General features: G+C 42.5%; 2 protein-coding genes, 1 long non-coding RNA gene and 2 other non-coding genes across 11 annotated transcripts; 4 read left to right on the top strand and 1 right to left on the bottom strand.

Annotated features, from left to right (window-relative positions):
- Nucleotides 1-3,545: 3,545 nt before the first annotated feature.
- Nucleotides 3,546-6,635, top strand: LOC142107000 (uncharacterized). The gene is made up of 4 exons (XR_012679840.1): nt 3,546-3,740; nt 4,696-4,833; nt 5,841-5,891; nt 6,459-6,635. It is a non-coding gene; the product is annotated as an uncharacterized LOC142107000 (long non-coding RNA).
- On the bottom strand, nt 4,886-62,438 carry LOC142106999 (testicular acid phosphatase homolog). 5 transcript variants are annotated; one of them, XM_075190102.1, is made up of 12 exons: nt 62,259-62,438; nt 60,178-60,296; nt 28,325-28,420; nt 24,151-24,237; nt 15,453-15,605; nt 13,970-14,068; nt 13,022-13,117; nt 11,423-11,555; nt 10,579-10,658; nt 9,181-9,287; nt 8,867-9,042; nt 4,886-7,921 (listed from the first exon to the last, which is right to left on the bottom strand). In XM_075190102.1, the coding sequence occupies exons 2-12, from the start codon at nt 60,196-60,198 to the stop codon at nt 7,794-7,796; spliced, it is 1,176 nt and encodes a 391-aa protein (XP_075046203.1). In that variant the 5' UTR covers nt 60,199-60,296; nt 62,259-62,438; the 3' UTR covers nt 4,886-7,793. The 5 variants fall into 5 exon arrangements, with proteins under 5 accessions (XP_075046203.1, XP_075046205.1, XP_075046202.1 ...); XM_075190104.1 differs by having other exon boundaries at nt 60,178-60,293; nt 62,259-62,290; XM_075190101.1 differs by lacking the exon at nt 60,178-60,296.
- On the top strand, nt 4,973-5,062 carry LOC142108075 (small nucleolar RNA SNORD88). Its single transcript, XR_012680097.1, has one exon. It is a non-coding gene; the product is annotated as a small nucleolar RNA SNORD88 (small nucleolar RNA).
- LOC142108077 (small nucleolar RNA SNORD88) lies at nt 5,934-6,022 on the top strand. The gene has a single exon (XR_012680098.1). It is a non-coding gene; the product is annotated as a small nucleolar RNA SNORD88 (small nucleolar RNA).
- Nucleotides 62,395-89,943, top strand: NR1H2 (nuclear receptor subfamily 1 group H member 2). Of its 3 annotated transcripts, none has more exons than XM_075190097.1 (10): nt 62,395-62,546; nt 72,876-72,968; nt 73,796-73,874; nt 74,693-74,854; nt 75,628-75,897; nt 76,380-76,600; nt 79,118-79,297; nt 83,978-84,077; nt 86,102-86,310; nt 87,094-89,943. In XM_075190097.1, the coding sequence occupies exons 3-10, from the start codon at nt 73,835-73,837 to the stop codon at nt 87,265-87,267; spliced, it is 1,356 nt and encodes a 451-aa protein (XP_075046198.1). In that variant the 5' UTR covers nt 62,395-62,546; nt 72,876-72,968; nt 73,796-73,834; the 3' UTR covers nt 87,268-89,943. The 3 variants fall into 3 exon arrangements, with proteins under 3 accessions (XP_075046198.1, XP_075046199.1, XP_075046200.1); XM_075190098.1 differs by having other exon boundaries at nt 73,780-73,874; XM_075190099.1 differs by lacking the exon at nt 62,395-62,546 and adding an exon at nt 62,599-62,654.
- The last annotated feature ends 26,339 nt before the right edge of the window (nt 89,944-116,282 follow it).

Below are 116,282 nucleotides of genomic sequence, written 5' to 3'. Positions count from 1 at the left end.
CACACCATTAAAACAAAATTATGTTTTATTATTATTATCATTATTATATAAAATACTTAAGTTAACATCAAAACATAAACATTACCTAGAACTGCAATAAATCACAATATTTACTCCAAGGCAAACAAACTTATACCACAGACCACTAGGTGAGAGGTCAGCTGGTTCACTTTTAGAAATACAAATTGAAGGAGGTTAAAACATGAGCCTGCATCTATTTATACTCCTGGAAGACCTACCCAGCAATCAGCTGCATTGTACCTGCACAGTCACACCAATGAAAACAGGAGGGTCAAGATGCTTTAGAATGAATGGAAAGCTAACCCTGCCATCCCTGCAGAACCGCTGGGCATTGCTACCTTTTAAAGAATGAATAGAGGTTGCAGGACTTGACTCTTCTCTGCAACTATGTTGATTACTTCATCCACATTACTTGCTACCTGACATATTACTTGTTAGTTTAGTCTAATTATCTGTAGCATCTCAAAATACATACCAAACTCAGGTCTTGTTGATTGTGGACACCGGACTTCTTCTCCTTACGGCTCCACAAAGGCCCATGGGAGAAGAGGCTGCGCCTGACATTTTGTCGAAGCCAATAGCCGCTAGTGCCATAGCGGTTAATCTGAAAGGAAAAAAAAAAAAAAGTAGGGAAAAGGGAAGTTTCCCTTTACAAGGCAGCGCCGCTTTAAATTTTAGATGTCAACTTGCCGATTTCCGGCGACTTGTACAAATCGGAGTATGATACATTTACCCCCTGGGTGTAAATGTATCAAGCTGCAGGTTTCCAGTTTGAAAAGTGGAGATGTTGCCTATAGCAACCAATCAGATTCTAGTTATTTATTTAGTACATTCTACAAAATTATAGCTAGAATCTGATTGGTTGCTATAGACAACATCTCCACTTTTCAAACCTGCCACATGATAAATTTACTCCCAGTTATTGTATCTATACATCCCCTATATTTGTCCAGGTAGACCTTGATGCTCTAGATATTTACATAGTTTATGTCCTGAGAGGTGCACACATAGTAACACATACAGACGCCAAAAGAGAAAAACAGAAGTGTGGAAATTGGGGCACTCTGGGATGTTACTGGATGAATAAAAATTAAATCTTTATTAACTAAAATATAAATATATTCTGATCACTGAGAACCAGTGAAAATAACATAAAACCATTGTGAGATTGTGATGTGACAAAAATAATTTGTGAATTATAGTGGATTTAAAAATTGCTCATTAACTGCAATGACTTTGTTGTGTATCATATGATTTCTCTTTTAATGGTTTATTAGCAATAATTGCTCAGCTGTTAAAGAGATAATCTGATCTCTAGGGCCAAGTCTAATCAAATATATCTTTCTTTAATAACTTTTACACTGTTATGGATATGATGTTTAATATTCCCTCTATAGGTTTATCATGATCACATCACACACCAGGCTCTCAGATCCTGTTACTTACCTCTCTGCTGTCTTTTTAAGCTGTCCCTGTGGTCTGATGCTCTCCAGTCTGTCTCTACTCCATAAATCACTCCAAAACCAGGTCATGGGAGCTGCCATCTTGGATTTAGTCACCTGCTCTCTCTCTCTCAGCCATTCAGAGTGCTGCTTCAGCTCAGCTGACCGCAGCCTCCAACCAGGGAATAGCAGACTCCACTCCAAAGTTCCCTACAAAACCAAGGCCTGTGTGCCGCCATCTTGGAATCAGTCACCTGCTCTCTCTCAGCCAGTCAGAGTACTGCTTCAGCGCAGCTGACCACAGTCTCCAATCAGGACTAGAAGTCTCCACTCCAGAGTTCCATCCAAAAGCAGTGGCTGGGCACCGCCATCTTGGATTCAGTCACCTGCTCTCTCTCAGCCAGTCAGAGTGCTGCTTCAGCTCAGCTGACCGCAGCCTCCAACCAGGGAATAGCAGACTCCACTCCAGAGTTCCCTCCAAAGCCAAGGCCTGGGTGCCGCCATCTTGTATTCCACATAAGATGCATCTCATAGTGACGTGCTTAACTTGTACGTACTTACTGTATTTTTTTTATTGAAAAATTCATACTTTATTTTACTGTTCTGCACTTCATCATCATCACCATTTATTTATATAGCACCACTGATTCCACAGCGCTGTACAGAGAGCTTACAGTCTACATTCTCTAACATACACAAACATAGAGAGAGAAACTAGAGTCAATTTTTTGATAGCAGCCAATTAACCTACTAGTATGTTTTTGGTGTGTGGGAGGAAACCGGAGCACCCGGAGGAAACCCATGCAAGCACAGCGAGAACATACAACCGCCACACAGATAAGGACATGGTCGGAAATTGAACTCATGACCCCAGCGCTGTGAGGCAGAAGTGCTAACCACTTAGCCACCGTGTTGCCCCCCGCAATGTCCTGATCAGCCTCTCTAAGCCCAAGGGACCACATGTGTCTAAATGCACTTTGTGCAACAGGATCTGCTCAGATATAATATATTTCAATTGGTAAATGTTTTTATGTGGCACAGAAAGCACCCATGTTACGCCACACTATGTGTTCCTCTTTGGCTGTATCCACTAGGCATACCGCCTACTCCCCTAATTCAAGACTGGGAACCCTGCAGGATTCTTCAGTCAACTCCCTTGTTGCTGATTTAAATATCAGTCTTGCATTGCCACCAGCTATCTGTCATTTTGCACTGGGCTGGGTGTAGATAATGGGTGTAGAAAATGTGCCAGCCTAGTTGCATCTATGGAGCCCACCTTCAGACTTTGCTCCACTGCAGGTTTTTCACATATGCAAAGTTTCCATCTTTATGCACATAAATGCCAACTACATGAGTAAAATCGGCAGCATTTCTAAAAATCTTTGCACATAAAACCTGTGAAAATTAAAACAGCAATAATTTAATGACCAAAAACATCCTACATTTATGGAACGTTTTATAAAAGCCCCTTGAATGGCTCCTTACACTAGAACCCTGCTTATAATATATGGCATTCTACTGTGTGCCATACTTGTGAATTAATTCATTTATAAAAGGCTTTTATAAATGAATTAAAGTGTAATAAATAAGAATAAAAAACAGCAAAACTGGCTTTGCAACAGAAATGCTTTCACTTTCAGGCAGATATATTCTTTATTTCAATACTAGTTTTGCACTTTTAAAAGGGTCTTTAATATAAGCTTTTAATACTTTTTTACTCAGTTCTGTTTTATAGCAACTTTTTAAACTCCTTAAACCTCTGTATTTTAATTTGCAGTATTTTTATTTTTGCTTCAACTCCACCTCTAATAAACAAAGTATTATTTATTGGACTTTATTGGCCATCATCTGCCTGTGGCTCCTGCACTGACTCACATACACATACTTAGGATGCCGCGGATAAAGCCTGTGTGCAAATCTGGATTTTTTTACGATTTGTTCCACACTTCTATTTTAGTGAATGTATTATTCTTCATATAAATTTGTCAGAATCACGGATAAATTACCTTTATGTAATCCTGCAGGCAGGCAGTGTGAGGGGCGCCCTGCATGGGGGCCTCACGCCGCTCTATATAAGGGCCGCAGGCGGACATGTGGGTCTCTTTGAGTGACAGAGATGGGACGCGGGCGGTGTATAGAGGGTCCGGAGCGGCCGCACCGTGCGAGGTGTCCAGGGCGCGATCTAGTTACTGGACTCGGCTAAACCGCTGATCAGACCTTGTACTATGATCTGTAGCTCCCGATGAGCAGACTGTCTGTACCGGCCCCACCATAAAGGTAAGTCTGCCACATGTGCATGTCTGCTAACACCTTAACATCCAGTAACCAGTTAAAGGGGGCTGTGCACCATGCTGCTCATGCAGGCTGCTGTCCAGGCGGGTTTTGTTGCATTGCAATATGTTAAAATTAGAACTTTATTTTTTTATATTTTTTGAAAACATTTAGCGATTTGCAAAGAGGACGAGCGAATGGTGAGAATTGCCTGTTGTGTAGAAAGCTAGGAATCGTCACCATTTATTTATATGGCGCTGCTAATTCTGCAGCGCTGTACAGAGAACTTTCACATCAGTCCCTGCCCCCATTGGGGCTTAGTCTAAATTCCCTAACACACAACCACACAGACAGACTAGGGTCAATTTGATAGCAACCAATTAACCTACTAGTATGTTTTTGGAGTATGGGAGGAAACTGGAGCACCCGGAGGAAACCCACGCAAACATGGGGAGAACATACAAACTACACACAGATAAGGCCATGGTTGGGAATTGAACTTGTGAGGCAGAAGTGCTAACCACTTAGCTACCGTGCTTCCCAGGAATGTTGTGCAGTTGGCTAATACTGAAAATATTTAAAATTGAGTACTGTTCTGTGATGGTCTCTTATTGGTCCTCCTGTTCGCATCCTCAAATATAACCATTCTGGTTTGTAGTTGGGGCTGAGTGACATAAATCCTTGGGAGATCTGCATGGCTCTGGGGATGGGATAGAGCTATAAAGCTCAGGTCTACCCCAAGGTGGCAATGCAGCTTTAGCTTCAAAATGTTAGACAAAAAGAACTGGGGTGACAACACTTTGTAATGTCACTTATGCATTGGATAGGTGTAGTTTGTTTCTGTTCTTGATATGAGGCTGCTTAAAAAATCTGGCTTTGACTCCATTTGCAAGTTCCTTGTAAAACTGAACTTAAGCTTAACTTTTAAATTTGACTGACTAAAGTTTCTCCTTTGTTACAGCATCATCCTCTGTGCAATGTGTGGACATGTTGCACCTTTCTGTGGAACAGATGGCCAGTGCATGTAACGTTACCCATGCAGTCTATGGCCTGTGACTTTTCTGCTTGATTGACGTGTAGACTTGGCTCTGTTCTAAATGTATGTACTGAATAATGTAGGCACACTGTTAATTAGAGCATGACACATTAAATGGTTTATACAATTTTATTAAACAAAAAATTTCATACATTTTTAACTTTTGAATTTGCTGTTTCTCCAACTGAATAATTAATGCAGCCTGTCCCAATGATGTTAGCACTGGGCTCTGAATTCATGTGAAGGATACCTGTGCCCCTCTGTACTGACATGCAGAGGGCCTGAGGGACTGTGCACGATCTTATCACCACACAGGGATTTTACTTGGTGACATAACTAGAACAGTCATTCTGGTGTTTGAGCATTGTTCTACATGCAGTATCCATATCCAGCTTAATTCTGTATTGCACAGGGCAATTGGTCTAGGCATTAAACATATAAGTTGCAGTCTACACCATTAAAATGGATCATATGTACTTGACATGATCATTCCTATACCTGTAATACTGTATAGCTGCTGATTGTCCTGCAATGTATTTCTGTAACTGCTGCTCCAGTGTACCACATAAAGCTGTATAAACGGTCCCATAGAGGACCTTTGTTTGAAAACCTAGACAAAGGGATGTAGTTAAGTAGTGGTAATGCCTTGTGACTTTTGGATTCAGTCTAAGCTTGGCCGTATACAGTACTGTAATAAGGTCTAAGGGGGGTATTCAATTGTCGGCAGGATTGCCGAAAATACTGCGGTCCGCGAAGGATTACCGTTATTATGGTAATCCTGCGCGGGAAAAAAAAGTTAATACGGTAATTTACTTGCTGGATTTCAGCTCGCAGCTCAGGGGGCTGTGAGCTGAAATCCAGCGAGAGATTACCGTATTAACAGTATTAGTTTTTCCACGCTCAAACCCGTGGACAATTGAATACCCCCCTAAGAGTAAGTGTTTGAAACACGAATAGTTGCTTCTCCTGACAGCTTTAATGGATGAAAAAAACATTGGTAAATTAAAGTTGGCGATATGTATTTAGATTGTCTTGATTCTATTGTAATGATTGCATTCCTCTTATCCTAGGCGACGCCAAACTGAATGTGATGGAAGAACTTTTAAAAGTCTGCTTATCAGGTATTACAATTATACCATGAATTTGTGCAAATGTTCATCTTCCTGTCCCAATGATGGCAGCACTGGGCTCTGAAACTTCTGAGTGAGAACTGTGCCCCGCTCTCTTGACATGCAGTGGGTCTGAGGGACAGGTTACTGCCAGTGGTGGTATTTGCATTATTTAGGAGGGTGATAATTGGTCACTAAGACAAGTTTGAACTTGCTAACTGGCACAACTTATTAAAATATGAACTGGTAGTCATTGTGGCAGAAATATCTGAATGCAGGACCAGGCTTGTGCTCTGAGCTCAGGGACATGTAACTCGGCCAATTTTCTATTGAGCTCTATTGGGACCTTCTGAATACTAGATGGGTTCAGTCCTGCATATGCTTCAAGTAATGGGTCCCAAAACACCTTTTAACTTTGAGCTGGTCAAACTATAGTGTGTTTTGGTTTGCTTACTTGGTCCTTATACGACCTGAAGTTTATATTGCAAAACTATAGAAGTGTCAGCATCACTATAATATCTTAATCCACTGGATTGCCTCTTTTCTGCCCAAGTTTTTATAATTGTTTTTCTGTCGCAGATTCACTGTCACTTGAAGAAAAGAACTTGGAGAAGCAGTCAGCAAGCTGTGTCCAGTTTAATAAACACTACACTTGTCAAAATTAGCACTTTAGTGTTATCAAATATATGCTGGAATGTATTTCAGTAGGGGAATTACTCCATTGCTAAAGATCTGTAATAAAGAGATTTACCTCAAGGTCTGTCTTATTGTGATACTGTCTGTATATGTGAAAGGCTTCTGTTATACTCTGTAGGAGAGAGTTTAATATCTACTATATAAATGCCTAGTGGTGTGTGTGGGAAAAAAAACCCAAGCTGCAGCGCCACCTGCTGGGCAGAGTTATACACTGACCTATATATTTCTTGAAGGAGAAGTGACAGTTGGGAGTGGTTGCTGGGGGTGACAGTGGGGAGTTTTTAACACCTTAAGTAGCTTGATGAAGGATGTGGCGATGAAGATGAAGGATGAGGTGACGGAGAAGAATGATGAGGTGGTGACATGTGGACAAAACCACGTTAAAAAAGGGTGCTTGCGTCGGGAAGTAACGCTCTTCCCCTAAGAAGGCCAGGCATAGGCCCAAATGCATGACAAGAACCTTTTTAACACCTTAAGTAGATTGATTTGACTAGAATGTATGAGTATCATGCACGGGTTAACTTGTGGCTTAATGTTTCTAAAACAATCCCAGGACTACATGAGCGTTATCCACAGCAACCAAACCAAGCAGTAACACTTCAGTCTGACCAGGCATTGATAAATGGCTCATAGCTAGCATGTATCTGGGTTTAATACATATAATGGAAGCCTGTTCTGAAAATGTTAAGACAGTTGCTCAAACTCTATCCTCCAGAGCTACAGACTGTTCATGGTTTCAGGATTTCTTTACTTGTGCACAGGAGAGTTAATCTATCTTCCGGGGTCAGTATTCATCCCACCTGTTTGTACAGACTGAAATCCTGAAAACATGACCTGCTAGTAGCTCTAGAGGACTGCGTTTGGACACATCTGCTTTAAGAAAAATTAGAACTGTCGACTGGAATATTTGGCCATCACAGAAACATCAAAATTGCACTACACCACTTAAAGCAGGTTTGCCTGGCCAACCTGTAGCTCTCCAGGTGTTGGGAGACTACAAGTTCCAGCATGCCCTGCCAGTTATCTGCTGGCTACCTATTGGCAAAGCTTGCTGGGGCTTGTAGTTTCACAACACCTGGAGAGCCACAGCTTGGCCATTGCTGACATACAGGATGTTAATGGAGATATTCTTTCAACATTTGTGAATCTTATCAACTGGGAGTAAGTTTTCAATAGTCCTTTGAGCAAATTGTGTATATTGGGCCTTGTTTTATTTAGTTAAGACGACTGCTGTTGTCCATGTCTCCAAATTCGATGGTTTCTTCTCTTCCATATACAAAGCAGGGTGGCAAACAGCATCAGTGCCAGGAATCCCACTACAATGGACAATGCAAGAATGGTTCCATCTGTAAATAAAATGATAAGTTTGTCAAACTTATAGCTGGTGTGACCATATACGATGACCTTGGTTACCAACTGTGGACATACTTAATTCCTTTTAAGCAGTCTGGTGCATGAGAGTTGGGTGAAACCAATCGTGTGTTTTGCCTTGTTCCTGACAAGTCAGCGACTGACAGAGTACAGGACTGTTTTGCCTTCTGACTGGTGCGGTTACAGTGCTGTTCCTACCAAACATGAATAATGCCAACTTGGAATGATAGACACAACCCCATCTAGCGAAGTCTCGTGTCGCCTATCTTGCCATAAGTGGTTTTGTGCTGCCCTATAATGGTCACAGGTTATATGCATTAAATCTACCCTAAAACTGATAGTGATAAGTCACCATCACAGGTTTATCAGATGCCCCAGCAATACAGTAGTTTTGCAGATGAACATTTGAAAATGGATTATAGGTCTATGTTGTCTAAAACATGTCCTTGTTACCACCACCCAGTGGTTTAACTGTTCTTCATGAGATGAACCACTAATTTTGAGAAGCTAATCCTAAACTCCAATCATTCAATATATAGATGGCCAAACGCCCTGTATGCATTACATACATGGAAAACTTAGAGCAACAATGGTCCCCCCTCTTTTAAAGAGCTAGAGGACAGGCTGGTTGCTGTAAAGGGAAGGGTCCACCTTAGGACAATAGTTTCTACATAGAACACAACTGTACAATACCCTATACTGTCCAGATAGCCCCTCTCTTCCCAGTTATCTGAAGCTGGGGCACCAGACAGTGGTGTATGTAGCTCATTGCAGGCTGTTTGGCAGAAGTATGAAAGCTTCCATTGAGTGCTATTGCAGAGCTATGGTCTGCCAGCGGCTCAGGTAAATGGGGGAGCCCTATTCCCTGTATTGTGGCTTTTTTCATGAATGAGGAGAATAGCTTGTGTATATCTAATCACCTGTTTTTTGCAGTGGCTTCTGCCGTTGGCATTCCTTCTGCCAGTCCTGTGGGAGGATTGGTGCCAGCAGCTTAGTAAACATTGGCAGTGGGCAGGGAGTTGTACACCCCGGCAGCTGTATCTCGTAGGGCTCCTTGTTGGACTCGTTCCGATAGTACATACCCACACTGTAGGCGCTGAGGAAAGATTTACAATAGGAGCACAGTTACTGTTAATTATTACTGTTCTACTTTTTGTATATTTCAGATTAGTAAGTACTTTATTTTGAGATGATGCTTTGATATTTAATAGAAAAAAATAGATTTGCAACTTACCCATCATTATTCTTGTAAAACTCAAATATATGACATGAGGCATATGGTGGGTGGATTCCATTATAAACGCCCAGCGCTCCTTGTAAGGCTAGGATGGTACTGTCATGCTGGAAGTGAGTTACATTGTTATAAACAAAATATTTTTAGTTTTGATACATAACAGTATCATCTAAATAAACATTTTCTATTTTTGTGTATAATATCTGCTCAGTGTGTATCACGACAGAGCCCATATTCATTTTTCTATCCAACTTCTGATACCACCCCACTGCTTTTTCCAGCCTGTTAACAAAAGGTTGACAACAGGTTAGATAAGTGGGCAGCATGGTGGCTCAGTGGTTAGCACTTCTGCCTTACAGCACTGGGGTCATGAGTTTGATTCCCGACCATGGCCTTATCTGTGTGGAGTTTGTATGTTCTCCCCGTGTTTGCGTGGGTTTCCTCCGGGTGCTCCGGTTTCCTCCCACACTCCAAAAACATACTAGTAGGTTAATTGGCTGCTACTAAGTTGTCCTTAGTCTCTCTCTGTCTGTGTGTATGTTAAGGAATTTAGCCTATAAGCCCCCAATGGGCAGGAACTGGATGTGAGTTCTCTGTACATCACTGTCACTTTAGCGGCGCTATATAAATAAATAGATGATAGGTTAATATTCTGCTGCCTGTTTATTTACTTTGCAGAGAGCAAATTGGGAGACTTCTGTCTGAGTAAATATTTGTTTTCATGACCTATATACTTTTTCTAAAACTGACTTCAGGTGCTCTTCTCTGCTCTGTTTTAGAACACATCCAGTTTATTAACAATAAAAAAAAATATATAAAGTTCCTTAAAAAAAATAAATGTGACTAAATATACATTGTTCCTGTGAATTCAGTATCCTTCATGTTTGTTATGTAACTCAAAGATTAATGAAATCTTTCCCTCAATAAAAATTGAATAATAACTTTTACAAATGACTACTTTGTGATCCACAGGACAGAATTTAATAATTGACCATATTACTTTGGTTTACATTTTGTTGATTAGTACATGGATAGAGTTTGGTGTGGGACAATTATTCCAGCACTACAAACACACAGGGTGGAATTAAATTCTCTGCGATGTGCCTTTGGCACAGGCATGTAGGCACTCCACCGCCATGGTGTCTGGAGGATCATTTCGGGGAATTGAATTTCCCCCCCTTAAAACTGAATTACCACAAAGTAAAAGGTGTGGGGCTGAGGCTCCTCTCCTATCCTGGGCCCTGGCTGAAAACCAGGGGGGAGTGATTAGCAGGACCAATTCAAAGTCCCAATCAAGCGATGTCAGCTTGTGATTGGTCTTCCCGCTCACACCTCCCTTCTCTGTCATCTATTGGAGAACCCGCCCAGGAGGAGCGCCCCATGTAGTTACCAACTTACTGCTGAATACATCACCATTTTTGGCGAAGATTTTCGAATGGCATCTGTGAAATTCCGAATGACCGCTTCCACAAGAATCCCTTGAGAAAAAAAAGCAACGTTTGAGATTAACCTTGTATCTCAAAAATTAAAATATCTTTATAAAATTTATTTAAGTGAAAGCAGAATATTATGCCTGCTGTGCCCAGCAATTTGTTCCATAAGTAAATATTGTTTTATCTCTGACAATTGAAAGCTCTTGTTCAAAATGAATGCTTGGTAAAAGATGCCACTTGCTTATTTGTTTTTACAGTGACTTAGAAACTTCAGGAAGTTAATATAGCCTTCAGCTCACCACAGGGACTTGAGGGCTGATATTAAATATGGCCATGTCTTTCACAATAGAAAATATAAACATTCTACAAAATAACACAAACATTGCATCCAGTAGAACGCAGTAGTGGTAAAAGGATTCATTATTTTTGGTACTCCCACTTCTGTGTATGTCCCAGACAAATTAACTCATGACCAGCCTTTTAAATGAGTACGGTAATATTAATCAAGATGGCCGATTTTCAAGATGGCCGCCATACTGGCCGCATACACACACTTTTCATCACTTTGCATATAGTGATGGTTATGGAGTATACATATGGTACAATGTGGAGTTTTGCCCATATTTTGGGGAGCTACTGATTATGCAAACAAAAGAACACTCAAAACATTGTCTGCTCTTGAAGGCCTATAACAACTACAGACGTTTCAATAAATAACATTAGTGAGCCGCATATATTATCGAATCACTAAGTATGTCTTCAGTAAAATATATATTTTCAATATGATAGTTAAAATAAAGGACACTCACCTCCAGTCAGACGGGCTTTCTCTTCAGGCCTATACAGTCCCATATGTGCTTTGATATTAAAAGCAGATATCTCTTCTAAAGTTCCCAGCACTTGTGGAGTAGCCCACGCAGGTAGAGTAAGGTTGTGAGAGTTCTGGAATCCAAATTTAGATAATGTTACAGCAGTAGACCATACAAGGCCTTGTTCCTCACAGTAAGGCTGGGTACACACTACAGTGTTTTCAGCTGATTATTGGGCCAATCACACGATAAACAACCGTTAGGCCCGATATCGCATTAGTGTGTACGGTCCATCGATGAACGATTATCATTCCAAAGCTCATCGTATAGCTTCATTTGATTTTTAAACTGGACTAAAAATGTTGTTCAATGATGGAACAATGTCGTTCCAATTCTGCAATGTGTCTGCACTCATGACCGGCAGTGTCCATAGATCTCTATGGAGTTTGCAGAGTCACCATCTTTTCAGCCGGTGGTTATGACAGATGAAGAGCACAGATCTGAAGGTAAATCATGTAAAACGTGTATAGTGTGTACACATGAATCGGCTGCTGTTCAGGAATTTTTTTCCTGTTGTTGGTAAAATCGTTAAAGATCACATCGGGAGAAATTTTCTGTAGTGTGTACCCACTATCACTTGCACAGATCAGAAAATCTTACTGTTGGGTTATTGTACTGGAGAATTGTAGTAACTGTATTAAACATTGATGTTTCTGTGATATTTGAGTAAGAGACGTCAGGAAGTCAGGATTGGATTTGTGAAAAGACCACATAGGGGGTGACAGGCTCTCCTGCGCATAGGTGCCTGGTCTCCCAGAAAGTTTAGGAGGCTCCAGAATTAAGGGGAGACCTCAGGATATTGCAGGCATTTTTCCAGGAGAATGCTTACCAGTCCCAAGGTGACTGGGTACATGATGCTAATTGCATAATCAAGCCCCATCTACCTCAGTAAACACCAAGGGTCAGGGCTTATTGAGGTGGGCTTGATGGTACGATTGCCCTGCCCATTTAATGACGTGTTCAGATTTTGATCAGGAACAGCTGCCTTTTTTGGCCAAGAAATGCTGCCATTTTTCTTTCAATGCGATACCATTAATTTGAATTCACTGAATTTTGGATGCACTCACTGAAATTCAGTGCACAGTGCAGGGACAGAACTGCAGCTATAGAAACTGTTGTATATGTACACAGGAGGCTTTGATAGGGCAGGTGCGCCCCCACCAAGCTGTGTGCCCCAGCTGCTACTATTCTAGGTATGCATTTGGTACAGCGTTTGGTGAAATTGCAATGTGTGTGTAGCTTGACCAGAGGTATCATTGACCCCTTCCCAATGATGCACATGTATAACCATCCAGATTATATTGTAATACTACCACACAGAGAAAATTGTAAAAGGTGTATTTGCCCCAACTAATGGTAATGCCATTCATGATAGAAGGCTTTCAAAAAGGAGTCATGTGACAGACGTGGGCGGGGCTATTTCTTGGTGGAATATCAGGGAAACATTGGCGGGTGCGGAGGTCATTGCTCCCTTTGGCAAAGCACAGCTAAGACAAAACACAAATACAGTAACTCACAACCTTCCATCACTCTTCTCACCTGACAGAAGAGAGTGTCGTAGACTTTCCACACTCGGTGAGGGAGGATGCTCTCCACACTGTAACCTGTGTAGTTTGCCATGCGCCCAGTGAAGTCCTAACACAAAGCATGAAAATGAAAATGAAAGAGGCCTTAAAGTGGAGATGTTGCTTATAGCATCCAATCAGATTCTAGCTGTCATTTTGTAGAATGCACTAAATAAATTACATCTACAATCTGATTGGTTGCTATAGGCAACATCTCCACTTTTTCAAACCCGCAGTTTAGTAAATATACCCCCAGGACTTTCCAGCACTGGAGGTGTTTGAGAAATAGATTTGCCCGATGAGAAAGACTGTATCCTTATGTACGGCAGTCTTCCCGTCATTAAGCCTGTAGCTTGACAAACAGTGAGTTTATAACGACTGGTAATAGAGGACAATAGTTTGCAGTGAGGTACATAATAAAGATAAATTCAGAGCAAAAAAATCTTAAAGAATAATAAACACAAAATATATATTTTGGCCACAGCTGTTTTTAATTATTTATATTCATTAGATTTTAGATACAATGTTGTCACATTACTCATTCCTGCAGGTAAATGTATTAAACGGATTTTGGCAACTTTGCTGGCCAAATTTAAAATGGCAATTTTATTTAAAGGTAAGTTTTGCCTTTAAACACATTGCCCTTTTAAATTTTGTCTGACAGCATGCAAATATAATTGACCAAGTTTAATTTGTTAAGTAACGCAAATTAAACAAATTGTGTATGGGATGCAATTTTAGATGGGGCCATAAGATTGGGGGGGTAAGATATTATATGAGACAATAACTTGAAATCTGGACCTGTTTATACTAGATAGGGTACCGCTATAACTCTATGGGAACTTATATATTCGGAGATATTAAAAGTGGTCCTTTAACTAGTCTATATTATAACGTGATGTTATATTGTCAGATGCTTTACCTTCCAGCCGTTCATCCTGTTCTGATACTCCGGCAGCTGGGTGGTCTCCTTGATTAGCTCGTCGAATCGGGGGCAGTCTTTGGAAGGAAATTTCAGGAGCTAAACAGCAAATAATAAAGAATTAGACATTACTAATTTTGAAATATATTATATACATATATATATATGTATATATATATATATATATATACACACACACACACACACACACACACACACACATATACACACACACACGTCAATTTACAGACAAACTAGGATCAATTTGTTAGCAGCCAAATAACCTACTAGTATGTTTTTGGAGTGTGGGAGGAAACCTGAGCACCCAGAGGAAACCCACGCAAACACAGGGAGAACATACAAGCTCCATATAGATAAGGCCATGGTCGGGAATTGAATTCATGACCTTAGTGCTGTGAGGCAGAAGTGCTAACCACTGAGCCACCATATTGCCCAAATGCATCCTCTACACGCCATGGCGACGTTGGGCCACCACATGCGGCCAGAACGTGCCATAGCGACGTTGGGCCACCATATGGGGCCAGAACGATCCGTACTGGTTTTGGGCCATCATATGCGACCAGTACACTCCATAGTGACGTTGGATCACCATATGCGGCCACTACACTCCATAATGATATTTGGCCACCATATGCGGCCAGTACGTGCCATAGTGACGTTGGGCCACCATATGCGGCCAGAAAGTGTCATACTGGCGTTGGGCCTCCATATGCAGCCTGTACGTGCCATAGTGAAGTTGGGCCACCACATGCGGCCAGTACGTGCCATAGCAACGTTGGGCCACCACATGCGGCCAGTACGTGCCATAGCAACGTTGGGCTACCATATGCGGCCAGTACGTGCCATAGTGGCGTTGGGCCACCATATGTGGCCAGTATGTGCCAAGTCACATCCAGTGCTTTTAATGAATAATTCATAAGCACTGCATTGCTTGGGCATGGGCAGGACAGTGGCACAGGGGTTAGCATTGCTGCTTCACAGCGCTGGGGTCATGAGTTTGACTGTGACTGGGGCCCTATTTGTCTGGAGTTTGTATTTTCACCCTGTGTTTGCATGGGTTTCCTCCAGGTGATCCTACAGTAAAAACATACTTGTAGACTAATTGGCTTCTGACATAATGGACCCTAGTCTGTGTGCGTATGGTAGATTATTTAGATTGTAAGTTCCTATGGGGCAGGGACTAAAGTGGATAACAACATATTCTCTGTAAAGCCCGGTGTAATATGATTGGCGCTATATAATTAATAATAAGTACTATTACAAAGAGCTCTGCAGTAAAGCTTGATAGAGCTGCTTGAGAGTAATTCCACTGACCCATAATTGTATATATTAGAGTGAGGAACAGGGTTAAACATCATGTGACTCTTTAGCTGTTGTGGAACTAGCCAGCTTCTAGGATTGTCTACTTCTCAAACAGCAAATATGTTGGCACAATATATGATAGAGATTTATAGAATCTGACCCTATCTTGGGATAATGGCACAGTATGCACTGGGATTGGCTGCCAAGGAATTTCCAGACTCCAGAGCTGGGTTCCGTTCGGAGGGTACAGTCCTGCCAGGTTGGCTTGGGCACTCATCAGGGTCCGATCATAGTCTGTACTGCGGACATAGATCTGTAGGTAGAAAATAAAAGGTCAAGTTAAGAACTTAAGGCTGTGTTTTGTATATTAATTCTACTGAGGCATATTGACCTTGCATTGTATGCTGTTTTCATATGACCTAAACCAGTGGTGGGAGTTGGGGTGTATATGGTGATATGGCATACCGTCACTTCTCCCACTGCCTTCATTGTAAAACTAATTACATTAAATTTACATTTTCCATGCCGCCACTTCTAAATTTCGACTACGACCACGGACCAAAACTAACCTCTGACAAATGCACAGCAATGTTAGTTGGAACTATAGGTGCTTGTTGTGTCCCAAACCAATATTGTCCAAACAACAGTGAGAAACCCAGGTGTTAAGTGCTCAATCCCAGCCTTCAAGAGCTACCAACCAGGGGTGAACCTAGACTATTATTTTTAGGGGGAAAGAGGGCGATTTAGCATAGTCACCCTCCCATTCATTCTGATTGGCTGATCCCGATTGGCCCTGCCCCCTGATTGTTCTGCCCCTCCCCCTTTTTTGTTTATATTTTTTTTTATTTTTAAAGGTCAGTCAAGAGAATACAGACAGCAAAACGATAATACTGTGCAACATACATAATGAAACCAAAACAGTTATTGTGATATATCGCATACTAGGGAAACAATGGACTAAAATGACCAGTTTTTACCATTTAGGAGCAATATAAAAAGAAGGGTGTAGGAACAAAGGGATTGTGGGGGGGGAGGCGGGATCATGAAATTAGGCAATGTGAGTGTTCAGGGGGTAATTAGGGTGTGTTGAGCCCAGAGCAGATGGAGGGATGCATGTCGGGAAGGGCTATGGTCATCACACATGGGTCAGGTCAAAGGGGAAAGGTGTGTTCTGCGCCTAGCCGTGGAGCCCATACTTGATTGAAGACATGGCTTCTATTGTGGAAGTAGTACATAATCTCCTCCATGGCGGCCACATGCCAAATCTGCCTTTTGAGAACCAAAAGGGACGGAGGTGAGGTATTTTTCCAATTAAGGGTTATAAGTGATTTGGCTGCTGTCAGGATGTGGGCAGTTAATTTCTTGGAGAATTTGTCCAGGTCTTGAGGAGGGTAACACAAAAGGAATACCCAGGGATCTTTCGAGATGGGGGCGTCAAATAGAGTATTTAGGAGACTATGGACTGAGTCCCAGAAGGAGGTGATCATCGGGCAGGAAACCAAATATGAAACATCGTACCCCTGCGGCCACAGTCCTGCCAACAGCAGAGCGAGGAAGAGGGAAACATGCTATGGAGTCTTGCAGGGGTGTAATACCAACGGTAATACATTTTGTAGGAGGTTTCCTTTGGTTTAGTTGATATAGAGCATTTAGCTATCCCCAGTCTCATGTCCCCCAAGCCTCTTCACCCGGGGGAGGACCATTCCCTGTCCCCTTTGATTGGCATCTTGCCAATTTAAAAGGTATGTTTGTGCGGCTAAGGTGGGCAATTGCCCCGTTCGCCCCCCCCTGGATCCGCCACTGCTACCAACAAGTCATGTTTTCAGGATTTCTGTTTGTAGAAACAGGTGGAACAAATACTGACCTTAAAAAAATAGATTAATTCACCTATGCATGATTAAAGAAATCCTAAAAACATGAACTGTTGGTAGCTCTTTCGGGCTGAGTTTGAGAACCTCTAAACTATTCCTTTTCTCTATGGAATCCCCACCCCATAATCGTGCACTTGCCCCTGAATCTAGTCTTTCCCTGATAAGAATACATTACTAATCACTGGATATCACTTACATACTTTTTACTACTGTCATTGTTTTGTTCAGCTACAACATCCTCGTCAAGATAAACGTGAAGACCTGTAATATGTACCCGTTGGCCACACAGTGAGCAATGAGGGTGGGATCAGTTCCTCTTGTTACTCATCAATTCCTGTTCCATGTTGTACAAAGCAATGCTGTGACTTCCCAGCAGCCTTATTGCTTAAATCAAACCCAATCTTCAAACGTTATTGTTTTTTTTTTTGCTAAGGATCTCTTTGGACCCTGTGAACCGGCAATACTCCAAAGCAAAATCCAAAACTGGACGGACTGGTTTGTTCAACTCAAATCTAGCTGCAGGGGAAGGAAACTCACATTACATGTGAAGACTGCTGTGAAGCGATAGAGGAAAGAGTTACTGTACTATGACAGCAAGTTTCTGAGTATAATACAGGTCACTGAGTACACATTGAAACATGCCCAAACCCTATGCACTCACTGATGGCACATGAGTAATCAGCCAGAAGTGCTCTCTGAGTACAGACTTCTCTGTTCTCTTGCTGGATTTTCTGGTGTCTCATATAAAACATATATAACTTAAAACAGAAACAGTCATGTAACACAATACATTATGTTGTACTTCCTGGTGATCAAAAAAAAAACCAATGTTCTACATTCTGCTAGACACTGTTGCTGTCACTGTCTATGGAAAGAGTAAACCCATAAGTAATAGTAACAGTGAATACTGTAACTATTAATGAATTAATGTAAACCATACTTGCCAACTCTCCCGGAATGTCCGGGAGACTCCCGCATTTCGGGTGAGTCTCACGGACTCCCGGGAGAGTGTGGCAATCTCCCGCATCTGCCCACTTCCTAGTGAAGTGGGCAGAATTAGATCCAAAATGCTGTGATTCTCTGGGAATCGCAGCATTTGGCCCGCCCCCCTGTTGTAAAATGACGCATTTTGCGTCATTACATCACGGGGGTGGGCCCAAAATGACGTGATTTTTGGATCCACGCCCCCCCCCCCCCCCCCCCCCCGCACGCCACCTGCCCCAGGGAGGCTCCCGGACACCAACTCCAGAAAGTTGGTAAGTATGAAGTAAACAGAAGAAGCATGTTCTTGATAAAATGATAAAACTCTAAAAATAATTAACTGTGGGCTTATTTAAAACAATCAAAAGGACTTATTTTAAGCTTATTTTTCTGATACCAAAAAATGTACGTCTATCAGTTCCATTCATAAGAGTCACATGACACCTAAAAATGTTTTGATTAACTTCAGAACTATAGCGAAAAGCAAATCATAGTAAAATATGATGATCAAATAACAATCAACGATCATGCAAGAAATGTCATTTTAATTGTGCACAATATACAAAAAAGATCGTCAACAGTTAAACTGAAGCCCCTAAAGAAACACTGATAGATTGCAGACATAGGTGGAATCAGCCGCAGGGGTGAAGCTACTACGAGACTCTAAGCTGGGTGGTGCCCGCCTCCCCCGTCAAATCCGCTGACAGTCGTGGGCAGAACTAGCAAACATGGCCCCGCTGAAAACCAGGAACAATAGGGTTGCGCTCTAATCCTCAATGCTGCAAGAACTGCACTAATCAAGGGTCTCCCTCCCTTAAAGCTAATAAATAAGAGTAATAGTTAGGCGCTCATTGACTCTTAGGCGTATATTTACTAAACTGCGGGTTTGGAGAAGTGAAGATGTTGCCTATAGCAACCAATCAGATTCTAGCTGTCATTTATTTAGTGCATTCTACAAAATGACAGCTAGAATCTGATTGGTTGCCGTAGGGAACATCTCCACTTTTTCAAACCCGCAGTTTAGTAAATCTAGCCCTAAATATTGGTTATATACGCACTCTAAGGTGCTGTTGTGATATAAACGCTATGAAGTTGGAGTGGTAATATTATATAGTCGTTGTATAGAATACCAACTGATAAATGTAACACAGATTTATTAAAAAAGACTAACTGACAAAAACCAATAAATCTTACACAATACTCATATCTATTAAAATGAAATTAAAATGGCAAAACCACATAAATCCCATATATTGTGTGAAACTCGTACATTGCTTAAACTACTAAATCATAAATACTAATATGACAATGAAACTGCGTACAATAAATATTAAAAACAAACAAACTTGTATGATTAATTGAAGACAAGTCCAGCCAATTGTCTCTCCAGTAATCAGTCTATCCAGCCAATGACTGACTTGTAATATACCAATGTATAGTTCCAAGTAAGTGAAACTTCATTGAGAGTGATGTAATATATCAATCGTCTACATAGGAGGAGAATAGTAATATTATTGTTCTACGTGTCAATTGATGATAGACAAGTCCTTCTCCAATAATATCTTCGATAAGTATGTGGCTAACAATCAGCAATATATTGATACTTGCGGTGAGTCGTTAGCCGGCCGGGTACCCAGCCGATGTTTGGATCGTGGAGATCGAGGATCACAATGGCCCCGCTGAGCAATGCTGCAATTCTTACTACCTTCCTACTTCACAAGAAGATCCTGCAGGATCTGGGAAGGTGGCTTACTCTTCCTGGTATCTGGGAGAACTCCCCAAAATTCATGAGTCTCCCGAACATTCCGGAAGAGCAGGCAAATATGCTCAACACTTTGCTAATTGACTTCCTCTTCCATCAGCGACTCGGGCACCCCACCAGTGACAGGAGGGGTACACACTCCTACTGGTGTTGCTCAGCCACCAGATACCCACTGACTGTAAGTGGCAATTACACACCAGTTGTAGGAAAGCAGTCGCTGTTACCACCAGTCTCCTGCACCTGCACCAGGAACCACTTGTTTCTGGGTACTGTGTGTAGCTGCTGCAGCATCTGTTTACTGGTGACTGTGGTTGGTTCCTCCTGTCTACCCTGGATCAGAACTGCAGTGTAGCTGCCAGAGCTGTGCCTCAGGGCACTGGGTTCAACACAGGACAGCCGGGAGATGGATTGTGTTAGATCTTATCAGTAGGTCACAGGAATTCAGCAGATAATCGGTGTCTGGCACGAAAAGAGCAGGATCTTTGGGAACAGTAGTGTTTATTGCTCAATAATAGCTTTTAAAGTTACACATCACTGAGAGGTGATGTTGATAGACACGCATACAGATGGTATACTGATAAAATACATACTTAACATGGGACTTTGCTGCCCTTTATACACAGTTCTTACACACAGGTTGGCAGGGGTAACCCTGCCCCCTGCCTCCTTAACCAGTCCAGGTTGATTTGTTTATCTTGCATGTGAATCATTTTGGAACATTACATACCTTCTTGTGGTGGTGATGTTCTTCCCCTTGTCCATGCTCAGCCCCCTCTCCAGCACTAAGTCTGGGCTGGGAGATTACATTTTTAAATCTCCCAGCCAAATTACTTCTTCTCACTTGGGTACCTGAGGAACATTGGCTCCAGGAGCTGAGGACCCAGATCTCGCAGCAGCAGACCTCTTTGGGCTCAGCTGTGCGGTTTTGCTCCCTGTGGCCAGCTCTACAAGGACGGCGTCCGGCGCTGCTGCTCTCCAGTCCCCACAAGGGGAACCAGGTTGCAGCAGCCCAAATACAGCTGGCCCCTATCTCATATTTGCTCCTGCAGGCTTCAAGCTACCCTATATAAAGATACAGGAGGGAAAGGAAGAGAAGTACTAGAACACGAGGACATGCACTGAAACTGGAGGGAAGTACTTTCAGAGGAAATTTGAGGAAAAACTGCTTCACAGAAAGGGTAGTAGATAAGTTGAATAGCCTCCCATCAGAGGTGGTAGAGGCTAATACAGTAGAGCAATTTAAAATTGTTTGGGATAGACATAAGGATATCCTTACAAAGAACTAATGATCAAATAGGGTTTGAGGTTACCATAGGTTAAAAAATGGGGCAATGGTTCTTATCTTATATTGCATCTACTGTTGTCTATATAGAAGGTGTCACTATGGGTAAACACTCTGCAAATGTTACTCATACTTGCCAACATTTCATTTTTTTTTTTTTCGGGAGCTGCTAGTAGGAGGTAGGCGTGTAGGGGGCGGGGCCCCCGAAAATAGCGTCGTTTAGCCCCGCCCCCGTTATGTAATGACGCAAATAGCGTCATTTTACAGTGGGGGGCGGGGCCAAACGCAGCAATTCCCGTTGAATCGTGGCGTTTGAACCGTATTCTGCCCACTTCTGGGCATCTGCCCAGAAGTGGGCAGAATACGGTTCAAACGCCGCGATTCAACGGGAATCGCTGCGTTTGGGAGATTGCCACACACTCTCGGGAGTCCGGGAGACTCACGCAAAATGCGGGAGTCTCCCGGACGTTCCGGGAGAGTTGACAAGTATGATGTTACTGCTGCCAGTAGGCTGGAGAAGTATGCACATTCCAATTCCTCCACAGTATCGGGAGGAGCTCCTGTACCTGAGCCGCAGGCGCCTCAGTCTTCCAAGGATTCGGTTCTGCCTGCAGATACTACTACTATCTTGCAGGAGGTCCTGAAAGTCATTACTGAGTCTGAAAAAAAAGGTAACAGATAAAACTGGAGGTGCAGGTTGAATTGTCGTTGATGCGGCAGGATTTTCAGAAGATCCGAGAGAGAGTGGCGGAGACGGAGGCCCACATTTCCATTCTTGAGGACACTACGGCTTTTTTTACCTCAGAAAGTCGCTGGCTTGGGAGGCTCAGATGGTGTCGGTTAAACTTAAACTATTAGATATGGAGGGCCGCCTCGGACGCAGCAATGTACGGCTGGTGGGTCTTCCTGAAAAGGCGGCGGGGGATGCTCCTGAAACCTTCTTAGAAAACTGGATGATCCAGACATTCGGCAGAGAGGAGTACGCGGCTCAGTTTGCAGTGGAGAGGGCACCCCGGATTCCAGCTCAGAGGCCGCCTCCTGGAGCGCCGCCACGTACTTTCATTGCTAAAGTGCTTCATTATAAGGATTGGGATGCTATTCTGCGCCTGGCTCGGATTAACGGCCCCTTAATGTACCAAACCCAAAGAGTGGCTGTATTTTTCAGATTTCTTGGTGGATGTACAAAAAAAACAGAGCTCAGTTCATACAGGTGAAGCTCTATTATTTTGCCTCTCAATGGGCAGATATTGACATATGGCTGCGGTCTCGGACGGGCTTGGACCTTCATAACTTCTTAGTATCAGTAACAGGATCTAGACATTTGTGGATGCAGTTCCTTTCAGCTGGTAGGAGGCTTAGGGGTGATCCTCCGTTGTTGACACAGGCTCTGAGGGTGTGGCGGCTCTCATTTCGGATTGGGGATGAATCTGCATATGATCCGTGTACTCCACTTTGGGATAATCTGGATTTCGGTGAAATTGTAAAAATGGGGGGAGCTGGAGCCTGGTGTATTTATAATATAGTACATATTGGGCAATTGTATGACAACGGGATACTGTGTTCTTTTGACCAACTACGAGTATTAAATTAACTGCCTAGGGGTTATTTTTTCAGATAGTCGCAGCTGAGGCATGCCCTGGCCTCGCATTTTCAGGGGGCCGCTCCAACTTTTAGTGCAGATCCTTTACGGGTACAGCTGTAAATGCTGTACCCGTCCATGTATTCAAGTTTGCTGGAAGAATCTGGTGCGGGTGGCTTGCCGAGAGTGCGAAGCCTTTGGGAAATTGACCTTGGGGAAATGGACGATAGGACATGGGATATTACGTTGAGCAGTCCGAGCCAGGTCATTGCTTCTGTCAAATTTCGTCAGGTCCAAGTTTTCCTTTTGCATAGGGTGTATTTTACCCCTCTCCGGCTCTATAAATTTAGTGGGGGTCAATTGGTTTTGTGTCCTAAGTGTGGTAGTGAGAGAGGGTACTTTTGGCATATGCTTTGGAGGTGCCCATCGGTTTCCTACTTCTGGAGGGAGGCGAGTGCTTGTCTGCCATTACGCCAGGATTATGTATATTTGGTTTGGGCTTGGACGAGAACATTCATAAGCTCATTAGACTGTTCATTAGTACTATACCTATGTTGGCAAAGGTGGTTATTGCAAGGAAGTGGATGACTCCGGAGGGTCCGGCTTTGAGAGATTGGATTGATCTCGTTAGGGACACAGTAGGTCATGAGCGATTTATGTACGACAGTAGGAACTTAGTTGCTAAATGTAAAATGATTTGGTATAGATGGAAATCTTTTGTTATGAAAAATAAGAAAAAAATGCAATAAAATTTTATCTGATATAAAAAACAAAACAAAATCTTGTTCAACGACGGAACAATGTTGTGCGGATTCTGCAGTGTGTATGCACTCAGGACCGGCAGTGTCCATGCATCTCTATGGAGTGTACAGAGTCCTGATCTTTTCAGCCGATGGTTATAACAGATGCAGAGCACAGATCTGATGGTAAATCATGTAGAACGTGTATAATGTGTACACATGACGACATTCAGTCGTTGGTAAAATTGTTAATGATATCATGATGGGAGAAGTTTTCTGAAGTGTGTTCCCAGCCTTAGAGTCACAGTTCAAAAGTGTTTGCAGCATCCGTCATTGAACACTCGTCCCATGATCTCTTGTATCTTTCTTTGGCTATGGCAGGTAAAGTCCCAAAACAAGTAACTACAATTAACAAAACATCATTTCTATGCTGCCTGCTGAACTGTACTTAGATATGTGACTAAATGGCTTATATATAAAATACAGTTCTCAATGTATTTGTGAACAGTATTTAATGGTTGACAGAATAATCTATAATCCATAGTTGCAGCCAATGTTAGGTTATGTGTCTATTCAACCTATCAAAATGAATGTTAAATTATTTATCAGAACATAATAAACATGGCAGAAAAGTGTCATTTACCTCCTCTTTCCTGTATGACGGGCTCAGGAACGTTTTATACCTCTTCCTCAGATATTGCCCCAGTTCATACTGTTGTCTGATGCCCACCTGGTAAACAGAAGATAGATTACATAGTGATAGTACTAATAAAATCTCAGTTGTGTCTGTCTGACATTTATACTGGTGAATACGCAGCAGTGATCCTTAACAAGGCATCTATAACCTCTGTCTAGGCTGGATTATCAGGTTCATGTTACTTATGTGAGATGATCTCATAAAGCTCTTATGCATTGTACTGTAGAACTCAAGGATGTCCTGCTACCGAGTTCATATTACATGATAAAGGATCAGACAAGCACAATATATAACTATTCTTGATAATACACACCTAGAAACTACAGAAATGTGATATCAATGAGTTATGTCATTACTGAATGATGATGTTCTATGTGATATGATGACACAGGCAGGATTGCAGATTTAATGGGTGAGTGGGTATGGTTAGCTGTGCAGGGGGTGTCCCTGTCAGGTGTTGAGTCAGGGCTGCCATCAGAAACTGTGGGGCCTAGTACAAATTAATCTGGCAGGGGTCCCCCTCCCTACAATACATGCCCCCCTCCCTCTTAACAATACATTCCCCCAATTCACTTACCTTGTTCTTCACGGCTTCCAGTCACTGATAGACTGGGAGACGCCACATTACTGAGGGATGCAGGTTCACGCTGGTCAGACTAGAGGGCTCGGACAGATGGAGGGGTCTGTCCAGGCCTCTAACAGCGGTACCGCTTGTACATCCCCGGATGGCAGCCCTGCCTTGAGGTATGGCCTAATTATATGTCTGGCTTTATTAACATTAAACTGGCCACAAATTCCTGGTAATATATTGTTATGGCTGTTTATTTAATTCCACTTTATATCAACAATTATGTTCTCTTTGCTCTGTAAAGGGACACAAGACCTTGCTCTCTGGAGATATGGATAACATCATCCAGCTACAATACAAGGCGCCATGGTGGTGCGAGACGCACGAGAGCTACGTTCTGCCCTCTCCTGGACATATCATCCGGCCCTCAAGGAGAAACTTCCAAGTCATAAATCCCGATGACCGCAAGTTTCTCCTTAGGAAGGCTGGATGTTGGTTTTACTGGCCCTTTATAATGGGTAGCGGATATGAATAGTATTATACAGTATAGGGACCCCATGATCAGGTGGTAAAGGTGTCTCTTTACTAATGCTGCTAAGGACATTTCACTGCAGCCCCAGCGTGTGACCGAGGATGCGTTCACCATGGATGTTAAATCATAGTTGCCTACTGTTCCGGAATGTCCGGGAGACTGACGGATTTTAATTCACGTCATTTTGGACCCGCCCTGCGACAAAATCGTTGTTTCTTCTGCGGGGCGGGGCCAAAATGAAGCAATTCCCCATGAATCACGTCATTTTGGTACCCGATGGGCAGGATGCGGGAGACTTACCTGCTCTCCCAGAAGTCCGGGAGACCTACCCGGACATTCCTGGAGAGTGGCAAAGTATGATTTATAGTTGGGGTAGGGCATGTCCTAGATCAACTTTCAGTGTAGAAATAAAGCTATCAAGTATTTGTGTGCTACATGAAATCACAGCCAGTATTTATCTTATGTGCAAAATAATAAACCAAATTGTACCCCTTGTATTGTAACATGGTTTGTCCAGGAGAAAATTTACTCCTTTTATCCCCCCCCTTACTTTCCTTAATGAATCAGCCCCAATAATGTCTTTCTTGTGGTCTCTTAGGGTTCCTACCAGACTTGTATCAGTAATTTTATTAGTATCTCTCCACACGACATGGTCTTTAGATGTTGAAAAACACCTAGGTTGTAAAACAACATCCACACTGATCTTGTGAAGGGAGATATTCAGCTGGGAGCAATCTGTCTAATAGCACTGGATCCACCAACGCGTTTCAATACTGAAGTATCTTTCTCAAGGAGAGAGAGCAGAGTTCCGTAGTTTCGTATTTAAAGTCAGCGACATCCAATCAGGTTCTAATTTGTTAAGAACAACCAAATAATGCCCAAATCAGTCCTGGACATATAAAACAAAACAGAAAACAGAACTACAAGAGAGGTAATGTTTTGGAAGTATGGGAAACAGACAGAAATAGATGTCTGCATCGCTCTGAATAAACCACATCCTCTCCTCTGAATCGCAGTTTCATACATTTACCCCCTGCTTTCCATTCTGTCTCAGTTCAATCATATTCTGTCTGTCATACTGTAAGTCATGGGGCCACTACCCAGATTGCTGGGGGATCCCGGGACCTTCTCCCTTCAGTCCTGTCACTCTCCCATCCCACACTCCTATTGTGCTCAGCTCATCCAAATATTGAATAATGCCAGGGAGTGCATTACATTTGCAAGGAATAGAAGAAATTAAGAGACAGTGGGCCTGATTCATTAAGGATCTTAACTTGAGAAACTTCTTATTTCAGTCTCCTGGACAAAACCATGTTACAATGCAAGGGGTGCAAATTAGTTTTCTGTTTTGCACATAAGTTAAACACTGACTGTTTTTTCATGTAGCACACAAATATCAACTATAAATCTCAGTCTACAAATAAGCTATCAAGTATTTGTGTGCTACATGAAAAAACAGTCAGCATTTAACTTATGTGCAAAACAGAATACTAATTTGCACCCCTTGCATTGTAACATAGTTTTGTCCAGGAGACTGAAATAAGAAGTTTCTCAAGTTAAGATCCTTAATGAATCAGGCCCATTGTCCTGAAACATTGCTTATAATACAACAAAAATGGGGGGGGGGGGGCATTCATTAAATACAGAAGAAAGGCACTTTAACCCATAGCAAAATAAAGTTACATTATTTGGACAAGTTCAGTGATGGCATAAGTGAGTTCCAAACAGCCGGATCTCACCTAATTTGGCCACTTGCGTGTGCTCCAGCCTGGTGGCAGGATTTTATGATTCCCGCGTGACTGCTGGGAGCCTGGCACAGGGTGGTTTGTGAAGCCCAGTTTTAAGAAAAAAGTTTTTTTTTTATTTCTGAATTTGGCCACGATATGTGAATTTATACACGTGATGTATAATTCTGTGCAGCTGTTTCAAACAGCCCACAGCACAATGAGTCAACCATAAAAAAAAACATTTTATAATAGTTTGTTATAAAACTATATACTCTTAGATAAAGACGTTTTCTGAACAGCTCTTACTGTGCACACCATTTATTAGTCGGTGATCTATGTGGTAATTATGATGTGCACTATATTATTACAAGACATTAGTGTAATGTGCTTGTATTAAGTATAGCAAGATTTAACCTGTCTGTCTGACCACTTGTCCTGCAGATGTTCTCTGTGCCGTGGTTACTTCCTCTATTTATGGATAAATGCATGCTACATAATGTATGAGTGTTCACATAATAAAATAGTGCAAGGTGTAGAAATGTTCTGCGATACAGTAACCAGATACTACCAGTCAGTTGTATAGTTTTAAGATAAATTACATTTCTGATTGGTTGCTAGGGGTTACAGTACATTTGTACACATGACACCATGGGCCTGATTCATTAAGGATCCCAACTTGAGAAACTTCTTATTTCAGTCTCCTGGACAAAACCATGTTACAATGCAAGGGGTGAAAATTAGTATTTTGTTTTGCACATAAGTTAAATAGTGACTGTTTTTTTCATGTAGCACACAAATATCAACTTTAAATTTAAGTGTACAAATAAGCTATCAAGTATTTGTGTGCTACATTAAAAAACAGTCAGTATTTATCTTATGTGCAAAATAGAATACTAATTTGCACCCCTTGCATTGTAACATGGTTTTGTCCAGGAGACTGAAATAAGAAGTTTCTCAAGTTAAGATCCTTAATGAATCAGGCCCCGTGCTATTAATTATGATGCATTGATTTAAACACAAGTCCTTTTGGACCACTAACATTATGAATGGTCTGGATATTTTTGTGCATATTTTTAAAAAAATGAACGCCCGATAACCTTGGAATGATAATCAGAGGCGCGGGGGGGGGGGGGGGTTAACTTTTTCAATATTTTACCAAAAAGGAACAGTTATAATTTAATAGAGATTTCTAAATTCATTTATGGTAAATGTCTGTTAATGTCATGTTCTGGATATGGGAAAGACTATTAATCTCTCCACAAGCTTTACTTTTTCTGACTTGTTTGCATGTACCTGGGTGAGCTGCTGGAGACCATTATCCCAAACCGTTTCTTTGTATGGGTCAGTCGGGTATATATCAATAGGGGAACGATCTCCATGGCGATAGACCTAAAATGACAAAGACAATTTCACCCATTAAATATAAGGTCATAGAAGCGTATGCCCCCTGACAACAGCCAGGTTTTTCAATATCTAGGGGTATATTTACTAAACTGCGGGTTTGAAAAAGTGGAGATGTTGCCCGTAGCAACCAGTCAGATTCTAGCTCTCATTTTGCAGAATGTACTAAATAAATGACAGCTAGAATCTGATTGGTTGCTACAGGCAACATCTCCACTTTTTCAAACCTGCAGTTTAGTAAAACTAGCCCCTAGGGCATATTCAATTGTCAGCGGAAACGCAGAAAATCCCGTGGTCCGCGCACTATTACCGTTATTACGGTATTATTGCGTGGAAAAACCGTTAATACAGTAATTTTCTCGCTGAATTTCAGCTCGCAGCTCCCTGAGCCGCGAGCTGAAATCCAGCTAACTTCTACTGTAATAACGGTAGTAATTTTTACGCGGCGGGACTTCTGGAGAATTGAATATGCCCCCTAGTGTCCAGATTTATCAAAGGGTGAAGAGCCCTATTGCCCGCTGAAACAATGGCTTGTCACATTGCCCTATACACCAAAGGGATTATGAGCCATCATTGAAACCTATTCACCAAGTATTGTAGCAGTACCAGTACCATCGTGATGCCTATTTTGGAAATACCCTCTCAAGGATAAAGCATTTTTTAATGCTGTAAAATTTAAATGTAATTTTATAAAAATAGTTTAAAAAAAGAAACAACTATATATGTGTTATATACTATTTAATTCTGTCTATATAGATTTGTTTCTTATAATTGTTTTTTTCAACTAACTAAACAAATCTGGGTTTTCAGTTCCCATGCAGGCAAGAGCTGGCAAGCATGCACAAAACGATGGAGACTGGCACAGTGAAGCATAAAAATTACTGTAAAACTTACTATTACATTCCTTGCCGGTATATTGCCCGGTATCACAGGGGTAGCAGAGTTACCTAAACTTTAATAAATAGACCCCACAGTGCCAACTTTTCATATAATTAACATGAGTTTATACAAATATTATTAACACTTGTATATTATAACAATATATTGTATCTACTGCTGTAAAATAAAAGTATATTTCAAGTCACCATGGAATTCTGTGACCTGTATAAAAGTGCTCAGCCTGAGGCCTTGGTGCTTTTATACGGTCATAGAAAACTTCAGTGACTTTCAATATACTTTTATTTTATGGTAGATCTTCAAGGAACTTTTCACACACAGCATTGTATATCTCCCAACAGTCCTAATTTTGGCGGGGACAGTCCTGAATAGTGAACCTCAAAAGGAGCAGAGTTTCTGCAGAAATGGGACTTTCATCTAAAAGTGTTTTGGGGAAAACCTGGGTGGGGTTTGTTGGGTGGTATGTACTGGGGTTGTAACTTGTCCAAAGATGTCAACAGCAGTAATAGGGGAATTTAATTCCCCCCAGAGTAGCGCAGCGCTAAACCTATTACTGTTATTACGGTAAATGTAACCCAGCTTTGTGCCGGCGTTGAAACGACCGTAATAACGTAATAGTGCGCAGGCCGCGTTACTTTTTGCAGTAATGCGGCCAATTGAATTCCCCCCATAGAGTGTTAGTGTTACCAGTATGAATACTACAGAGAGAAATTGTGCTTGAGTGTCCTTATTATATAAAAAAAATCACACAATAGGTACAGTCAATGGCGAAAATGCAGATACAGGTGTCATGGTAACCAGGTTAGCTGGGATGCTGGAGCAGGAAAGACTGATGGCCAGGTATAATAGAGGAAGCAGAAGACACTGGATAACCAGATACAAATGGTGAAGTTCAGATTCAGGTTGCCAGGTTTAGTCTGGAGGCACAAGGCACATGTTAGTCAAGAGACATGAGGCACTGCATGATCCACGGGAGAATCATGGCACATGGAACGTAAGGCAAGCCAGGGTCAGAAGCTGAGAGATCCACAAAATACCAAGGAGTAAGCAGGAGCAAGGTCAAAGGGGGCCAGGGTCTGGGCAGGGCCTGATTAAGGGTTCTGGCCGCCCTAGGCTAATACGGCCGCAGCGCCCCCCCCACCCCCCCCTCCTCCGAATATATAGGTGTATAGGAACTAGAGATGGGCGGGTCCGGTTCTCCGAGAACCGAACCCACCCGAACTTTGGGTATCCGAGTACCGAGCTGAGCAGCTCGGTACTCTCCCGCCCATTCCGAATCCAAATCGAGGCCGAACGTCATTGTGACGTCGTCGGATCTCGGGACTCGGTTCTCGCGATACTTCAACTTTATAAATACACGCCTCCACAGCAATCCATCGCCATTTGACAGAGGGAGAGAGCAGGGTGTAGTCATAGGCTAATTAGAGCAGGGACAGAGAATACCATATTGTTCTTGCAATTGCTCTAACCAAAATCGCTAGTGCAGAGAGGAGGATAGAGGTTTATTATTTTTTCTTCATATTTGGCACTCCCCAGCGCTTTTGGGGTGTCCCCCATAATTGTGCATTAATATTTCTGGCTGTCAAAAGTCATATCTGTCAGCAGTATCTACTAAATAATTTGTAGCACACCTCAGTGTTTTTGGGGTGTCCTCCCTAATTGTGCATTAATATTTCTGGCTGTCAAAAGTCATATCTGTCAGCAGTATCTACTCAATAATTTTTAGCACTCCTCAGTGTTTTTGGGGTGTCCTCCCTAATTGTGCATTAATATTTCTGGCTGTCAAAAGTCATATCTGTCAGCAGTATCTACTCAATAATTTTTAGCACTCCTCAGTGTTTTTGGGGTGTCCTCCCTAATTGTGCATTAATATTTCTGGCTGTCAAAAGTCATATCTGTCAGCAGTATCTACTCAATAATTTTTAGCACTCCTCAGTGTTTTTGGGGTGTCCTCCCTAATTGTGCATTAATATTTCTGGCTGTCAAAAGTCATATCTGTCAGCAGTATCTACTCAATAATTTTTAGCACTCCTCAGTGTTTTTGGGGTGTCCTCCCTAATTGTGCATTAATATTTCTGGCTGTCAAAAGTCATATCTGTCAGCAGTATCTACTCAATAATTTTTAGCACTCCTCAGTGTTTTTGGGGTGTCCTCCCTAATTGTGCATTAATATTTCTGGCTGTCAAAAGTCATATCTGTCAGCAGTATCTACTCAATAATTTTTAGCACTCCTCAGTGTTTTTGGGGTGTCCTCCCTAATTGTGCATTAATATTTCTGGCTGTCAAAAGTCATATCTGTCAGCAGTATCTACTCAATAATTTTTAGCACTCCTCAGTGTTTTTGGGGTGTCCTCCCTAATTGTGCATTAATATTTCTGGCTGTCAAAAGTCATATCTGTCAGCAGTATCTACTCAATAATTTTTAGCACTCCTCAGTGTTTTTGGGGTGTCCTCCCTAATTGTGCATTAATATTTCTGGCTGTCAAAAGTCATATCTGTCAGCAGTATCTACTCAATAATTTTTAGCACTCCTCAGTGTTTTTGGGGTGTCCTCCCTAATTGTGCATTAATATTTCTGGCTGTCAAAAGTCATATCTGTCAGCAGTATCTACTCAATAATTTTTAGCACTCCTCAGTGTTTTTGGGGTGTCCTCCCTAATTGTGCATTAATATTTCTGGCTGTCAAAAGTCATATCTGTCAGCAGTATCTACTCAATAATTTTTAGCACTCCTCAGTGTTTTTGGGGTGTCCTCCCTAATTGTGCATTAATATTTCTGGCTGTCAAAAGTCATATCTGTCAGCAGTATCTACTCAATAATTTTTAGCACTCCTCAGTGTTTTTGGGGTGTCCTCCCTAATTGTGCATTAATATTTCTGGCTGTCAAAAGTCATATCTGTCAGCAGTATCTACTCAATAATTTTTAGCACTCCTCAGTGTTTTTGGGGTGTCCTCCCTAATTGTGCATTAATATTTCTGGCTGTCAAAAGTCATATCTGTCAGCAGTATCTACTCAATAATTTTTAGCACTCCTCAGTGTTTTTGGGGTGTCCTCCCTAATTGTGCATTAATATTTCTGGCTGTCAAAAGTCATATCTGTCAGCAGTATCTACTCAATAATTTTTAGCACTCCTCAGTGTTTTTGGGGTGTCCTCCCTAATTGTGCATTAATATTTCTGGCTGTCAAAAGTCATATCTGTCAGCAGTATCTACTCAATAATTTTTAGCACTCCCCAGTGGTTTGCGCTCAGAATGGATTCAAAGCAGTCCACATATGATCTAAATGAGCAACCAGGTTCTGTCACCAGTCCTGATGTTAGTGTTCCCAGTACGTCATCTGGCCAAGGCGATGTCAAACAACAGAGTGTTTTCAAATTAGTGCAAAAAACAAAAACCAAAAAAAAATTTACTGTATTGAAGCGAAAAAGAAGTGTAACTGAGCAAAAGTTAAGTGACGATAAAAAAAAAATTGCAAGCATGCCATTCTACACACGCAGTGGCAAAGAGAGAATGAGGCCTTCACCTTTGGCTATTAGTGGCAGATCCCAAAAAGTTACCCAGGCTACAATTGGTGCACAACTACTGTTACGCGTCAAAGCTGAGCTGCAAGATACCAGTGAGGCATTACAGGAGAATATTTGCTCTGATTCACAAATGACAACAATCCCTGTGGAGAGTCCATCCAACAGTGGGATGTCTAATCGTGAGCATTCTGCTGATGTGTGCCTTAATAGCCCGAGTGTAGCCGGTGATACCCAAATTGAGGATGCCACTTTGGAATTAGAAGAGGATGAGGGGGAGATTTGTGTAGGCGACGAGGGCGCTAATGAGGATGTTGATGAGGATGAGGTTGTTTGTGTAAGTCCTGCACCAGTGGCAGCAGTTCTGGCACGTGACAAGAAAAAGGCCATTGTCATGCCTGGGCATAAAACAAAAAAATCCACTTCTTATGTGTGGAATTATTTCTCCCCAAATCCAGACAACAATTGTATAGCCATTTGTAGTGTATGTGAAGCCACAGTCAGTCGAGGGAGGGACCTTAACCATCTTGGAACCTCGTCTATGTTACGCCATTTAACGAGAGTTCATGGCAAAGTGTTGGGAAAAGCTGAAAGTTCTTCCCAAAAGAATCATCAGCTAAGACCCTCCGCTCACCGACATACCGACGGCTACAAAATACACCCACCACACCATCCTCATCAATATCCTCAGTAGCGCTCGGAGTTAGCCCGGCATCCCACTTAAGGCTGGATGACTCCGGCACTATTATTGATTCCTCTGAAGAAAGCGTTAGTCCTGCTGCTGCTGTTGCTGCTGCTGGGGGTGAATCGTCATCCCAGAGGCAGGTGAATAAAATGAGCAGTCCTACATTTCAGCAATTAACTGTGAAACAATCATTTGCGAGGGGAAGCAAATATGACAGCAGTCACCCAGTCGCCAAGCGAATCACAGACGCCATGGCTGCAATGTTAGTGTTAGATCTGCGTCCAATCTCCACAATAAACGCAGCTGGTTTTTCACAGTTAATTGAGGTTTTGTGTCCGCGTTACAGAATTCCATCGCGACACCATTTCTCCCGTAAAGCTATTCCACAACTATACCAAAAAGTGTGTAAAAATGTAGAGATTGCGCTGAAAAATGCCATTCTGCCCACTGTTCACTTAACCACAGATATGTGGACAAGTGGAAGTGGCCAAACCAAAGACTATATGACTGTGACAGCCCACTGGGTTGGTCATTCACCTTCACCAGCAGGAACAGCAGCAGCATGTACACCACTACGTAACATTTGTCACAGGCAGGCCACTCTTTGTATCACGGCTTCACTAACAGGCATACGGCTGACAATTTGTTACGCAAACTGAGAGATGTGATTGATGCATGGCTTATACCACTCGGACTCTCCCCAGGGTATGTCATTTCAGATAACGCCAACAATATAGTGCGAGCATTACAGCTGGGTGATTTCCAACATATTCCCTGTTTTGCTCACACCATCAACTTGGTGGTGCAGAGCTTCCTACGAAATAACCGTGAGGTGCAGGAGATGCTTTCGGTGGCCCGTAAATTTCAGGCCATTTCAGGCATTCAGCCACAGCATGTAGGAGATTACAGCAGCTCCAAGAGCAGTTTAACTTGCCCTGCCACCAACTTAAGCAAGAGGTGGTAACTCGGTGGAATTCCACCCTGTACATGCTTCAGAGGATGGAGGAACAGCGCAAAGCCATCCAAGCATATTGCACAAGTCATGACATTGGGAAAGGAGGGGGGATGTATTGTCACTCTTGCACAGTGGGGAATCCTTTCAGTGCTGTGCAAGGTGCTGAAAACCATTTGAAGTTGTGACATGTGAGGTCAGTGCAGACTCTGCTAGTTTGAGCCAAGTCATTCCTTTAATTAGACTATTGGAAAAGCAGCTTGAGAAAATGAAGGAGGAGCTGAAAGCAAGCAATTCAGCAAAGTATGTTGGCCTTGTCGATCAAGTACTTAATTCGCTTCACAATGATCCTCGAGTATTAAGATCTTGAACTCGGATCAGTACGTTTTGGCCACTGTGCTTGATCCAAGGTTTAAAACCTACATTGAGTCTTTACTTGTAAATGAGCGAGATGTGAACTTTTGCAAGGAGCTATTGCTCAGCAAGTTGGCCGCTGAACTGGGCCTCGGCTTGACGACGTGTCCTCCTTCACTTTCTCAAGCTGTTGCTCGTAAAAAATTTAATTTCCAAAAAAGAAGCAGGGAAGACACAGGGGGCAGACGAGAACAATTTAACATCTGGGCTGGTTTGAAGGATTTTTCAAAAAAATGTGTCACTTTGCCCATAACTCCATCCAATATGAGTATAAACATGCAGAAGGATGGTGGAGGATTACTTTCAAGAGGTAGTTGATATGGAAATGTCAGACAGTCCCTTTCCTTACTGGGAAGAAAAGCAGGCCATTTGGAAACCCATGTACAAACTTGCTTTGCAATACCTAAGCTGCCCACCCTCCAGTGTGTACTCTGAACGAGTGTTCAGCACAGCAGGGAACTTAGTCAGTGATCGCCGTAGAAGGTTACTTCCCAAAATGTGGAGAAAATGATGTTTATAAAAATGAACTACATCTTCCACGAGGAAGGCCTTCACCATCCAAGACATCCAAGCACTGACTGTTCTCTAATGGCGGATTCAAGCGGCGATGAATTGATAGTCTGTGATGATGACGTACACACTGATGAGGGTGAGGATGAAGCTGAAGATGATGCCGATAACATCTTTTTAAAACTTTCTATGTAAGTGTAGGGTGCAATCTACCCCCAAAGAGGAAAGGGACTTGTGGCATTTCCATATCACATACCATCTTGAAAGGCTGCTGTTAGGGCAATTTATCCTTAAGGGTAGGGTGTCATAGACAGAGTGACCCTAAACTGGCTTTGTCCATTTTTCATAATATTGTACAGTCTATAATGGCTGAATTTTTTAGTATTTTATACAAGTGGAGGGGGGCCTAGAGAGACAGAAACCAAACTGGCTTTCTCCATGTCAATTAATATTGTACAGTCTATAATGGCTGAATTTTTTGGTATTTTATACAAGTGGAGGGGGGCCTAGAGAGACAGAGTGACCCCAAACCTGTCTTTCTCCATGTCAATTAATATTGTACAGTCTATAATGGCTGAATTTTTTAGTATTTTATACAAGTGGAGGGGGGCCTAGAGAGACAGAAACCAAACTGGCTTTCTCCATGTCAATTAATATTGTACAGTCTATAATGGCTGAATTTTTGGTATTTATACAAGTGGAGGGGGGGCCTAGAGAGACAGAGTGACCCCAAACTGTCTTTCTCCATGTCAATTAATATTGTACAGTCTATAATGGCTGAATTTTTTAGTATTTTATACAAGTGGAGGGGGGCCTAGAGAGACAGAAACCAAACTGGCTTTCTCCATGTCAATTAATAGTGTACAGTCTATAATGGCTGAATTTTTTGGTATTTTATACAAGTGGAGGGGGGCCTAGAGAGACAGAGTGACCCCAAACTGTCTTTCTCCATGTCAATTAATATTGTACAGTCTATAATGGCTGAATTTTTTAGTATTTTATACAAGTGGAGGGGGGCCTAGAGAGACAGAAACCAAACTGGCTTTCTCCATGTCAATTAATATTGTACAGTCTATAATGGCTGAATTTTTTGGTATTTTATACAAGTGGAGGGGGCCTAGAGAGACAGAGTGACCCAAACTGTCTTTCTCCATGTCAATTAATATTGTACAGTCTATAATGGCTGAATTTTTTAGTATTTTATACAAGTGGAGGGGGGCCTAGAGAGACAGAAACCAAACTGGCTTTCTCCATGTCAATTAATATTGTACAGTCTATAATGGCTGAATATTTTGGTATTTTATACAAGTGGAGGGGGGCCTTGAGAGACAGAAACCAAACTGGCTTTTTTCCATTTCTTTACATATTTAACTATAAGTGTAGGGTGTAATATACATTCAAAGACGATGGCTGCATTGCCAATATGCATAGATGGGAGAGGAAGACAATCTGTTTTGTGTGTAGAATAGGCCTACCAACGAAGAATTAAACTGTTTTTTTGGATGATTTATTACCTCAACAATTAGATTACTTGTCTCTAAAACAGTTGGAGCACTAAATTGGGTTAATTTAGGCCCAAAAACATGGATTTTCCCAAAAATAGCAAAACAAAACCAAACAAAAACCAAAACCAAAACCAAAACACGCAATGGCGGTTTTGCAAAACCAAAACCAAAACCAAAACACGACGGTAATCCAGATCCAAAACCGAATCCAAAACCAAAACACGGGGGTCAGTGACCATCTCTAATAGGAACACTCCTGAATATGAATGTTCAGGTATATTCTCCAGCATTCAAATTTAGACAGATTGTGCCATTGTCTCTTACCTGTCCTTGCTCTTCTCTTCTTGCAACTTTGTTATCCTCTCGCTGGCTTCTGGAAAGTTGGCGTCCTTTTTTGAAAATGCAAAAATGTATTATAATGCAAACCCTGAATGATTAGGCCCTTTAGTTAAAACAAAACACTCCATTATGGCCAGCTAAAAGTATCCCATTGGACAGGCATATATAAGCAATATCTGAATATTTGTTGTCAATCAAATACAAACCTCTACCAGCCCCATCTCACTAATATTTAGTATTCTAGTGATTGCTGAGACCACCCATGTGACCACCACACAATCATGAGATTCTGCCCCCCAAAGCTGCTCTATTTTTTAAATATCCCCTGCAGCCATTTTCCTTAACCACAACCCCCCCCCCCCCCCGCACAGCCATTTTCCTTAACCCCTGCTGCAGCCATTTTCTTTACCTCCCACCCTGCATCCATCCCCCTTGCAGCTATTTTCCTTACCTCCACTCTGCTAGCTAGCTATTCCCCCCCCGTCACATCAAAACTCCCCCAGTCACATATATCAGCCCCCCTCCTCTGCCCTCCTTCATACATATCAACCTCTCTCCCTCCCTATAGATTTTCATGGCAGCCCCCCCCCTCCCACCCTATAGATTTGTATGACAGTCCCCCTCTCCCTCCCTATACATATGCATGACAGTCCCCCCTCTCCCTCCCTATACATATGCATGACAGTCCCCCCTCTCCCTCCCTATAGATATGCAGAGTAGTCCCCCCCCCCTCCCTATAGATATGCAGGGTAGTTCCCCCCCTCCCTATAGATATGCAGGGTAGTTCCCCCCCCTTCCTATAGATATGCAGGGCAGTTCCCCCTCCCTATAGATATGCAGGGCAGTTCCCCCCCTCCTTATAGATATGCAGGGCAGTTCCCCCCCCTCCCTATAGATATGCAGGGCAGTTCCCCCCCCCTCCCTATAGATATGCAGGGCAGTTCCCCCCCTCCTTATAGATATGCAGGGCAGTTTCCCCCCCTCCCTATAGATATGCAGGGCAGTCCCCCCCCCCTCCCTATAGATATGCTAGGCAGTTCCCCCCCTCCCTATAGATATGCAGGGCAGTTCCCCCCCCCTCCCTATAGATATGCAGGGCAGTTCCCCCCCCCTCCCTATAGATATGCAGGGCAGTTCCCTCCCTCCCTATAGATATGCAGGGCAGTTCCCCCTCCCTCCCTATAGATATGCAGGGCAGTTCCCCCCCCCCTCCCTATAGATATGCAGGGCAGTTCCCCCCCCCTCCCTATAGATATGCAGGGCAGTTCCCCCCCCTCCCTATAGATATGCAGGGCAGTTCCCCCCTCCTTATAGATATGCAGGGCAGTTCCCCCCCTCCCTATAGATATGCAGGGCAGTTCCCCCCCTCCCTATAGATATGCAGGGCAGTTCCCCCCCCTCCCTATAGATATGCAGGGCAGTTCCCCCCCCCCCTCCCTATAGATATGCAGGGCAGTTCCCCCCCCCCCCCTCCCTATAGATATGCAGGGCAGTTCCCCCCCCTCCCTATAGATATGCAGGGCAGTCCCCCATCCTCCCTATAGATATGCAGGGCAGTTCCCCCCTTCACTTACCTGTAGTTGTGCCAGCATCGCTCCTCTCCTCAGATCAGCAGATAGGAAGTGAAGACGTCCTGCTTCCTGTCTGCTGCACAGCAACAGGCAACCTGGCGATTGGCTGTGTGTTGCTAACCACTGACCACCAATGCTTTTGATCGTCGAGCCCTCCACCCCCCCCGTGGCGATCCCCAGCGGCGACCCCCCCTCCCCCACCCTGAAAAAAAAAATGAATGAAGAAAAAAAAAAATGTAAAAAAAAATAATTTTTTTTAAAAATTATTTTTTTTTTAAAAAAAAAAAAAAAAATACCCACAGTGCAGCGCCCCCCGGGACCCAGCGCCCCAGGCTGCAGCCTGGTCAGCCTAGTGGTTGATCAGGCCCTGGGTCTGGGTCACTATAAATGGTAGAAGACAATGGAAACAAAAGCCAGGGAGCAGTCAGGGTCCAAACAAGAGTTTCACAGAGATACCAGCAGCAACAAAGACAAACAAACTTGCACTGTCCTGTTGGAAAAGGCAGTCTTAAAAATATCAGCTACAGATGATCACGGCTTAGCCCCTTGCAGGCAAGGAGAAACTGTCCATGGTATAACACCAGCACCTCTGGTACCACAGAGTTACGGCAGGCCAAATTTAGACATAAAGACTGAGTCCTAACATAGAGACACTTTGTTAGGAAAATTGTGAATGGAGAAAAATACAGTCCCACACTCACGGGCATGAGCTGGTGTTCCCAATCTTGTGATAGCAGCGCCGAACACAATTGAGCATCCAGACGTACAATCATCAACGCGCATCTGAACATGTGTGAGAACATGTGCATCCAGGTACTAGCTGAAAAGTTGGTATTTATAGATGCCCGTTTGAATAATACTTTGCTTGTGCAGTGTGCTCTGAGTACTGCTGATCCTGGATACTCCTGACTAACTCCTATATAACTGACTTCCGGCTTGCATTACCATGTTATAACTGGTGCAGAGTTCCTGGCCTGTTGGGAAATCAAGTATTGAGGGATCAGAGTCCAGAGATGTCCAAACATGAGACCCACTGTTGAGCAGACATACAGAGACTGGAAGTGAAGAGGTGAGATGTCAGGAGACAAGAGAAGCTGAAGATGCATGACCAATACATTAGAGGTCAACAAACAAGAGAAGCTTTGGTCCATGAGCAAATCAAGTATAAGAGAAAGGGCAGTCAAGCAGAGGTCCAGTCCAGTAAAGAAGCTCAGGTGAACAAGCAATCCAATATAGGTCCATGATGGTAATATTAAATCCCAGCAAAGGTGTGTTGTCCATGATGTTTTTACATAGATACTCATAGGCAAACCGAGGGGGGGGTTTACTAGTGCCTGGAAACCCCCTCCAAGCCTGGGGCACTGTATAATTGAGGTGGCTGGACCCTGCTCCTGCTTCACATGGCTCTGCTTGAAAAGGGAGAGCTGCGTGCACCTAACAGTAGTGCACGCAGCATTGCCCATGTATATAATATAGCGATAGGAAGAGCTGGAGAGCGGCCAAGCACTGTCTAATATTATAGCCACGCCCCCATACATGCTGGTTACACCCACTGGTGGCGTGGAGTGGAAACCCCACTCTACAATTCCTGTGTTTGCCCCTGATACTGCACATGCATGAATGTCTGCCAGACATAGACCAGGCTTCTGGACACGTAGACCAGGCTTCTGGACAGAGAGGCACCCACACTCAACATTAAAAGCATTTATTGGATGTCCAATGTGCCCAAAAGAATATTACATCGGGTCACAGTTCTGTTTCTTTTAGTAACCAGTATTCTTCCATGCCTGTAGTCAGTGACTTCTGATGTAATATCACAAAGCAACTAGACGCTGTAATAGTTCTACAAACGCTGGGGTGTGAGTGCAAGTCATCACTAAAACAGAATCATGGTGAAGTTATACCTACCCTTTAAATGTGTTTCATAAGATTACATACAGTATATCACTATCCTCTGAAAGGTAAACTTAGCTGTGGGTGAGGTTTTGTTTGTTGTAATATATTAAATGTCCTGTTTAGGTTGAAGAAAGTTCAATTATGTCCTGTTTCACACAGGTCAGGTGAGGATTATTTATCAAGCATAAATTCAGGTATTAAATACAGCTTGTGTCATTACTTGCAAGATATTGAGTTGTAGTAAAATAAAACTACCAATTTACTTAGATTTATAGTTTTATATCTGTGTGTATTTAAACCAGTTTTTTAATGTGTTTAGAATGAACAGAATCTGCTTGGAGAACACAAGAAATATTAGATGGCCTCCACAGTGGCCATTTCACTTTGTGTGTGTGTGTGTGTTTCGTTGCAGAATGTGGCTCTTGTTGTCAGGGCTGCCATCAGGAACTGTGGGGCCCAGTATTAATTAATCTTTCTGCAGGCCCCTCCATACATTCCTCCTCTTCACTGTACATGTGACCCCCTCCCTCATCACAGTACATTCCCCCACTCCCTCATCACAGTACATTCCCCCACTCCCTCATCACAGTACATTCCCCCACTCCCTTATCACAGTAAAAGCTCCGTTCCCCCCCTCATCACATTAAATGTAACCCCTCTCCCCCCAATCAGAGTAAATGTTCTCCTCCCACCTCCCTCCATCCCATTAATTCAATTATCTGCGAAGTCCCATTAGAGCCTTGTATGATCAGACTACGTTGGACATTAGGGTAGAGGTGTGAGCGAAAATCAGCAATTTACACTACATTTATACGAATATCAGGAAAAACATGAAGAACGCAAGACTTCAATGGAACTTCGCAAGTAATTGAGTATTCTCCTTTAGTTTGAGGTTTTAAAAAAATATACTGTAGATCTACAATTCCAGATATTTTGGAGAATTTTTTTTAACTTTTGTATCAATTCGACAAACTAGTTTGAGCAACAATATGCAGGTGGTTTGAGCATCTATAGTCACAGGAGTAGGCTTTCTAATGGTACTGGTATATTGTGAGGATTGGAGTGTTGAGCTAGTCCATTGTGTGGGGTCACTGTAATGGTACAATGTGTGGAGACACTTCTTGGGTAAGCACAGTGGATTAGTGGCTAGCACTTCTGCCTTACAGCACTGGGGTCATAAGTTTGAATCCCAACCATGGCCTTATCTGTGTGGAGTTTGTATGTTCTCCCCGTGTTTGTGTGGGTTTCCTCCGGGTGCTCCGGTTTCCTCCCACACTCCAAAAACATACTGGTAGGTTAATTGCTAACAACTGCTAACAAATTGACTTTGTGTGTGTGTGTTAGGGAATTTAGACTATAAGCTTCAATGGGGCAGGGACTGATGTGATTGAGTTCTCTGTACAGCGCTGCGGAATTAGTGGCGCTATATAAATAGATGAGGATGATGATGATGAGGTTTAGGATCACTGCTAGGTTTTGCTGTTGGGTACAAGAGTATGTGTAAAAGTAACATAGTAGTGTTGGGATTGGTAAATGGGGCTCATTCACAAGAGGGGGTTGCATTTTGTCACCAAAGGCATCTCTTAAAACATTTGCCTTCTGTTTTTGTTGATCTATTATCTGGAAATTATTAAAGTAAGTACCATAGATTACTATGTTAAACAGCTTTGTCTGATGATCCATTTTTCATAGGGATCAGCATTTACTCAGTTCAGAGTATGGTTAGTAGAATGCATCGCAGACATAGGGATAATGTTAGATATTGCCTAGCACAAATGGATTTGACATTTCTTACTTCCTACATTTCTAAAGTCTTTCAGTGTTGGGGTGAAATAAATGACCTACGTTGTCATTCATCCTTAATTGTCAACTGTATACTGACTGCTTGATAGGACGTTAACAGTTAACCCAAATTATAAACAAGCTACAACTCAACATGAGGAACAAGTACTTACTGACGAACTTATGCATGAAGGAAATTTAACACATTGAACAAAAATAACTTTAACCAACCAACATCCAAAAAAAACTTCCTGAAGGCAGAAGGTGTATTATTCACACACTAAATGCCTGGTGCACAAGGATGTGGAAAAAAAGCAAATCTTTCATATAAGTAAGAGCTAATCACCAACAGCAAATCTAAGTATACACACTCGGTTTTAAAGTCACAGTCCATTCATAAATACCCATTATTGTGTAACAGTGTACAATAGTGTCTAGAACGTGTAACACCAATGTGGGACTTACCAGAGTGACAAACTTCAGCGTCTTGGAAGATACGTTGAGTGAGAATCCACTGATAAATACAATGCAAACAGGCCACATGTATGAGATAGTCATATTACCCACACACTAATATCACTGGTCTGTTCCACATCACAGGTCTCACCAAATTGTCTTATTATCAACTACGTTTTATCAGTTTGGATTGGGGACGAGGGAACCACCGACAGAGACAGCAAGAAAGGTTGCTGAATGGACACAAATTGAAGCCTGTGATTAAACACTGTAGAAGTCCTGAGAATTTGCCACAAATGAAAGGTACTGATTAAGCCAAAACTAGGGAACCCTTGAAGACGGGTTAGATGTATGTTTTGAAAACCTCTGTCTAATAGCAGACTACAGAATACAGGCCATGTTGTCAACTTTGCTAAGCATCAGTGTTTTGAAAATAGCCATCCCTTGGTAGACGGATGTTTTTCGTTTAAGCACAGAGTTTAAGATTATTATTTACCCATAAGATAAAAACAGAACAAAGCCACATAAACATACAGATATAACGGAAGCCCTATATTTATGATCCGTGGTATCAGCAGTCTGCGAATTTAGCCCGTCATCAACAGACTTTGTAAACAGTATTTTTAGGGTGAGGGTATGGTATGCTAGCCTGTTGTACTAATGTAAAAAAGCAATAAATGTATATTCATTTTGTATCTTTATTTTGTTTTGCGCAGTTCGACCTGTTTGTACTGATGCGACCATAGGTTAGCACAACAAGATGACTGCAAAATGAGCAGATATTTGCTCCTTGTAAAAGTAGGACCTGGAAAGTTGCTGCAGTCCTGGGCCTGATTCTCTGCACACATGCAAACATCAGATTGTAATAAATTTGTGCACAGTTTTGTAGGTGTTCTATACAGGGGCGGTGCAAGGGTTCTCGGCGCCCTAGGCAAGCCGCCCCCGCCCGCGCCCCCCGAACACACTAAATAAAAAAAAAATTAGATTTCACTTACCTTTTCTTCCTCTAGCTGCTCCTCGCGATGCATGCTGAGAGGGAAGAGGAGGGGGGAATAACTTTATTCACACTGTCTGTCAGTGACAGACAGTGTGATACCTCAGAGGCGCCGGACAGACTATCACATGATCACTGACTGACGTCAGTGATCATGCGGACATTAAAAAACAGCGGCGGCCGCCCCGCCGCCGCTGCTGTGCATCTCTCTCGTGCCGCTGAACCGCTGACTAGATTAGAAAATCTAGTCAGCGGCGCCCTGCAGGTCCCGGCGCCCTAGGCAACTGCCTAAGGTTGCCTAATGGGAGCGCCGGGCCTGGTTCTATATGCAAACACCCGTCACTACTTTCAATAGATCACTTTCTGTGCCATTTATACATATTTCATAGCATATGTGAATATGAGTACATCTACCAAAATAAATACAAATTTAAAATGTAGGAATGTAGCGCTTGAAATAAAAGACATAGGGCCTGATTCATTAAGGAGCTTAAATTAAGAAGTTTCTTATTTAAGTCTCCTGGACAAAACCATGTTACAATGCAAGGGGTGAAAATTAGTTTTCTGTTTTGCACATAAGTTAAATACTGTCTGTTTTGTAATGTAGCACACAAATACTTGATAGCTTATTTGTACACTGAAATTGAAAGTTGATATTTGTGTGCTACATAAAAAAAACAGACAGTATTTAAGTTATGTGCAAAACAGAAAACTAATTTTCTACTTCTACTGGAGCGCGAGAGGACCGTTTGATGAAAAAAAAAACGTAGCGTTAAAAATGGAATGGAGTTAAAATGACTTAACGCGGTCTAAAAAAAACCAACTCGCTGACAATTGAATACCCCCCTAAGAGTCCAAGATTTTTGTATTGTTAATGCAGCTGACCTTACAGCTCCATTTTTATGTAAAAAAGGCTAGCGCCAGTTGATAAAAAAAATTGATATAACTAAAATATGATAAAACTAAACCATAGCTATAAATAACTTAAATTTTGATATAACTTCTGTGCTAGAAGCCAGTCCACAAGCCATTGCCAGGAGATCCTAGAAGTCCCATCTTCCTCCAAAATTAATCTAGATAGCAAATGACTCCGGTGCAGATAGACCCAAGAAAAAAAAGACAGAGTGCACTTATCTATACAATACCCACTGTATATAAAAAATTTTTTATCTTTGAGTCCATCTGCACCAGAGTTATGTGCTATCTAGATTACATCATCAGTGCCAGTAAATAAGTGAGGGAATACAATAAGAAGACATAAGGGATGTGTGGGAGCCGACAGACAAAGTACATGAAGCACATGAGACATTCTGGATACCGGGCCAAACAGGATATTTTCACTACAGCAAACAGGAAATTCCAGAGTACACACAGGGAACCACCAGTGTAATATCATCAAAGGAGGGAAAGGACAGCTCAGAAACAGGGTCGGCATGACCGGTTGCACAAGACACCATTAATCAGGCGCTATTTCCTAAGGTTCGCCTGTACACAAAGTATATCCTGACTTATAGATATGTCACGTCAAGGTACAAAATACACTGGGCCCTATGTTCATAATGTAGATAGTATATGCATACTTACCTACTTTTGCGTAGCTCTTTCTGGGAGAGGGGCGTGACTGGAGGCCGTGACGAAAATGCCGGTTTGTCGCGGGGGGCGGGGGCCAAAATGACGTGATTCACCGCAAATTGCGTCATTTAGTGGTGGCAGTAGCGGGATGCGGGAGATTTGCCAGCTCTCCCGGGAGTCTGTGAGACCGATCCGAATTTCGTGAGTCTCCCGGAATGTCCAGGAGAGTTGGCAAGTATGAGTATACGTTAGAACATAGAGCCCCAAGCAGCTGCAGTGCTTAGTTTTGGGGCAGGGGGGTGACTTATGTAAGGATTGTGTGTTAAATACAAACAGAGCTGTCGAGAGGAAACTTGGGTTCCAGTGCGACAGAGGCTTCCTGGACCCTCCACTCAAAGTGCATGCAGAGGAGGTGGCGCTAAGGGCCCACAGGGGCCCTGGGGTGTCACCCTATCCACCTTATTATAGTGTACAACCGTCAAGCTCCCAATGCAGGCCTGGGACTCCACTTATGGATCCTCGACATACAATGCAGCTCTGCTTCAACAAGGATATTACCGCACAGTAGAGGGGAGGCAGCAGAACACACACTCATTACCATATATGCGTACTGTAGCTCCGCCCTGATTCCTCCTACTGGCACTGCCCCTGTCGGTGCCAGTGGGTCTGGAAATCTCTTGGAAATACAGTAATATAAATAATTATAGGGAGATTATATACTGTCACAAGATCAGGTTAGTGGTACCGTCTCCTGGGGTAGACAGCTGCACTTCACACGCATCAGCCAAATATATTACACCAGTCCGGAGATTTGGTTCAAATAGCCTCAGCTAGTTTTATTCACTAGCATCAAAATAAACAAAACATAACAAAATCCTTGCTTGTCTGGCTTCTAACTTATACACAGGAACACCCTCTCTAACGTGAAGGACTTAGTGTCCCACAAATATAGAAGAATAGAATTTACTGGTCATAAATTGATGCATCTCTCAGGAGCCATCTGACCTCCTCCCCAGGTATTGTAAGAGTGAGGAAACAGACTCATGGATTTTTAACAACACCTAAAAAGGTGCAACTCTTGATTAGCCAGCAACTTGCTTGCTCTCTGAAAGACACAAAATGGACCTGATGAATGGAGCCCGCCCTTCTCTCTTCATTCATAACCCCAGGGAGTTTGCTGCAGATGAAACACTCTTTGGGAAGCTCCTTCCCAAGTACAAACAATCTCCCATGGGTTTAAAAACACATATAACTCGTTTCGCTGTGAATCGCATCATTTTGGCGTCATCCCCGTGACAAAATATTTCTATTGTCATAGGGGCAGGGCCAAAATGATGCGATCCGCCCCCTTCCATCCTCCCATCATACCCCCCTCTCGGAGGACAAAAACTCAATGTTGGCAAGTATGGTGCAATGTGAGACTTCTGTTCAAATGTAAGTTGTAAAGCTGTCTGTCTGTGGGGAGCTATAGTCATCTCCACTGATCTAGGTGAGCAAGTATTTGGGGCTGGGACTTTCATTCCGCTGATATTGTTAAATAAACTAGTAAGGAAAACAACAGGGTGAGTATCGGCAACCAAATTCCTGCAATTAACATCCAATGCCAAGAGCAATGGGCATTAACCAGAGCTCCCAAGTAATCTGATATTGTTACATTATAGTTGAACAGAAGTCACAGAAGTACAGTATTGTATTTGTATCACACACCGCACCAGTCTTGGGTCAATCCCAGGGCAGATATAGTTATGTAAGGTTTATCCTTAAAATCCTTCACTTTAAACATCTTGCTATTAAGTATGTTCATTATGGCCCTTGTCTTGCTGGCAGAGGTGCAGGGGGACCGGCCGGAGATGCTGGTTCCGGGAGCTGTTGCTCGGTGGTATTGACTGATCCATGTGTTGAAAGCGTGCAGGCACAGATACTATATTAGTCTTACAAACTTGTTCCCTACCTTATGCTGTGTACCAGACCAGTAGCGAAATGACCATTGGTGCAGCAGATGCAGTGCACCGAGGCCCATGGAGATAATGGGGTCCGCAGCATGGCAGATGCAGAGTGTCAGGGGTACCAGGTCCCTCCTCCCTGTCCCCCTGCACTGGGGCCCACAGCTTGCTAGTTTCGCCTCTGTACCAGACCCATGACCACAAGTTTTGGTTCCCCCTTATACTTACTATCTCTTCATCTATGCCATTAACTCTGTGTGTGCTGGATCAAGAGACATTGTTCTCAGATAATTGCTAATACTGAGACCAGTAAATCTACCAGAGTTCTTGTTCATGTTCTGAGTACCTGGCTGACCAGACCCGTGACTTGTGACTTAACTACGGTTACAGTCAGCTTCCAAACATTAACCTTTGACACTTTTCCAAGCCATCATACCATAAAGTTTACTGCAGGGTATTATCCCTCCAAAAACATACTGGTAGGTTAATTGGCTGCTATCAAAATTGACCCTAGTCTCTCTCTCTCTGTGTGTGTGTGTATATATTAGGAAATTTAGACTGTAAGCTCCAATGGGGCAGGGACTGATGTGAGTGAGTTCTCTGTACAGCGCTGCGGAATTAGTGGCGCTATATAAATAAATGATGATGATGATCCCTGTATTTAGTGCTGATCTTCTAGCACTAGCCTTATTATGGCCATTTACCACTGAAGGCCCTCAAACCTTGGTTACATCAGTTTAGGACGTCTATGGGGCATATTCAATTGTTAGCGGTTTCCGCCGTGGAAAAAGTATTACCGTTATTATGGTAATTCTAAGCCGGATTTCAGCTCGCAGCTCCCTGAGCTGAAATCCAGCGTGAAAAGTACCGTAATAACGGTATTTGCACGCACTATTATCGTAATGACAGTAATAGTGCGCGGGGCGCGTTATTTTAGGCTGTAACGCCACCAATTGAATATGCCCCTATATGTGTTGGTAAACTATCATTATCCCACTCCTGGACCCAGCACTGCCACCAGCCACAAGGGTCCATCATACATGTCATCTGCAGTGAACATTACTATTTGAAAATATGCTTTTTGGGTTAATGGTTGCGAAGGATAACACATAACAGGAACAGGCACTTTAAAATACTACAGAATTACATTTTGACCAGACAGTGGCCAGGTATATGGAAGCAGTATGTGAATAGATGCACTCTGTGTTATTTGCACAGATGGGCCTGCCCAGCAGCTAAGTGCCTCTGGAAATGATTCTCCACTGTTGACAATAATAAAACAACGTAGAACCATGCTGCTTCTGTATTTGCACAAGTGCGTCTATCTGCCCTCCAAGCACATTTTTCAGTTTCACGCCTACTCCCCGGTTCTTGGAACCGCCCCAGTAAAATCAATCTGTGCCTGGTTTTACGCACTTTGCGGATACAACTGGACTGGGTGCAACGAGTGATAACGTCACTTCTACCCCCTCCTGCTCCCCTTCAGGAACCTCCTTTATTAATATAGCATTTAAACATTAATGCTTCTTGGTTTAGAAAAATACTAACTTACTTAGTTTAGTTTCATATATATATTAACTCAAATAACATAGTAGGACATCAGTGCGGGATTGTCTTTATTACATAGGATACTTTTGTGTATTTGAATTTATGTTATGCTTTGTTGACATATAACAAGAAATGCTCTTTTGCGCAACTTCAAGGTTCAAAATGCGTCCCACTGAAAGTGTAGGTTGAGACCGATCCGGACACCCGCACAACACGGAGAGCATCCGACCAAAATGCGCCCCTAGATCTCATTTAAATCATCTTATCGTGGACATAAGATTTTGTTTTTGCATATGGGTGGGAAAGAAGTTGCATACATGCGCCTAATCCATACTCAGCAAGGAACACCCCTGATTCGCTCAGCAACTCCCGTCATCATCATCATCATCATCAACATTCAGCGCCAGCCATTTCCATAGCACTTTACAAATGAGAACAAATACAGTAAGAAAACAATACTGGGTAATACATACACGGAGGTAAGCTTACACATACTTGCCAACTTTTCCTCGTTGGCTTCAGGGAGATCCCGGGGGAGATGGGTGTACGGGGGGGTGGGGCTTGACGAATCGCATCATTTTGACCTCGCCCCTGAAACGATTGTCACAATTTTGGCCAATTACAGCCGGGGGCGGGACTAATATGACGTGATATTTGCATCATTAAGCCCCCCCGCCCCTTATCTATTGCAAAGGTGAGAACCGGGAGGTTGCCCTGCTCTCCAGGGAGGTCTCCCAGAAATGCGGGAGTCTCCCGGACATTTCGGGAGAGTAGGCAACTATGCGTTAAAGAAAAGCAGCTAATGAATCTCTTGAGACTGAAGTGTCTTTTACATTTCTGTCTCCATTACTGAAGTTATGTTGTCTTACCTGTCAGTCTTTGATTAAATCTTGGTCTCCATGAAAATGGCCACCTCCATAGGCATCAATACATGGATATAGGACACAATTTCTGAACTGTGTCATCATGCCACAGATGGCGAAGCCAACCACGTCTTGTACTGGCTCAGCATCAGGGAGAATGCCAGACTCTTCAGGGAGGGAGGGAGATCACCCCTATTTCAGGAAGTCTCCCTGACATTCAGGGAGAGTTGGCAAGTACAATCTCCCATGGGGTGGTGGAAACATTTGCAACCCGTAGACTTGGCCTTCCTCAGCCACAATTTCATGTGCTAATCCGTAAAAACAAATAACTGCATTAGCGCAAAAGTATAATCGTGACATCACAGAGCAGCATATGCAAAGCACTTGTGTAAATGAGTCTTATACCGCTTTCATACTGCCGCCCCGGCAATATCCCGGGTTTTTCAAGCCGGGTTTTTGCCGGGGCTCGGAGCGTCCCCGCTCAGAAACACCATTCATACTGCACCTCGGACCCGGGAATTTCCCGGGTTGACCCCATTCATACTGCACAAGTCTGTGCCCTGGCAATTTGTGGGAGTCATCACCAGAGCAGTTTTCATTGGCTGAAAAATGGTGATGTCATCCACCATTTCTCCTAAACTCCTTCTCGAATCTTCCACGGGCTCCCACCGATGACATCATCCTCCAGAGACAGGCAGACAGCCAATCAGCTTGTTTTCTGTGCAACCCGGGTTGAAAAACCCGGGTTGCACCATTCATAGTGCAGGCAACCCGGGTCCGACCCGGGAATTACCCCTCGATAAATCCCGGGTTGAAGACCCGGGTTTTTAGAACCGGGATTTTTGACTTGTACCATTCATACTGCACCAAGACCCGGGTCATTTGAGCTCGCCCTGGCAAAAACCCGGGATTTTGGTGCAGTATGAATGGGGTATTAGTAAGTTATGATTAAGGTTCCATGTGTTTTATTCCAGTTTGCAGCAGTCACTGCTCTCTCTGTGAACTAGTGTTCAGTGTGCATAATTCCGCCGCACTCAGCACCTTACAGAAAAGACGACCAGCCACAGAGTCCTTGAGGTCCGGATCGTTTTTGTACGGCAGAAGTTCTCCGTATTGTAAACAACGGATAATGCTACTTCTACCAGGCAGTGAGCCAAATTGAGCAGAGCTACAATACAAATGTGTAGTTAACAAACATACAATGACATCCACACTGCATTCAGATATACCACAACAGCAGATACCACTATCATTTTTTTATATGTAACAAACTAGATCACTTTACTAGAAGATATTATTTTAAAAAAAATAATTATAATAGTGGAGTGGGGTTTTTTTTTGTTTTTTTTTTACAGTGTTTCATGTTTGCTGTTTACAGTATTTTGCATACAATTATGCGTTTGGCGTTATGTTGTCCTAGTATGAAATAGGTATTTTGCAGTTGTAATGTGTGCATGTAATAGGTTTGTATATTTCAATAATACACATGCCAGACAGGGTAATCACAAACATTATTTGTTAGATAATCGTTAAAAAGGAGCTTCACACAATTGGTCTTTTCTACTGCTTCCTGGAGAGAAGAAAATAATATCTATATATTATATATTATGATATACTACTGTATTGCGGGGGAGTTCAGCTGACATCTATTGAGTGAATTTTGGAAAGATTATCACAGACTCTTATTTTTCTTTTCATTTTTTTTTTACTTTGTTGCAACAATGTTGCTGCACTTTTCCTAGTTATTAGCTGCAGAGAAGCTGATTATTTTAAATGTTGCTTTTCTATCATTAGACTGCAAGAAAAGCATTAGCAATGTTAGTCAACATTCTAACTGCCAACAAGGGGATGTCAGGCGCCGCCTCCGCACTGCCTCTATGTACGCGAGGGGGCCGCCTGTCTCGGCCAATCCACCCGTCCCGTTTCCCAGCAACGGACGCTGCCCTCCACTTCCGGGTTGCCGCACGCACATGCGCGGTCCCTCCGTACTTCCGCACGGCGGTCAGTGATAATCTGCCCACCAATGAGGAGTAACCCAGTGGAATATAAGGGAGACTCTGGCACCATTAGGGTTCCAGAGTATTGGTTTCCCTAAAGCTGGGTACACACTACAGAAATTTCGACCAACTTTTTATGCCGAGCGATTTTACATGCGATCGATGGTCCGATCGCTCGGTCCATGGACTGCATACACACTAGCCTTGTTTAGGATGATAAAGGGAAGAGCCGACGTCCCTTTAGCGACTTTTTACAGCCATGTTGTCGTGAGCAATGACTGTAATTTCGTACTCACTGTTGTGGATCGGTCGGAAGTTTATACACACTACACAACGGAAACGAGATTGGAACGAAAATATTAAACGGTACGACCAACCAAATGAGGCGACAATCGTCCATTTGGGCCGACTTTCCACCATCGTGTCACTGCACACACTGACCCGACTTTTGAATGAGCGGTCGTATGTCGGCTGGTAGAGCCGATTATTGGATGAAAACAGTGTAGTGTGTACCCACCTTTACCAGTCTTTTGCCTGCATCTGTTCCCTGTGTTTTTTCCTGACCCGGCTTATCTCTGACCTTGCATTTGGATCTCGCTTTGTACCTTATCTTCAGCTCCCGTTTCCTAAATTTGGCCTGCCTTTGACTATTCTTTGGATTCTCCTTTTGTACCTCGCTGTCCGTTGGTTCCGACCCGGTTTGATTGACTACACTTTTCTACTCTATTACTACGCTGGTGGCCGTCTTGGAGAACCGAGACCTGCGCACCCTCTGCAGCGAAGACCAAACTCCCTTGCGGGGGTCCCTGGTGAATACAAGGGGTGCGTTAGACTCTGCGCCTCCTTGCTCGGCTGTGCAAATACCAGCTAGTAACCTGAACGTGACAGGGGATATGAATAAAAATGAGTGGGCATCTTTTTTTAAATTACTGTGTACAATTTTTTTTTTTTTTTTATGCTAAGCACCTCTGTGTTCTCATATGATTTGCAAATGCCGCACCGCACTGTGGGATATATTGTCATAGTGTGTGAAATTGTATAGAATCATGTGCTACGATACTGCCTTACTGTGACATTTCACTAAAATTTTTTTATATAATAACATAAACAGACATATATGAAACAGTAATCCTGTTTGCTGTGATTTGGATGAATGTCATCTCAGAACTCACAATTAGCAGCAAATTTTGCGATATTGCAGCTAGTAACACAAATATTAAAATAGATCCCTAAGACCAACGCTGATCCTAATTTCACATGACCTGTTTAACATTAAAAAAAAATACATTATTTAAAAAAAACAAGTAGCCTCCCCCACCCCCCCAAAAAAAAAATCTTCAACCAGCCACAGTGCCAGACAGGCAAAGAGAGTATGACAGCAAACCCAGAAGTACAAATAAATATATATATATATATATATATATATATATATATATATATATATATCTATATATATATATATATCTCATGACAGAATCACTAGGGCACATACAGTGTTAAGTATACAAGTTTATATATATATGTACACACCAATATCCAATCACATACCACTAATACAGTGTGACAGGCAGAATCTACAGTGGTGATTGGAGAGAAGAGACCCTCAACTTTTCTCAAGGGGTCTCCTATGGGGAAATGAGGATTTGGGTAGGGGGCATACTTCTTCTTTTCAAAATTATTTATATATATTGCTTTAAACAGCACAGCTCCTGTGAAACTGGGACCAGTATTGGGTCTTTGGGGAGAGGGTCTGGTCTCAGAAATTCTGGTACATCATCAATAGACTGTCCCTGTTCATTGCTGCTATGTAAACAGTTGATATCAAATGTTGGGCGAATTGGCATCGATTTGACTTTACAAATCGATATTCCCGTCTGTATTTCCATGAGCTGTTATGTAAGACAATACAGAAAGTGTGGAGATGTGGAGGAAAATATGAGTGCTAAAGGCTATGGTCTATGATCTAGTGTTATACAGGCTACAGTTTAATGGTAGTGATTTCTGGAGCCTCCTGTGGGAGGTCTCTAGAATTAGCAAACCCTGTTCTTTTAAGAAAATGCCCAAAAAAATTACTCACCACAACCACAAAAGTCAGATCATCCACACTGATAGAAGAAGTTATCGAGATAAGAGGCTTGGAGAACACTAAGAGGAGCCAACAATACAAAGCTAAATCTGCCGCCATGCTGCTAGGAATCTAAGAGCTGTTGGAATGTATTTCTGTACACACAAGCGCAATCTGCTATTGATTTCTGTTTATTTTACAGAAGGAAGTATGCATCAATCTTTTCCTGGCTCTAGAGGGCTACATCCTGCTGTAGGATTGTCACCATTTGTTTGATACGCATGGTTGTATTTTATCAAGGGGTTGGTTTGTTTGTCTTGAGACATATAAACCACTTGTGATATGACAAGAGGATAATTGTGTTCCAGAGAGGTCAGATAAGCCCTGAATACACAAGTCCTCAAATTTAAAGTGTGCAGAAAGAATAAGAGTTGGGGGGGGGGGCATATCCTAGCTCAAGCAGGGGCAGATCAAGACATTTTCTTGGGGGGGTCACTTTGATTGATGAACACCCCCCCTCCCCCCATTCACTCCTAGTACGGGCGAGCTGCTTGCGGCCACACACTAAATACAGGTGCAAGGCCGCCGAGAGACAGGTAGGGGATGCTGACCAGCGGCTTCAATTGTCTTTAAAACACAATCTGAGCAGTTGGGCAGGATTCTCTGCCTGCCTCTCGGTTGCCAGGCACCTGTACTTAGTGTGCGGCCGTAAGCAGCTCAACCTTGCTAAGTGATCGCCATCTGAATCAGCTACTGAGTTTAATTGTGAGGACACTTGCCAAGATCTCCAGTACAGCGGCTTTTTACATACCTATTGTTTTCATCTTTAAGCTGGATAAAAATATGTCATTGAGGATGTATGTCACTAATTCTCGAGTTTAGTGGACTAAGGAATCTAGTGGGCTCTGCTGTGCAAGTTTTACTTGATTTTATATTGTTTTTATTGAGCTACTGTGTTAGTAATTCACAGGAGTAATGATGTATGTTGTAATGGCAAACAATATGGAGCTAACTGAAGAAATCAAAAGCAGACAGGAGAAAACAAAAACTCTGTAGTAATACTGGTATGATTAATTAGCCAGAAAGTTATCCAGTTATATGACAGTCTGAGGTAGTGCAAAATATGAACAAGGACACTGAAGATATTCTGGTGCAACTTTACACAGTCTTAGTAAACAATGTCTCTTATAACAATGCTAGTGTAGATATTCACAGAGTCCAGTCATCACTGTGAATTGATGCAGACCAGAAGACAAACAGAATCAGTACCAAGAAGTAGCAAACTTAAATGAAGCAACTTGTTAGCAGGAGTCCAATATGACCAGAACCAGTAAAACTGTCTGGTGCAGTCCAGAAGTCAGGATACAAATGAAATGCTGAAACAGGAAGCAGTGCAAGGTCAGGAACAAATGGGATAAGATGCAGGAGCCAAGATACATGCGTATCAAACGTTATTACTGGCGAGGCATAAAGGGTCTTTAAATAGTGCAGATCACCAATCAGCTATTCAAGGAAGGCACACTTACACTGCAGCTCAGACTTCATTAATAGCAAGGATGCAGGGAACAGTTCTTCAGAGGGTGACAAACCTACACAGCAGCTTAGGAGAGTTTACAAACTTAGAGACCTCTTGCTACATAAAATAGTGGATTAAGAATTGTAGCTGCTGCTGAAAGTGTGTGTGTGTGTGTGTGTGTGTGTGTGTGTGTGTGTGTGTGTGTGTGTGTGTGTGTGTGTGTCACTGTAAGGCAGAAGCATTATCAGCCGCCAATATTAAAGCAGCCGTTTCTGTGCAGCTTCCGGTAGTGTGTTGCAGTTATAATGAAGGGAGATGGTGGAGAGTGGAGACCGAAGGTGGAGCTTGGCTGAACATCGGCCATCTGTTCATCAGAGTGTCCAGAGAAAAAGATACAGCCCTAGTCCTGTGCGGATTTGGGCTCCGAGAATTCAACTCTGTGGGATTGTTGTTCTGAGGGAAGGCAGAATACTATTCACCTGCTACCCAATTCTACAGTCTGAGTCTAGGCAGTATGCTAACTCATTAGAATATCGCAGTGATGGCTTACCTGTGACACTCCAGGTGTTGTGAAACTACAAGTCCCAGCATGCTCTGCCAGCTATCAGCAAGTTATCTACTGGCAAAGTATACTGGGGCTTGTAGTTTCACAACACCTGGAGTGTCACAGGTTAGCCAACACTGCTATATCGGCTGCTCATACTTACCTTTGCGCACTCATCCCAACCATCGTGACTCATAATAAACTCATAATTAAAACAGAGTCTGAATTGAATGCTCCAACCAATATCTTACCACTGCTAGTACTCTTTAGATGAAACAGGTCAGTAAGCTGCCATAAGATATCAAACTACGTATAGAGAGGTTGGTACAGCTGGTTAGTAAGGATTGTCTGTCACATTCAGTGAGTCCAGCAGCAAAACAGAGAGGGCAACAACAATAAAAGTTGAGCTCAATGGGCCCAGCAGCTGAAGGTGTATGGTAATCCAGCAAATCCTCAAAACAAACCCATCCTTGGTAGAACATAGGCAAACCGAGAGGGGGGGGGATTCCAGGCACTGTTCATTGTTTGGTCCTCTGTGCAGACTGTTGCTTTGAGCAGCAGCGTTATCAAGCCCGTGTTCCGATGTCCTGCATCCCTTTGTGTTCCTGATTCTGGCTGCTTCCTGTTTTATTCAGTGTCTATAATTTCCCATAGCACCTTCCAGTTTTTCATTGATACAGTTTCCCCTACAGCACCAGCCGTATTCAAGTACTGATATCCAAACTTAATTCTCAGACTACTTCATCGACGTGCAAGCCTGCCATGTTGTCATTCTGTAAGCCTGTGTACTATATTCTTGCTTTAAGTATAGAGTTTACCTCCACTTCTGTCACTTTGGCTCCTGTGATATCGTGGCTGTGCTATAATTTTTTAAACTTCATCATTTTCACCTATTTTGATTCCTCTTCCAGTTAAGTAAAACACAGTGGTTTATAACACTGTTCAAATCACATGCAAAATAAGTTCTGAAGAAGAAAAAAATGATTAAAGTCTGGGTTGCTGCAAAGTATGAATGTATAGCATACGTGCCAAGTCTCCCGGAATGTCTGGGAGACTCCTAGACTCCTAAATTCTGGGCAGGTCTCCCGGGAGAGCTGGTAATTCTCCCCCGTCTGTCAACTGCACTAGTGAAGTGGGTAGATTAGAGACGGCATTATGCGATTCCCCGAGAATAGCGTCATTTTGGTCCCGCCCCCAGTGACGAACTATCTGTTTTGGGTCTTTTTACAGCTGTAAAAAGACCCAAAACAGGCATTACGTCAATGGGGGTGGAGCCGAAATGACGCGATTCACAAAGCCCCACCCTCTCTGCCCATACACCCCTCCTGACCTCCAGGAGCTCCCGGACATGACCAACATAAAGTTGGCAAGTATGATGTACAGCTGGTACAGACTACTTTCCTTAGGTACAAATGTTACTTGTTTAAAGGGACATATGGGGCTGCGTGGTTAGCACTGCTGTAACATAGAACTAGTGCCATGGGTTCCCCTTGGTTTCGTGTGGTTGGGAATTTAGAGTGTAAGCTCCACCGGGGAGGGACTGATGCAAATGATCAAACATTCTCTGTAAAGTGCTGCATATATAAAGCATACTTACCAACTTTCTGTTGGTCAAATCCGGGAGCCTGCGGAGGAGGTGGGCGTAACGGGGGGCGGGGCTCCAAAATGGCGCCAAACGCCGCGATTCACCGGGAATTTGGGACTTAATTCTGCCCACTTCACTAGGAAGTGGGCAGAATTATCCAGATGCGGGAGATTGTCACACTCGTCCGGGAGACCGGGAGACTCTCGCAAAATGCGGGAGTCTCCCGGACATTCCGGGAGAGTTGGCAAGTATGATATAAAGGGATCATACACATGGACATTGAAAACACAACACAAAAAGAGTTAATGAACTCCTGCATAGTGGACTATGTGCTCAATAAGAGTTCACATTGAAGTAAATTGTATTTTATCGAATGACCACGCTTCTGACTGCTGTAGGCAACATCAAAACTGCTGCACGGTGAACGCTTACTGTGTACCGCTCCATTCACTTATTATTTTTGGGAAGTATCTGCAACAATATTAAAGATGAGGGATAAGCGTTAAAAGAAACATCAAAGAAAGTCGCAAATAGATCAAAGGCAAGAAGAATTGTACGACTTGCTTACATCCTTGTATCATACTTCGAAACGCGGCGCATAAAAATCAGGTCACCTGTTTTCTACCTGCTTCAGCGCTACTATAAGCCTTAAGGAACATTAATTCTACAACCTTTTTTCCTATAACCAGGAAAGTGGACTGCCACAGTGCCTGGAGTCTACCTACAATTTACACAATTTTAAGTGATTACATTTTATTTTATTATCGTAAAATACGGTGGGGTCTACGATCCAAGACTGCTGCTCACAAGGTATAGCTTAGCTCAGTGTTGGCTAACCTGGGATACTCCAGGTGTTGTGAAACTACAAGTCCCAGCATGCTTTGCCAATATATATTAGCTTAATACTGGAAGGGTATGCTGGGACTTGTAGTTTCACAACACCTGGAGTGTCACAGGTCAGCCAACACTGGCTTAGCTGAATTCTCCAGCACAAAAGTAGACAGGCCAATCTGTCTACCTGTTTTCAGTCTGGCTACCTTACCTATTTTTCTATGCTCATACTTCACAACAAACAGGCCCCACTCCTGGTCCGCCCTTATGCCACGCCTCCATTTATTCACGGACCACCCACCTGGTAGGTCACATCTCATTTACTACTGAAAATCAACACTGTCTCACAAACGCAGGTTTGCCACCAGAGGGCTGTAACTAAGGTGCGAACGGGGCAACCGCTGAAAGAGGAAATCATTTCCGAGAAATTAGAATTTTAGGATAATTTGGTTAACCTTGAGGAAAGAAGTGTCGATTCTCTTTCTTGCACCATTGCCTAAAATTACAGTTACAGCTCTGTGTCACCATTAATGTATTCTTTGTACAGTGACTTTCAAGGTCACTACATACACTGTATCATCTAAAACTAAAATATATACCTTTAGAAGGTCTCACAAACAACAAAATTTGGTATGCTTATGCTATGGGGCCCCACCTCTTTGTATTACAACCTAGCCCCAGATTATGATCTGTGGGTCTAACAGCCCAGAGCTTGTATGTGATAGGGTGCCATTTTTTTTGTTTGTTTTTTTGTATTTTTTGTATGTTGCATCTTTTTTAATCATGGGTGCTATTGATTTAACGCAGGGACTGACTGTAATTTTCTAAATGTATCCATTTTTTTTTCCAAATAGGGCCCCCAACATTCCAGGATCCAGACAAGCAGCAACTAAAGAAACCTGCAGCCACAGGTGGTGAAATTGAGAAGAAAAGATAGGACACAGCAGCAGAGTCTGTGAAATGTTTTGATTCTAGTGGGACAATCCCAATTTTTGGTGACCGTTCAATGGTGTACACAACAATGCAGGTTTGTTTTCTGTAGGAGGGTGGCCTGGGCACACCCAATGATGCATAGCCACGCCCCCAATTGTATGAACACACCCATTAGCAATGTAAAAATTTTTTACATTCTCAACTATAAGGGGGCCCCATGAAGTTGTTGTACAGGGCCCTGAATTCCTTTTGGCAGTCCTGGCCATGCGTACTTGCCACTAGTACGGGCAGCAATGAATGGGTGTTAGAAGTAGCCTAACATTTCAAGAGCGCTGGGGATAAATGCAAGTGATGCAGAGTTGGTCTTTACTGTAAGGGCGGCTGCGCTTGGGAATTACTATATAAGGGGTTAATGGTAAATTTACCAACAGAATTTAAAAATGGATTTGATGACTTAAAGAAATTGTCTCTGTAGCTACAGTTACTAGAGTATATTTATGGGGATGATTCATCTGGGGAATGTATCAAAATGCCATTTTTGCAGTGAGGATTTTTTCTCACTGTGAGGATAACTTGTCACACTGGGGGTTTGTTTTTCCTTCAAATGGATAAACACAATTACAATTCATGAAAGGCTGAATGTGATGTATCCTTTTTCTAATTTACTATATAATTATATGTACATCTAAGGCTGGGTACACACTACAGAATACTACAGAGCAATGTGTTGTCTATAACGATTGTACCAATCATTGAGAAAAAAAGAAGAAGTCACGATCAGCATGCCAATTCATGTGTACACACTATACATGTTTTAAAAGATTTACCCTCAGATCTGTGCTCTTCATAACAGTCAGCTGAATAGATTGTCACTCTGTAAACTCTATGGAGATCTTGATTGTGAGTGCGTACACACTGCCGGATTCGAATGAGATTTATAATTCTGCTGAACAATCAAATGAAACGATGATCGGTACTTTGGAAAGACTATGGTTCATCGTGTAAGAATACACACTAACGCGATATTGGACCAAATGACGTTTATCGCTCGATTGACCCAATAGTCAGCTGAAAAACCTGTAGCGTGTACTTAGCCATACTCAATTTACACCCCTAATAGAACTGATGACTTTAGAGGTTCACATGATCTTGCTTTAAGGGGGACTATTTATGGAAATTGGACTAAGATGATGTTGCCCACTGCATAGTGTAGTTTAGAAAATAAAAGCAAACATATGGTTCTTTACAGATTGTATTTCTGTTAGGAGCACTTCTAATCCCTGTATATGTTCAAATCCAAAGTATTGGGTCAATAACCAGTTTGGCCACACACAGATTGCCAAGTCGGATGGATGTGGCCATTACACATGCTCATCACCTGGCACACAACCAGTCCAATCAGACGATGCATTTTTCGGCCAGTAGCAATCGATATCTCTCTGCAAGGAAAACTTTTATTACAATATAAAAATCTGGTGTCCATCTTTGGTCATTTGTAAATGCTCAGAAATATGCCATAAATTCTCGTTATTGGGTTAAGGCTCCCATCATTTTTAAACGAAAAACTAGCAAGCCCATGTGATCTAAAATTTGCTATAACTGTACAATCCAAACATTATATCCTTTTGGGTTTTAAATAAGGTTAAACAGTTATAGGAACATACCTGTCAACTCTGAACAATTTCTTGATACATTCCCTGGATTTCTATTTTAGGGCTGGGTTTTGATTGGCTTGTGTTTTGCATTTTTTTTTTACTCTGCTCTCTCCTCCAACCTACCAGAATAATTTCCATGCGGATGTGAGAGAGGCAATTACAGTGCAGCTAACACCAATTGACATACAGATATAACTACCCCCTTCTGATTGATCACCGGCAGTGACCAATCAGAAGCTGTCTACACTCAAATGTCAAGTTCTAAGCATCCTGGTGGACGTTGCTGCAACTAATGAGGATTGTAACTGGCATTACTTTTGCTGATAGCATTTTATAGGACATTACTTTTACTGATGGGCATCTTAGCAGGCATTGGCAATTTCACTGCCATGCTTGATCTTGCTAGGCATTATCACTGGCAAAATTACTCACATATCACAAGTTAATAGGTCTTATTACTAGCATATTAGATATTTTTTACATTACAAAATGTGTAGTATATCTTGTTGGGCAGTATCACTGTAATATATTACTGAAATAGGATCTTTGTGTAAATGTCAAAGATATTAGAGCACCCTGTCTAGGTCTACAAGGAAAACTAAGCAATCCATGTTATTTAAGTAATTCTCAAAAATAGAAACTAAGAGTTTATTTAATTATTGAAATGATGTTAAGCAATGCTCTGGCTTCACAGCAGAGTTTTGTCCCCCTGGAAATGTTTGATAAATGTTGGCAACTATGTAATCAGGTGTTGTGAAACTACAAGCCCCAGCATGCTTTGCCAGCTATCAGCTAGTTATCTACTGGCAAAGCATGCTGGGGCTTGTAGTTTCACAACACCTGGAGTGTCACAGGTTAGCCATCACTGATCTATACCAACCTTGTTATTTTGGGTGCATCAGGAGTCTGATTTATGGAAAAAAAAGAGCATTTTGGATTAAATATTGGCTGAGTGGGGAGCCATAATTGATTTGACATTGCAATAAATGGCTTCATGTTATAAAGTTGACTTTGGACAACCTGAGGTACTACAAGTCTAATAATGAGTGTAGGGGCATGCTGGGACTTGTAATACCCCAGCAGTTGGGGTGCCACAAGTACATACTACTTAATGCTCAGCTAGGCTGATGAGGGTAAGAGGTGGCAGAGAGCAGAGGGCTGACAGCACTGACCCCTGGCACAACCCACGTGGGCAGTAAATAACGGTGACGCAGTTTAATGTCTAGTGGTAAAGCGTCAGCGCTCCTCATTACCCTGTTTGATTGGTGGAGGCCGCTGTCCATCTCCGCGCAGGACCCGCCCACCGTTCCCGCCTACGTTTCTCCTGCGAGGTCAATGCCCTACTATTTCCTGATTGGCTGCCGGGGCCTGGGACTCGGAGTCCCGTGCCTGGGGGCGGGGCTAGCGGCGGAAGTGTCGCGCGCTGGTTCGCGGAAGAGAGGTCGAAGTTGTTGTAGAAGAGTTTTGGAAGCGGATGATGGGACGAGGGGGCGGCCGGGAGAGGAGGGCAGGTACTGCCGGGAGATAGACGCTGCTTTCCGGTATGTGTGACCGGGGGAGGCCGGCCCACAGAGTGTGGGAGAGGGGTGTATGAAGGCAGCTGTGACAGAGGAGGAGGAGCCTGCTGAGTACCTGCCTGGGGGCAGCAGGTAACATAGGTAGTGTCATTACTGAGCTTCAGGGCATGGAATATCCAGGCGAGTGTGCTGGACAACAATAGCAGAGAGCTGACAGGTGTATGGCACTAGTACAGTGACTGTGGAGGTGGTAGGATAGCAGAGAGCTGACAGCTGTATGGCACTAGTACAGGGACTGTGGAGGTGGTAGGATAGCAGAGAGCTGACAGGTATATGGCACTATTACAGGGACTGTGGAGGTGGTAGGATAGCAGAGAGCTGACAGGTGTATGGTACTAGTACAGTGACTGTGGAGGTGGTAGGATAGCAGAGAGCTGACAGCTGTATGGCACTAGTACAGGGACTGTGGAGGTGGTAGGATAGCAGAGAGCTGACAGGTGTATGGTACTAGTACAGGGACTGTGGAGGTGGTAGGATAGCAGAGAGCTGACAGGTGTATGGTACTAGTACAGGGACTGTGGAGGTGGTAGGATAGCAGAGAGCTGACAGCTGTATGGCACTAGTACAGGGACTGTGGAGGTGGTAGAACAGCAGAGAGCTGACAGGTGTATGGTACTAGTACAGGGACTGTGGAGGTGGTAGGATAGCAGAGAGCTGACAGGTGTATGGTACTAGTACAGGGACTGTGGAGGTGGTAGAATAGCAGAGAGCTGACAGGTGTATGGCACTAGTACAGGGACTGTGGAGGTGGTAGAATAGCAGAGAGCTGACAGGTGTATGGCACTAGTACAGGGACTGTGGAGGTGGTAGAACAGCAGAGAGCTGACAGGTGTATGGCACTAGTACAGGGACTGTGGAGGTGGTAGGATAGCAGAGAGCTGACAGGTGTATGGTACTAGTACAGGGACTGTGGAGGTGGTAGAATAGCAGAGAGCTGACAGGTGTATGGCACTAGTACAGGGACTGTGGAGGTGGTAGAATAGCAGAGAGCTGACAGGTGTATGGCACTAGTACAGGGACTGTGGAGGTGGTAGAACAGCAGAGAGCTGACAGGTGTATGGCACTAGTACAGGGACTGTGGAGGTGGTAGGATAGCAGAGAGCTGACAGGTGTATGGTACTAGTACAGGGACTGTGGAGGTGGTAGGATAGCAGAGAGCTGACATGTGTATGGCACTAGTACAGGGACTGTGGAGGTGGTAGAATAGCAGAGAGCTGACAGCTGTATGGTACTAGAACAGTGACTGTGGAGGTGGTAGGATAGCAGAGAGCTGACAGGTGTATGGCACTAGTACAGGGACTGTGGAGGTGGTAGAACAGCAGAGAGCTGACAGCTGTATGGTACTAGAATAGTGACTGTGGAGGTGGTAGGATAGCAGAGAGCCGACAGGTGTATGGCACTAGTACAGGGACTGTGGAGGTGGTAGAATAGCAGAGAGCTGACAGCTGTATGGTACTAGAACAGTGACTGTGGAGGTGGTAGGATAGCAGAGAGCTGACAGGTGTATGGCACTAGTACAGGGACTGTGGAGGTGGTAGAACAGCAGAGAGCTGACAGCTGTATGGTACTAGAATAGTGACTGTGGAGGTGGTAGGATAGCAGAGAGCCGACAGGTGTATGGCACTAGTACAGGGACTGTGGAGGTGGTAGAATAGCAGAGAGCTGACAGCTGTATGGTACTAGAACAGTGACTGTGGAGGTGGTAGAATAGCAGATAACTGACAGGTGTATGGCACTAGTACAGAGACTGTGGAGGTGGTAGAACAGCAGAGAGCTGACAGGTGTATGGCAGTCGAACACTGACTCTGCAGGTTGTAGCATAGTATACAGCTGATAGGTGTATGACATTAGAACAGTGGCTATGGAGGTTGTAGAATAGCCGAGGTCTGATAGGTGTATGCCACTACAACAGTAACTGTAGATTATGAGGGCTGACAGGTGTATGGCACTAGAATAGTGACTGTGGAGGTTACAGATTATGCCAATGCTGGGGTATGACACAGGGACAAAGGTTGTAGATAGTGAAACAGGAGGGGATTAACTGGAGTATGGCAACAATTGACAATGACTGGATGTTGTGGATTTGAATAGCAAAGCTCTGACTGGGCTATGGTTATAATAGACAGTTACTGTAGACTTGTGGGTTGCAGAACACTGACTAGGGTATGGCATTAGGACAATGATTGTTAAATAGCAGGATAACTGGTTGTTGTATGGCATTCGGATAATGGTTATGGTGGATGTGGATGTGGATTATTAGGGGACTGACTGAGATATGGCATCTACAATGGTTATAGAGAAAGTGTTCTAGTAGGGCACTGACTGGTGGTGTATTGCACTGACAATGGCTTTGCAGACACCGGCTGGCATATGGCACCTATAATGGCTAAAGAAGGATGTGTTATAGCTGGGCACCAACTAGTGTGTATGGCTTTGATAGTGGCACAATGTGTTTGGAGATTGTGTAATAGTAGACCACTGACTGGCGTATGGCATTCGGAAAATGGTTTTGGACATTTTGAAATAATAAAGCACTGAATGGGGTATGACCCCAGGGCATTGACTTTAAGGTTGTTTACTAGAATAGCTGAATACCAATTGCATACGGTCCTATATAGGCTATACAATAGCATACACGATCAGTGGTTATGATGATTGTGGAATAGGCACTGACTGGGCTTTGGCACTAGACAGTGATTGTGGAATAGAATAGAATTGAACGAAACTGACTAGGAAAATGCCTGTAGACTTATTTACTGGGGTATGTGACAAATTAGCACAGTGATAAGACTGGAATACTATTAACGGGAGACTGGATTATGGTACTAGGACAATAACTGTAAGGACTGCAGAATGGAACAGCAGACGAATGTCTACTATGGAGAGGGTAGGACAGCATGGAGGCACTTATTATGGATATTGAATAGGTGGGGATAGCACAGGCGCTGTTGGTTGCTTTGGAGGAAGTGGTTGATAAACGTAAAGTTATTTCAGCATGGAATAGATGTCCAAGCACCTTATCCACACACGGGGGGGGGGAGGGATAAGGTGGTAAGGCACTCGGGCAGGTACCTTGACAACAAAGATTGTGAGTACAGCCTTGGAGATATTAGCCCCGCCCGGCTGATGCAGTAATGTAGATTGTGCCATGGCCAGGTTCCGTCCTGTACACTCGGAGATAATGGGATGATAACAATAGAGGCTGTTGATTGGTGGCATGGGCAGATGCTGTAGGCACACAGATATGATGGAAAGCATGAGTCAAAACTAAAAAAGGCTGGATGGCTTTACATTTTATAAATTAAGGGAATTTAGCCAGTAGTATATAATTTGGGGCAAAAAGACTGGGAATGAATATAGGCTAAAATAAAGCTGAGATTAAATACAGATTGTTAAAGGACAGACAGAGGTTAACTTATCAAACACTCCATAAAGGAAAGTGGAGGTGTTGCCAATAGCAACCAATCAGATTCTAGGTATCCTATTCTAGAACAACAATGGGCAACCCTTCGTTCTTTGAGGGCCACTGGCAGCCTACAGGCCTCCTGTTGACCACCACTGTTCTAGAATGTGCTAGATAAATGATAACCACAATTTGAGTGGTTGCTATGGGCAGCATCTCCACTTTTAAAAAAATAAATTAAAAAAAAATAATAATTTTGATATAACCCTAGATGGATGGTTGTTTTGGCCCACGTGGTCTGACCTTTAAACATGTAGAGCCTCTTGGTTTTACTTGTTCCCTAGTTCTCTGTCTCTATGATATTCAGAGACAGGTCTAAAAATGTGCTAAGTTCAGTGGTAACACATATGTTCCTGTGGAAGTGAAAGTAACTGATGATGTACCATTTTATTAGGGTAGATATGCTGGTCTGTGATCAATGCTGCGTGTTCTTTTCTTGTGATTTGTTCTTTCAGACATCCAGAGTTATTGCTTCAGGGTCATGGGCTTGGCTTTAGTAATAACATATTTGGCAAATTGTGATACATTCTGAAAACTGTAATAATCCATGTTATTCGTTGGCTTTTGCTGTTAAATAGTTTTGTTTCCTATTCTTCAACATTTCTGTGTTTTCAAAATAAGAGCGATGTTTAGTATTGTGAATCATTTCTCTACATTGTTTACAAACTCAAAGTTATGTGTTCATGATGCAGTTAGAGGGCTAAATGCTCTGAATCACTACATATAAACATAGAATAAAGTGAATCCCAAATGAAGACTGTTACCTTCACCAGTGCATATGGAAATGTAGAATAGCCATCACAGAACGTTAAATGTTAGTTGTCTTACCTACAACTCCATATAACGCCTGGAGGGGTGGAATGGTCAGTAGATGTCTGTGTGGAGTTTGTATGTTCTCCCTGTGTTTGCGTGGGTTTCCTCCGGGTGCTCCGGTTTCCTCCCACACTCAAAAAAAAACAAACAAACCATACTGGTAGGTTAATTGGTTGCTATGAAAATTGACCCTAGTCTCTGTCTCCCTGTATGTCTGTCTGTGTGTGTCTATATTAGGGAATTTAGACTGTAAGCTCCAATGGGGCAGGTACTGATGTGAATTAGTTTTCTGTACAGCGCTGCGGAATTAGTGGCGCTATATAAATAAATGATGATTATAGATGTACAGTAGAATAACTGTAATATACTTCCCAGAAGAAACAGGGTTTCTTATTTTCATTTCTGCTCATAGAAAACAAAGCCAGTAATATGGGCCTTGTGTCACTTTAAATGCATTACTTGCAGTAATGTTAAAATGTCATGTAGAATATTTCTAAGTAAGTACATTTAGCATGTCCTGTTATACATGTTTGAGAAATCACTATTGTCCGACTTTGAGCAACCGAAATGTGGATAATTGTAAAGGAAATCGATCTGTTTGAGATGACATGTGGATGTGTTACCATGTCCATAGCATGTGCCTGGGCTTATTTACAGTTGTCCTTTATTTTTATTCCCAGAATTGTAAATGATTTCTGTTTCTCATACAGAGCACAATTCCCATTGTTTAATAATATGCTGATTACACATTGAAATCTTGTGAATTAACCAAATTGTATATCTAAGCAATAAAGACAGAGGCTCTGTGTCTGGCTCATAGCGAAGTGACCAAGAAGTGAACTGAATAGAATCTGTTCATGGAATATTTGCTGAATGCAGCAATGAGTCAGTCCCATTCCTTTCCCCACAGCTACTATCTCAGATTTTCCATTGCTTAAATGACCATCCTTGTGCATCTTCTTGTTTGTAATTCATTCGGCCACAATCTGGCCGTGTATCTTCTATGTATTAACTCCTCTTGTCATAGGTCACTTTGTAGGCGCAGTAAACGCTATAATCTGAATAATGTCCGCAATCTTTTGAATAATCCTTGTGAGCAGCTAGCACGCTCAAAGTGAAATGTGTAACTATTTCACCAACATTTGAAAGATGCAGATTCATGCGTACACACCTACACCTATTTCCTTCAGATCTGTGATCTTCATCTCAGATATGATTACATCGTTGATTGTGATTTTTAGCAAGTTTATAAAACCAAATCAACAGACGCAATGTGTTTTGGTGCGATAGGACATGATTGTGGGAGCGTACACAGTCTTGAAATATCTGAGCAAACGATCTTGAATCATGTGATGTGCTCATTAATTACATAGATGTGTACCCAGCTTAACTTGATTTCTGTACTGGTAGATGTAGGTTAGGCTTCAAACAATCTTCTTACTGAAAAGGAAAGTATTATTAGAGTAGTTAAAGAAAATAATTTAGACTGAAACATATTTAAACTTTGCAAGGCAATTCATTGAATAAAATGCTCAGTGCTCTGTTTGATATCTGAATCTTATAATCTGACAGCCTTATTGTCTGCAATAACATCTATAGCACATCTTTTACACCTTTTTGGGATGGCTACAATATACTAAAATATTACTGTTGGAGAAATTCGTACTTCTGAAAGTTTTTTTTTTTTTTTTGTCCCTTTGTCAATGAAAATGCATTTCCATAGATGGAAGTAGTATCACCTGCGGGATGGCTCACACACTCCGTAAAAGTAAATAGTTTACACGTGTGTCGTTCCTTTTAAAAAAAATAAATATTGACTGTACCGTTGTTTTAACCATGGGGCTGATTTAGATGCCTCTTAGGGCTAGATTTACTAAACTGCGGGTTTGAATGAGTGGAGATGTTGCCTATAGCAACCAATCAGATTCTAGCTGTCATTTTGTAGAATGTACTAAATAGATGAGAGCTAGAATCTGATTGGTTGCTATAGGCAACATCTCCACTTGTTCAAACCCGCAGTTTAGTAAATACACCCCCTAGTGTAATTTCCTTATAGGAGGTCTGTGATTTTATTTCAGTGGTGTTACTAATTTGTATCAGAAAACACTGAAACTAACTTATCTGTTTTATTTATCATTTATATGGCACCAATATTATTATGCAGCGCTGTACAGATCATATGTAATCATTGACAGTCTCTGTCTGCCCCATTGGAGCTTACAGTCTAAATTCCCTATCAGAAACAACACCAATTAACCTACCAGTATGTTTTTGGAGTGTGAGAGGAAACTGGAGCACTCGGAGGAAACCCACACAAACAGAGGGAGAACATACAAACGCCACACAGATAGGGCCACGGTTGGAATTGAACCCATGACCCCCCAGTGCTGTGAGCCAGCAATGCTAACAACTGTGTGACCGCTCATAAGTGTTTTTACGAGTCTTTTACTTTCCTTGTGGAAGTCTGTAACAGCAAATGTAAACTCCAAATCTGCAGCTACACTGTAAAGCAGTGTTCCTGGTTAATTGTTACATTTTCAGTTACCTGCTCATTCTCGTTAGTGGAGTCCTGGGGTTTGCGTGTGTACGGTTTTACTGCAGGCTCCTTTGTTTCTATATAATCAAATAAGGTTTGTACTCTAGTTTTTCCCAAGGCAATCAAGGCACAAATTACATACAATGTTCAACTGTAAACTTTAAAAATGTCAGACATAGAAATAAGAGTGCAGAATGTGACAAATCCATGAGTGCTTTCACAGGCTAAGAGCATAGATTTTGTCCACATTACTCTGAATCAGTGCTGGTTAAGTACATTGTAAGCAAACATAGGAAAAATGGAGAGCTGGATTAAAATTCCATGGGCCCTAGGAAGTTATGGGTTCAGGGCCCTCTTCCCCTCATGTAGATAAATACTCCCACACACACACATATATATATATCTATATCTATATCTATATATATATCTATCTATATCTCAGGTTTACAGCCATGCAATCTCCATAGTCAAGCATTAGCAGTAGAGTGGGTTGAGTTTCAATGTAGTGCTGCCATAGGATGTTACTCTTTCATAAAGTCAGTTCATTAAATTTCTGCCCTGCTAGAGCTGTCCCAGCAAACTGTAAGTGATGTTATTGAAGTGTAAATGCCTAGCAACAACAGCTCGGCTGCGAAGCGGTGGGCCTCTCTGTCTCACGGAGCAGGTCCACGGGGTGCTGAATTGCGTAGTTTGTGCTCAGTAGCAGCACTCACTACAGAGTTCCAAACTGCCCCTAGAAACAACGTCGGCACAAGAACTATTGATCGGAAGTTTCATAGATTGGATTTCCATGGCCGAGCAGCTGCACACAAGCCTCGTCACCGTGCACAATGCCAAACGTTGACTGTAGTGCTGTGAAGCACACCGCTGTTGGACTCTGGAGTGACGAATCACGCGTCGCCATATTGTAGTCAGGTGGACGAATCTGGGTTTGGCGAATGCCAGGAGAACGCTTTCTACCTGAATTTGTACTGCCAACCATAAACATTGGGTGGACGAGGAATAATGGTCTGGTACTGTTTTTTTCATGGTTTGGCCTAGCACCCATAATTCTACAGTATACAGTGACATTCTAGAGAATTTTGTGCTTCCAACTTTGCAGCAACTTTGTGAAAGAACTTGACTGGCCTGCTTAGGACAGTGATGGGCAACAGGTGGCAGCTTGTAAAATGTTTAATATGCCTGCAGCTATGTTATTAGAGATGTCTTGATTTGATTAAATGTATCGTTTTAACTTATTACTGATATTACGGGTGATGTGCAGCCCTTCTGAAGGCTAGAGCCATGGTTCCCAAATCGTGCGCCGTGGCTCCCAGGGGTGCCGTGGCCAGGAGGAGAGAAAAACAAACAAAAAAAACAAAAAACAACAACTTGCCAATCCGGCGACGCCTGGGACCCAGCATATTCCTCGCTTCTCACTGAATGTCGGGTGTGACGTCATCACGCCCGACATTCAGTGACAAGCAGCAGGAGAGAGGATGCTGGCTCCCGGGCACCTCTGAATTGGGAAGAATACAGAAGAAAGAAGGTCAAGTATGGTATGTAAAGAAACAGAGGGGAATGGTGATAGGAAACAGCAATAGAGGGGCAAAAGAATGACGGTGGGGGCGGAGCGAGTGGAGATGACGGTGGGGGCGGAGCGAATTAGCTTTATTCTTTTCCCTTTGGATTTATGTGTATTATTTTTGCATACAACTAAATAAGTATTTCTGTCCTGACCTAAATACTTATTACGTTTTTTTCTACTCGGTAATTGTTTTGGAGGGGTGCCTTGAAAAAATTATGGAGACGCTAAGGGTGTCGCGAACTGCAAAAAGTTTGGGAACTACTGGGTTAGAGGATTGTACATGTGGCCCTCTGAGTGTAGCTGGTTGTCCATTACTGGCTTAGGAGCTCTGGGAATGTAGATGAATATTGTAAAGTTTGCATTAGGCAATGTTTACCAAAAGTAAAATCCACAGTTATAGGTACTTAGGAAATTTCTCACTGCTGAGTGACTATAAAGGGTAAATAAACCTGGAAATGAAAACAAACTTGTCATTTGATATGGATAAGAGGTGGTTTAAAGCATCTCCCTAATGGGAATTTAAATCTAGAGGAATTATGTCCGCTCCAGACAATTTACATGCATATGTGTGCTCTAGAAATACAATTAGATATTTGTGTAGAGCCTGTGTGTATCTATATGTTGTTACTTTGTAACAGCAGATGACCAGAACTATAGACATGTATGCCAAGGCTGTGTTATTATACACTACGCTAAGTCGCAAGATTAAAGGTCCTGGATAATGTATAGGTAATTTTACATGTTCTGATGTAGTGGTTTATTTCTCTGAATGTGCAAGGAGGCGGCTGTATTAGTGGTCCTGTGGATAGTTTGTTGTGATAGTGTGTCTAGCGATTGACCGTCCATGTGATATTCCATGGCGCAGTGTTTCATTGACATTTCACCTTGATAGACCACGCGGTAACTATAGTTCATGTGCCCGTTGTGCAACAAAGCAGACGGCACCCTTCACGGTGACACTATTACATGTCATTGAACGAGAGAATATCCTGCCCCTCGTTTCTGCTGGACTTTGCTCATTGTCTTTGTCCTACAGATATTGTGAATCACAACTGTGTCAGCTGAAGACTAAATCCCTGTAGTGATTACATTCAGGAAGTCTTCATGTGTTACTCACGGTCATTCCTCTCTGCTGGGGTGGTTATCAGTGATTGTCTTCTGTGCTAAAGGTGTTGGATTTATTGTAAACGCTCTAGGGGTGTAAATTCCCTCTGTCTTGCATCCTTATATTCTTACTTGCCATCTAGCTTTTGCTGCTGTTCGTTTTCTTTCCTAGCCTTATAGTCAGTGTGGCGGAGGTGATGCTGTTTTATTGTAATAGAACAATGAGTGCTAGCAGCTTATTAGTCGGCTATCTATGTAAGGAATGTCCGTTTAGCCATATTTTAATAATTCCTATGGTGTGTGGGTGGCCTTACACTGCAGATGTTTCAGATCTAGCAAAGTGTGTGTTTGTTTCTCTTGAAATACAGCAACGCCAACAAGGAATGGCAATCTACCAAAGGAGACTGTGCACTTTCACAATTAGTTTGGAGCATAGCAGAGAGTTAATTGACGTTACTTGTGCAGCTTTGGAATTTTTCATTTTGGCCAAGGACACATTGTCCCAAGGCCTCTGTATTAGGAGGGGAGTTTTTGAGATAGCAGAGCATTTGCAGCATCTGGGGTGTTTGCTGTGCAAGGCTGAGTCGTTGACTGTTCCTCCGATACAGGAACTTGATTGGGAAACAGCTCTGCCAGACAGGACCCTCGTGTCTTCTTGCATCCTGAATCCTGTCACATGCAGAGCTGTTGTGTTTTTTTTTTTTTCTGCTGTTTTATTTTAGTAATAGTATCTATTTGATTTGGTATTTGTCAGTTTTCTATGTATTGTGTGACCTGAACATCATTATGGTTTTAATCTCCTATTTGCAGATTCAAATGCTGATGAGAAGAGATAATATTTAATCACAGTGATGGATTAAGACTTCCAGCTTCCGTTTGAATTCTCCCCCGCTGAACATTGTGGTATGTAAATGGGCCTTAGGAAAATGCTATAGTGACTCTCTATTGTGTATTACATGCTATCAGGAGTATTTCTATCAAATAAAGAAGACGTGGGCCTGTTTTGTAATTAAGTCAGTAACTGATTTAAAAAACACTTGTAGCCCCCTCTTTTGATGTATTTCTAATTATCATCATCAAATATCATCCTTTTCTTGAATCCATAATGGCAACTCCAGCTGAAAGTGTTTAGCATTTGATTTGTAAATGGGATCGAATATATGAGAGCGTTATCAGTATGCGTACAATATTATAAAGTCGGGAAATATCCTGCTTAACGTTACATACGTATCACGGTGGCTCAGTGGTTAGCACTTCTGACTTACAGCACTGGGGGTCATGAGTTCAATTCCCGACCATGGCCTTATCTGTGAGGAGTTTGTATGTTCTCCTCGTGTTTGCGCCGGTTTCCACTGGATGCTCCGGTTTCCTCCCACACTTCAAAAAACATACTGGTAGGTTAATTGGCTGCTATCAAATTGACCCTAAGTCTGTGTGGGTGTGTGTGTTAGGGAATTTAGAGTGTAAGCCCCAATGGGGCAGGGACTGATGTGAGTGAGTTCTCTGTACAGCACTGCGTGGCTCTATATAAATAAATGATGATCATGATAGAGATTTTGTGGACTGGATCGGGAATGTTCCAGGGCTGATAACAGACGGACACTGGTATAAAGCACAACTCCGCAGCACTGAGCTTGATAAGGAGGTGGGGGGTGTAAGCGATAGATTAGTGGTGGCAAAAAGTAAGTACGAGTAATATTTTAATTTTTTTCAGTTTGTGTTTTGTACAGTGTTTGGCTTGGAAAATGCCTGGAGACGCCTGACCCAATATGTCAGCCACGGCTGTCGATGGCTCTGATGTTTCACTCGGTAAGTGCTGAAGCTCCTAAAAGCACATTTTTCTGGTCACAGAATAATTTTCAGTCTGTTTAGATTCTGTTAGATCTGGCAGGTCAGGGATTATACATCTCGGTAAATACAGTGCTTGGTTCAGATAGACCACAGTATTCTCCTGGGGTGCAGGAAATAGCGTAGAACCCAGACACCAGCTTAAACTTGCAAAGAGTAGGGGAAGAGGAACATCTAACTAGGACTGCAGAAATTAGGCCTAAAATTTGGATGTCCGTAATTGTGACTCAGTTTACGGAACTCCGGCTATTTAGTTTCAAGTGAATCTTGGCCATTACACCCATGTGCTGCTTTGTATAATTTGTGACAGACTTCACAAGAGGATGTCACCTTTGTGTACTCCGATTTTTAAATGAGATACAAGGAACCATACGAATCATAAATAAGAAATATATATAAAGTACTATTAGAGCCCAGTAAATTACAAGCTCTGAATGTTGTCCGCTGCCTTTTAATTTCTTTGCATCTATTTCTACACCCTGCCCTCTTCTGTCATTTGTGTTGTATGTTCATTGTGTTTTTGTACAGTTATGTCTCCTCTCTCTCCCAATTTTAAGTGGTGTCCATGGGATACTGTTTGAGCTGCAGGGGAACAGACGCATGAGCCCCCTCTCCCAGCTTGTGCTGTTGTATGTTGCGGTAATGGCTGTTAGAAACCCCAATGACAACGCTTGAGGGCGCCTCTAATGATTGACAGCTCATGTACCCTATATATTCTGTTACTGGAAGAATAGACACACACAGTTGCCAATGTCTCCTTCTGTTTTTCTCTTCTATAGACGGAGAGTATTTCCACTCTGTGGATACACTACTGTTGGATTCTGCCAGCTCTGCAAAGGTGCACATAAAGGAGGAGAGGTCAGAGTCCCAGGGAAGTTTATCACTGCCCAATGAAAATGAAATCCTGGGAACAGATGGAGAGGGCTCCTCCCACAGTGCTGGTGAGTGTCCATTGGTTGTTGTTTTCTCAGCCGCATCTACTGGGTGGATGCATATCCAACGTAGTGATGATGCTCAGCCCACTAGACATCTTTGGGTCTAGAACAGTGGTTCTTGGGGAAAAGCCCTTCATGATTTCAATAGTATCATTGTCTGGTGTCTTGGTCGTTTTGGGACTTAAACAGGTTGTGAAATTGCTGGGTCTGTTGCCCGCATTAGATGGGTGCATTAACGAGCAGCCAGCTCTGTCATTGGTTGTGCTGGTTCCTTCTCCAGTGACCAGAAACCAGTTGGAGTTGATAAAGTTCTATGAATGCTGATTGGCTGTTTGGTTCCTGTTCCTTTAGTGAACTCAGACTGCGTGTTGCTATGCGACTCGCGGTGCATTTCCCTCAAGGCAGCTATCATAGTGGCTGTGTTAGTCCTCCCCATGTGGCTGCACTATCGAGCTGCTGCTCTAGATCCATGCAAAAGACGAAGATGTTTTTGATTAGTTGCTGCTGCTGTTTTCTTGAGCAAGGCTTCCTTTTGAAAATGTTTTCTTGCAAATGCCACCCAAGTATTATGCAATTTTCATGAGCATGTGGAATTTTTATAATTACCAACTTCAGCAGCATGTTTTGTATGTTTAAATAAAGAACCAAAAAAGCAGTGTTCTAGATCTTCTGACTTCCTGAAAGAGTGCCATGAGTAAATCATGCACTTCTCTAATGGAAGTGCTGGTGTTTTGCTTGCAGTCGGCGTCAGGCAATAAACTATTTTTATCCATTAACAGCGGAGGAGCCGGAGCGTAAAAGGAAGAAGGGTCCCGCACCCAAGATGCTGGGTAACGAAGTTTGCAGCGTGTGCGGAGACAAGGCTTCAGGCTTCCATTACAACGTGCTGAGCTGCGAGGGCTGCAAAGGCTTCTTCAGACGCAGCGTCATAAAGAAACCCAAGTATACCTGCAAAAACAGCGGCAAGTGTCAGATGGACATGTATATGCGTCGCAAGTGCCAGGAGTGCCGGCTTCGGAAGTGTCGAGAGGCCGGCATGCGGGAACAGTGTGAGTGGACAGCGAGGCATGTTTGGGCGCACACAAGGATTTTGTCTTTGCCTTTAATTGTTTCATAATGTTTATAACAGTGGTACTTTTAGCTTTTGGGTGATCAATCCATATAGTTTAGGTCCCCATAACCCTGTTTATGAAACTATTGGGGATGTTTATAAAAGTGGAGTAATAAGTGTCACTCTTTGGAATCTTCATCTTGATTTTGGAATTCTCAGATAACTCTTACTCCACTCTTATAAATGCTCCCATTGTTCTACCACCTAGGAGTAGATTCAATCAGCTGCGTTGCCCGCGCATTATTCCCATTACTGTAGTAATTTCTCAGCTGATTTTTGCTTGCAGCCAGTGGTTCTTATTTGCATTAACGTCCCAGCTGTCTTCCCAGTGACTATTTCTTAGCCCTGCTCATCGCTTTTGTGCTGCGATAGTCGCATGTGGACAGGCTGCTGATTGTGTGCTCTTGTACGTTGTCTTAGGTGTTCTTTCAGAAGTACAGATCCGGAGCAAGAAGATAAAGAAGCAGCAACAGGAGGATGATGTGGTTCAGTCCTCCGCGGTTTTGGTTCCCCCTAGCCCATGCATGCTGACTCAGGATATCGTTCAGCTGACGTCTCAGCAGGAGGAGATGATCCAACAACTGGTCTCCGCACAGCAGCAGTGCAACAAGAGGTCCTTTAGTGATCAGCCCAAAGTAACGGTATGAGGCCTAACAAGTCCATGCGTCAGGTCTGCAGAGCCATGCCCACTGTTCCCTACAATCTAAAAATGAATCCGTTATAAAGTTAACTATATTGATTACAAATCACATATAGCTGCTATTGATGTGTATAAAAGCATCCTAATAATGATTTTCAGGGCCACGTGGGCTTGGGTCAAGGAGGCACATGTTGCATTGACAGTGGATAATCGGACCACAAGGGAATTGGTACCACTACACCACCAATGTATGTACTGTCTCCCACCTTAAGACTTGCGCCTGGCTTGGCGTGTTAACACTGATTAGCCCATGATTGGGTGGCCATGTCTGTCTCCGAGGGAGAAGAGCTCAGTATACAACCATGGATCTGCTTGCTGGACAAGCTGTGGGAATTACCCATGATTGAGATTCCATTTAAAGAGGGTTTAAATTGGGAAAACTACTCCTGATCAGGAGGGGGGTACAGTTGACATTTGAGCCTCCTGTCACTGAACACTGTAGGAACAAGATACTGAGGAAAAAGAAATAAATACATGTATCTGTATGTGTTACTCATGTGTCTGCTAATGTCAGAAAAAAAATTCTACAATTTTCACAATCATTTGGCCACCTTAGGTGCTGCAGAGCTTTTGGACAAAATACCTTTTATCGATTGCAGTATTAATAACTTATAGTAGAGAAGCAAGGTTCTGTGCATAGAATATTCTGTGTCCCTATGTTTACAAACCTCTCGAATGGTTAGTCTACAGCCATTTTAACACACTTGTTCACTGTCTCCTTGACCCTTTACAATCAGGCTTTGGTCCTCTCCTCCACCGAGACTGCCTTCGCCAAGGTGACCAATGATGCCACTTCTCAATGCTCTTGGTCCTTGACCTCTCTGCCACTTGCCACTCAATTGACCACCCTCTCCTCTGACACCTTACACTCCTTTGGCCTCCGTGGAGCTATCTTTTCCTGGCTTACCTGCTACCTCTCTGATCGCTACTTTAGCATCTCTTCCTCAGGACCATGCTCCCTACTTCATACACTGTCAGGTTCCCACAAAGCTCTGTTGTTGGCCTGTTGTTTTACTTCCTTTACCGCTCCTCTCTTGGCCAACTCATTGACTCCTTCAGCCTCCAGTATCGCCTCTATGCCGATAACACACTAATCTACCTTTCCACCGCAAGCCTCATTCCTTCTCTCCTCATCTGCTGGTCCGGCTACCTCTCTGCCATCTCCACTAGGATAGCTGAACACTACCTCAAGCTCAACCTATCCAAAAACTGAGCTGGTCGTCTTTCTGTTGGTCATTGTCATGTCCCCTCCTCCCATTTCTCTCAAAGGTGATAACGTGACCCTCTCCCTCGGTACCCATACATGCTGCCTAGAGGTTATCCATAACTCCGCCCTCAACTTCACTCCCTATATCCAGGCCCTCGCTAATCCTGTAGCCTTCACGGCATTGTCAAGGTTCGCTTTTTTCTCTATTGATTTCACCATTGATCACACTTGTTCACTGTCTCCTTGACCCTTTACAACCAGGCTTCAGTCTTCTCCTCTCTTTCAATCTCTCGCTTTGATTAGTGCAATCTCCTACCCTCTTGTCTGCCTGACACGTCTAATCTTCCTCTTCTGCTGTCTCTCTACAAAACCCCCCATTCAATCCAGAATACAATTAAAGCTCCTTGCTCTCTCTAACGCCTTCCTCTCCTACATCTCTGACCTTGTCAGGAAATACTCCCCTACATGCCCACTCCGTTCTGCGATGACCTTCGCTTCCCCTATCACCTGCCTCCAGGTGTATGGGTGTTGGCTTTCCCAAGCAGGCCCCTCTCTACATCCCGTCTCCTGTCCTCACTTCTTTCTCCTCTTGTAAAAGTCTCTCTTTATTCTTATTGTTGTCTTTTGCTATTTGTTCTCTTGCTCCAATCTTTATTTGTATTATGTTCTGTTTGTATATTGCTGACTGTACGGAGCTGCAGAATCTGGGGCACCTAATAAACCATTATATATGTTCAATTAAAGTAAATGATAATTAGGAAATATATTTCATATGAAGTCGTGATTTTGTGCAGTATAATTTGGCTCTGTCCTTACTTCCTGCCCTGATGTTTGAAATCTTGTATCGCTTATACAGAGTGAGCTCACAGCTATTTTAATTGGTTTTGCTTTGCATGTAATTTGCTGTAACCTATAAAATGTCTTCGTAATTCTAGCACACTTGTCTCTCTGTATCCAGACACGCAATAGAATAATCCATCTGTAGTCCATTGTTGGGCACAAAACTACTGTACAAAACATGAAAAAGTTGCAGCGACAAACACGTTACACTTTTCTCACCAAAATACATCCGTCTGTACAAACCACACAGTTAGTGTTTTCAGACATGTCGGCAAGAGAATGTGTGTATTTAATAATTTCCTTACTTCAGTCTATGTAGCTGATACTGCCCGTCTTTCCTCACTCACATACTGATTGTACTTTCCGTTCTTGCTGAGGATTCTACTCACCGCCCGCGTGCTTCCTTTTCAGCCATGGCCCCTTGCTAGCGATCCCAACAGCAGAGAAGCTCGCCAACAACGCTTCGCTCACTTCACTGAGCTCGCCATCATCTCCGTGCAGGAGATTGTGGATTTTGCCAAACAAGTCCCGGGTTTCATGGAACTGTCACGAGAGGATCAGATAGCACTTCTGAAGGCATCCACCATTGAGGTAACGCTCTTTAGGACTTGAATGTCTATTTTCTTCATCTAGTCGACAATTGTTTATACTTGAATGGGGTAGCCTCATTTATGTAAATGTTTGAGTTGTGCCAAGGCAAATGTTGTTAAAATGTATTTAGTATACATATATGCAGCCTCGCAGATATATTTCCATGCACATTACCGGCCATTACTACAGGACCCTACAGTTAATTGAATCAGTACCGGCAATTGCAGTACAGAAACATGCTAGTAGGTTAATTGGCTGCTATCAACATTGACCCTAGTCTCTCTCTGTCTGTATGTGTATGTTAGGGAATTTAGACTGTAAGCTCCAATGGGGCAGGGACTGAGTTCTCTGTACAGCGCTGCGGAATCAGTGGCACTATATAAATAAATGGTGATGATATCCTCTGTTGTTTTCACTTGAATCTCTATGAAGTGCAAGCAAAAATAAGTGACTATTTTAACTCTGAACATCCTGTCTGAGGCTCCTACAGGACTTTGTCAGTAATTGATTCTCCTTCCTATGTGTGAGCTTGAAACCTGGTCCTTTATTTCATGAAGAGGCAAATCACAGCAACTAGGAAGGGTGGGAAATTCGTATAGAGATTATTTTGAAGCAGGAAACCCCTTAAATGGACAATGTGAGCACACTGCACTGGCATGACTAGAATAGTTATACAGCCATTAGCAGTGTGGTCCATTGGTAAATCCCTTTTCCCCCCACTGTAGAATGATGGCATTCAATGGTTTGGAAATGGCCTCCTAACCCCCTGTCTAGACTGACGAGCAGTGAAAACCTCTTGTCTAAGATCATTGTAAATGTCTTTGCTCCTTGACAAGAACCTGAGTGTCCCAGGTTCTGCTCTTATACAGAGGTAGTCACGCTGTCCGATGCTCCAATGATGAAGTGAGCCGGTCCTGTCAATCGGATGCACAGTGACTTCTGTAGTGACATGGAAGGCAGTAAGCGGGGGACTTGCTTTTCCACACGTTATCATGTTGTCTTATTTGTGGAATAAATATTGAAGTATAATCTGTTAGGGGTTACTTGTCATGAGATTAGATTGATCACATTTTTGTTCTTTGGGTCTCATTCAAAGATGAGAACAAATCCAGCTAAAAGGAGAAAATTTGCAGCTGAACAAACCATGTTGCTGTGGTGCATGGGAGCAAATGCAACTTTGTCTTTCTGCCTGCACTTGTATGTAGCTCATAAATACTGGCAGCCTTATAGTAACACAGCGATTTAGAGTTGAGTTACGATAAGCCCCCCCCCCCCCACCTTCCAAGTCTCAATCTGTTAGAACTTTTTAAATTTGTCCCCCTGTAGTGAAACGTGGTTTTAGGACTAGATGATTGTTATGTTCTGATACGGAAAAATACTGATTTCTTTTTCCTACTTTCTGTATCACATCTTGCACAAACGTCTGCATTGTTCCTGGTTTACCATCGTCTTCATGTGTTACATTTGTAGCAGCGCTAAGCCTCCATGTCTCCTCGCTATGCTGCAAAATATTATTGAAAACATAGATAATTACAGAGCTGAGTGTTGTCCTTAGCTCAGTGTCTGTGACTGACCATTAAATAAAGCAAGAGGAAGAATACACTGAGCCTGCACACACCAATCCTGACATCTCTTATTTTTTTTCTTTAAATTGTTAGGTGCGAATATCCACTTAAAGATTAACCTGCCTATCTACACAATCTTTTATCTTGTCTATGTAATGTTTACTTTCTCATGACTTTGCACTGGTCAGATATAATCTTCCAATTAATCTTGGTCACTGAAATCTTATGTGACAGCAGTCATTGTGGTGCTTAGTAAGAGACCTCACAATCCTTTTGCTTTTGTGTGTTGTTGACATAGTGCAATAGTTATTTATTTCACTTATTCCTTTGTATGTCCCTGTTTAGTAAATATGTCAACTGTATATTTCATCCTTCGTTGTAATATTTCTGTTTCGGGTGAAACCAAATCAGACTGAAGGCAGAATTTGTGATTGTAAAGTAAACCAAAATTATTTCTTGTTCTGTTGCTGTAAATCCCAGTAGGAAGTAAACCAGGAGAACAATAATCATTGCTTCTTAATCCAGACCGGTTGGTACATGGTTCTATATACAGTGTAGAAGAGTCTGGAGATGAAATAGATAGATCTCCAGACCTATAAGTCGCTACTACACTGTATATAGAACCATGTACCAGCCGGTCTGGATTCTGAAGCGAAGGTTATTGTTCTAATCGTTTACTTCTTCTTGGGAGATCTATCTTTGTGTTACGATGCATTACAGCTAATGTCATAGATGCAGTTTTTGTTGATATTTGCCTGATCTCATTGGACAACTTCTTACAGTAGCTGTAACAAATGCATCTTCTGTTACTCCACTAACCTCCCTATTCCTTTCTCCTCCACCGGTCTGCCCCTGCCCTGTTTACATCTCCAACCACCCGTGTAATTAATGTTACCCCTGCTGCTTTAACCTCCTATACTGGGGCGCGAGCAGGTGAGGGGACGTTCCTGGTACCACACCCCAGGCTGCTTCTCTGGGTCATAGGGTGTAATCCTGCACACTGCAGTGATGTCATAGCCAGTGATAGAGCTGCAGCATGGTGTGTGCTACATACAACTGTATTTTGCCAGTGCATTAAATTGCAAAGTTCTATTGCATTACATTTTACACACTATCGTATTTTGACTCTGGTTGTCCTTTTAAAAATGTGCTCATCCGGCTAATGGCCGTACTAACTACATTTTCCTGTTCACCTTCATTCAGTTAGAATAAACAAGATGATACAGATAATGAAAAGGTGAGCATAGGCTGCTTAGTACACTGAACAATCTTCTGATATATCCATGATATTCATCATCATCCGATCATCAGGGAATCAGAAGTGACCCCAGTTATGTGCCATGGATAACAGCACCTGGCCTGCAGTCTTGGGCCTTTGCAGTGGTGCTAGAAAGTTTGTGAACCCTTTAGAATTAGGGCATGCTTTAGTGTGTTTCATGTATTGGGTCTCTGTGTATTGTTATGACAGATGAAGGCTGATCACATGTAAGGTCCCATATATGCAGAAACTTCCTATCGCCACAGTAAATGGCCACAAAAGTCCCTTGTGCCTTCTAATAACCATGTAAATGGAGATATAGCTTCCTGTATTTTAAAGTGTGAATTTAGATTTCATAGCTGCAGTAGTCTATTTGTGTGTTTCTACAGAATCCCTATTGTAAATTAGAAGGCTGTTGGGCAAGGGCACAGGCCCAGAGGCAATCTTTAAACACATGTTTTTGTCTGTGTAACTGTATGAAAAGAGCAGTAGCCACATAGTTACCTTTCCATAAAGTCTGAACCGCACAGTATGGAGGAAAATGACGTGACAGGCGATCTAGAAGTGCCCCGTGTATAAGGGCATTAAATATGGTGCCATTCAGTGGTGGGAGAAGGGTCTTGACAAAATGCGCCTCTGATTGCAAATTAACTTTCATACATTATACCCAATAATCCACCACACATTATACGAGCGTTGGCACCATTAATCTACACAAGAACTTTGCCACATTGATCATGCCTACACTGTGATCTATCCTCCCACAGAGTTTCTGAATACACTTGCGCTGTGCCCCTCCCTCTTGAACAAGCCCGCACTGTCCCGCTACTGATCTGTATCGTGCCCATATGGACCATACCACCCCTCTTAGACAGACGACAGAGTCTTTATACATGTGCAGGTGTCTGAGATTTGCACCACGTACACAAAACGGGATAAGTGGCACATTGCAGCCGTCCTCGCATATTGCTTACGAACCAATGTCAGGAATACAGAAAAGGAGTTTAGTATGGTGTCCATACATTACGACTGTGTATAGTATTGAGAATTCCATTCAGATCAAGAGAAGACTCTGTGTGGTAACCCAGGTGTACCAGAGTGAGAATAGATAGGGAATTGCTGCAATAGAAATGGTATGGTGCCTGCAGAATAACAATAGAGGAGCATTATATTCTACATACAGAAGAAAAGTGATACTGCATACTGATGATTGCAGGAGTGTTTGAGATGAAGTGGTTAAATATGCAAATATAAATTAAGAATTGGTAATATTGCCATATTGATACGAATTGTTACAAACCTGCTTTTTTACTTTGGGAAATCTAGTAGGAATCAGCTTGGCTTGCTACTGCCGTATGCAGAAATATGTTCAGTAAAATAAGTCAATATTATTCATTCAACCACTCTACTCCAACAAACACAGCTTTTTTGAGGTAATTTGTAAGATGCATTGACCACTTCAGATGAACCGTTTGTGAAAGGGCAGCAGTTTATAATTGGAGGGGGGGAAGGGGGGGGGACTACTCAGCCAGTGAGGGGATCTCGTATAATGTGAGAACACTAATGGTAAGTGAACAGAGGGAGAGCGTATAGATTTATCCCAAGAGAAGCGCAGATACACAGTTTGTGTATAGATGGAGAGTGTAATTTGCAAACATTACTCCTGATGCCCAAGCGTCCCCTCCATTGCACAAGGAGGTGAACCAATATTCAGGACCAGACACAGTCCTTTTATGTAGTTCTAATACTGCAACAGTAGGGTCACTTTTGCTAGTGTGTGTATATATCTGTATAATAGTATTTTATTATTTTAATGCCTCGGACACTATATAGCATTCTATTTTACCTCACTGACAGATAATGCTGCTGGAGACAGCAAGGCGTTACAATCATGAGACTGAATGTATAACTTTCCTGAAAGACTTTACATACAGCAAGGATGACTTCCACCGAGCAGGTGAGTCCAACACTCCTTGTACACACCATCCACCTATCTAGCACACGTGTATCTCCAGCCTCCTCCAGCACAATCAACCACCCACACACCAAAGTATTAGTGAAGGTATCCTAACTTGCAGTATATACTTGTGCATACTATAAATGAAGAAAAAACTTACTACAGCGCTTCAACTGGTCAAAATATAACCATGCCAAGCACGATGCTAAAAAGGTATATTAGATAGAATTTATCTATAAACAGTATCACATCTAAGTAGATGAAAAAGTAGCTTAAAAGTACACATAGCGCACACACAATAAATGACTGAATGTGAGCTGAAGATTATAAAAACGAACACAAGTGTAAGTTGTAATAACACTGTTCCAATAGTTTTGAGAAATGATAAAACTTAAGAACTCAATTGATTTTGTAATCTCCAAGATCACGAATGAGAGTTGAAGTAAGAAAATGACACTCTTAGGGAAAGTCATGGCGTGCTGATGTAAATAGATAAAATAAAGTCTTTTAATATTATCCAAAGGTGCACCTTTTGTGATGCGTGATCTCATTTGCCAACTAGAACAGTATCTATGACTTGCCGCAGCAAGTGGCCGGACGGATTAACTGCATGTCGGATAATTCAAGTTCTGCAATATGTGATTGGAACAAGATTATTATATCCTATTTAGGTACTTTGGATCACTCATCACACAAGGTGCACCTTTGGATAATATTGAAAGACTTTGTTTCATCTGTTTACATCGGCACGCCATGACTTTCCCTAACATGTCATTTTCTTAGTTGAACTCTCATTAGTGATCTTGGAGATTACAAACTCAAATGAGTTCTTAAGTTTTATCATTTTTAAAAGCTATTGGAACTGCATTGTTTTTACAACTTACACGTCTGTTTGTTTTTAACTTCTTCAGCTCCCATTCAGTCATTTTTTTTGTGTGTGTGCTATGTGTATTTTTAAGATACTTTTTCATCTATTTAGATGTGATAGAATTTATTTATCTAGAAACAGTATCTAATATACCTTTTTAGCATAGTGTTTGGCATGGTTATATTTTGATTGGTTGAAGCACTGTAGTAAAGTTTTCCTTCATTTATAGTTTGCCTTTATTTAGTGGGGCCTTACACACCCCATATGACAGCTGCGCTACTGATCAAGTTTAATAATTGATATTTTATCACTATTTTTCTATATTAATTTTATCATTCAATTAGCTCTACGGTGCGCCAATTAGATCATTTTCTTTGCTGTATACTTGTGCACATCATGCTGGCTCCCTGCTTAAAGACTGATGTGCTAAAAGATATCATGGTGTCTCAATAGATGAAAACAAATATATGAACGAGTAGAAATCAAAGCTCAGTAGTAAGAGCACACTACATTCTATATTCTGCTGGTGATGGCCCACTGACATCAGTATATTAAGGGGCTGCTTATTAAATCCGATGGCCTACTATATTGTTCTGGGGTTAGAGTATTACTGCCACCCACTGATAAGGGAGCATATGAAGTTATCGCCCTATTTGAGTCCGTATTAAGTTGTAGTAGAGATACCATAAAAGACGTACAATATCACTAACACTCTACATACGGTACTTGTTTCATTGTTCATCAGGAAGGCTTCCATTCTTTTGTGATCCTGCAGTGCTTGTGTGCACTATGCAAGTTTCTAGTTCTTAACATTTGATAAGGTGTCCAGTAAGAAATGATAAAGGAGACTCACAGATGGCTATCACAAGGACGTCGTATCAAGGTCATTGGGCATCTAACGTGTTTCAGCGGGCCCTCTAGTATTGGGCATCCGAAACCTGCTGTATGCCCAATAACCTGAATAGAAAGTGTAATGGTCATCTGTGTGCCTCTTTCTTTTACGTTCCACTGCTAATAATAGAACTTGTGAGCTGCTGAGGGGACGGAGTATGGACTGCTGAATGCATGTTCACTAGCGGTACTGGTGAGTGATTGCTGTTGTATTATTGAAGCTGCCCAGTGACTGGTTCTGTTCTTGCTCCTGTCCTATCCACAGGGTTGCAGGTGGAGTTTATAAACCCCATCTTTGAATTCTCGCGTGGCATGAGGCAGATGCAGCTGGATGATGCAGAATACGCCCTCCTCATAGCGATAAACATCTTCTCTGCTGACCGACCAAATGTGCAGAATCACCAGCTCGTGGAGAACCTCCAGTTGCCATATGTGGAAGCTCTTCACTCCTACACCCGTATCAAGAGACCTCAGGTACAGGAGCACAGTCATCCCAAAAGTATAGATTTATCATAGAAAGCCGTGGTGATCAATGTATGACAAGTACTTGACTTTCCTTTTGAGCATTTAAAGGCTTTTATTCATGAAGCATCTGGTAGTGGAGAGATGACATTTACCAATTTAAAGAATTGGTAAATGTATACATTACATACCAGGGACAGAGACTCAGATTTAGGAGATTCTTAAAGTGTGTCTTGGGTTACTTTTTCAAACCATTTAATTTGCTAATGTGGGTGTATTACTTCCTCATGGCCTACAGGTGGCAACATTGTTCTCTGTTGAGAGGTTAATTGCAAATTGACAATAGCTGGCTACTCCAGTGTTCAAGAATACTTTTGCGTTCAACATTTAGATTAAGGTTTTTTTTCTTAGCATTGGGTTAACCCTCTTATATTAACACTTTTATTACTGGAAAGATCAGTTTAAAACGTAACATTCCACATGTTAAGAAGTTGGTTTATTTGAAGATAATGAAAGTGTTCCATCACCTTCACACTATCTTGTGTTGCAGTGATGTCACTGGTTCCTAGTATTGTTTCAGTGAAGGTGGTAACGTGTATACAGGAAGGGATTATGGGGTGATTTGCTGTTTTTAAAGGGGTTTAATGGGTTCTGAAATTTACAACATGATCATTATAATGTACGTAGTTTAGGAAATATTTCATATCAATATAAGGATTAATGCTTGTATGTTTCTCTATTTGGTGACCCCTCACCTAGGTTTCAGTTACAGTAGATTTTCTATTTCTTTCCCAGGATCACTTGATGTTTCCTCGTATGTTAATGAAGCTGGTCAGCTTACGGACACTTAGCAGTGTGCACTCGGAGCAGGTGTTTGCCCTACGCCTTCAGGACAAGAAACTGCCACCTTTACTGTCTGAAATCTGGGATGTAGATGACATTGAAAATGTGGATTTGAGACCTATCTAACCCCCCAAAAACATACTCAGGGATGATGTGGACGCCACGTACAGACCACGTTCCATGCGTCAGAGACCCGACCTAGGGGAGAGATGCACACTTCATCAGAAGCTGAAGATGGATCCTTTTCCTGGATGTCCTAACTCAGATAGAAGATCTGGAGAACCTCTCAACGGCTGTACAATGACTTGTTCTTAGCTAGCCTACATCAGTGGAAAGGGATGTTCCCTTTTTTTGAGGCTGAAACAATACTGTTTAAGGCACTGGTTAATTTTAGACGAACTTCAGTTTGATGGAAAAAGAATTATGGTTTGTAAACAGAGTTGTCTACCCCCAGATGATCACTTTTATAAAGTAAGGCCCAATGCCGGGCTTTAGACAACTCTTCAGTCATGAGATTACGGCAGTGACTTCAGAGCAAGTCATGTGGTAGATGTAATTGTACAGAGATGCTTTAGTTTAGTCTTGTGAGGCAGTGACTAAGCCGCTGGACTTCTCACTAACCCTGCTGTCGTGGAAGTAAGACGAGTAGTATTTTCTAATACAGGGCATGTGGGTGGGAGGGTTAAATATATTGTGTCATGAGGTCAGCTACCTCTCCAGACATGTTGATAGAATGAGTCCGGTGTCACTATATAGTGAATCGGATGTCGCTATCTTTTGGTTCTCCAAGGCTTCTAGCACCAAGACAACAGCGATGAAAATACCTCCCAACCGTCACTAAATGAAATAGTGCATGTTCTTCTTGTATCATCTAAGTCTTAATCTTCTTTTCTTCCCAAATCTTCATCTTGCTTGGATCTTCCTTTCCCACTCCACTTCCTTATTAATATGCACTTACAACATGTTTTATTGTTGAGAATGGATGAGATCTTTAATTTGGCACTTACATTGCACGGGCAGCAGGTGTTATAGGCTCGGGAATGAAGCCTATGGCAATGGGTGATTTGACGTAAAGGGCAATTTCTGTTAAGTAATGAAGGTGTACTTTGTGTTTAAATAGGGAATCACATGGTCCTTCTTATCTTCTTAGATTCCACCTATTGCTATTTATTTACTCTGTAGACTGTGACAATCACTTATTGCATTGTTCGCCCAATATGTGTTGTTTTTGGGGAGAGTAGAAGACAAACAAGGGCCCCGCTATAGGGCCACAACTTGTTTTCCCACTGAATGCCCACATGATCAGATTGGCTTCCCCTCTGCACACGATTACTTTTTGTCTTGGTTGTAATAACGATTGGAAAGTTGGGTTGCCTGGTATGATGGCTTACATGGTGTCATCCCCACAGACAGCACATTTAAAGGAAGAGCATGGACTTGCTAGTAAAAATAGTATAGTAATGATTGGTCATCATACAGAAAAACATTCAGAATAATAATTCCACTAGGATAAAGTTCAATTATTATACATAAAGTATTGTCATTTGTTGTTGCATATAATCTGTGTGAAGTTACTTTTCCAGAACAAAAAAAAGCAAGCATGCATCAAGTCAATTCACAGGGAGGAGATGTTAGTCCAGACACAAAGACCCATATTCTGTATAAAAAATTGTTTTTAAATTAACTCCAGAAAAACATCACATTTAGATTCATGGTAACATTCACGAAGTTACGATAAAAAGCAAAACCCAGTTCAGTGTTCTTCTCTGGGATTCGACTGCTTATCTGTTTTCATACATGAGAATGTTTGTTAGACGCCCGTCTTGCTGTCAGAGCAGTGACCATCTATGTCCTCCAATATTTGGCAGAGATTATAAACTGGCAAAGTGTCAAGAAAACATTGAAATGCAAGAACAGTTGTCTTTTAAAAGGGACCCATCACCTACACAAAGTGGAGACAGCCATTGTGTTCCAATATTCATATGTTATAGTAAGAATGCAGCCTATCTGTTCCCTAGGAATTAATGATATCCCTAGTTTTTTTTGCTAGGATAAATACTGTTTCATCCCTCAAAATGACTTTATCATATGCGGTTTTTATTGGGTTTTTTTTGGATTTACAAAAGGTAAATTTTATTTTCACAATTTATTCTTACAAAAGACTAGTGATGTTTTCACTTCCAGAAATTATTAAAGGTAGATTGTTAAAATGCCATTTGCAGTAACTTGACCCTTTATTTTTATAAATGGTTTTTTAGCACCATTTTTGCTGCATGTTTTAGTAGAACACTGGACAACAGGGGGATGTTCTTAAAGCTGTGTTACAGGGGACATTGATCCCTGTCTGTGCACTGCTTGTTGAACGTAGACTACACTGTCTAGAATAGGACTAATTATTCTCTGCAGAGACGAACTCACGGAATGATGCAGCAAGTGTTGACCGCAGGATTCTACAGAAAAGTGTTCATCTCCATAGAGAACAATAGACTCTACGAGTTACATTTATCACGCTGTTGAGGCAGACTACAGTTGGCGTACCACAGACTGAGGGCAATGCCATTTGTACGGAGCATAAAACTAGACTGGTGGAAATAAAATCGTGGTAAAATATTATGTAAGGTTTTTATTCAATGACCCTTAAAGAAGTATAATAGATTCAGTGCATCCCAAATTGCAGCAGTTATATTTATAAATGAGGTATTGAATTTTAATTTGCTCATTTGTTTTCCTTCTTAATTCTGTATTTTAAAAACTGCTTCTGTAAATAATAAGAAACAAATATTGTATTTGTTCTCATTGTCTCTCAAATGATTTTATTATTTTATTTTAAAGTATAACCTACATGTCAAAACAATTGTAGCAACAATAATATTTTGTTGGTGCCAAGGTGTGCCAGCTGGGGGTTGCAAGAGCGTTTGGTTGAGTGGAATTAGAAAAAGGAAAAAGAAGAATACTTTTGAGGTGACCACAGCTAAATCCTCTCTGCTGTACTGAACACAGTCATTCAGTTCTGTTACTGACTGGTATATGTTTGGGTTCCTGTCCTAAGCTGCTCTCCGATTGGGTGACATGTCTCAGTGCAGGACATTGCACTAACTGCTGATAGCTGATGTTGGCAGGATCCTGCTGGCGGAAGCCCTGGAATGGGGGGGTATTCAGTGGTAAGCAAACTATTGGAAGTGTAAAAATGCTTTATACCAGATATGGTTTTGCATATTGGGCACCAAATATCGGTCCATATATGTACAGGATGATTTCAAGAGGCCATAGAAAATTTCAACTATACTTCAGGGGAGACCTGGTTAGAAATGGTTATACATCACTGTTATAGCATATTCTGCTGTACTGACAATATTGTTGTTCATATATCTGCCATTGGAGGACACTGTAGCACATTGGGGTATAGTAGGTGCATCTGGAGTAAAGGCACTTTAACACAAGCTCCTCCCCTTCTATGCCCCTCCCATGGGAGCCTTCTTCAGTTTTTTTCTAAAGTGCCCTTTGGAGTAGGGTTTTTTTTTTTTGTTTGTTTTTTTTTTTTCTATGGGCTCTTGCCCTGTGTGGTTTTTGTTTTTATTATTTTCGCTTTCTATTTTTTGCAGTGCCTGGTGACCGTCTTTCCTCTCATCGCCTGCCTGCCAGCTCCTTCACTGTTTTTAGTATGGTGTGTTCTATACTAGCTAGTTCTTGTTATATACTAGCCGCCGCACTGCTCCCACGTAGCTCCAGAGGCAGTATGATGGGAATTGGGCAAACCTTAGGGTTTGCGGAACCCAACATTAGATGATTCTGGCTTCTCCGTTTTTAAAAGGCAGAAGAAGCAGACTGTTTGTTTGTTTCCCTCTGTTTCCACAACCGTGAGTTGGATGCTGAGGCCTGGCAGAAGCCTGACAGGAAGTATTAGATGCCAGGTAGATTTAAATCACTTTTGCCTGGAGTCTATTAAATTAGAGAGCTCGCCAAAGTGGATCCTCTGGTTAGGCGGGCAGCCTAACCAGAACTTCTGCTATTCTGGTGCAAGGTGAGGTTTCCTATGGGATGCCATGGATAAGAAGTGCTGTCTTTATTTGTCTGCATATATGGCAGCTGTTAAGCCCAAATCTGAATGGCCTTGTTGACCAAAGCTGTAGACCTTGGTCTAACCAAACTTCCTGCTATCCAATGGTCTGCAAGAACACAGACTTAGGGCTGAGTTGTTGACATTGGCTGAACATATTCAAGGAGCTTCTGACTTTTTGGGTCAAGGCATCTTTAGATGCAGTTTGTCATCTCCTGGCTTTCTGTCTTCATTATTGTAGCCACGTGTTCTCTATGGCTGCACTCTTGGTCGCCTCTTGACAGGGTTACCCTGTTTGGTTCGGAGCTGGACCAAATCATTCAGGTAGTCTCTGGTGGGAAGAGTTCCTTTCTGCAACCTAGATTTTGGTTATTTTGTCCCTTTGGATAGTCCAGGACAGCCACATCCAGGGGGCAGTCTCTTCCTTCAGGGGCAGTTCCCATAAGGACCAGGCCTCTGGCAGACACGGGGCTCCCAAGCCATTGGACAAGCCCACCACGATTTTGTGTTAGGGGCACGTTTGCCAAGATTTCAGGAACGGTGGCAAGTTTTGACTTCAGATGCTTGGGTGTGAGGGTTTGTGACTTGCGGTTGTGTCATAGACCTCATAGCTTTTCCCCCTCTGCAGATTTGTTGCCACATATCTGCCCTCATGCAGAATCAAAAGGCTGCTGCTGCGGGGGCCTATCGGGAGGCTTCTGGGCTCAGGCATGAGTGCTCTGGTTCCATCTCTGGGCCGAAGTTTGGGGTTTTACTCCAACCCCTTTCTGTTCCCAAAGACCGATGGCTCGTTTCATCTGATATCAAATCTCAAGACTCTCAACAAGCGAGTTCGGGTTCTGCGATTTTAGATGGAGCCTGCGATCATCGACAAGGATGCTTGCTTCCATGTTCTCATATGGGAAGGGCATCCGTGTCTCCTTTGCTTTGATGTCAAAGAGGAGCATTATCAGTTTAGAGATTTATCCTTTGGTCCCTTTTCGCTTAAAGGGTTTTTACAAAGATTATGGCCATCATGGCACTGTGTTCTCGGGGCATCACTATTGAGCCTTACTTAGATGAACTGTTAAAGGCTCCATCTGAATGTGTCTTTTTACAGCACAGTCACCTCACTATTCAATTTCTGGAATCTCACGGATGGATTCCAAATCTCCCCAAGCTGTCCTTGATTCCTGATCAAAGGATGTGGTTCCTGGGTCTTAACTTGACACTGTGTGTCAAAGGGTTTCTCCCGGAAGACAAGGTTCTTTCGCTTAAAAACAAGACCAGGTCCCTTCTCCACTGTATGAACCTACTGTGCACCATAAAGTCCGTGTTCGAAACTGTGCCCCTGGCCCAGTTTTATTCCTGGCTGTTCCTTTTTCATCTGGACAGGGAGTTCAGGCTGTCCAAAGCCTTGCGTCTGTTTCTCACGTGATAGTGAACCTTTGTTACCACAGATGAAAAGCTTGGTTATTGGTCATGCTCTGTTCCAGGGCCTCTGGTCTCTGCAGGAGTCCTTATTGCCCATCAGTGTTCTGGAACTCTGAGCAATATAAAGGGTGCTCGTTCAGGGTCAGGGTTAAAGGGTTCTGGCTGGACAGCCCCTGTCCAATCAAACTACACCATGGCAGTCGTCTACCTGAACCATCAAGCGGAGAGTGCAGTGCTGTGGAACCCTTCAAGCCTTTGGATTCTGTTGATCTATGGTATGCTACTTGGATGGTGATGTTTTTACTCTCCACTTCCTCTTCTCATCACATGTCTAAGTTGGGGCCGCTGTCCTGCAGTTCGTCCCCTTTTTGGTATTTCACTCTGATCTGACCCTTCTTTGCGCCGAAGGTGGTCTCCCAATTTCACTTGAACCAGGCGACTGTCGTTCTTTTGTTTTGTACTTGGTCTCAGTCATCTGATGCATCCTTTCATCTTCTGGATGTTGTTTGGGCCTGCCCCTACTATGTCGGAATGACGGTTTGCACTCGTAATACAAATGATCTTTCTGTGATGGTTTGCTTGCGGCTAAGGGTATGTTTAGGGACTTAGGCCTGTGCCGGTGAGTTTGAAGGCTCATTCCAGTAGGGCTGTGAGCGATGCGTCATGCAGCTTCAGCTGAACAGTTGTGCCGGGCTGTGACACGGTGGTCTGTCTACTCTTTTTCAAAATTCTACAAGTTAGAGCTTTGCATCTGAGGATGCCAGCTCTGGGTGCAGGACGATATGCGCAGCTGGACCAATCCCTTCCTTAGGGTCAACTTTGTTATGACAGCAGTGTGTTGCAGTGGCTCCCAATGGCAGGAAAGAGAAAAAGTTTTTTTACTCACTGTAAAACCCATTTCTCTGACTACACTGGGGGACACTGTGCTCCTTCCCCTCCCTCTGCATGTATGTTGGATGTTTACTTTTCTCTACCCCAGTATGTTGCAGTATCCCAACAGTAGAGTCGGAGAAAAATTATTTTTACTCACTGAAAAATCCATTATTTTTGGGGGGTTAGATTGCAGGTACTGGAACGTAGTTGGTTGCTGTGTATGAATGAGGCCTAGGCAGTCTAAAAGACCTTAATTTTTTTATGATCACTGAAACTTAAGTTAGGTGTATAACCTGAGGCCTGGAACAACACGTGGCGCTCCAGAAGCTGACTTTAGGGTCCCATGATACATTTTATTGGCAAGTGCCTCTGTTTAGGTTCTAGAAAAAATTACCTACTGAAATTCATTTCCTGCGATGTGTCGTGGAAGGCACTCCACGAAGTGAGGAAATTCTGTGGTTATCATAGTAGCTGGAAATGAGCGGAGGCAGACCTAGGGAATTAACTCCACCCTAACATTTCATATCTTGGGGTAAATTTATCAAGCTGCGGGTTTGGAAAAAGTGGAGATGTTGCCTTTAGCAACCAGATTCTAGTTATCAATTTTTTAGTATATTCTACAAAATGCCAACTAGAATCTGAGTGGTTGCGCTAGGCAATGTCTCCACATTTCCAAACTTGCAGCTTGCTAAATTTTCCTCCTTGTCTCAAAAATAAATAGAGTAACTTAGATTATATAAATGTACAGACCACCAAATTTTTCTAAAACAGGAAACCCATAAAACTTATGAAATAAATTATATCTTGGCAGCTGCATTCCCTTTTGAACTGTTTGGGCAAAGAACAGGATTTAATGAACCAGCAGGAGCGTTGTACAAAGCTACACCCCCCACTCCATACCACCTGCTGCATTGTGCTTTCCTGACTATAATGAACATATCAGTTCCGGCTCATTCATTGCTCTGCCAGATATATAGGGGAATAATTCAATCTTGATGATGTTGCAAAGTGCCTCCAGAACGGTCCGTGAAGACCCCCTCTGGCTATGCATCCTCATTCATTTTTTCTAGCACCCCATAGAGATGCACAGCAAAGTCAGACTTTCTTCTGCCACCATGCTCGTATATTGTGGATCTTCCTGAACGGAGTCTCACTTTGTTCTTTACTATATACCTAACCATATTGTGCATATTGAATTGGTAATAAAATAGCATCCTTGCTGCTGTTTTAGGGTAAATTATTATTCTATGTAAATTCTATGATTACTGGATCTCAATGTATTTAGGTGGCAGTTGTAGTGCAAATTATTCAGTCCATATGTTACAATGTAGAGAAACGGAACATAAAGGGCACTTGTTTTACCCAAAAATGGGTCTGTCATGGAATATTTGTGTTGCTCATTACAATACTGCCTGGACAAAGGACATGAGCCATGCTATTATAAGAAAAGAAAGAAGAAAAATCTATGTATAGGGCAGTCATCCAGCAGGTGGATACAGTGTGAGCTCAACTTCAGTTCTGTTTGCTGATGGAATTCCCCTGTATAGTGCCATGTGATGTCACACTGACCTACCCTGCTGTTAAAAGCTGCAGTCCTCATCTATACTGTTTTAGTGCAGGCTCAGGGACTGATGGGACTTATTGTTACACAACCACTGAAAAGCTACAGGTTGCACAACTTTTTGTTTTCGAAGAAAAAAAACAAAACACCCCAAAACAGTTCAGAGTTTGGCAACTGCGGTGGGGGAATTTCCAAAAAGGAAAAAAATCCTATTCTCACTCAAAATTCAGAATAAATAAAGGTAGGATGCACCTACAAGCATTATTCAATATTTAATTTTTTATTTAACAGACATTTTACCATCTACACCAAGAACTTCCACTGTGCCAGTTATATTTGCATAACAACTTTGTCACCTGCTTGCTGTTGAATTATTATTTTTTTCTTTATGCATGAATTCTTTGTTAGAAATGTTTTGCCAGTTCTTTTTGGGGCCTCTACTTCAATTTTAAAAAAAAAATGTGGATAGCAAAACCACAGTGATATTTAATTTTCCTTTGCTCTGTTCACAAACCTTTTTTCTTTTAAGCATATAAATATGGAATGTGGGATAGACCATACTTAAATGCAAAAGTGAGATTCCAGTTTTCAAGATAAGATACTCAAATGAACTTTAGGGGAGAGGGGTGGTGACTGTATATTTGGAGACCTTTTTCACAGTAGAGATGCATTTTCTGAGACATTTTTATGTAAACCAATGCGTAAATCGCAAGACCTGTGTAGATATTCGTGTTGCAGGTGCTAAACAATTTTGCAGTGTAACCTGGTTCTTTATACATTTGTACTAAAAAATTAACAGTATTTGGTTTCCACAATTCTCCGTTCCTCAATTAATATTACAGAACCTTTCGTTTCTTCTTCAGAATTTAATACTGTATGTGCTTTCAAATCAGGAAATTAAAGAAATTGTAATGACATTTTTGACACCCTAGGCTTTTGTACCGAGAACACAGAGTTAGTCCCACGGATGAGAGGTGATTTGTTAGAAAAAAAAAAAGTTACTGCTTGTCAAAGCCAAGTAGTGTTGACATTTTGTAATCCTTTTGGTCACTAGAGTTAGGTTTATGATATATGCATACAGGTACACCCTAACTATGTCATTTTAGAATAGCTGTTAAATCTATTTTAAATATTTTGTAAACCACATTCTTAAAATCCTGATTAAGTTGTGCAAATAAATGTTCTCCATGAGTCTGAAAGTGAGATTATAAATGGAGATGGACACATAGTTCCTGAGTCATTAAGGAGGGCAAAGCAAAAAGAAAAAAAAAAGGTGTAAATTTGATCTTGGACACACTGTGTTACAATGCAAGGGGTGCAAATTAGTTTATTATTTTGCACATAAGGAAAATACTGGCAGTTTTGTCATGCAGTACACAAATACTTGCTGCCTTTATTTTTACACTGAAATTGACAGTTTATTTAGATCATGCCCTAGCCCAACTGTACATCTGTCCCTACATTTTAAACTTAGCTCCCCCCTTCAATGCAACATGGTTTTTGTCAAGGTGCAAAGTTACTGTTTTGTTTTTTTTTGCTTTGCTCACCTTAATGACTCGGGCCCATAAGATTCATGTTCTTTTAAGCCTACCACACACAGACCAATCTTAATGCTAAGCCCTCATGTTGCCAAAAATGGCCCAATGTCTGGGCTAACTGCCTATTACTGGCGGTGAGATTGCAGCATGTGTGGCCAGCATTACAAATCTCTGCTTACTAGGTTTGTGCAAATTACCACCCACAGGCTGTTGGAATGTTCTGCATCTCACTAGAATTAATTCTGAGTGTTTCTTGTATAGCTCTTGGATAATCTATTTTCTAGCAATTGAATTCTTCTTTTAATGAGCACTATAGGAAATTACAAAAAGAGACATATAAGCAAATAGTACTGAATTATGTTGTAAATTATGGAAAGGTAAAAAAAAAAGAAAACAATTTATTTGTCCTTTTAGAGCCAGGCTAGGACTAAAAAACAGTTCTGGCATTTAAAAATACACCAGATCAGGGCTGAGTTTTATATATGTTATATGCATATTTAAAAGTGATGTTCACCCGAATATTTAATATGAAACACCCATTGCCACAACTAGCAGGAAAGCAGTTATGTCTCCAAAATGACAGGTGTCCTGGATGTTTGGTCTCTCTCTATCTTTGTTCTCCTGCTATCTTCATCATCATCACCATCACCATTTATTTATATAGCGCCACTAATTCCGCTGCGCTGTACAGAGAACTCATTCACATCAGTCCCTGCCCCATTGGAGCTTACAGTCTAAATTCCCTAACACAAACAGAGAGATACTAGGGTCAATTTTTTTGATAGCAGCCAATTAACCTACTAGTATGTTTTTGGAGTGTGGGAGGAAACCGGAGCACCTGGGGGAAACCCACGCAAACACAGGGAGAACATACAAACTCCACACAGATAAGGTCATGGTCGGGAATTGAACTCATGACTCCAGCGCTGTGAGGCAGAAGTGCTAACCACTTGGCCACCTTGCTAGAGGTGTTAAAATATAATATTTAATCTGGGTGGACATCTCCCTTAATCATTGTATTTAGGGGGAGATTCAATTCGCTGCGATGTTCCTCAGAACATCTCATCTGCGCATTTTTACCTTTTATTGCGGTAAATTCTCCGCTGATTTTTTTTTTTTCCCCTTGCGTCTCAAAAATCAGCAGAAATTTTTTGTAAAAATCCTGCGGCCACGATGTCCTGAGGAACATCACAGGTAATTGTATCTTCCCCTTAGAATTTAATTATATTTGTGGAGTCATGGTTGCTTGCAGCCCAATTTGAATTCTCCTAGTAAAGATTTAAGTATGTGCATTAAATAAATAACATCATTAAAATAAGTGAAATTTCACTTATTTGTATGCAAATGTTCAATAAGACCTATAGTTAAAAATTGGTCTAGACAGAGGATTTCATATATGTTTTCATGTAATATTGCTCACTCTAGTGAGAGGAAAATTGGGAGAGAGCCATCTACTGGCCAAATTATAATGAAAAACCACAGAATATTTGCCAGGTAAATTGAAGAAGATTCCCAAACAGTTTGAAGTAAGGTAAGATTTGGACTCCAAAGACAGGTTTTACTTACTGCACTGGAGGGGCTATGGTCCCGAAGAAAGAGACGGTGTTTGCGACAGTACACACTCCTCTTTTTGTCATGTGATTCAATTTACATTATTCACTGAGGGGAGCTGGAGATGATCTGTAAAGAGGAGGTACTGTCACGTAGCACCTAATATCATCCCCTAATGTAACCAGTCTCCTGGAACATCCCCATTCCTCTTAGGTGTATGATTCTTCTGTCTATAGTGCTTGAGATGCCACCGCTGTTGTGTGGTCTATTGTGCACTAGAATCATTTATTGCTTTGATCCTGGCCCAGCTTTCCTGTCGGTTTGTGATCCTAACTTTCAGCATGTTTTCCGACAGTGAACCTGTAGCTCAAATTCCTTTGGCCTGTCTTCCACTACGTTTGCGTCTCATTTCTTGATCTCTGGTCCTTCTTGTGTCAGCAGCTGACTAGTGCGGTAAACCTGGTGCCTGAACGTGTGAGAGTCCTGCAGTCACGTCTCTCCCCTCTTTGCAAGGGATTCTGGTGAAGACAAGATGGTTATTTAGACTCTGTTCCTCAGGTGAGCAGCACTAGAAGCTAGCGGGACAATGGAAGCACTCCCACTGTCTGTGATATCTCCCATAGTCTGGTTTAAACAATCTAGTACATAACATAAAAAACACTTGGGCCAGGGTGGAAATATCTACATGGGTTAATAACTGGCTGTGGGACGGAGTACAGGATTTAAAAAAATGGAACCTATTCATATCATGCTGGGATGACATTGGTCAATTTTCAATTTCTTCATAAGGCAAAACAAAAACGATTGGTTAAGGTTATCGCTGCCAAAGAAGGGTCAACAAGTTATTAAATCGAAGGGCTCACATACTTTTCCCACCCTCCGCTGTGAATGTTTACACTGAGTTCAATAAAGACATCAAAACATATAATTGTGTGTGATTAGTTTAAGCGGATTGTATCTGTCTATTCTTGTGACTTAGATGAAGATCAGACCTTTTTTTTTTTTTGACTGATATGTACAGAAATTCAGTTAATTCCAAAGGGTTCACATTCATTTTTCTTGCCACTGTATTTTGGGTGATTTGTATAGGGGATATGTAATTCGAAAGAGAATAGACCGCACTCGCGTCAATCAGTGGAAGCCGCTGTTAGTCGTCTTATGCTGAAAAAGTATCTTTCTTAGTACTAGAAGCAAGGAAGTATTACTGGTAGAAATGGTCAGCTGGAGCCCTAACTAGTGTTGTGCCTATAATAATATATTAATATTGATGGGGGGGAGTTTATTTTGCTTACAGGTTAAACACAACATAACAAGCAAGGGTTGAAAATAATGGACGTGTGTGTTGTCCCTTCCCCGCCTGGGGCCATCTGCTCCCCGGGCTAAAATTTTCCAGCCAGCCCCTGTCCCCTTCCATCCTCGCTAATTATGTAACTATGTATATAATATGGCAGATAGACATTTATTAGTTTTTGCTTTGCTGAAATGTTACATTCTCCACTGCACTCTCCTTAAGCAAAACTTAAATATGGTAAAACTATATGGACCCTGACAGCAAGACCCTATAACTATGTATCACTGATTTGAAAATTGGTTTAAGTTTCTCTCTTATTTGGAAGGTCATTGGTTCCCGTGCTGCTGGCAGGGGGGTACAGGTAGTAGAGCATTATGGGGACCTGAGCCCAAATAGATTTATTAGAGGAGGGGGGGGTCTTTGCAGTGAATTAAATGGACTGGGTGTGGCTGGAGAGAATGGGGGAGGGGAGCCAAGTGGTGGGTAGAGGATAATTTAAAAATTGGGGATGTGGGTAGAAAGGAGGAGGGGGGGCTACAATTTCTGGTGGCAGCCCTTTGGGTACCTGACCTGAATATATTTTTGCATAGAAGCACTGCTGGTACAAGCCCCCTATCCTTGTGTTTATTTATAGTTCCCTCTACTGGGTGAGCCTATTCTTGTATACTGTGCTTTTAAATTGAGTTCTATGTGCTTTACTCAACCCTGTGTTGGGGAAAAAGTACAACAAAAACATAATTAAATAAGAAGTTACACAAAATATATTTGATATGTTGTGCTGATGTGATGTTTACTGATCCCTGCATAGGACTCAGAGTTCATATACATGGACCTTACAGAACAAGCGTGATGGGGCATGAACAGAAATGGAATAATACAAGCAGTGCTCCTGCCTCTTTCTATGTTCTCTACAAAATTAAGCATCATTTACAGGATGATCAGAGATGGTCTAATCGGCACCATGGCAGTCAATGTCTACCTTTAATGCCATGCCACAATTTATTTGTGCAAATGCCAGATTTTAAAGTGTTATTATAAACCACTGTTATTTGACCTCAGAAAATGACATTGTTACGAAGTATTTTAAATGTCAGCTCATATACTCTACTCAGGGCCTGATCAACCACTAAGCTGACCAGGCTGCAGCCTGGGGCGCTGGGTCCCGGGGGGCGCGGCACTGTGGGTATTTTTTAAAAAAAAAAAAAATTTTTTTTTCTTCATTCATTTTTTTTTTCGGAGGGGGAGGGGGTCGCCGCGGGGAGGGGGGGTTGCCGCGGAGGGGTGGAGGGCTCGACGATCAAAAGCATTGGTGGTCAGTGGTTAGCAACACACAGCCAATCGCCAGGCTGCCTGTTGCTGTGCAGCAGACAGGAAGCAGGACGTCTTCACTTCCTATCTGCTGATCTGAGGAGAGGAGCGACGCTGGCACAACTACAGGTAAGTGAAGGGGGGAACTGCCCTGCATATCTATAGGGAGGGGGGGGAACTGCCCTGCATATCTATAGGGAGGGGGGGAACTGCCCTGCATATCTATAGGAAGGGGGGGGGACTACCCTGCATATCTATAGGGAGGGGGGGGGAACTGCCCTGCATATCTATAGGGAGGGGGGGGGACTACCCTGCATATCTATAGGGAGGGGGGGGGACTACCCTGCATATCTATAGGGAGGGAGAGGGGGTACTGTCATGCATATGTATAGGGAGGGAGAGGGGGACTGTCATACAAATCTATAGGGTGGGAGGGGGGGGGCTGCCATGAAAATCTATAGGGAGGTAGAGAGGTTGATATGTATGAAGGAGGGCAGAGGAGGGGGGCTGATATATGTGACTGGGGGAGTTTTGATGTGACGGGGGGGGATAGCTAGCTAGCAGAGTGGAGGTAAGGAAAATAGCTACAAGGGGGATGGATGGGGGATGGATGCAGGGTGGGAGGTAAAGAAAATGGCTGCAGCAGGGGTTAAGGAAAATGGCTGTGGGGGGGGGGTTGTGGTTAAGGAAAATGGCTGCAGGGGGTATTTAAAAAATAGAGCAGCTTTGGGGGGCAGAATCTCATGATTGTGTGGTGGTCACATGGGTGGTCTCAGCAATCACTAGAATACTAAATATTAGTGAGATGGGGCTGGTAGAGGTTTGTATTTGATTGACAACAAATATTCAGATATTGCTTATATATGCCTGTCCAATGGGGTACTTTTAGCTGGCCATAATGGAGTGTTTTGTTTTAACTAAAGGGCCTAATCATTCAGGGTTTGCATTATAATACATTTTTGCATTTTCAAAAAAGGACGCCAACTTTCCAGAAGCCAGAGAGAGGATAACAAAGTTGCAAGAGAGAAGAGCAAGGACAGGTAAGAAACAATGGCACAATCTGTCTAAATTTGAATGCTGGAGAATACACCTGAACATTCATATTCAGGAGTGTTCCTATACACCTATATATTCGGAGGAGGGAGGGGGGGGGCGCTGCGGCCGTATTAGCCTAGGGCGGCCAGAACCCTTAATCAGGCCCTGACTCTACTGTATAAAATGTAACACCAGTTCTAATTCTGGCATGCATAGTTCTTTTATTAGTTGGTTTCATGTAGTGAGTGTATGTGGCCTACAGAGGACAGTATTTCACCATTACAATTTGAGTGTTCGATAACGGGACACAACTAAGCCTCTCGGCTAGGAGAAAGCACTTCTGGAAAATGTAATTTACATTCAGAACATTCAGCTGCAGACAGATTGAGTTTAGCCTGCCCTGGTCTCCTCCGTACAGGGCAGGTTGTTCTGGTCAGATTTTCAGAAATCCCTTCTCATTTTTAAGAGGTTTTATTTGAATATTAGTAGAGTAAATAAACATATATATTGTCTCATTATATTTACATGTTAATATATGAAAACTCATTATGGGAAGGAAGACTAGGACACCAAAAACTATTGCAACATTTATAGTCTGAAATATTTTTATAAAGATTATTTGCATACAGTGATGTTCTGTAACGAACAGCTCAGCAATATTTATTTCTTAGTTTGTGAAGCCACTTTTGTCCGTGTGACTATATTGGATTTTTACATTTATTTACAAAGCAAAACATTCATTCTATGCGTCAGTGTTTACATAGGCGTTAAGCAGTCACACACATTGGGGGCAGCCATTGTATGGGTTCTAACAATATTCACTAAGGCAGGGTTGCCCAAACCCAGTCCCCAGGACCCCTAACAGTGCAGGTTTTCCATATCTCCTTGCTGGAGCACAGGTGTATTCATTACTGACTGTAACAGATCCACAGGTGGTCCTAATTATGTCACATGTGATCCAGAAAACCTGCATTGTTGGGGAGCCCTGAGGACTGGGTTTGGGAAACCCTGCACTAAGGGCCTCTGCCATGTCTGAACCTGACCCCTACCCACCTGACTCTGATCAGAAGATGACCACAGCACAGTCCAATGGCATGTTTCCTCCAACTGTATTTACCTCCATGCCCAACAGTGATACTAAGGATCATTATAAAGCATTATGGTCCATCATCAATGCAATGTCAAGCCAACTGGCCAATATCACAGCATGTGTAACTAACAATAGCCATTCCTCAGAGAAGAGAGTCTTGGGGCTAAATGTATCAAGCTGCAAGTTTCTTGCGGGTTTTAAAAGTAGAGATATTGCCTATAGCAACCAATCAAAGTGTAGTTATCATTTATTTAGTACATTCTACAAAATGATAGCTAGAATCTGATTCGTTGCTATGGGCAACATCTCCACTTTTCAAACCTGTTGGAAACCCACAGCTTGATACATTTACCACTTGGTGACTCAATTTCAGGGTCGTGACAAGGATTTGAACAAGCGCCGTTGAATAAACAACTGGGCACTAGTCGTTTGAGTGTTGTTGAAACACTTTTTTGAATAAATGTCTTCGATGAGATTTGGAAGTGATGATTTTACTGTTTAGAGGCTTCCTTGTTTCGGTGGTCAGACGTGAAACGCGTAGAGTGTTATCACACTGGAGTACATACAGCAGAAACCAAGTCACACCATCATAAAAACTACTAAACATTTATTAAAACGGGTGCCCAAGCAAAAAGGTGCTGTAATTTATAGCAAGCAATTTCATTTTCTAAACTGTATTAGAAAAAGGACAGAATCTGACATGGTTGTTTTGGATTACAGCAACATTTTTCTCTGCACCACTTTGAAAAATGATTCCCTTATGTACCTCCTATAAAGATGCTTTATAAATCTTAAAGACATAACTTCTTAACATTGTCTGTCAGGATTGGTCAAAAAATACAGAATCCCTGTCTCCATTGGGCCATTTTCACAATGAGAAATAGCTGTGTTATCTCCATTAGTTCCAGGAATGCTTATACACTGAAGACTAAAGAAATAAACTTAACTCTATTAAAATTACCATGTTTTATTATGATATTACCTGTAGTCAAAGGAATCAGGGGTATAACTAAAAATTATTGCACCCCACAACAAAATGTTGTGAGTTCCCGATGCCACAATTTACTTTAGAGTAATATTCTATACATGGGCAGCACGGTGACATAGTGGTTAGTACTTCTGCCTCTCAGCACTGGGGTCATGAGTTCAATTCCCGACCATGGCTTTTCTGTGAGGAGTTTCCTCCGGGTGCTCCGGTTTCCTCCCACACTTCAAAAACATACTGGTAGGTTAATTGGCTGCTAACAAAAATTGACCCTAGTCTGTGTGTGTGTCAGGACCCTCAACAGTGCAAGTTTTCCAGGTGACAAGGGAAATAATTATACCACCTGTGGATCTGTTACAATGTGTCAGTCAGTAATGAATACACCTGTGCTCCAGCAAGGAGATATGGAAAACATGCACTGTTAGGGGTCCTGGGGACCAGGTTTAAGAAACACTAGTCTAGTGAATCAACCAGAGCAATGAAGGGTTGCCTTGAAATCTCAAATTAAAGGGTTGGCTGGGCTCTACAGCAGACATATGGCCAACATTTTATAAGGCTAAAGGCAGACCCTTAATGGTTTTTTAAACCTCTGATTTTTTTTTTAAAATTACCTTATATATGTCTTCCTGCAAAATGTTTACTCATCCCAATTGAGGCCATTTACAAAGCCCACCTGTTCTCATGAATGGTCCATCCAGTTCAATTGAATGTGCACTCCTACTCTCACATACCTCCCAACATCTGGGTATATGGCCTTGGGATAGGGGCGCAGCCAATTCACAATGGGGGTGTGGCCACATCAATGGGCGTGCCTAGCGCTTCTGAAGCGCTTGTCTGCCTCGGTCTCTCCGAGCAAAAGCCTTCATTGCTGTGTGCACATGGCATCCATTCACCGCTACTCCGCCATGCAGAAACAAGGCCAGACGGCTTCATGGTTAGATCTGGCTTCGTAGCACCTTTAGAAAGTCATATGTTTGAAGGCAAGGTGGGTAGTAAGAAAGGAACATAAGTTTTAGGCACAAATTACAGGGAGGTCTGTGTGTTTGTAGCTCCACCACTAAGCTTACATTCTATGGGAATCGAACATAAATGGGAAGAATGAGCTAAGACCCAGATGCCAAAATCTTTTGAAAATTGGCTATAGGCATTTGCAAAGAAAGGCAGCACATTCAGCTATGCAATGGGGCTGCAAGAACATGGATTTATTGCAGTTATGAATGTGCAAACTCTTACCACCTTTTTAAATGATTTAATGGTTCCAATCCATTAAGTGCTGGAAAAGTTGTCTGCTGGGCATTTAATGAGTAACAGTGTAAGAGAGGAGCCGGTGCTATTTCCATCATGAGTGCTCTAAATGCAGCGGTATTCTCCCTTCAAACAGATGCTTTAAGAGGCATATGGCAACAGTGAGTAAAGGGTAAGCCATAGACAGTAACACCAGGGGATCTGTTGACAGTACGGGTGAAACAAATGGTGCCATGACTAAGGTATTATTCTGAGAAGGATACTGTGCTTTTTTTTTTTAAAGGATTTGTGCAAGGATTTAGTAAAACATTGGGGAGCTGGGAACCTCGGGAGAGGTAGGGCTGTACTCAGCACTGGAATACAGAGAAGTGGTTCAAAAATACCGTATTTCCCCATGTATAAGACGCACATTAATTTTGGGGCCCAAAATGTAAAATAAAATGCATGCAAAAAAAAGTCTAATTCTGAAACTGTTAATATTTGGCTTCCCCTGCCTATAGATTTAGCGTCTGACAGGAAGCAGAGATTGATGCTGAAATACAAGCCCCGAGCGTGTCTACGTGACTTGTCTCTTGTCAACAACGCTGTGCAGTAGACAAGTAGACTTGTCTCATCGGAACTCTCGGTCACGTGATTGACAGCTCCAAGAGAGAGAAGAGACTGGAGCGGCATTCTGGACTCGGAGGTAAATAGCGCTGGCACTGTATAAGACGCACCCAGTTTTTAGACCCAAATTTTTGGGGAAAAAGGTGCGTCTTATACATGGGGAAATACGGTAAATGTTCACTAAAGGGCTGCCTTAGTAAAGATGGGACCATGGATGGTCTGCTGATAATGAGCTTGAACGTCTTACTTTGGGCAAAGAAAAGTAGCCAATGCTTTTCTAACGAGGGACCACCTTGTATAAATGTAAGGCGGTCAGTCTATTATGCAATTAACCCTGAGTTATGCAGGGTTGTATACATTGTAGCAAATGATGTACAAAAGTAAATAAAATGTGCATTAACTCTATGGGCAGATATAGTGGTCATTTAATGTGCTTTCCATACAATCTTCTTGGTTCCATTCGCTGGGATGCTATTCCAAATGGCATTACTTGGTAATCGGGTGTCTCTCCATGGGTTGAGCAATATCCTGCAAAATTGTGCTTGTGGTTTGCCGGATCCCTGATTTAAAGTGGGTCATGGAGTTGTGGAGAATAGTTGGCTGGCTTGCAGGGCATTGCTAGGAACACAGGGAGAGGATTAACATCAGAGCAGATCATAGACCAAAGGAAGGCACATAGATCAACATGATTTTGCACGTTGTTTTTGCTTAATGCAGCAGAAGTTAATCCCTCTATTCATTTTGTTTAGAATTTATTGCAATAATAAATTTGAGGGAGAAACTGCTATCTGCTCTGACACCTGTGCAAACCTAATAAATATTTTACACCTTTCAAAGCGGGTTTAAAAGTTAACATTTACAAAGAATGTTGTCGTTTGTAAATGTGTACAAACCAACATCCCCTTCTATCTTGTTGCTATGTTGCATGTATGTGGGCCATAATCATCTATTCATAATTTCTTCACAAGTCACAGTATGTCAAGTAATATCACGCACATAGCTCGCAGGTGAGGAGAGATATCAGAAACTCTCAATACAAAGCTTTATTTTCATACAACATAATATTACATTCCCACCAGGGGTCGAATTACTGCCACTGGAGGTGGTGTGTCCGCTATGGGACCTGGAAGTGACGGGTGGTCCCACAATGCTGGGTCACCGTCACGAGCACTCTGCTCTGCTAACTCTGGAGGTAGCCCTCTTGTAACCAATATCCAGCCTAACGTCTCAGTGATGTCACTATTTCCTTGTGAATTGATAGGCTGCATTCACATGAAAATTGGTTCAGTCCACATGATGATTGGCACCATTGGGTGTTGTTGTCGGATACGCTGTAGGTAACAGTCTAGACATTGATCTGTGGACCGCTTTATATCACCACCATAGCTCTGGTGTCTCCATTATAAAGCCACCAGTGTTCTGGAACCTGTGTTGTAAAGCCATCAGAGTTCTGGGTCCTGTAGTGTAAAGCCACCAGAGTTCTGGGATCCTGTATTGTAAAGCCACCAGAGTTCTGGGTCCTATAGTGTAAAGCCACCAGAGTTCTAGAACCTGTGTTGTAAAGCCACCAGAGGTCTGGGTCCTGTGTTGTAAAGCCACCAGAGTTCTGGGTCCTGTGTTGTAAAGCCACCAGAGTTCTGGGTCCTGTGTTGTAAAGCCACCAGAGTTCTGGGTCCTGTGTTGTAAAGCCACCAGAGTTCTGAGACCTGTGTTGTAAAGCCACCAAAGTTCTGGAACCTGTGTTGTAAAGCCATCAGAGTTCTGGGATCCTGTATTGTAAAGCCATCAGAGTTCTGGGATCCTGTATTGTAAAGCCACCAGAGTTCTGGGTCCTATAGTGTAAAGCCACCAGAGTTCTGGGTCCTATAGTGTAAAGCCACCAGAGTTCTGGGTGTTATAGTGTAAGCTACCAGAGTTCTGGAATATGTATTGTAAAGCCACCATAGTTCTAGGTCCTATAGTGTAAAGCCACCAGAGTTCTGGAACCTGTATGGTAAAGCCACCAGAGTTCTAGGACATGTGTTGTAAAGCCACCAGAATTATGGGTCCTTTGTTTTAAAACAACAAAAGTTCTGGGTCCTGTAGTGTAAAGCCACCAGAGTTCTGGGTCCTATGTTGTAAAGCCACCAGAGTTCTGGGTCCTGTAGTGTAAAGCCACCAGAGTTCTGGGTCCCGTGTTGTAAAGCCACCAGAGTTCTGGGTCCCGTGTTGTGAAAGCCACCAGAGTTCTAGGACCTGTATTGTGAAAGCCACCAGAGTTCTAGGACCTGTATTGTGAAAGCCACCAGAGTTCTGGGTCCTGTAGTGTAAAGCCACCAGAGTTCTGGTTCCCGTATTGTAAAGCCACCAGAGTTCTAGGACCTGTATTGTGAAAGCCACCAGAGTTCTAGGACCTGTATTGTGAAAGCCACCAGAGTTCTGGGACCTGTGTTGTAAAGCCACCAAAGTTCCCGACCTGTAGTGTAAAGTCACTAGAGATTTGGGCATTATCTTGCTGTACTTAGTCAATCAAATTGAGGATCATATTGAGAATTATTATTATTTTTTTTTTTACAAACTCTTTACTTGTCATATGTTAACATGCATGGTCAGTTTATTGTGGCTTATTTGAAAGGATACCAAAAATGTTGCTTGCAGTATTGTTGTTTTCAGTCAAGTAAACCAGATGTCATGCAGATAGGTTTACCACATTGTCACTTTACAAATAATTACACAGAAATCCACATTATACATAATAACGGCCAAGGATAAGCTGAAGCTCAACATATGTGTTCTTATGTCTTGCTGAGCTCTATTATGCTGGTATCCAAAGAGTTTCTCAGTCCGTTTTCTGTTTATCTTTCCACCCTCCTCTTTTCTTCTCATTTAGAGTTTAGCATACATCAGTTTGCTTTGCGCATGCAGACCAAAAGGCGTCCGTATCTATATTTGTATCTTTGACTGGCGGTCCTTTACGCCTGGAGAGGCTTCACAAGGGCAGACGTCATTAATAAAGGACAGTGAGGTCGTGCTATACAAAGTAGATAAGTATGGATTACAGAGCCATGTTTGTATGTATACCTAAATACACAGAGAATACCTTCAGATTTCAAATGTACATAAAAGACATCTTACTATTCATAGCTATAAAACATTTATAATTGACAGTCTGTGTACTATTATATTGACTACAGAAAGCAGACAGACATTTTTTGCTGTCTATGAAAACATGACATCGCATCACAGTACAGCATAGTGTGTATTAAAGACAGGGCCGGTGCTAGGGTCCTCGGCGCCCTAGGCACAATTTTAAAATCCTCCCCTTCCCCCCCCAGCACACTGCCCCGCCCCCTGGGTCTCAATGCCTCCCCCCCATCCTGACTCTAAATGTTCCCTTCCTCTCTCTTTCCTTACCTTAAAGGCGACTCCATAAAGATGCTCCTCGCTGCTGGGTCCCGCCCCTCACTGACACTGTCGGGCCGTGAAGATGATGTCACGCCCGACAGTCAGTGAGGGGAGGGGGAGTGGAGGAGAGGAGTCGGAGGGACGGTCCGCCCCATGAGCTGTTAGAGGAGAGGGCGGCGGTCGCGATCCATGGCCCCTCGCCCCTCCCTGTGGATCAATCTGAAGCTGTGCGGCGGCCGCGGAAGGAATGCTCAGCGGTCGCCACACAGTATTAAAGTACAATACTTCTGTGGCGCCCACCAGAGCCCGGCGCCCTAGGCAACTGCCTAACCTTGCCTAATGGGAGCGCCGGGCCTGATTAAAGATATGCATTATAGCATAGGGGCTGATGGAACTGTAGTAATTTTGGTTTCCTTAGGGGTATTGGGGCAGTAGAGGTTACATCCCGATACCCTGAAAACTACGGTCTTGCTAATCCATATAAAACAATGGTCAGGTGAAGGGTTTTGTGAGAGTGTTTTGGTAATCGGAGATCAACAATTCTTCTGAATTGACATCTTCTTAAACTACAATAGCGTTTTTAACATCACACAAGAATGTGTCGATTTGATTGTTTGAGATGCATTAGAGGACCACCTCTGAGAAAATACCATTTCACTCTGCTAGTAGCAATATTTCATATTCACAGGTAGATATAACAATTTCAGAAACCTGGATAGGTCACACACCAATTGCTATTTACTTTTCTCACCAGAGTTAAGTTGTACCAATAACTCATAAGATTATGGATTTCCCCTCTTTAACAGTTTCCACATTGGAGCTGAATTTGCATAGATAATTGCTGTACATTAGAAAAGAACAATCCAATATTTCTTCTTTTTAATATCAGTTCTAGCTATGTCACTACTGGGATATATAACCCTGAATATCACATATTTTGTATACCCCTCTCATTGTCATGGTAACAAAAAGAGGAACTTTCAACACTTTCTGAATTTCTTTCCTGAAATTATTTAACCCTATCTGCCTGTAGCTTGCGGATCTTGAGATATTGCCTAGATGAGTATAGGGGATTATTGATGGTTTGAGTTTATAGTCTTCCCACCTCCCCTCCCTCTCTATTTCTGTTAATAACACTACCCTCGTTTCTGTCCCCCAAGTCTGATGCCTTGTGGTCATCATTGATTCCTCCCTCTCATTCAAGCCTCACATTCCGTCCCTCTCAAATTCCTGCTACTTCCACCTTCGGAATATATCTAAGATACGTCCCTTTCTCACCAGGGAAGCTACGAGAACCCTTGTTCACTCGCTTATTATCTCTCGCCTTGACTACTGTAACCTCCTTCTCTCTGGCCTACCTGATTCTCACCTTGACCCTCTTAAGTCTCTCCTCAATGCTGCTGCCCGCCTCATTTTTCTCTCCCGCTGCTCTGTCTCTTTAGTCTCCCTCCAGCAGTTTCTACATTGGCTCCCCATGGCCTCCGCTCGACCTGTGACCGCCGCCTCACTTCACTGATAACCTTCTCTCACTCTCGTCTTCAGGACTTTGCCCGGGCTGCTCCCCTGCTGTGGAACGATCTTCCACGTTCCATCAGGTTAGCATCCACTCTCAAAGGCTTCAAGCGTGCCCTTAAGACTCATTTCTTTATTCAAGTCTATCAGTCCTCCTCCTAACTTCCTTGTCCTGGCTCTCTCCCCTAGTTAGTACCACCCTATTTGTGTCTCCCCCTTCCCTTTAGGATGTAAGCTCTCATGAGCAGGGCCCTCTTTTCTTGTGTGCTCCTTCTACTATTCCATCACCCTCTGTACCTCTTGGCCTGCTTCCCCAGCCCTGTTTTCCCTGTTTTCTTAAGCTTCTGCCTACTTCTATCTGTCCCAGAAATAATCTCATTTGCTTTACCCTGTCACCTGTGTTTGTATATATTTTTGTATCAGGTTGTGTCTTGGTTCTCTGCTTTCTGTATATGTAATGTACGGCGCTGCGGACCCTTTGTGGCTCCTTATAAGTCAAAGATAATAATAATAATATCTCTACCAACTAGCAATATATTATAGGATTGCAGGTCTATGGGGAAGTTACAGGTTACTTCCCACTGCAACAATGGAAGCCACCTTGTAAGGATTTTGGACCTGTACACAAATATTGTTCCCATGCAGGTGATGTGCGTATAGTAACAGCACATGGTAGTTCTCCAGCAATTCTGACACCTAAAAACAAGCGTACAGGTTTCAGGGGCCTGACATATAAAGATTCAAATGCTCCTAAAACATGTCAGGAGAAATTGCTTACCATTTGTATAACAGTCATCATTCCTACAAGAGTCTTGTTTTATTTTAAGAATAGTATATTCTTTCAAAAACATATGGGGCAAAATGACTGGCACCCCTTAAGAATATTTTAAATAAAACCAAAGTAATTTGCTCCTAATCTCCAGGAACTCCAATGTTGGCTATGACCATTGCCCATTGTATTTATTAAATATGAGGTTACACACATGTAAAATCCATTTGTCAGCCATAAACATGGCTAAAACCAAAGAGCTGGCCACTCAAATGAGACAGAAGGCTGTGGAACTGCAGAGAGTAGGAGATGGTTATTTAAAAAAAAAATAGTAGTCAGTTAAAATTACCGTTAAGCACAATCTTGGCGACAATAAAATAAAAAAAGCAAGAGAAGAACGGAACAGTTGAGAATTTGCCGTGAAGAGGGTTCATGAGCCCCTATGTGCAGAGAGGAGGACGGTAAGAGAGGCAAAGATTAACCCAAAGATCACAGTTTTAGAACTGCGCAGTTTAGTTGCATTTTGGGGGTTTTAAAATGTCAAAATCCACTGTTAGATGCCACCTCCATAACCAGAAGCTTTTTGGAAGAGTTCCACAAAATAATCCTTGCCTAACAGGAAGACACAAACTGTTGCACTTGAACTTTGTAAACTGTCATTGGAACTAGAAATGGAATTGTGTGATGTGGTCGGATGAGACAAAAATGTAACTTTTTGGCCATGCACACCGTTGTTATGTTTGGAGAGAAAAAAGTGGACTGCGTACAAATAAAAAGCACAAGATACCCACTGTCAAATATGGTGGTGGATCATCGATTCTTTGGGGCTGTTTTTCCGCTAGTGGATCATCGATGCTTTGGGGCTGTTTTGCTGCTAGTGGTTCAAGAGCTCTTGTGAAAATTAATGGCATAATGAGTTCCACTCTATACCAGAGATTTTAGGCCCAAATCTGTGTGCCTCTGCCAGAAGGCGGAAGCTTGGCCGTTGGTGGACCTTTCAGTAAGATAATGACCCCAAACACACAAGATCCACACAAAATGGTTGTGGGAATACAAAATCGAAGTTTTGCAATGGCCCTCTATCAGTCTCCATATGTGAACCCAATTGAAACCCAGTGGTGTGTACTGAAGGGGGAAATGTACTACATGGAGGAGTGGTCCAAGAGCCCTCAACAAGTCTTCTCCAGCCTTGTCAAGCATTACAGAAAGTGTTGTTATTTACGCCAGGGAAAGCTTCCCCGAATATTAATAATGGGGGTGCCAATATTTTTGGAACTTATATTTTTATCAAAAAATTGTGTTACTAAAGAAAAACTTTTTATTTGTTCCAAAACACAGTGGGGAGATAAAAACTATGCAGCTTACCACTTTGTTAACGCCTGAAATATCATTGCACGTGTGGTGTCATATATTGATTTCAGCTAGTTTCCATGAAGGGTGCCAATAATTCTGGCGTTGACTATATATTGTGAGGTGAGATATTGTTCTGTCAAACAGCATTTTTAAAGACACATAAAAGGTAATTTATGATTCAATCCCCTCCTCTCCCTTATAACTCCTTGCTGCTGCTTTCCTCCCTAATTTACCAGTAGTACGAAAAAAAAGGAACCCTGGACCTAAGAACAACAGTCCTGGGTAGGATTATCTTGTAGAAAAGGATTTAGCAGAAGGTATAACAATCCCTGTCTCTCCTGTAATGGGGACAATCCCAAAATGCTTAATGTGAGACCACTGGTTGGAGGACTTTCCTGCCAAAGGCAGTCTCTGCAGAAGCAATAAGGTACACCATATATCCTACTATAGAGGAAGCAGAATATTGAGACAACCCCTCTGAATCCTGAATGTTTAAGAAAGCCAGCAGTGTCCTTATGTGGAAACCTACCAACTCTAATGTAGGAAATACCTCTTGTGGCTCCAATGGTATGACCAAAACTAGGTTTTCTCTGGCTTTGTCCTCCTCTGAAGGTAAGGAAGGGACCACTAATCCAAGTATTTGGGACAGGTCTAACTTGGGAGCAGAGGGGAGAGGTGCCTGCTCTTTGCAGCTGAGGGAGGCTGTAGACCACCTACTACATTGGGCAGATGCTGGTTCTTGTCATTGGGATCTACAAAGTTTGCATGGAACTGGGAAATGGGGATGATGGATTGCATAAGGGACTGGTCCGTTCAGCCACCAGTATAATCCCTCTTCAGTTGTGGCCTATGTTGAAGGGGCAGAGCAGGATGAGCAAAGGGACCTTAAGCGCAATTTGGTGTGACATAATTGTGCGCCACAAGGGGCCCAGCTTAGATACCCCTGCTTTAAGTGTGGACTCCTGCTTCAGACATGAATAGGATGCCAAAGAACAAAGCAAGTATTTCTTTGCATTTATATTGTTGAGCTCACTAGGAAATTTAGCCAGCTAAATTGCAATGCAATTATCTAATCAGCCAATCACGTGGCAGCAACTCAATGCATAAAATCAAGTAGGCATGGTCAAGAAATTCAGTTGTTGTTCAGACCAAACATCAGAATGGGCTAAGAGATGTGATCTAATCGATTTTGAACGAGGAATGATTGTTGGTGCCAGACAGGGCGATTTGAGTATCTCAGAAACTGGTGATCTCATGGGATTTCAATGCCAGTCTCTAGCATTTATAGAGAATATTCAGTGAGTGGCAGTTCTGTGGGTGAAAACACCTTGTTAATGTAAAGGTTTATCAGGAATATCCAAACTGGTTCCAGAAGACAGGAAGGCAAGAGTAACTCAGTGGAGTACAGAAGAGCATATCTGAAGGCACAGCACGTTGAACCTTGAAGTACCGTATTTCCCCATGTATAAGGCGCTCCCATGTATAAGACGCACCTTACTTTTGGCCCCGAAATTTGAAGAAAAAAAAATATTACGGTAGCTGTCAAAAAAGGCAGGGAGAGTGTAATGGCCGGCTGCTCTGATTGTGATCAGAGCAGCCGGGCAGCATGCTCTCCCTGCAATCGCTGGCACTGTGCCTTTGTCCCCCTCCTCCTGGATCCCCGCTGCCACTCTCTGCCTGTCCCCGCCTGCTGGATCCCAGCTGCCACTCTCTGCCTGTCCCCGCCTGCCACTCTTTGCCTGTCCCTGCCTGCTGGATCCCCGCTGCCACTCTCTGCCTGTCCCCGCCTGCTGGATCCCCGCTGACACTCTCTGCCTGTCCCCCTCCTCCTGGATCCCACCCTGCTGCCCCTGTAACGCTGCCCCGCTCCCCCTCGATCCCCCCCCTGCATCCCCGCTACCCCTGTATAAGACGCACCCAGGTTTTAGACCCAAAATTTTTGGGAAAAAGGTGCGTCTTATACATGGGGAAATACGGTAGATGGGCTAGAACAGCATTAGTCCACACTGGACACTCCGGACAGCTAAGAACATGAAACTGAGACTACAGTGGACACAGGTTTACCAAAACTGGACAACTGAAGATTGTAAAAACGTTACCTGGTTGTTGCAGCTTTGTAAGAAGTCACAGTGCTCCGCAGCGTCGTACAGTTTTTTTCATGTAGGATGCAAATACTTGATAGCTTTATTTTTACACTGACATGAAAAGTTGATCTAGGACATGCTCTACCCCAATTATAAATCTGTCCTCACATTTTAAATTTACCTTCCCCTCCAATACAACATGGTTTTGCCAAGGTTTAAAGTTACTCATTTTTTTGCTTTACTTTCTTTAATGAATCCGGCCAGTAGGATTTAAAAGTATACAGCAATACGTGTTTTGGTGGTATTCAAAGAACAATCATGTGCTAAGTATATATGTAAACTTTAAATCATATGTGTGTGTATAATATACAATGCAAATAAAAGTTTACATTTGTATGTATAGCTAGCATGTTAAATTATGTTTCTTTACAGTAGGTTTAAGTATGTAGATCTGTGTTCTTTTAAATTATGCTGCTTAATAAAATTACATATATTAATAAAGACCATGTTTATATTATCTTATATTATTTGGACCTGATGTACAGTTGGACGCATTTTGCTGAAAAACTGCAGATGAAAAATGTGTAAACCACCCCCCATTTATGTGTGCACGCAGAGCTGCACTTGTATTAAGACACATGCGTCTCAAACGCGTCTGTTACATTGGGGCATCCTCTTCTTTCTCGCAACGTGTACATTGCTTTTGAAAAAAAACAAAAACCTTCCCTCCTTAGCTGCTCCCTCAAATAGCGATGGATTGCTGTGGAGGTATTTGTGCTTTTCAAATCTCGCGAGATCCGAGCTCAGAAAAACGAATACGTCACGATGATGTTTTGCCTCGATTTCGAAAAACCGAATGGGCGGGAGAGTACCAGCTTCTAGCCTCACATGCCCTTCTGCCCACCAGATTCTAGCCTCACATGCCCCTCTGCCCACCAGCTTCTAGCCTCACGTGCCCTTCTGCTCACCAGCTTCTAGCCTCACATGCCCCTCTACCCACCAGCTTCTAACCTCACATGCCCATCTGCCCACCAGCTTCTAACCTCACGTGCCCCTTTGCCCACCAGCTTCTAGCCTCACATGCCCCTCTGCCCACCAGATTCTAGCCTCACATGCCCCTCTGCCACCAACTTCTAGCCTCACATGCCCCTCTACCCACCAGCTTCTAGCCTCACGTGCCCCTTTGCCCACCACCTTCTAGCCTCACATGCCCCTCTGCCCACCAGATTCTAGCCTCACGTGCCCCTCTGCCCACCACCTTCTAGCCTCACGTGCCCCTCTGCCCACCAACTTCTAGCCTCACATGCCCCTCTGCCCACCACCTTCTAGCCTCACATGCCCCTCTGCCAACCAGCTTCTAGCCTCACATGCCCCTCTGCCCACTACATTCTCATGATCCTCCTTCCCCAGTTTCTCCATCACGTGACCCACACCTACCAGGTTCAACCTCAAATGTCCCCTACTTACCAGCTGATCCCTCGCATGC

The sequence above is a fragment of the Mixophyes fleayi genome, chromosome 11 (genome assembly GCF_038048845.1).
Source record: "Mixophyes fleayi isolate aMixFle1 chromosome 11, aMixFle1.hap1, whole genome shotgun sequence".
Lineage (NCBI taxonomy): Eukaryota > Metazoa > Chordata > Amphibia > Anura > Limnodynastidae > Mixophyes > Mixophyes fleayi.
Note: the sequence above shows the minus strand (reverse complement) of the source record. Positions and strands in the feature narration are given on the sequence as shown.

Bases quoted from the DNA above. Each gene is read 5' to 3' on its own strand.
- LOC142106999 (XM_075190100.1), bottom strand. From the start codon at position 54,061: ATGGCGGCAGATTTAGCTTTGTATTGTTGGCTCCTCTTAGTGTTCTCC. The intron at 24,238-28,324 runs GTACATGCAAAC...TCTGTTTACCAG, and splicing joins GTCTCCAGCAGCTCACCCAG to GTGGGCATCAGACAACAGTA. The intron at 13,118-13,969 runs GTAAAGCATCTG...GCTTTGTGTTAG, and splicing joins ACAGGATGAACGGCTGGAAG to GACTTCACTGGGCGCATGGC.
- NR1H2 (XM_075190097.1), top strand. From the start codon at position 73,835: ATGTCAGCCACGGCTGTCGATGGCTCTGATGTTTCACTCG. The intron at 76,601-79,117 runs GTATGAGGCCTA...CTTCCTTTTCAG, and splicing joins GTGATCAGCCCAAAGTAACG to CCATGGCCCCTTGCTAGCGA. The intron at 84,078-86,101 runs GTGAGTCCAACA...TCCTATCCACAG, and splicing joins GGATGACTTCCACCGAGCAG to GGTTGCAGGTGGAGTTTATA.